The 121896-nt window shown below is 40.8% G+C and overlaps 1 protein-coding gene across 3 annotated transcripts; it reads left to right on the plus strand.

Moving 5' to 3' along the window:
- Positions 1-28526: 28526 nt before the first annotated feature.
- TNPO1 (transportin 1) lies at positions 28527-121693 on the plus strand. 3 transcript variants are annotated; one of them, XM_062212230.1, is made up of 25 exons: positions 28527-28635; positions 64259-64372; positions 66694-66769; positions 70430-70579; positions 78774-78880; positions 81671-81804; positions 88283-88364; positions 91130-91252; positions 93145-93263; positions 96276-96336; positions 97175-97343; positions 98558-98710; positions 99467-99692; positions 101776-101947; positions 103278-103364; positions 103823-103930; positions 104056-104214; positions 104302-104389; positions 106426-106524; positions 106710-106805; positions 109574-109649; positions 110486-110585; positions 111898-111972; positions 112761-112903; positions 116008-121693. In XM_062212230.1, the coding sequence occupies exons 1-24, from the start codon at positions 28621-28623 to the stop codon at positions 112866-112868; spliced, it is 2697 nt and encodes an 898-aa protein (XP_062068214.1). In that variant the 5' UTR covers positions 28527-28620; the 3' UTR covers positions 112869-112903; positions 116008-121693. The 3 variants fall into 3 exon arrangements, with proteins under 3 accessions (XP_062068214.1, XP_062068215.1, XP_062068216.1); XM_062212231.1 differs by lacking the exon at positions 28527-28635 and adding an exon at positions 64020-64126; XM_062212232.1 differs by lacking the exon at positions 28527-28635 and adding an exon at positions 64030-64122.
- The last annotated feature ends 203 nt before the right edge of the window (positions 121694-121896 follow it).

Below are 121896 nucleotides of genomic sequence, written 5' to 3' on the forward strand. Positions count from 1 at the left end.
CTTAGCTGGGTGGTTCTGGGTCAGTGTGTGTCTTGAAGTAGCAGCCAAAGTGTCAACTAAGGCTGCAGTTCTCTGAAGACTTACAAAGGACTGTAGGATCCACTTCCAAGAAGCCTCACTTACTGGCTGTTGCCTGGAGGTCAAGGAGAGGAAGTTTTCTCTCCTTACCACACAGGACCCTCCATAGGGCTTCTCACAACATGGCAGCTAAATTCCCCTCGAGTGAATGGCATGACAGAGATCAAGGCAGAAAATGCAATTTCTTTTATAACCTGCCCTTGGACGTGACATGCCATCATGATTGTCACATGACTGCCATCATGATTGCCACAGTGTCTATCACACAGATAGACACTGGCCCGATGCAGGAAGGGTACAATGGACAAGGGCACGATTACCAAGAGCAGTGTCCACCTCAGAGACTGACTCTCACAAATCATACCCTAGAGATGATCTATTAACACATCTAGGGAACCTGTTTTTCTTCTGCCAAGGGACATTTGGGTATTTATTACATCATTAGCTGGCCATACAAAATTATCAACTTAGCTTGCTAGAAACTGATTGAATTTTGAGTCCCTGCAGTTGCCTTGGCAGGACCAGACCAGATGATTTTGCATTCTTACATGACTCACATGTCATGTGTTCCTCATGCCCTAACTAACAGTCCAACAGGACAATTAACCTTGATCTTCCATTGGCTTTGAAGAAATCTGCTTTTTTTTTTATATAGGAAAAAGGGTAAAAAACTGTACAATAGACAATTCAACTTTGGTGGAACTACAGATATTCTTATATTGTCTCAATATTGTGACAAACAGTCATTGTTTGCATTCTGTAATTGCCCTAGTGCAAAGAAATTTTGCTTCATTTATGCATTGTATGCACAGAATATCATTATTGGTAAAGTTAGAGCAACATTCTGCTAACATCATTTATTAAAATGGCTGAAATAAAAATAGCTTTAAAAAGATGAATTATAGAGTTATGATGATCAGTTTCTAGACCAGGGGTCAGCTAACATTCTCTGTAAAAAGCTAGGCATTCAATATTTTTGGCTTTCTGGGCCCATACATTCTTTGTGAGTACTGAACTATACTATTGCAGCATTAAAGCAGTTGTAAACCATATGTGTTTTTAAAAATGGATGTAGTAGTGTGTTGTTTTTGTTTTGTTTTGTTTTTGCTTTTTTTCCTCTCCTTTTTTTTTCTCATATTTGTTCTGTTTTTTTTTTTTTTTTTTTTTTTTTTAAGAGGAAAGGTTTATTGTAGGATGGGAGAAACCCGATGGGCTGTGTGGAGAGGGCAAGAGGGTAAGAGAGAGGAGGAGAGCATAAGAGAGAGGGGAAATCAAGAGAGAGACACGTGTTCAGGGACAGGTGTGGTAGTGTTCTAGGACTTTATTTACAAAAACAGATGGCAGAACAGATTTATTCTGCAAGTTGTAGTTTGCCAGTTCTTGGTCTTCATTTAGGCAAGTCACTGTTACAAGAGAAAGGAAGAAGATAGACCAAGTCATAAGTGAAATGCCTTCAAGCAACAAAGAATGAAGAAGATAATACATAAGAATAAAATAAAGAAGGTAATACATAAGAATAAGCGACAGAACTCCAGAAGAGCTAGAAAAAATAATTTTGACTGTGCTCAACACAAGGACATGATAAATATTTGAGTGGATAAGCTTACCTGATTTGAACACTACATTATGTGTAGGTGTATTGGCACATCATATGGCATCCAGTAAATCTGTGCAATTACTATGTGTCAATAAAAATGCATTTTTAAAAACAAAACAAAAAGAACATGCAATAGAGAGTATGATAGAATAATTTTCTTCTGATGGTCTTGGGTCCAAACTGTTTGCTCCATGTAGTCAACCTATTCTGAAGCTCTCAGGTTAGCAATCAGCTCCTGGAAACACTTGCCTCAGGAGCACCTCAATTTAAGACACCCAATGGATGTGACTTTTAAGTTGGGCTAAGGGCCTTCCATTTTTTCAGAGTGGGAAGGACAATGTAACTTCCAAATTACATGGTTCTTAAGCCTTCTAGGTAAATGTGTCTGCACACCATTGCATAAATAATTGGAATTTTCTTATACTGAATTTTAAGTAAGTAACATAAAATCTAATTGTGCTTTGGTTTTATGTTTTTGTTTTTACCACTGTCAGGGCTGTGATTTTGATTGGGAAACACCTTAAACCAGCCAGAAAATAAATGCACTATTATGAGTACACATGATAAGCTAGCAAGGGACATGAGAACCACCTAGGGCATAGTTCTAGTCCATGTCCAACACTGACAGTGTTCTCAGCTTAATGTAGTTAGAGATAAGACAGGAACTGGCCATGTCCTCTGCTATCCCAGAGACATTTTCCAGTCACTGCTTAATATTATAACAAATTAGTGCCTACTGTGACAGGCTGTTTCATGGAAAATTTTGGCAAGTGTCAATTTAAGGTTTCATCTGATGGTCCAGCACTCTGATGTTGCCAGGCCTTATCCTTACGGAGCTCATAACCATCTAGCACAATCAGTCATGTTTACTTCAAGATAAAAATTTTCTCTTCTTTTTTATTGAAAGTCGGCTGTTTTTCAGATAACCTGAATATGTTACTGTGTGGAACCTGATGTTCTACAGTAAAGAGATTAATGGTAGATATGGCTGCTGCCATAGCAACAAGGAAGCTGTGTTGGTCCCTTTGGGAGTTTAGAGGTACAAAAGGGAAGTGGTAGGGGCAAATGTCTCCCTCATGGCAGCAGCAGTGGAAAAATTTTGGATAACTGTTCTGTTTCTTAGCCTGTCTGGGACATTGGGTCTACCACATTTGTACCTGCAACATTTACATGTGTCCTATCTGTAGCTCCCAATTTTTAGAGAATAGAGAATGTTTTGGTTGTGGGTTTTTTTTTTTTTTCCTTTTTTTCCTTTTCTTTCTTTTTTTTACTTAGAAACTCAAACATTGTACTTAATTTGACCTTATTTATGTTCTGAGGCTCTGGGAATATCTTGACACTTACTGGATTTTTTTTTTTCTTCTTTATAACGCTAAGTGCAAATGATCCCATACAGCAGCTGGTTTAGCCTAACTATTTCTTTTTTGGAAAGGCAGAAATACAGAGAGAAGGAGAGAGAGAAAGAGAGAGATCTTCCATCCACTAGTTTACTCCCCAAATGGCCATAATGACCAGGGCTAAGCCAGTGCAAAGCCAGGAGCCAGGAGCTTCTTCCAGTTCTCCCTTGTGGGTGCAGGGTCCCAAGTACTTGTGCTATCCTTCATTGCTTTCCCAGGAGCATTAGCAGGGAGCTGGATTGTAAGTGGAGCAGCCAGGACTCGAACTGGCACCAGTATGAGATGCACGTGCTGCAGGCGGATACTTAACCTTCTATGCCACAGCGCTGGCCCTGGATAGTTTCTAAATTGGCAATTTTATATTTGATTTAATTTTTTATTATTTAATTCCCTTTTTCAGGATTGATCCTATTTATAAGAGAAGCTAAGGGCCAGCATTGAGGCACAGCAGATTAAGCCTATCACTTGCAACACAGACATCCCATATCAGAGTGCTGATTCAAGTCCTGGCTGCATTTCCAACCCAGCTCCCTGCTAATCACCTGGAAAAGCAGTGGATGATGGTTCAAGTGCTTGGGCCCCTGCCACCCACATGGGAGACCTGGATGGAGTTCCTGGCTTCTAGCTTCAGGCTGGCCCTGACTGTTGTAACCATTTGGGGAATGAACAAAATGGAAAATCTCTCCTCTCTCTGTCTCTCCTTCTTCCTTTGTCACTTTGTTTTTCAAACAACTAAATCTTTTTTAAAAAGAAGATACGGCTCCCTGCATTAGTGAGGGGTTTACAGTAACTTCTTGAATATTTCCAGAAGTCTATTTTTCATCTTTGTTTTGTTTTTGTAATTTGATCCTTTTAAAATTTACCCCTTCCGGCACTGTAGCACAGTGGGTTAACGCCCTGGCCTGAAGTGCTGGCATCCAATCCAGCTCCACTTCCAATCCAGCTCTCTGCTATGGCCTGGGAAAGCAGTAGAAGATGGCCCAAATCCTTGGGCCCCTGCACCCACGTGGGAGACCTGGAAGAAGCTCTTGACTCCTGGCTTCAGATCCACGCAGCTCAGGCCGTTGCAGCCAATTGGGGAATGAACCTCTCTCTCTCTCTCTCTCTCTCTCTCTCTCTCTCTGCTTCTCCTCTCTCTATGTAATTCTGACTTTCAAATAAATAAATAAATAAATCTTTAAAAAAAATTTACCCCTTGAAACAATGCTTTCCTAAATTGCCTTATTGTAGTGTGTTTCTGAATTGTTATTGCTGTTTAAGTTTTTTCTTATAACATGACATAGATTTCAAATGGATAAAAAGTAGCATCTCTTACAGTATCCTAAGCCTTTGAATGGCAGCTTCCTTTCTAGTGCTGTGAAGTCTCTAAGACAAATCTAGAAAACGTACTACGGTGGGAGATGGAGACTGTCAATCAAATGGGGGGAGGGGCGTGGTGGCAGCTGTTCTTTCTGGGTGACCTTTGGAACCCTGTCTTTCGGGTGGCCAAGGAGTCAGTGCTCCTGCAGACAGGCTTGGCACGGCAAGACTTCTGCTGCCTCCAGCACCGGCACAGCCATAGGGGCCTCCATCCCACTAGAACTCCCAACTCCAATCATGTCAACTTTTACTACAAATCAAAAAAGCCAGGTGCTTCTGGGTATTCAGGTTTGCATTCTACTTCAAGGTTATTTTCGTAGATGGCCCAAGCTCATGGTAGTTGCCATATATGAAGGTGTCACCCACTGCATCTGTCTTCACCCCCTATTTGTCCTCTGGCACTTATCTAAGATAACTTTTTAAAGTTTTATATAACTGGGTGATTTAAAGATCAAGTATGTTCCCCGTCTGAGAGGCTAACAGTTGGCCTGGTTGCTAAGGGCTGTAGTAAAGGGAATCATGTGTGCAACAAAATACTTAGATCCTAACAATCTTCCCCTATGCTCTGAAAGTCCAGAGATCTCCAATTATGGCCCTTACCTTGGCTCTAGACCAGGACTTTTACAGTTTTTATTTATTTTATTTATTCGAAAGGCAAAGAGAGACAGAGATCTCCAATCCACTGGTTCACTCCCCTAATGGTAGCAACAGCTAAGGCTGGGCCAGGCTGAAGCTGGGATCTGAGAACTCAATCCCAGTCACCCATGGGGGATCCACTATGTTGGTCATCATTTGCCACCTCCCAGGGTGTATATTAGTGGGAAATTGCATTGGGAAGTGGAGATGAGGGGGCCGGACCTTGTAGCCTAGGGGGTAAAGCCTCCGCCTGCAATGCCAGCATCCCATATAGGTGCCAGTTCATGCCCTGGCTGCTCCACTTCTGATCCAGCTTCCTGCTAATGCACCTGGGAAAGCAGCAGAAGATGGCCCAAAAGTTGGGCCCCTGCACCCACGTTGCAGACACAGATGAAGCTCCTGGCTCCTGGCTTTAGACTGGTCCAACCATAGCTGTTGCAGCCATCCGGGGACCAGCAGATATAAGATATCTCTGTGAGTATGTGTGTATCTCTCCCTCTTTCTCTGTAACTCTGCAATCAAATAAATAAACAAATATTTAAAAAAGAAAAGGAAAGTGGAGATGAGCCTGAATCCAAACACATCAATATAGGATGTAGGCATCCCAGGTGATGTCTTAACCTCTGTGCCAAGCACCTGCCCCAGACCAGAATTTTTAAACCAGAATTCATCCTATGATAAAAATTTTACTGTATACTTATTCTTTCTTCTCTACCTGAAAAAAAATCACATTTACAATATCAGGAAAAGCTGAGTAGAAAAAGAGACAAATGCAAAAACATATGTTTCAAATAGTTACAAAGTTTTTGAGAGACTTTCTTGGAATTAGATTTTTTTTAAGGATTTATTTTTTATTTGAAGGCAGAGTTACAGAGAGAGAGGGAGAGACAGAAAGGGAGATAGATCTTCCATCTGCTGCTTCACTCCCCAAATACTCACAACAGCCAGACCTAGACCACGATGCAGCCAGGAGCCAGAAACTCTATCTAGGTTTGCCACATGGGTGGCAGGGACCCAAGTACTTGGGTCATCATCCACTGCCTCCCAGGGCATTAGCAGAGAGCTAAATTGGAAGCACAGAGCAGCCAGGCCTCTGATAAAACATACACCCTTTAGAATCATTTTCTGAATCTTTAGCATATCAATTAAAGTCACTGCTTGCAATGCCAGCATCCCATTAGGGCACTGGTTCACCTTGGACTTGCGCCATTTGGAGAGTGAACCAGTAAATGGGGGATCTCTCTCTCTATATCTCTCTTTGCCTCTCTCTCCCCCCTCTTCCTCTCTCCCTCTGTAATGCTGCCTTTCTTCTTTCTTTTCTAAAACGATTTATTTATTTATTTATTTATTTATTTATTTATTTATTTGAAACTCAGAGTTCTATAGAGAGAGAGACCTTCCAGTCACTGGGTCACTCCTCAGATAGCCACAGAGCCAGGTCTGAGCCCAGATCAAAGCAAGGGGCCAGGAGCTTCTTCCAGGTCTTCCACATGTGTGCAGGGGCCAAAGCACTTGGGTCATCTTCCACTGCTTTTCCCAGGCCATCAGCAAGGAGCTGGATCAGAAATGGAGCAGTCAGGACTCAAACCAGCATCCATATGGGATGTTGGTGTAGTAAGCAGTGGCTTTCCTGCTACACAACACTGGCTCCATATTTCTCCTTTTCAAATAAATAAATAGGAAGTGAGGGTGATCTGACCATGACATCCTACTGATTTGGCTGATCCGGCTGGCCAGGCCAGGGTCCCCTTCCTCCTACACTGTTCCACATGCATCCCTCTGGAAGCTGCAAGCTCTGTGAAAGATGATGCGAGCACCTGCACTCCCTGGCCATGACCTCCAAACAAGCTCTCAGATAAATAAATAAATCTTCAAAAAAAAAAAAAAAAACAAATAAAAGAAGAATGTTATTGGCCATCTGGCAGTTTGTCTACTCATTTTTTAGTTCCATTTGAAGATGTTAATTTAAAGATTGGACATGTCTATCAAGAAAAGTGAAAAGATAGAATTATAGTACTCTGTAAAGGAAATGGGAGTTCTTCCAGGAGGATGAGTTGTTGGCATGGACAAATGATTAACAGACAAGAAAGGAGGCCACCGTGGCCCACCTACAGCATGAGGTTTTAAAAGGTGTTTGGGCTCCCATCCAAGCCAGGGGGGCCGCACAGTCAAAGTTCTGACAATCTTTGCCTCCTGAGTATGGCCAAAACAAAGTGAACTGCTTTCACAAATTAACAGGAAAGAGGATGCCCTCCATGAAGCTTTATAGAAGGCCCCAAAGTTTGACCGAACCTTTTTTTTTTTTTCACTAATTGACTGTTGGTCTAACAGATCTCCAACCACCAGCCTTCAAAGCTGAATACATTTGGCTTAGAAACTCATCAGACTTGTTTCCATGCGGTTCTAGTGGAACACTCCCTTATATACTTAGTAGAAACAAACAATCCAGAGCAAGACAGAAATACACATAGACAAACAGCAGCAAAAGAAAGCAGGAGAACAAACAAGTTAATGGAAAACAAATGTATCAGATGGCATACTTCAAAACAAAAGGTCTAGTTATCTTGCACAAAGTCCTAGGTCTAGTTATTTACTGTATAGTGCACCTTTAAACCGAAAGGTCCGATTGCTTTTTTCAAACATCTAGACCTAAACAGATTATTGTTGAGACCACCTCACTAGGCAGCCTGTCTGAAGGGTAGGTAAAATTCTGGCACAAGGTGCCCAGAGGGTGCACCTGTTGGCTGAGTGTTTCCCTGGACTTCAAAACCATCTCTGTGAAACTTCCATATGGTCAAAAGACAAAGAGACCATCACTCAATATCTAAAATAAAAAGGCAAAGGTAAGTAATGCATGTTACAGAAAGAGATGTGGGTCAAGGCTGGGCTTTTAGAGCACAACAAATGGCTGATCTCGTATGGCAGAAGCATGGAGTTCAGAAATTGGTGGATCTCGGACACACAATTGGTTGACATCATCTGTAGAAACTTGGTTACTCAGGTGAGGCTACTGCTGATTGGGTACCACTCCTAGACATGCAGATTGGAGCGAGTTTGTCCCTGATTGGCTATTATAAGTGAGAAATTGGGGCTGATGTTGTGGCCCCTGGAAAGGAAGCAGAAGATGGCCCAAATACTTGGGCCCCTGCCACCCACACAGAGACCAGCCTGGCCCAGTCCCCTGCCGTTGCAGCCATTTGGGAAGTGAACCAATGGATGGAAGACATATTCTCTCTTCTCTCTCTCTCTCTCTCTCTCTTTCCGTGTGTGTGTGTGTGTGTGCCTCCCACACTCTGTCACTCTGCTGTTCAAATAAAAATAAATAAATCCTTTAAAAAATAGTTACAGTAGCTATTTGCTACAATCACTTCTGAATAATCGGGATTTTCCTGTGTTTGGAAGAACATTTTTTATTCTCAAGTTCAAGAATAAGATAAAGGTTAAGAAAACTTTTAAGAGAAAGATTTGAAGCTATGTATGGGAACATGGTAGATCTCAGTCAAAAATGATACAACTTCTCTGGAACAGGTGTGGGCATTTGAGTTTGCTGACAAAATTTTTGGTATGAGTGAGATTCTGTAAGCTGTACTTTGTATTATAGAACCAGGAGAAGAAGGGAACAGAGATTCTTCTGGAAGAGTTGCTCTTGGAATCAGTGCTTATTTAGGTAATTTCAAAATTCATTCCTATTGGCATGAACACATTGTACACAATCTTTCCTTTTATTTATTTTTTTTAAATATTTATTTATTTGAAAGGCAGAGTGACAGAGAAGGAGAGACCCAAGAGGAAAGATCCTCCATCTGCTGGTTCTCTCTCCAAATGTCCACAATGGCCTGGAGGCAGGAGCCAGGAACTTTATCCTGATCTCCCACATGGGTGACAGGGGCCCAGCACTTAGACCATCTTCCACTGCCTTCCCAGGTGCGATAGCAGGGAGCTGGATTTGCATGAAGCAGTTAGGATTCGAACCAGCACTCTGATATGGGATGCCAGCATTGCAAGCAGCAGCTTAACCTGTTGCACCACAATGCCAGCCTCACAATACTTATTTTTAGAAAATGCATTTGTAGCCGGCGCCGTGGCTTAACAGGCTAATCCTCCGCCTTGCGGCGCCGGCACACCAGGTTCTAGTCCCGGTTGGGGCACCGGATTCTATCCCGGTTGCCCCTCTTCCAGGCTAGCTCTCTGCTATGGCCCGGGAAGGCAGTGGAGGATGGCCCAAGTGTTTGGGCCCTGCACCGCAAGGGACCAGGAGAAGCACCTGGCTCCTGGCTTCGGATCAGCATGATGCGCTGGCCGCAGCGGCCATTGGAGTGTGAACCAACGGCAAAAAGGAAGACCTTTCTCTCTGTCTCTCTCTCACACTATCTACTCTGCCTGTCAAAAAAAAAAAAATAAAATGTATTTGTAGGGGCCGGCACTGTGGCACAGCTGGCTAACATCCCTGGCCTGAAATGCTGGCATCCTATATGGGCACTGGTTGGAGACCCAGCTGCTCCACTTTCTATCCAGTTCTCTGCTATGGCCTGGGATAGCAGTAGAAGATGGCCCAAGTCCTTGGGCCCCTGCACCTGTGTGGGAGACCCGGAAGAAGCTCCTGGCTCCTGGCTTAGGATCTGCACAGCTCCGGCTGTTGCAGCCAATTGGGGAGTAAACCATCAGATGGAAGACTCTCTCTCTCTCTGCCTCTCCTCTTTCTGTGTAACTCTGACTTTCAAATAATAAATAAAAATAAAATAAATCTTTAAAAAATGTATTTGTAAAACATATATGTAAATGTGTCAAACTGGTGTTATGTGTTTGGTTTTTACATTCCTTTCTTTGTTTTCTTCTTCTTTATCTGATAATTATTGCAGGGTTCTCGTCAAAGGACCTTATATTTAATATTCTAAACCCTGTCTAGTTTTAATTTATAATATATTCTTCATTTACAAGGCAATTGGTTATAATGTTATTGGTAACCAAGGAGTTGGAACTTCATCACAGTGCTCAACAATAGAGTAAGTAACTCTAAATTCACTTTTGGAAAAGAAGAGGAAGGAAAAAACAGCATCAGTATAATTTCTGGATTCAGACAGCTTCGGGTTGTAGTCCTGGCTCCGCCACTTACAAACTGTGACCTACACAAGTTACTCAACTTCTCCAAGTGTCTGTGTGCTCCTCTGTAAAAAGGTGGTAATAAATCATACCTACTTTGTGTGTCTATCAGAAGAATTAAGAGCAATAAATATATAGATTATGGTATATGATAGACACCTAATAAATGGTATATTTCATTTTTGTAATTTATATAGAAAAAGTATGAAGACACTTTATGCTAAAAATAATTTATTTTTTCTCACATTTCTATTTCATTTCTGCATCAAAAGTTACTTTTAATGTTTTGAAACTCTCTAATACAAAAATCTACTTAGATTCCCGTGACTCTTCAAGATTAAAAAAAAGTTTTTAACTATTTATAATATGCATATAGTAAGAAACAGCTTTACTTTGGAAAGGTAGCAGGATGGAAGTCTGAGGTCAAAGAAAGGAATGAGTTCATTAAATGTGACTAACGTCCCAGGGAAGACAGGTACTCCTGGAGAACCTTCACGCAGAGAACTCAGTCCGCTTAGTGACATCACAGATGGAGCCCCAGCGTTTCTGCAGCAGGAAGTGGTGAAGTCTCCCTTAGGGACAGGGCCTACTGATCCTTAGAAGTGGCTCAGGGATACAGAGACATAGAGAGGACCAGAAAGGACAAGGAATCCTTCTGTGATGTCGGTGGCCTGCACCTCTGCACCTTGGGAAAACAAAAGTTTCCTGAACAATTCAGGTGGAATTTTCTGTATTAGTCTGCTTTTTGGTTACTTTAATGAAAACACCTGAGAAGAGCTTCTTGGGAAGGAAAAGGGTTCTTTCAGTTACAGTTTGGAGCTTATAAGCTCAGGACCAGGCTGCCTGACAGCTCGGTGTCTGGTGGAAGCTGCCCATGGCAGGTGTAGAGAGAAAAACCACAAGGTGAGTCAGGAAGCAGAGAGAATGGTGAGGCTGAACACGAGCTCAAATAATCAACCCTCTTGTGAGAACCACCCTCTGAAGGCACAACCCTGCACGCTCTCACCACACCTCCCTCCCAGATACCATCATTAGACCAAGCCTCGTTCTTCCTCCATCAACCATTAACACTAAAGCATCACAGTTTAAACATCTGCGTGAGATTTGGGGACAGAAATCCCACTCACCCCATAACAAACACCTGTTAGATGGATACACCATAATACATCTATCTAATCATTCTCCTATTTGTCAATCAAATATGTAGTTTCTCCTCATTTTTTTCCCATTATGAATGATGATGCCACAAGCATCTTCGTACACAGAGCATTTCTGTAGACAGCAGCAGCACAATGCAGTGACAATGAGTCCAGACCCCAGTGTCACACCATCTCAGCTCTGCCATCAGCGAACTATGGGATCCTAAGCAGTGTGTTTATTCTTTGTGTCCCTCAGTTTCCTGATGTGTAAGATGGGGGTGTTCAAAATCCCTACTTCTACGGCTGCTGTGAAGATAAAATCGGTTAATACATGAAAAGAACTTAGAAAAATGGCTGGCATGAATGAAGGATTTTAGGTAGTAACTTATTAATAATAAAATTTTGACTTAAGATAAATCTTCAATCACAAAGGGCATTTACTTCTTGTGTTTTAATATTTAGTTGCAAGTCACCTTTAAAAATTACTGTACTGCAACAGTAGCAACAGATGGGTGCTTGTCTTTCTATAGCTCTTTTATAGTTTTATTATTTTTCTTATACTTTTAAGTATATTAATTACAAGATATGACCTTAATATTGGTTTCAATTTATGAATTTATTTAATTGCTACTGAACTTTACTTTTCAAGTTCATTGATGATTTTCTTTGAATGCTATCAGTATCTTTTTGTTCTTTTTTTTTAAGAAATTTTATCTTATTTATTTGACAGTCAGAGTCACAGAGACAATTCCCATTTGCTGGTTCACTCCTCAAATGCCCACAAAGGCCAGGGCTAGGCTGAGGCTGAAGCTGGGAGGCAGGAGACTAATGCAGGTCTCCCGCAGGGGTGGCAGGGACCCAGCTACTTGAGCCATGACTGTTGCCTCCCAGGGTCAGCATTGGCAGGAAGCTGGAGTCAGGAGCAGGGGATGGGAAATGAACCCACACACTCCAAGCTTAACACCAGCTCCACCCTTTTGTCCTTTCGAGGTTTGGTGGATTCAAAATTTCATTATTTCACCTGTCATATTTCCTACAAGTAATCCCCTCAGTCTCTTGTTCCCTTCTTTAGCTTCCTTTATTATTCTTCACATTGTAGATATTTCAAATATTCATATAATCATGTGTACCCATCTTCTATTTTTTCCTTTGGTTGTTCTTCTTTCTCTTTTTTTTTACAATGTTATTTGTTAATATTTAACTTCCTGTAGTTTTTTCTGTTAGTCATCATATATATGCCTAGCCCAGTCTCATGTAATGAATGACAAATAAATATTTATGGAATGAATAAATAGGTCAACTGACCCCAGAGGTCCACAGATTATACAAACCTGAGATTACAAAAAGGTCATGTTTTCTTTATTAGCCAAATTATGAAACTATGAACCTCAATTCCAGAGACAAATAGTAACCCATTCAGGGTTGCTTCCCATGGACCTGCTACATGTTCCACCAAATCAGTCCTCAGGATCCTGTACCACCACCGTTAGAGGCCACAGATCACTCCCGCCTGCTGATAACCAGCTTCCCCACTCCGCCCTAGCAGTCTCTCTCCAAGCATGGACTCTGGGCCCTCTCTTAATTCTCCAAAGCACAGCTAGACAAGAAAAAAACACTTAACGAAAGTTTACTGCAGGGGCCAGCACTGCGGCATAGTAGGCTAAGCCTCCACCTGTGGCGCCGGCACCCCATATGGCGCCGGTTCTAATCCCAGCTGCTCCTCTTCCGATCCAGCTCTCTGCTATGGCCTGGGAAAGCAGTGGGAGAGGGTTCAAGAGTTTGGGCTCCTGCACCCACGTGGGAGACCCAGAAGAAGTTCTTGGCTCCTGGATTCGGATCAGTTCAGCTCCTCCCGTTGAGCGCATTTGGGGAGGGAAGGATGGAAGACCTTTCTCTCTGTGTCTCCCTCTCTCTGTCTGTAACTCTCTCTCTCAAATAAATAAAATTTTTTAAAAAAAGAAATTATAAAACAAATTGGCCACAGGTTTGGATATGAAACAAGTATAATACAGTGTATATCCAAACAATTATAGAAGGAATTATTTTTGGAGCAGTGTAACTCTACCAGCAGGAAATCTCCAAGCATCTCCATGCACTGAAGCACTGACCCAGGAGCGCCTGTTGTGGGGTGGAACTGTGTGTGTGTGCACGTGTGTGTACAGAGAAGAGAAAGAGAAACAGACTCAGACACTCAGAGACAGATCCGCCTCTCCTCACCCACGCCCTGCCTCATTTGACTGCTGAGAAGAAGTTAAACGACTGAGGGTGGGAACACCTCCCAGTGCAGGGGGTAGTCTGGCTCCCACTGCTCAGACAAGGCAGAGATGAAGGTCAGCAGTGCATCTCCCAGGTCTGAGCTCCTCTGTCTTAAAGAACACCATGTGAAATGCACCAATGGTCCAACCTAAGCAGTGTTGTACCAAGCCCCATCCTATTGATTCCCTTCCACACTTTTCATCTCCAGTATAAAGAGCTCAGATCTACACAATTCCAGGCATGATCCTGTGACTTCATCTCTATAAAAAGAAAACAGCAGGGCTGAGGCTGCAGCATAATAGGTTAATCCTCCGCCTGCAGCGCCAGCATCCCATATGGGCACCAGTTTGAGTCCCGAATGCTCCTCTTCTGATCTGCCCTGGCCTGGGAAAGCAGTGGAAGATGGCCCAAGTCATTAGGCCCCCGGAAGAAGCTTCTGGCCCCTGGCTTCGAATCAGCACAGTTCGAGCCATTGTGGCCATCTGGAGAGTAAACCAGTGGATGGAAGACTTCTCTCTCTCTCTGCCCCTCCCTCCCTGTAACCTTGCCTTTCAAATAAATAGATAAATCTTTTTTTTTAAATTTCACTTGGGACTTTCATTGCTGTGATTACACAGTTTTAAGACTGGAGTCATCCATGTGTGACTTCATTTTCACAGTTCCTCTTTCATTGACTCATTCATTGATTCAGAGAGAAAGTCTCAGGTTGTCCAGTTCTGAGTCGGCTCCCTGTGCTCTTTACCATGCCCCACACTATGTTCTCAGTGGCAGCTCTCGTGGCTATCTGGAATTAACGTGTTTACATGTTTGCCATGTCTTCCACACAAGGGTGCTTAACTGACATTGTGTGCTTTGGAGTTTCTATTGGTTAGATGCTCACTGCAGTGTTAGACTGGAATCTTCCCTGGTCTCGGGTCACAGTGCTATCCCAGAGCTCACGGACCCCAAAGCTGCTTCCTCAATCCTTTTCTGTGCTGCAATCCTCTCTGGGTGGAAGCGGCCTTTCACTCAGGAAAGAGCCCACAGTGAAAATGACATTCTTCAATGCCTGAACTAAACTTATTTTTTTGAAAGCCAGAGTTACAGAGAGAGATCTTGCACCCTCTGGTTCACTCCCCAAATGGCCACAATGGCCAGAGCTGGGCCAGTCGGAAACCAGGAGCCAGGAGCTTCCTCCAGGTCTCCCATGTGGGTACACGTGCCCAAGCACTTGAGCCATCTTCCACTGCTTCCCCAGGCCATCAGCAGGGAGATGGATCATAAGTGGAGCAGCCAGAACTCAAAATGGTGCCCGTTTGGGATGTGAGTGCTGCAGACAGTGGCTTAACCCACTGTGCCACAGCACCTGTCCCAAAGTTCTGACCTGCTCTTGGACACCATGAGACCTGAGATTTATGTACACTTTGAATCAAAGACTGTACACATAAAAATGTATTAGCCTTAATTTTTCAGCAAAAGATGAAGTATTTCGGGGCCGGCGCTGTGGCGTAGCAGGTAAAGCCACTGCCTGCAGTGCTGGCATCCCATATGGGCACTGGTTTGAGTCTCAGCTGCTCCACTTCCAATCCAGCTCTCTGCTATGGCCTGGGAAAGCAGCAGAAGATGGCCCAAGTCCTTGGGCCCCTGCACCCGTGTAGGAGACCCGGAAGAAGCTCCTGGCTCCTGGCTTCAGATTGGCGCAGCTCCTGCTGTTGTGGCCAATTGGGGGAGTGAACCAGTGGATAGAAGACCTCTCTCTCTCTCTCTCTGCATCTCCTTCTCTATATGTAAATATGAATTTCAAATAAATAAATTTAAAAAAAGATGAAGTATTTCTAAACAAATGGTAAGATAGAAGCAGTAGATAAGAAAAAACAGTTGGGTTTGAACCCTGTTTTTTTCCACCATTTGCCATGTGACCTCGGTCAGGTTCTCCCCTGTAAAATGAGGGATCATTAGATTTGTTGATGTTAGATTTGTTGACGCCTTCCAGCTGCGAAGGCTGGTATGAATAACTTATGAGAGATATTTAAAACATTAATTTTGATAAATTACTCTTATATCTAAATTGTTCAAATAATCCTTAGTAAATCTTCAGGTACTCCCAGCTCACCAAAATATGATGGCTATAGTAGGAATTTTGTGCCCAAACATCAAATCATCTCTTACAATGAAATTGCATGAATCAAATGAATTGGAGAAGTACATCTACGATGGAAGGTTCTAGAGCAGTCTCTGTAACTCCTCTGCTTATTCTAGGAATTGTTCCTCTCTCCTCCTCCTCCTCCTGCCCCTCCCACTCTAAAGCAGCTGTAGTGTGACAGACCCTTCCTTCCAGTCAAAGCTGATCATGTAGTCCACGTGTAGGCACCGCAGCCCACCAGAGCCGGTGAGTCCCATCTCCGATATTTGGGTATTAGGAAGAAAGATAGAAAGCAAATTGGTCCCTAAGGTTTGAAGCCATAAAATGTGAACCTCAGATGTAAAAAAGAATATGCATTTCCACAAACTTGTATGTTTCACTCATGCTAGGCAAGTGTTCCCCAGGGAGGGAGGGTCTGCAGAAAAAGGCAGAAAATGCAAGGGCTGCCAGTGCTGGTCCCTAGCTGTGTCCCCGATGCTCTAGTAGAATGCCCAATCTGACCTTTCCAAGTGCCCCAGTGTGCTTTCCTTAAGTTCTTCTGGCCTTTGCAGCTCAGGATTTGGTTTTGTTGCCTTCTCGCCTTCTTCTCCCGGCTGCTCCAAAAGTCTAAATCTCTAAGACTTCTGCAGGGATAAAATGAAACCTCTCATCTTTGGACTTGCAAGTCCTTCCCCTTTAGAGTCTGTTGCACAAAGTACTACAGTTTTCATCGGAGAAAATTCACACAGAGCATTGAACTATGTGTAGATTTCTTTGGACCTGCAAGATGGGCCTTAATTCATCTACTCAGATCTTGAAGTGAGATGGAAAAGATGAATGATAGTTTGTCAGAAATAAGCTTTTGAACTAAAACACCTAAGATATACTAGAATCATTAATAAACTCTCAAGATAGCAATGGGATGGCAATTCTGCTTCCTCAGCAGCCCACATTCCAGGATTATATCCCCTTGTAACAATGCAATTACACACTCTGTGACTTAACACACTTAAAAGGAAAAAACCCAAATGACTTGAGTGAAAATGAGTATGAACAGGACTAACCAGCATGGAGAAAAGGGTTAACGAAGAAACGAAGAAGGTGTTAGGAGACATAGACATAAATTACCCACCACTAGCACTGAAGTTTTTGTTTGGATATTTTTAGATGTCTATGTTCTATGTTTAGATGTCTAGTGTCTATGTTCACATAATAAAATTCCTTAATGGCTCTTCTTTCTAATTTATAGGACTCTATATACATGCCCTTGGAAAACAATCCCAAGATGAGAAAGCCTCCCTCTGTCTACACCTAAGGGAACATGAGCTATGTTCTCCCACAGGCAACGCGAGCCCTGCAACAGCCTCCCTGCCTTCCGTTTCTCCAGCTGTGCAATCATTCCTGGTGCAGCAAATTCCAATCACCAGGCCAACTAGAGAGGGACTGTCCTCATTTAAGAATTCTTTAATTCTTCCCTAAGCGACTGCTAGGAAAAGCAAAAGGCTCGAAATCACAAATTGGCCTTTTGACAAACTGCCAATCTATTGACTTCAAAAAGAACAGCTGTGGATTCCAAAGACAAAACAAAAGTAATAGCTAGAAATGCAGTTGCAAATTGAACTAAAAACGCAAAGGAAGAAAAGACAAACGGGAGCCAGTCCAGCGTACATGTAACTTCAGAGCCCCAAGGGAAAGCCTCCTAAGGAAACCTTTCGTGGTTTTAGAAGTTCCGAATGCATATCTTCATAGCAGAAAGGCCCCATGGTTTGGTGGAATGCGTGATATGCTTGAATATTATGACACCAGAATTTCTGGCACAGAAATTAAAAATTATAAACAGATTTTCCTATTGCTTTTGTTTGGGATGATTTATTTAAAAATATGTATATATGCATCTTGACTTTCTAATCTGTAAGTTCTGCTATAATAACATGTTTAAAAATATAAACCTTTCTGGATAGAATATCTCTGTTTTATGAAAGCTACCGAGTTTCATTTATAGCTTGTACAGAATTTTTACAGCATATGAAACTTGAAAATTATATACTAGTTTATTTGGATCAATTTCAAGTAATTTCACAGGCATTATAATAAAAATCATAATACTGATTCCTAAATTATTAATAGAATTAAATCTAAATTTAATTTTTAAATATTTAATTCCAGCTGTTAACCTAAGTCAAAATTACATACATTGAAATACTTATTTTGCTTTCTCAAAATTAAAAGTGAAATCATGTCCAGAGAATCGTTTAACAACTTTAAAAAGCAGTGTTGAATATTCTGGCTCAGGGAGTGAAGACACCAATTAAGATGCCCATATTCCGTACTGGTGTGGCTCCTGATTCCAGCTTTTCACTAAACCGTGGAGTGGGAGGCGGTGGAAAGTCTCATTCGTTGGAGTCTTGTTACGTGGGAGACCTGGTTGAGTTCCCAGCTCCTGGCTTTAGCTTCAGTATAGCTCTGGCCATTGGAGGAACTGTGCATGTGTGTGTGCATGTGTGTTTGTGAGTGAGGGGATGTGTGGGTGTGATGGTATAACAAGGTGTGTGTGGTGTGTGTACAAGCATGTGTGTGTGCGAAGGTGTTGTGAAGGTGTATGTATAAGGGTGTGCATGTATCTATATGTGTGTCCCTCCCCCTCTCAAATAAATAAGAAAATTCTTGTTTAATCTGTCTGACACATCTTTCTCTTTTCTCTCCTGAAATTACTTGAAAATGATTGTAAAGGAAACTTAAAATTTGTTTATTAATTTATTTGAGAGGCAGAGAGAAAGAGACAAACAGATAGAAAGAGAGATCTCTCATTCACTGGTTCACTCCTGAGATGTCCTCAACTGCTGGGAAGCCAAAGCCAGGAGCCAGAACTTCAATTCAGGATGGCAGGAACCCTATTACCTAAGCCATCACGGCTGCTTCCCAGGGTCTGCATCAGCAGGAAGCCGGAGTCAGGAGCTGCAGCTGGGAGTCAGATCCTGGTACTTCTATGTAGGATGCAGGCATCTTTAACTGCTAGCTTAACGCCTGACCCTAGAAGTTATAAATCTAGAAGCACAGAGAACTGGAAAAAGACTACAGCAGACAGAGTGTTGAATCTGTGAGGATGGAAAGCAGATGGAGAAGTGGGAACTGGTTTAGAAGAGCAGAGAAACCTGAAGTCAAAATGTCTAACATCAAACCGAAGTCAGCTGATTCTCTCCATAGAACTAGGGAAGGGCACAGGAACTGGAGATGCTGACAAAGGCAGATGAAGAGTGGAACCAAGAAAGGCAGACATGGTGAAAAGCCTTTGGTGCCCTATACTTGGAGGTCAGCTCACTATTCTTGTCTCACCTTTAAGGGGAAAGGATGCTTATTCTCTATGGTAATCGGAACCAGAGAGGTCCCAGATTTGAAGCTTCCAAGTCCACAAAGGGTAGGGATGAGGCACCAGCCTGGAAATCAGGGGCTAATGGGGCTGGGTGGAAGGAACCCCCAACTGCCAGCCCTATAACCCTTTCAAGTTCCCAGAACACCAGGAGTCACACATTTTCCTCCAAATCAAGACATCAAAGGTACTGTCCTTGGAGACCCAGAGGAGTCCTCAGCACAAAAACTTAGTGTCCCATTGCCTGTGGAGATGTGTACTTGTCCAGAAATTTCTCCATCACAACAGACTTCCAATAAGCTTTTCAATGCCTTACTCTTAAACTGTCTTTTCTGAATGGCTTATTGAATTATTTAAATAGGAAGGAAATTATAAAAGAAGGAATACAGGAACTGAGAACCAAGAAAAAACATACTAGGCAAAAATACCGGCAAATCCAGTGGGCTTCCCTTCCCCCCTGGGTTTTTCTAGATTATGTCTGATGGTGTAATAAAAAATAACATTAACAGATGTGATTCTAAATGGATTTAGAGGAAATATTGAAGCCAATTATATAAAAAAGGTAAAGAGATATAAGGATGTTATATAAAAAAAGTCCTAAAGTATTGATTTGAGACTTTTCATCATTTCTAATGTTTCCACTTAAATTTAATCTAATGTATACTATACATTTCCTTCTTGGGACTGCTTTAGCTGTTTCATACAATTTCATATATAGTATTTTCATTTTGATTCAGTTTTTTTTAAATTGACTTTGAGACTTATTTGACCCACAGATTATTTAAAAGTTTGGTGTTTAGTTTACAAATGTAAACTAAATTTTCCTCTTATTGTTCTTTTACTGATCATTTGTTTGATTCCATTATAGCAGGAGAACACAATCAATATGATTTCAAGTCTTTCAAATTTGTTGAGGTTTGTTTCATGATCCAGATATGGTTTTTCTTTATATATGTCATGTAAAAATAACATTCATTCTGCTGTTGTTATGTGTAGTGTTTTATAAATATTGATTAGATAATTTTGGTTGGTGGTAAATTTTTTAAAAGATTTATTTATTTGAAAACCACAGCAAGAGAGAAAGAGAGAGAGAGAGAGAGAGAGAGAGAGAGAGAGAGAGAGAAAGATCTTCCTTCCATTGGTTCACATCCCAAATGGACACAAAGCCCAGGTCTGGGCCAGGCCAAAGCCAGGAGCCAGGAACTCCATTCAGGTCTCCCATGTGGGTGGCAGGAGCCCAAGTGTTTCGACTGTTTTCCACTGCCTTCCAAGTCACATCAGCAAAAAAGCTGAGTAGAGAGGCAGGCATTGTGATGTGGCTTCAGAGCTACTGCTTGTGACGCTGGCAAGTCATATGGGTGCTGGGTTCATGTCCTGGCTTCTCCACGTCCAACCCAGCTCCCTGCTAATGAATGGTCTGGAAAAAGCATCAGAAGATGGCCCAAGTGTTTGGGCCCCTGCCACCTACATGGGAAACCTGGATGAAATTCCTAGTTCCTGCTTCAGCCTGCTCCAGCCCTGGCCATTGCAGCCATCTGGAAGTGAACCAGCAAGTGGAAGATCTCGCTCACTCGCTCGCTCACTCTCTGTAACTCTGGCTATCAAATAAGTAAATAAATCTAAAAAAAAAAATAAGCTATGTTGGAAGTGGAGCAGGCAGGACTTGAACTGACACTCTGATATGGAATGCCAACATCACAAGTGGTGGCTTCACCCGCTGTGCCACACTGCCTCTGATGGTATTGCTGAGTTCCTCAATATCATTGCTGATTTTCTGTCTACTTGTTTTATTAAGTTGTTGAAAAAGAGATGTTGCGATCCTTAATTGTGAATTTGCCAATTTCACTTTTCAGTACTATCAATTTTTACTTCACACACTTTGTACCTCTGTTGTTTGGTATATACATATTTATGATTGCTATTTCACCTTGGTGATTTCACACTAAGTTATGTAAAATTGCTCCTTTTTTTCTTCTTGCTCCTGATTTAAAAATTTTTTTTTTGCTTTTATTGCTCCTACCATGCTTTAAGTTAATATTTCTGTGATAAATTTCTTTTTCTTAACTTAATTGTAGCTTAGACAGCACCTTTCTTAGCTCCTCTAATAATGACTCTGTCCTTTGTTCTAGGCCCTGTCTAGTGCACTTGGGCCTCATTCCTTTGTAATCATAACCTCTACTCTACCACCAATGGCTCTACTCCCAACCTGTGTGTACTGATGGTCCTCTTCCCCACTTAATGCTGTATAATTGTTCAAACCTGGTAAATGCCACTCTTAGGATCATTGGTTACTATCCTCACTCTGTCTTTTATGACCTTGTCTAAATATGATCAGAGTCGGTAAACTTGGAAGGCTTCCATAGCCTTGGCAACTCATGACGACAGCCTAGAATGGTTACTGGCGCCATAAACTAGAGTGTCAATTTGTTGGGTCAACAACAGGAGCCACTGTGCAGTTGCTCCTCATGCGGGATCTCTGTCCTTAATGTGCTGTACATTGTGATTTAATGCTATAACTAGTACTCAAACAGTATGTTTCACTTTGTGTTTCTATGTGGGTGCAAACTGTTGAAATCTTTATACTAAATTGATCTTCTGTATATAAAGAGAATTGAAAATGAATCTTGATGCAAATGGAAGGGGAGAGGGAGCGGGAGAGGGGAGGGTTGCGGGTGGGAGGGAAGTTATGGGAGGGGGAAGCCATTGTAATCCATAAGCTGTACACTGGAAATTTATATTCATTAAATAAAAGTTAAAAAAAAAAAGAAAAAGAAAAAAAAATTTCTTTTTCTTTATTTTCTTTTTCATTCTTTTTCTATCATCCTACCTATATCATTATATTTGAAGTGTGTTTCTTGCAGACAGCATATACTTAGGATATGTTTTCTAATTACTGCAAATCAAGATACAATGCTATATTTAGGCCATTTATATTTAGTGTAATTATGGCTACATTAAGGCTTAAGTCTATCATTTTATTTTCTGTTTGCTGTCTTCTCTATTTTTCATTTCTATGTTTTCTTTTTTCTACCTTCCTGTGGGATTATTTCCATATATTTTAGAATTCCATGTTGATTTATCTACATTTTTAGTGTATCTTTTTATACAGCTTTTTATTAGTTTTCCTATGTGTGATACATATTTTAATAACTTTTAGTTTATATTATATATATATATATATATATCTCCAGTAGATTTAATGTGTCTCCTCCAAATGGCACTGCCAATAGGACGATATTAAGAGGTAAGTACTGGGGCCAGTGTTGTGGCATAGTGACTTACGCCACTGCCTGCAGCACTGGCATTCCATATGGGTGCCAGTTCAAGTCCCAGCTGCTCCACTTCTGATCCAGCTCCTTACTAGTGTGTCTGGGAAAACAAAGGAGGACAGAAGTGCTTAGGTCCTTGCCCTTGCACATACATGGAGACCTGGAAGAAGCTCCTGGCTCCTGGCTTCAGCTTGGCCCAGCCCCAGCTGAGGAGTGAACCAGTGGATGGAAAATCGCTCTCTCTCTCTCTGTCTCTCCTTTTCTCTCTGTAACTCTACTATTCAATTAAATAAAATAAATTTTTAAAAAGGGGTGGGGACTTTAAGGGGTGCATAGGCCTTGAGGCTCTTCTCTAATTTATGGGATTAGGGCCTTTTTCATTGAGGCTTCATCCAGCAAGAAGATCCTCACCAAGTATCAGATGCCAGTGCCTTGATCTTAGATTTTCCAGCCCCCAGAATTGTGAGAAAATACACTTCTGTTCAGTATAAATCAGGCAGTCTCTGGTATTCTATCAGCACAAACAAGCTAAGACAATATGTATCTATAACCTATTCTAGTGTCTGATGTCATTTTACCTGCCTTTCTATCTCCTCCTTTCCCCTTAGTTATCTTAAGTATTTCCTCTAAATACACTTAGAAGCCTAGCAGATAACATTATAATTTTTACTTAAGCCATCAAATACGGTTTAGAAAGCTTAAGAAAAGGAAAGCCTATTGAATTTGTCCATATTTTCCCTTGATATGTTTTTCCTTGGCTCCAATATCTTATATTCCTTCTTTCACAATTTCTTTTCTGTTTAAAGAACTTCCACTATCCATTCTTTCAGAAAAAGTCTGCTAACGACAAAATCTCTTAGTTTCTCTACATTTGAGAATGTTATTTCCTCTTTACTCCTAAAGCATATTTCAGCTGGATATGTCAGTCCTTTCCACTCAGCATTAGAAAAATACTGTGTCACTTCCCTCTGGTACTAATGGTTTCTGATGTAAAATCTATTATTCAAATTACTTTTCTCTTATAGGTAAAGTATCATTTCTTGCTCTCTGCTTTCAAAGGTTTTTTTTTTTTTTTCTTTTTTGACAGGCAGAGTGGACAGTGAGAGATAGAGAGACAGAGAGAAAGGTCTTCCTTTTCTGTTGGTTCACTCCCCAAATGGTCGCTACAGCCGGCATGCTGTGCTGATTTGAAGCCAGGAGCCAGGTGCTTCTCCTGGTCTCCCATGCCAGTGCAGGGCCCAAGGACTTGGGCCATCCTCCACTGCACTCCCGGGCCACTGCAGAGAGCTGGACTGAAAGAGGAGCAACTAGGATAGAATCCGGCTCCCCAACTGGGACTAGAACCTTGTGTGCCGGCGTCGCAGGCGGAGGATTAGCCAAGTGAGCTGCGGTGTCGGCCAGAAGTCTTTTCCTAACAACATCACAAAGATTTTCTTCCAGGGACTGGCACTGTGGCACAGGAGGTTAAGCTGCCAATTGAGATGTTGGCATTTCATATGAGTGCTGGTTCAAGGCCCAGCTGCTCCACTTCTGATCCAGCTCCCTATTAATGTGCCTGGGATGACCTGAATGAAGTTCCTGACTCCTGGCTTAGGCCTGGCCTAGATTTTGCTGTCGCAGCCATTTGAAGAGTGAACCAGCTGATAGGAGGCCGATCCCTCCCTCTCTGCAATTCTGCCTCTCAAATAAATACAATTAATCTTAGAAAAATTACTGCCATATTTTCTCCTAAGAATTTTAAAGTTTTAGCTCTTATATTTAGTTATATGATTCACTGTGAGTGACTTATGTATATGGTGTTAGGCAGGGATCCAACTTCATTCCTGTACATGTAGATACCAAGTCATCACAGCACTACTTGTTGAAAAGAGTATCTTTTTCTCATTTGAAATCTCTGTTGAAAAGTCAGTCTCTTGAATCTGTAGGTTATATCTCTTGCCAAATTTCAGAAGTTTTCAGTTATTATTTCTCTGAGTATTTTTTAGCCCTAACCTTTTTCTTTTCTCCAAGACTCCAATGATTTGAATGTTAAGAACTTTCAGTATAATTACCCAGTTCTGTGAGACCCTGTTCATTTTGCTTCTATTACTTTTTGTTAGATTGGGTGATTTCTATTGTTCTACTGTCAAGTTCCCTGATTCTCTCCTCTGCCCCCTCCATTCTGTTATTAAAAACCCATCTGTTGCATTTTTATTTAGATTACTATATTTTTCAGTCCTAACATTTCCACTCGTTTTTTCTTTATACATCTATTTCTTTGGGAAGACTTTCTATTTTCTCATTTGTTTCAAGTGTTTCTGTAATGCCCACTGATGCATTTTTATGATATCTGCTTTAAAATGTTTGTCAGGTAATTCTAATATCTCTGGATTTGCAGTTTTGTCATCTATTAGTGTGGTTTTTTTTTTCATGCAGTTATGAGATCTTTCTGGTTCTTGTTGAGTGAGTGATTTTTCAATTGAAATCTGGACTACACTGGGCTACTATGCTATGAGATTTGATATCTTACTTAAGCCCTCTCTAGTGGCTGGTTTTCCGACACGGTGCTGGCATGGGAAATAGGGATGGGAGTGGGGAGTGGGCACCACCTCATGAGTTCCAGGCCTTCACTGCACCTGGGAGAGGAGGCCTGACTGTGATGAAAGTCCTGGCTGCCAACTTGATGCTCTCCAACAGCACTCTGAGAAGCAGAGGCTGGGGAACGTTGTTACACAGCTGGCACAGGTGGAATCTAGCCTCTCCACTAGGCCTTTGCTGCTGTGAGTGGAGTGAGATCACTTTTCTCTCCTGTGGTTTTTGGCTAGTGTCAGCGATTACTGTCTAAAAGTTTTCTGTCTCCCACATTGGCCCCATCCTACTCCTTCAGCCAGACAGACTAGTGTTGTGGCGGAGCCTTGTTTGGTCTGTGTGCTGCATATTCCCAGGTTGCTTACTTCTTCCATTGTAGTTAACCATGATATTTCTCCTTGGGTCCCCAGGTGTGTAGCTGGACAGTTTTCCCTGCACCTTTTGGAGTCTCCTTACGGTTGTCTTATATGTAATGCTCAGGACTTTTTGTTGCATTTAGTGTGAAGAAAGGGGAAGATACGTCTACTCCATCTTCTCAGAAGTAGACATCTAAGCAGACCCTTTCATAAATAGAATCAAATTTTAATCAGTATCTCTAGTGAGGGTATTAATAGTTACAGGAACTTTGGAAGTTAATCCTTTCCCGTCAATAATAACTCCTTAATTTTTTAATAACTCAAACTGTATATACTGGTTTCTTTAAATGATAAATTTCCACATATTAGTTCCACATTTCTGAATATTTACTATAATTGTTCTCTGTCGACATTTGAATTAAATTCTATTTTTCAAAAAGCTTTATTTATTTTTATTTATTTGAAAGGGAGAGTGACAGAAAGAGATCTTCTACCTACTGGTTCACTATCCAAATTGCAGTAACAGATGGAGTTGGCCTAGGCTGAAATCAGGAGTCAGAAACTCATTTTGGGTCTCCCTATGAGTGTCAGGGCCCCAAGGACTAATCCATGACATTCTACCTCCCAGGGTGCACATCAGCAGGAAGCTGGAATCAGAAGTGGAGCTGGGACTCAAACAGAGGCCCCCTGATCCCTGATACAGGATGCAGGGATTCTAAGCAGGGTTTTAAAGCTGCACGAAAATTCTACCCCTGATGTTAATTCTTATAAATGAGTTCTTAAATTTTTTTTTTCTTTAACGTCAATCTGAATATATTCCTTAAATAACAGAATGAGAATTTACGTGCCTTTACAGAAGTGTAAATGGAAACAGTATTTCTCAGAAGTATTCTATTTTGGAAATCTGCTTCTGTTTTAAAAATCACTTCACTTGTCTTAATGAGAGTATGTTACCAATCACTGCCAATTAAAGACTCTTATTTAACAATTTTTGCACTTTCATGCCCATTTTTAAAATAACCATTCCTCCTTCTCAAACATGTTGTTTTATCCATATAAATGTCTAGCAATTCTTTCGTTTATTGCCCTTTAACTATCCGCCCAGCACTCTGCTAATGAGCTCTTTAAGTACTCCACTTCCTCTACTCCTGATTAAGAAGAAGAAAGTGATGCTCAGAAAGACTGAACCAAAAGTATCCTTAAGTGGTAAAGCCAGCATCTGCACCCAGGCTTCTGCCCTGAGTTTCACATTTGTCTAGACAAGGCTACATTTGCAAAAGTGTGCATTTTCTCTCTCCTAGCTGAAGGCTTATAGGTACGGTTTCTTTTGTAATTTCTAACAGTCTTTGACTTTGGTCTTGGTCTTTTTTTTTCCTTAGTATATTTAAAGATATACCAAGAAAGTATATACTAAGAAAAAACAGAAATTTATAATATATCTATAAAAGTTTAAAAACAAAATGTATTATTTTTAATTTCAGTATATGTCATTTTAAAGTACCAACAGTTTTCTAACCACATGAGCATTGCTGTATTGGATATAGAAATAAAATGAAAATAGAACTGGATAGCTGCTCATATAGACACACACTGTGCAAAGATAAAACAAATAATGGAAAGAAAAATAACAGAAGCATGTGAATAAATCTTTGATGATAAGATTTACTGTTGAAAGCATAGACTTTTAATTTAAACTATAAGACAAAAGGCTACATGTGTAAGCATCTCTACTTAACACAGAACTAATATTTTCATTCTAATTTTATAAAAGAATAGTCAATTGGCCTGATTTCAATTTTACAACATCTAGTAATCAAGATTTTTTTTTTTAAAGATTTTGGCTAATGATAATTTAGGCTAATAAATCCTCTTACAAACACTAAGTAGCACTGTACTTTTTTTTCAGTTCATTTCAATTATTTCCAAGCTATTAATTGGATGAATTTCTCATTAATTGTTTAGTCACTGGTTTACATCTGTTATTGCGTGTCATTTGCTAATCCTTTAGATTTTTAAAAAATATTCCTTCTTTCTTTAGCAAAGTAAAAGGCAGATAACATACATCCTTGATTCATACAGATTCATATCCCTCTTAAGTGCAGAAATTTCCTGGTTCTTATTTGGGCAAATACACTTGTTCGGAGTAAATTTTCTTGTAGATAGGCTAACCACTTAGGAAGGCTTATCTTCAATTATTTTTTTTAAATAACTTGTTCCTATTTGGGGGCCTCTGCAGTAGCCAATTGCAATCAAATGAACATTAGACAACACTGAAATTATAGGAGTATTTTAGTTATTTAAAATATTCCCTCCATGTTCAATTCCAAATGATAAAATGGTCCTTTTAGACTCAAAATTCAAGTTAAACTAGTTATTCCTGTAAAAGGATATTGTTACAAAGCAATATTCTTCACAGGTTTACAAACAAATATGCTGTCTTAGCAAAAATTTAAAAAACCTTTTCCAGTGTTAGGTCCTGTAATTTCGTCCAGAACATGTCTGGAAGGCAAACAATGCGACGTATTTTTGAAACACGTACAGAACTTTCCAGAAGAGCCGAAACCGCTGGCAGTTTTACACACACTGATCATACGAGGACTGTTCTCACTGGCATCACCGTCTTAGGCAATAAGGATCCCCTAGCCGTGCACATCTGAAAATATTCCCATACAGTCAGTTTATGTATGAGGATAATGGGGGGGCTGGTATCACGCGTTCCTTACCAGGATGAGAACCGGGCATGAAAATGTCTGCCTCTCCCATTTTGAATTGTTTTCTGCTCAGAAAATAGAGGACATTTTAACAGCTCCTAGTGGCTGGTGAAGGGCAGAAGACGGGCTTGGCATTCCTAGCAGCAGCCCCCACCGTTCCGTGTCACACACACAGGAGACGCTCCGCTGCCTTCGCTAAGGCACATCTCATTTCGAGCCGACAGCGCGGGGCCGCCGAACCTCCGAGGCCCAGCTCGCACGAAGCAGGCAGCCGTCCGCCCTCGTCTCCCTCGCCGAGCCACGTCTGCGTCCACCGGGGCCCCCGGCCCCTCAGCGCGCCGCGGACGGCTCGGCACGGCCTCGAGGCCGCCACACGGGCCGGCCATTGGCGCTCGCCGCCCCACCGCACCCTCGGGCAGCGGCTGCGCCCGCGAGCCGCCGGCGGCCGAGCCCGCTCCGAAGGCCCAGGCCCCGCGGGCCCCGCCGGCCCCGGCCGCGGGCTTCCCAGCCCCGCCGCCGTTGCCAAGGCGACCGCCGCCGAACGTTCCCGCGGCGGGCCCCGCCCCCCGGCCAATCGGACCGGCGCTCGCCCGAGCCCAGATTCTCTTTGTTCCGCAGCCATTTCAGGCCCCGGACGGGAGGCAGCGCCGCTTCGGCAGAAGGCCCGAGCGCCGGAGGCCTCTGGGATGGTGTGGGACCGGGTAGGTGGCGTTAAGGATTCGCGGCCCGAGGCGAGAGGGGCGGGAGCCCAGGCAGGGAGTTCCGAAGCCGCCCGCCGCGGCGTGAAGAGGGGCGCCGGGCTCCCCCGTCCTCCCGGTGCCCGCCCGGCGGTTTGGAGCCCGGCGGCGGCGCGGTTCTGAGCCCAACAGCTGCCCGCCCAGGCGTCCTGCGGGGCCCGGAGTAGCGGCCAGGCGGCTCGCTGGGGCGTCCGAGGTCGCGGCCTGGAGCCCGTCGGGGGCGGCGGGAAGGGAAGGGGGCGTTTGCCCCTGCCTGCGGAGCCGCGGCGTCGGAGGGCTCGCGGGTGCGGCCCCCAGAAAGGCCGCTTCCCGCCGGTTCTCGGCGCAGCCGGGCGCTGGCGGGCGTGGGCCGGCCTTTGTCCCGCCGCGGCGCCCCTGCGCGGCGTCCCGGGGCTGCGGCTCCTTTCCGGGGCGCCCCCGGGGGCCTCCCGACTTGTTGACGTCGTGTCTGTCCCCGATCGGGGTTTGCGCCTTTTGCACTTGTGCGTCCCAGCCGTCCACGCAGCTGGGGACAGCTGCCGGGGAGGCGCCAGCCGCCGCCATCAAACTTTTGCGGACGGCTTCCTTCCTTTAAATGAACTGGATTGTGCAAAAATTGCTTACGGCTTCAGTCCCTTATCCTAATCACTAACCAGTTTGGTCCATAAGCAGATAGAAATGTCGGAGTTTGAAGTTGGAAACTATCCACAAATTGATTTTGACAGTTGTATTAAGAAGCTTAGTAAGAGCCCTGCTTGGACACAGTGGTGACTCCACGATGAGTGCATCAGTGGTTCTTAATTTTTATTTTTATTTTAATCCTAAAGAAAAGATACATTTTAAGCGCGAGACGTATGTTGTGGTGGGTATTTGGAAGTGTAAGGTTGTAAAATGGCTGTGCTGACTGCCCAGAGTTCCAGCTGGATTTTAGATTTCCCTATTGTATCAAAGCTTTCAAATCAGAGTGGTGAAGAGCTTATATTTAGTGTGAAACGGGGGAGGATCCGATTTGCGGGAAAGGCTTCTGTCTTGCACTTTGACCTTACCCTGCACCCTAGTCATTCCTAAAGAATGGCTGCTCCAAGTTGAAAACTTGGGATTGCAGAAACAAAGTAAGTATTGGTTTGAAGGTGCCGAATTCTTTTTACTCCCTGGCATACACAAAGCATAAAGGCATAGTGGTTTGGCTGTATGGTCTTTTCACTTCGTGTCATGTAATGGGGACCCAGTGAAGTGCCCATTTTCTTTTTCCTAAAAGTTCCGGCATTGGCCTTGGTGTGGTTACATCTTCATCCTACTCAGGAGCTGTTAAGTTCCTCCCTGTGAGATATCTGGGAAAACCTTTTCTTGTGTGTTTCCACCTGTACTCCCCAATCGTTTATATTACTAGTATGTACCTTGAATAAGATTTTTGTAAAAGTGTGAGGATTCTGGTTGTAAATTTTCTCAGTACCAGCACTTGTTACTGCATTTGTTATTTTTGTGACTGTGGTTTTTCACTTATGTAACATTAAGACCATCACAGGAACTGGTTTTCTAAGTGCTGAAAATGAACCGCATTGAAATGCAAATGTCCTATGTTTAGAAGGATTTCTTGCATTTTCATCTTGTTGGATTCCTCACACACTTTAAGAAATCTGGTTCTAAAGGAAGCTAAAGCAAGTAACATGTGTAATGAAATAAATTTAGCAAAAATAAATCTCAGAGGAGAGCACAGCAATAAGTGGATGTTATTTTTGTTTGCCAGCGCATAAATTATGAATATTTCTTCCTGCGATTGATATTTGAGTACATGTTAGTGCCAAAAAAGATCTGGTTCCTCCAAAAACAGTTTGGTTTACCAGCAAAAGGGTGAGAAAGCTGAATCCGAGTGATTGAGGTTTTCAAAAACAGTGGGGAACAGTGTCATCTTCAAACAAGAAGGATCAAAACCAGTGACATTTCCCTGGAGCTTGACAATCTGAGGTGGTCCTGTTCTGCTGCTGAGTGTTGGCAGGTGAGGGGATTGTCTGTGTTGTGGAAGGGCTGAACTTCACATGGTAACTGATGGGTCTTCTGGTGGGTTTAGTGCAGGAGAAGTTGCTCCAAGACCCCCGTCTAGGTAGGATTCTTTGCAGTACTGGTGGTTGGTACAGTGTCAGACTGTTAAGAGTTCCAGAATCACAATGGCAAAATGAGATACTGAAAGAGGAAATGGGAATGCAGGTTTGTCTTGGAATTTTCTGGAATAGATAGAACCCATACAAGAATGGTAGCTATATTTTTTTTCCAAAAAGGCACTCACTCAATGGCAGAGCAAATATTTGAATACTGAAAGAAGAAACTAGTATAAAGATTGCAAGATTTGGATTATTATTTGCATTTTTAATGGTTAAGTTTTTGTAACTAAGCAAAATGTTTCAGTGTAGTGTGGAGGTTAGGAACAGGGGCTCTGAAACCAGACTGCTTGGGTTCAAGGTTAGACACTTTGAGTAATTGTCTGTGTGACCCTGGGCAAGTCATTTAATCTCACTGTGCCTCAATTTAAAAATTAAATAAAAATAAAAAGAGGGGGCCGACGTGTGGCACAGTGAGGTCAGCCGCTGCTTGCAACACCAGCACCCCATACGGGTGTGTCACTTGCGTCCCAGCCGTTCTGCATCCAGTGCAGCTCCCTGCTAACGGGCTTGGAAAACAGCGGAACATGGCCCAGGTGCTTGGGCCTCTGCTCCCTTGTGGGAGACCAGATGGAGTTCCCAACTTCTGCCTGGTCCAGCCCCAGATGTTGCAGCCATTTGGGGAGTGAATCAGTGGATGGAAGATCTCTCATCCTCTTTCTCTGTCTCTCCCCCTCTCTCTGGTGCTCTGCTTTTCAAATACATCTTTAATTTTTTTTTTTTTTTTTAATTTGAGAGACAGAGACAGACACAGATCTTCCAATGCTGTTCCCCTCCCCCCCCCCCCGCCCCACCCCAATATGTCTACGGTGGCTGAGGCTAGGCCCGGCCCAAACCAGAAGCTGGGATCGCAGTTTGCGTCTCCCATATGGATGGCAGGGACCCAACTACTTGAACCATCACCGACTGCCTCTCAGTGTATGCACTAGAAGGAAGCCGAGACCAGCACCCTGTCACTCTGATATGAGATGCAGGCATCCTAAGCAGCACCTTAACTGCAGCACCAAGCATCCACCCCCGTAAAATAATAAAAATCATCAAGAGCAAGACTGTGTAGTAGCTACTATTATCTCTTTGGTGTGTTTCCTTCCAGTATTTTTTCAGTTTATTGCAGTTGAAACTTTACTATGTGAATAAATTTGTATTTTTCATCTAGGACCTAAGCATTTTTTAATGCTATTAAATTACTGGTATTTTTAAACAACTGTATGCTATTCATATGAATATCTCAAATTAAACAAATGTTTTGTGCAGTTGTAAGACACACTGTAGTGAACTTTTTTTTTTTTTTAAAGATTTATTTGTTTATTTGAAAGATAGAGTTACGTGGTGGTGGGAAGGGCAGAGGTCTTCCATCCCAAATCACCCCAACACCCAGAGCTGGGACAGGCTACCGCCAAGAGCTTCATCTGGGTCTCCCACATGGGTGCAGGAGCCCAGGCACTTGGGCCATCTTCTGCTTTCCCAGGTGCATTAGCAGGGAGCTGGATTGGAACTAGAGTGCCAGGACTTGAATCGCTGCACATTTGGGATTCAGTGTTGCAGGTAGCAGCTTAACCCACTGTGCCACCATGTGGTCCCCTTTAGTGAACTTATTTATGCATGAAACAGTGATACTGATTTAGATTATTTCCATAAAATAGTGTCCCCAAAGTGAAAATATGTGAACATCCAAAGCTCATGTTCCAATATTGCCAAATTGCTTTTACTTAAGGAAATGTAATGATAATCTTAACATTAATTGAGACCACCCGTATTTATTGCCCCTATTGCTTGAGATAGGAGGGAAGAGAGAGTGAATTAACATGTTTTCCTTGTAATGAGCCTAGGTGTATTTGGAGGCATTTAGCATACATTGTTATTTTTAGTTATAGTATTCTCATTTGTTATCTTAGCCCTGTGTTATACATGGAAGTTATTTCCTTGTTACTGATAGGAGAAGGAAATGTAGATAAGTACTTTGCCCAAGGGCTCCGTGTTTAAGCTTGAATCTAAATCAAGATCTGCTTGATTACAAAGCTCATGCTCTTTTTTTTTTTTTTTTTAAGATTGATTTATTTGAAAGGCAGTGTGAGAGAAGGAGAGACAGAGATCTTCCACCTGCTGGTTCCACAACAGTCAGGGCTGCCCGAGGCCAAAGTCAGGAGCTAGGAACTCCATGCAGGTCTTCCGTATGGGTGCAACTACTTGGGCCATCTTCTTCCGCTGCGATTCCTGGCACATTGATATGAGATGATGGCCTCACAAACAGCAACTTAACCCACTGTGCCACAGTGCTGGCCCCTTGTGTTTTTTTTATTTGTACACTTTTGAGTAATATATATATTCAGATTGTTAACTGTTAGTAATTAACTATGGATCATAGATCACATTATTAAGATAATTAAACTAAGTTGGAAATAATGAATGTATAAGTTGTAAAGTTAAATCAGATGAGGCTTAACTTTCCACATATATTTTAGAAAAGGAAAAAAATGCTTACCTTCGTAATATGTAATTTGTAATATATAAACTAAGTTCTAAATGAATGCAGCAAATGTTTGTGGTACAACATTCTTTGTAACAATCTCAACAAATGGGGGAAGAAAATCAAAGCAATCCATCAAATTTGATAAATATGGAGGCTAAGAGATGTAAAAATGCCCATTAAATAATTGTGTTAAAAAATACACATAGTAAACCCCTGATAAAGTAAGCAGAAGTCCTAATGGGGACATGAGCAAAAAAGAAAAAAAAAAAAAAAAAAGATGTTCCAGATAAAATAAAATTACCCACAAGGTGTAGAAGGATAATTTTTATACTGAAAATTAAAGCAAAAAAATACATTTGAGTTGCATTTTGCAATTGACTCATGCACTAGTGAAATAGTTACCAGTGGAGTCCCTTTGTCCTTGGCATAAATTCCTACCGTAGATTATAAGGTTGATTCCAGAAAGGACAAGATTTATTGTTTTTGTCTTTACTAAGGAAGGGTTCAGGGAAGAAAAGTGTTTTAGCAAATCATGGATGTACTAAATAAATGGTTAGGAATAGGTGTTATCCCCCCAGATTTTAAAGAAATGAACATAAAATTGTAGGACCATTGATTAATTATGTTGCCATTAAACATTATGTTTATGGGCCTGGTGTTGTGGTGCAGTGGGTAAAGCTGCCACCTGGGACACCAGCATCCCACACAGGCACCGGTTCAAGTCCCGGCTGCTCTACTTCTGATCCAGCTGCCTGCTAATGACTTGGGAAAGGCAGTGGAAGGTGGCCTGGTGCTTGGGTCCCTGCACACACATGGGAGACCTGGAAGAAGCTCCTGACTCCTAGCTTTGGGCTAGCCACTCCAGTGCAGCCATTGTGAACCAGTAGAAGGAAGATATTTCTCTCTCTCTGTGTCTCTGTCTCTTCCTTGCTCTGTGTAACTCTGCCTTTCAAATAAAATAAATCCTTTTTTAAATTTATTATATTTAATTAAATAGAATGTTAGTAGTTTACTTTGTGTGGAGAATAGGGAACAATTTGAAAACCATAAGGAAGATGGCAAGGGGCTGGTGTTTGGCACCACTTGGAACATCCGTGTCCCGTCTTGGAAAGCTTAGATTTGAGTCCCACTTAGCTTCTGATCCCACCTCCTGCTAATGCATCCTCGGAGGCATCAGCTGATGGCTCAAGTACTTGAGTCCCTGCCCCCCAACATGGGAGACCTGGATTGAGTTCCTGGCTTCTGGTTTTGGCCTGGTCCAGCCCCAGCTGGGATTCCAGGTGTTTGAGGAGTGAACCAACAAATGGAAGATCTCTGTCTCTCTCTTTCCTTCCATTTAAAAAAAAAAAAGAAAGTAAATAAATAAATAGTTTTTAAATTCTTTTTCTTTTTTAAAAAAATTTATTTATTTATTTGAAAATCACAGTTACAGAGAGAAGGAGGGAGACAGAATGATCTTCCATTTTCTGTTTCACTCCCCAAATGGCTACAATGGCCAGGGCTGGGCCAGGCCAAAACCAGGAGTCTGGAGCTTTTTCCAGGTCTCCCACATGGGTGGCAGGGGCCCAAGTGATTGGACCATTTTTCATGCTTTTCCCAGGCCATTAGCAGGGAGCTGGATCAGCGTGACGCCTGCGCCATAAGGGATGCCAGCACTGCAAGCAGCATCTTTACCCGTTTCACCACAGCTGGCCCTGGGTTTTTGTTATTTTGTTTGTTTTTAATGGCAAGTCATAAAGGACTCTGCCATTTATTGTGCTGTATTATCCCTTGTCCTTTACAAACTGGGGAGGGGGGGAGTGAGTGGGTGGGTGGTAAACAAGTGAATACAATAAATGTGGTCAACAGCATTTGTGAGATTAAATCATTGCAGGCACCAGGAGGATTGGTACGAGATTCCTTGAAGAGAACGGGAACAGCCAGGGCATTTTGGGCAGTGGGGACCGCATTCCCGTGAGAGTGCCAACCAAGATAAAGACCCACAGTGTTCTTGGAACTCTTAAGTAGTTCAAGGATCCCAGGGGAGAATAGGGATCCACAAAACTTTTCTGTAAAGGGCCATATAATAAATATTTTCCTGCTTTGTAGACCAAACCAAGCCTATCATGTGGTGCAAAAGCAGACCGACAGTCAGGAAGCTAAGCGTGTGGCCAGATTGGACCTGGGGCCTGAGTTAGACAGCCTCTTACATGGAGTAAGGAAGAGGTAACCTGAGCCATTTGTGGCTGGAGCTTGCATCATTGAAAGATTTGAAACAAGGAGTTTACAACATTGATTTGTATGAATTAAGAGCAGAATGAAAAAGATTTTAACTACTGTAAATCAATAAGAACAGGGAAGATTTCCTTTTTAAAATGGGCACATTCACAGAAGAGGAAATGTTGCTAGCCAGTAAACATAAAAAATGCTCTACCTCACCAGTAGAAAATGCGAAGTGAAGCAGAGGATTTTTTTTAAACCTGTCACACTGGCAGGAGTGAAAAGGGTTTGCCAGTATGTATTGACAGGGTTGTAGGGAAACTCATACATTGACTCAGTGAGTACACGCATTCCAGTTTTAAGGTCAAACCACTTTGACCCAGCTGTTTCTGTTTGTTGGAGAAGCACATGGGGTACCCAAAGAGGCTCCAGTTGCCCAGGTCACCTTTTATCTCTTGCACTCCATTCATAAAAGAGTCTGCTCACTCTCACTCACTCTCTGTTTTGCTTAACTGTCCCCAACTCTTCATATCCTCCTACTGTGCCCTCTGGAATTTACTGTCCATCTTTCACAAAATCCAATCTGAACCTGTTTTAAACATTCCCTTTTCCTTTCTTGCTCTAATGGAAACCTGACTGTACAGTTGTGCGTGCTTTGTTTTGATTTTTTTGTTTGTTTGTTTATTTTCTCATTGCTCTCCTTGCTAGTGTTTATTGAGGTGGGAAAAGGGTGTGCCATTAGTCTCTTTTGTGCTTTCAGATTATTATTTTTTATTTTTGCTAAAAATCCTCAGTTTGGGGTTCTGTCATAAAGGCTCACATACCTATCTCCCATACCACCTTGCTTTGTATTGAAATTGACAAGAATGAAAATGACTGAGCTTCCAGTCCCTTGATCTCTCATTTCCTAGACCCCTCTTCCCCTCTACCCTCCCTCAGCCACCCCTCCCATTCCCCGTGCTTACTCTGTGACCCCTGCTTCCAGTTTTTGCCGTTCACTCCTGGTGACTCAACCCCAGCCGTCTTCTGACCCCAGTGGAATTTCTAATCCATTCATCAGTTACTGTTCCCCTGCCACTTACTCCCTTGATGTTTTCACTGCCTTTCACTCTGCTTAAATTCTATGGTTAATCATTTTGACCACTTCTGTGGATCTTCTTCCTTGCTTTTGCTTGTTTGGCAGAGCCTGAGTCCTGATTAAACCAACTCTGCTTTTTTCGCACTTTTCCTGTATATAAGCGAATGTAGCCAGAAAAAAGCACACAACTACATATGACCATGAGCCTCAAGTGGAGCTTTAATGCTGCCTGGTGGTTACATTGTATTTTCCTAGTCTGCTCATTCTCCTGCTCTTATAAATGATTATTTCTTACCTTCTTTTCCTCAAACCACCCATATCCATTTTCCCATCTTCACTTTCAATTCATAGCTTTGCCAAGAAAATTGAAGCTCCCACTGGCCCATGTACCTACCAGCATCTGTGTCAGTACGTGCTGTCTCCTGCTGCTTATCTTAGATTAATTAGTCATGTTCTATGTGCTTTTCTGTTATATCACATCTCTCATCTACTCTAGGAGATTGCTTCTACTTCTGTCTCTCCAATTCTCCATGGTCTCACCTTTCATTGCCCTCTTAATGTGACAGCCCTGGTCCAGCCTTTTTTAGTTGTTTTCTATTTACACTCTATAATCTCATTCAATCTTAGGGCTTTAAGTACCCTCTGAAGCCAGCAATGCCCAAATTTAGATCTTTAGCTTCTTTCTCTAATGCCAATCACATACTCTAAATCATTAATGTGAAATAATAGACATCAAGCTCAACATGTCCAGAACTAAACTCCCAAATTTCTTCCTCAGTGGCTCCCTACCCATAGACGTCCCCACTTCTGTTATTGACAGCTCCATCCTTCTGTGGCTCAGGCCAAAATCCTGGAGTTATTCTTGATTAGACTTCTTTTACTCTTCAAATCTGTTCTTTCAGGACAGTGTATTTTCTGTATCATCTGAATACAGCCCAAATCCTGTCATAGCTCCCACTCACTACCACCACCCTGTTGTAAGCCACTATCATCATATTCTGTTGAGTTACTGAAATAGGTTATCACTGTCTTCCTCCTCTGCCGTAACCTCTCCCAACTGTATTTTCTTAATATGGTAGACAGAGTAAGCCTTTTACAAATGATGACTGTTCTTGTCACTTCTCCATGCAAAGTCATGCAATGGCTCCTGGTGTGGTCTGAATGTATGTTTTCTCCCAGAGCTCATATGTATGATTAATTGCAGGTTTAATGAGATTTTTGCTACCTTGTCTGAGAATAGGAGCAAAAGAAGAGACAGGGAAATCTATGTTCTTGAGGAGAAGCCATGTTCTTGAGGAGCATCGTATCTGAACAAGGGAAGGGAGTGCAGGGGGAGAGGGGTCGGAGACAGATTATATTTTGAGGGTATTTTGACATCACTGACTGATGACTTGGATGTGGGATATGAGAGAAGTCAAGGTGACCTCTTAGTATTTTGGCCTGAACAACTGGGGGTGGGGGATGCTATTGGAGCATATCTGAATGGCATAGAGAAGGGAATCAAGACTTTGGTTTTAGCCAGCAAAGTGTGAGATGCTTGTTGAGCGAAGGGGTGGATGTACCTGTAAGAAGTTGGAGTCTCGAGTCTGGCATTTAGTGGATAAAGAAAAGAAGGAGGCTTCTGGTACTTAGGGGTAGGGGAGCCAGCAAAGGAGCTTGACAACGAGCAGCCAGTGAGATAAAAGGAAAACCAGGGAGAGGTGGTGCCACGACCAAGAGGTGAACGAAGGGTCACCTGTGTTGAGCTCTGTGAAAAGGTTAAGATGAGGCCAAGTGGCCTGGCTGCATTGGCAACAAGGATGGCTGCCTCAACAAAGTGGACGCAGTGACTGTGGGCAACTTTAAAGATGTTTCTGTGAATGCAGAGGAGTGGAGAAGGTGAGTAGCAATGAACAGAACAAACACTAGTGTGTTAAGATGACATTTAAAATTATTTTTAAGCTTATGGACAAATTACGAGAATAGTTCAGGGAACTCACATATACACTTTACCTGTCTTCACCATTTTTCACATTTGCTGTAATTGTTACTTCCCCCACTCCTCTGTTTTTTGGTTTGGATCATTTCAAAGTAGGCTGCAGAAATCTTTGCCCTTAACCCTTAACATTTTAATGTGTATACTGTAAGAGCCAGGATATCCTCTTGGGAAACCACATACAGTTAGTAAATTCAGGAAATTTAGTCTCTTACAGCCCATATTTATTTATTTATTTTGACAGGCAGAGTGGACAGTAAGAGAGAGAGACAGAGAGAAAGGTCTTCGTTTGCCATTGGTTCACCCTCCAATGGCCACCACGGCCGGCGCACTGTGCTGATCCGAAGGCAGGAGCCAGGTGCTTATCCTGGTCTCCCATGGGGTGCAGGGCCCAAGAACTTGGGCCATCCTCCACTGCACTCCTGGGCCACAGCAGAGAGCTGGCCTGGAAGAGGGGCAACCGGGACAGAATCCGGCGCCCCAACCGGGACTAGAACCTGGTGTGCCGGCGCCGCAGGCAGAGGATTAGCCTGTTGAGCCGCGGCGCCGGCCACAGCCCATATTATAATTTGTCTGGTGTCTCAGTATCATCGTTTATAGTATTTTTTTCCCCACCAGTACAAGATTCAGTCAAGGGTTTTATTTTACATTTAGTTGTCCTTTTTAAATAGAGGAGTATGTTTGTGTGTGTGAAGATAAGACTTTGTAATTTTATCCTCAAACAACCTCTTTAATAATATATACTGTTAATTGTCTCATCTTATAGACCATAGTTAATTATTTTTTCCATGACTAATAAGTGGCGGAGCCAGAGGAACTACAGGTTGAGCATTCTTAAATGCTGTCTGATTATAGTATCTCCAGGTAATGCATGGAAAAATCTAAAAGTCCATATTTCAAGCGAACAGATGAGTCACATACATAGAGTAGAGGCGATTCTCATATCAAAAGAAAATATTTAAATTTGTAGTCCTGTAGTAAAGCTATCTTCATAATGGTAGGTAAGTTTCACAGGTTTCCCTGGTAAGCATTAGGGACAGAAAGAAGAAAAGTGAAGATATTTAAACTTTATACGTAAAAGTTACTAGACTACCTAAATGATATGTTTTCATAGTTATTGGTACTGATTGTCTAGGAAGATAGAATAAATGACTTAGATTAATTCTTTTGTGGCAGGATTGAGTTGTCAGTATATGGACATGGTCTAAAGAGTTACGATCTGTGTTTCAAAACGTTGTTCCAGCTCATAAAATGCCACTTGTCAAACCTTTATTAGAAAATGTTGAGAGACTTGATTTAGGAAAAGAGCATTAAAGACTGAACCATTGAAAGCATAGGTGTTCCAGAACGGGAATTGGGTTGCTCCATTGGATTTTGGGTTCATAATGGTTTTTGGTCACACTGTGTTGAGGGGTAATGAGTAAAGATAGAAAACCAAGGTCTGGTGAAAACCTGTCTGTAACATTTTCAACCTAAAGTTGTTCTTAGTACTGAATGGGACTTCTGTGATAAGTGATTAAAGCTGACACTATTGTGCCCTTTAACTGGAGGCCAAGTTTTTGCCAAAGGAATCAAGTAACATGTAGCTGTCACTCAGGTAACTCAGTAGTCCCTGAACTGCCTTGAACAATGAATGGAGTTGAATGCAAGTTTCCCTGGAGGCTAGGAGGAGCTTAAAGAAGTTGAACAGCAGGTATAAAGAAAGAAGACTGGGTTGGTTTGTGCAGTGTAATTGGTTATTTATAGTCAACTGTTTCATGTCTAGAAGCTGAAGGAAACCTGGGCTCTAACTGCTTTATAGGTGAGGAAATACAGGAATATTAGTGATTTGTACAAGATTGTCCAGTTAGCTCTGCTTAAGTGCAGCGAACTGAGACTAGGGTGCTAGATCCTTGATGTCCCGCCCTTTTTTCTGTTACTTGACTCTTCTGGCACAGATGATTTAAGATCCCTTAGGTGGGAGGCAGTTTGTCTTCAGCCCCATGAAGCTACACTGGGCTTGTTATCTCCAGACAGGCTGTGGTTTGAGTCCCAGCATCACTGTCATATCCCCCAGCACCATCCTTTCCTTGGCCTGACATCCCTACCTGCATAAGTGAAGGTTCAAACAGTAGGAGGACTGAAAGGTGGGAGATGACTCAGAGTCCTGTTTTAGTGTGGACGGCAAGCCCGGAATCAAGAGTGGAGTGGGACTTCAGATTTAATGTAGGAATTTGGTGGAGAGACTTGTGCCAGTAAAGAAATAAAAGGATGAGACATAAAAAACAAAAGGGCTCTGTTCAGAGCTCTGGTTTTATTTTAACCTTACTTTCTAGGGCTACAGGCATGTGTTTTAGTGTTGATACTTGCTGTTCAAATACACAACAGGCAATTTTTATTTGTAAAACAGAATATACACATTCCCCTCCAGTGTGATTCTAGTGGGGTTTAAGTTGCTCAGCAGCCAGAGGAAGATTATAATTTCAGATAAAATTATCATTTTCCAAATCTGGCAAATACAAACATCTCAAATGATTTTGAGTCAAGTTCATTCAGTGCCTAGCCACATATTGAACTATTGAATTTAATAATTTAAATTAATTTCATAACTTAAGAAATCTCAGGAATGTTCTAGTTCATCCTTATTTCAGACCTTCCTGTTATTGGATTTGTTACCTTCAGCTGTATAATCCTAACATATAAATGTTTGTATATTGGTTTAATATGTGAAGTTCCTTTCTTCCAAAATATGCCCGGTACTCTTTTTTTTTTTTCAGTTATTTGTAGGATTTGATACTCTATTTACTTATTTATTTATTTTTAAACATTTATTTTATTTATTTAAAAGACAGAGTTACAGAGAGAGGTAGAGACAGAGAGAGGTCTTCCATCTGCTGGTTCACTCCCCAGTTGCCCGCAGTGGCCAAAGCTGTGCCCATCCGGAGCCAGGAGCTTCTTCCTGGTCTCCCACGTGGGTGCAGGGGCCCAAGCACTTGGGCCATCTTCCATTGTTTTCCCAGGCCATAGCAGAGAGCTGGATCAGAAGAGGAGCAGCTGGGACTAGAACCGGTGCCCATATGGAATGTTGGCACTTCAGGCCAGGGCATTAACCTGCTGTGCTGCAGCGCTGGCCCTATACTCTATATTTTAAAAGATTTATTTACTTGAAAGGCAGAGCCACAGAGAGGCACAGGGGAGGGGGTTCTCCATCCACTGGTTCACTCCCCAAATGGCCACAACAGCCATAGCTGTGCCGATCCGAAGCCAAGAGCCAGGAGCTTCCTCTGGGTCTCGCAGGTGCAGGGGCCCAAGGACTTGAGCCATCTTCTACTGCTTTCCCAGGCCATAGCAGAGAGCTGATGGGAAGAAAAGCAGCTGGGACTAGAACTGGCACCCATATAGGATGCCAGCACTGCAGGTGGCAGCTCTACCCGCTACGCCACAGCACCAGCCCGATGCTCAGTACTCTTATAAGGATCTACAGGGGCACATCCGAAAGTTTCACCAGGTTCTAGTCCCGGTTGGGGCGCCGGATTCTGTCCCGGTTTCCCCTCTTCCAGGCCAGCTCTCTGCTGTGGCCCGGGAGTGCAGTGGAGGATGGCCCAAGTGCTTGGGCCCTGCACTCCATGGGAGACCAGGATAAGCACCTGGCTCCTGCCTTCGGATCAGCGTGGTGCGCCGGCCGCAGTGGCCATTGGAGGGTAAACCAACAGCAAAAGGAAGACCTTTCTCTGTCTCTCTCACTGTCCACTCTGCCTGTCAAAAAAAAAAAAAAGTTTATTTTATGGCCGGCACCATGGCTCGCTTGGCTAATCCTCCGCCTGCGACGCTGGCACCCCGGGTTCTAGTCCCAGTTGGGGCACCAGATTCTGTCCTGGTTGCTCCTCTTCTAGTCTAGCTCTATGCTGTGGCCGGGGAAGGCAGTGGAGGACGGCCCAAGTGCTTGGCACCTGGCTCCTGGCTTCAGATCGGCGCAGTGTACCAGCCGTAGCAGCCATTTGGGGGGTGAACCAATGGAAAAAGAAGACCTTTCTCTGTCTCTCTCTAACTCTGCCTGTCAAAAAAAAAAAATGTTTATTTTTGTGCCAAAAAAATTTTTTTTTAAGATTTTATTTATTTTTATTTGAGAGAGTTACAGACAGTGAGAGGGAGAGACAGAGAGAAAGGTCTTCCTTCCACTGGTTTACTCCCCAAATGGCTGCAACGGCCGGAGCTGTACCCATCCGAAGCTAGGAGCCAGGAGCTTCCTCCCGGTCTCCATGTGGGTGCAGTGGCCCAAGAACTTGGGCCATCTCCTACCACCCTCCCAGGCCATAGCAGAGAGCTGAACTGGAAGTAGAGCAGCTGGGACTAGAACCGGCGCCCATATGGGATGCCGGCACTGCAGACGGAGGATTAACCTACTGCACCACGGCACCACCCGTGCCAAAACTTTTGGAATCTATACATACACAATAATCAAGAGTCGACTAAAGAGTATGTATTTTAGGGGCCGATGCTGTGATATAGTGGGTAAAGCCTCCGCCTGCAGTGCTGGCATCCCATATGGATGCCAGTTCGAGTCCCGACTGCTCCACTTCCGATCCAGCTCTCTGCTATGGCCTGGGAAAGCAGAAGATGGCCCACTTCCTTGAGCCCCTGCACCCATGGAGGAGACCTGGAAGAAACTCCTGGCTCCTGGCTTGGGCCTGGCCCAGCCCTGGCCATTGCAGCTGTTTGGGGAAATCAGCCAGTAGATAGAAGATTCTCTCTCTCTCTCTCTCTCTCTCTCTCTCTCTCTCTCTCTGTGTTTGTGTAACTCTGACTTTCAAATAAATAAATAAATCTTTAAAAAAAAAGAGAGTATGTGTTTTATTAATATATATAATTATATAAAGTAGATTAGTTGCTACTGGAAATTATTGTTTTCAAGTATTTATTTATTTGAAAGAGTTTGAGAGAGAGAGAGAGAGATCTTTCCATCTGCTGGCTCACTCCACAAACAGCTGCAATGGCCAGGGCTGGGCCAGGCCAAAGCCAGGAGCCAGGAGCCAGGAGCTTTCTCCAGGTCCCCTTTGTGAGTAGCAGGATTCCAAGCACTTGAGCCACCTCTGGCTGCTTTTCCCAGGCCATGCCACAATGCCAGCCTCTAGAAATTATTTTTAATTTTTATTAATTTATTAATAATTTTATTTTTAATGGAAGTATCATTTCATATGACAACATAAAGATTTGTCTTATATGTCTCCTCCCCTATTCCAGGAAGATCATTTAGGAAAAGGTTATAGAAATGAATTTATGTTTTTAAGAGTTCAGTTTAGTATAATAGAAATAGTGTATGCTTTTGAGACGTTTCATTAGACTCCCTGTGTCTACCATTTATAAGTGTATATATGTATTAAATGGGATCGACCTAAATACTAAATAGGGACACAGAATTGTACCATTAGTTTTGTCTTTTTTTTTTTTAAGATTTATTTATTTTACTTGAAAGTCGGAGTTACACAGAGAGAGGAGAGGCAGAGAGAGAGAGGTCTTCCATCCTATGGTTCACTCCCCAATTAGCCGCAACAGCCGGGACTGCACCGATCTGAAGCCAGGAGCCAGGAGCTTCCTCCAGGTTTCCCACGTGGGTGCTGGGGCCCAAGGATGTGGGCCATCCTCCACTGCCTTCCCAGGCCACAGCAGAGAGCCTGATAGGAAGTGGAGCAGCCGGGTCTCGAACTGGCACCCATATGGGATGCCAGCACTGCAGGCGGAGGCTTTACCCACTATATCACAGCATCAGGCCAGGGCATTAACTCACTGCACCACAGCATTGGCCCCAGTTTTGTCCTTTTTAAAAAATTTTTTAGTTTAGGGAACAAACCTCATGTATTTCATATATACAGTTTTAAGAACATAATGATATTTCTTATCCTACCCTCCCTCATTATTTTGTTTTTTAAGATTTATTTATTTGAAAGGGAGAGACAGAGAAAGAGGAGATCTTGCATCTTCGGGTTCACTCACCAGAAGCCTGCTGCTGTTAGGGCCGGACTAGGCTGAAGCCAGGAGCTAGGAACTCCATCCAGGTCTCCTACTTAGGCGGCAGGGACCCACGTACTTGGATCATCTTCCACTGCTTTCCCAGGCACATTAGCACAAAGCTTGCTAGGAAGTGGAACAGCCAGGACTTGAACCATGCCTGTATGGGATGTATGTGTCTCAGGCAGCAACCTAATCTGCTGCAACAATACTGACCCCAGTACTATTGCTTTTAAGTGAAGATCATTTGTAACTTCCCATGCTTTCTTTCATATTATTACATTAGCTTCCTCAGGCAGAAAAATATATTAAGAATAATCTATGAGTCTTTTTAATTTAATTTTTAAGTATTAAACACTTTATTGTTTTCTGAAGCTTTTATTTTTTCTTAAATGTCTTTTTTTTTTAATTTACTTATTTTCAACTAATTGGAAGATGAGAGCGATAGACGGGGAGAGAGACAGATCTTCCATTTGCTGGTTAATTCCCCAAATGCCCACAACAGCTAGGGCTGGGCCAGGCCAAAGCAAAGAGACTGGAATTCCATCCAGGTCTCCCACATGGATGACAGGGACCAAGCACTTGAACCATCATCTGCTACCTCCCAAGATGCATTATCAGGGAAGCTGGATTGGAAGCGGAGATGCTGTCACTCAAATCAGCACTCCAGTGTGGGATTCATGCATCCCAGGCAGGTACTTAATCCGCTGTGCCACAATGCCTATCTCCTTAATTTTAAATTATTGAAATGATTTATGAATTATATTTTAAAAATAGGTTTAAACTAGTATATGGCACATGGTTAACTAGCAAGGTTAAAAGTACTGGAATGCTAACCTTTTCAGCTCAGTGTATGCTAAATGACAAGATTTAAATTATTTTGAAGGGCAGGTGTTTGCAGCAGCAGTTGGGATGCCTGCATCCCGTATTGGAGTGCCTCAGTTTGATTTCCAGCTCTGCTTCTGATTCCAGCTTCTTCTTAGTGCACGTCCTGAGATGGAGAGGTGATGGCGCATGTAGTTGACTCCCTGCCTAGGATTGAATTCCCTGCTCCTGACTTGGGCCTAGCCCAGCTCAGGGATTGAACCAGCAGATGGAAGATCTCTGTGTCTGTCTATCTCTATTTCTTTCTCTGTCTCTCTGCCTTTAAAATACATAAAAATAAATTTTAAAATGTTATGTTAGATATATTGTAGTTTTAAGAAATTAAAAGAAAAAAATAAAAATTTATGAATGTGCCCATTTATTTAACTTAGAATTTATTTCTCCAGTAGAATTTTTCTTAGAATGCATTACTATATCTTTTTGCTTAAAATATATAGTTATGATTTTTGAGAATATCTGTGGAACTTAATTCTACAGAGATTTCAAGAACCACTGTGGAAGAATTACAGGCTCATTTCTAAACTAACATCCATTTTCATTTGCTTTTGGCTTTCACATGTTTGGGGTTTTTCCCATTAATTCTTCAAGTCCAACATAGTATTTGAGTTATTTACTAATTGTTTTTTTGTACATGATTTTTCTAGAATTATGTGTTTGTCTTTTGGAAAATAAGGAATTTGCTTAAAGATGCTTGCAATGTTCTTTCTTTTGATATTCAATAAAATTTTGGAATTTCTTCTTGTTTTAGGTTTTGTAGTAGTATTACTGTTTCTATATAGCTTTATTTAATGTGTCACGGCATTTAAATGTCTTAACATTAATTTTTTATTATAACATTAAAATTATTGCCATATACATAAGGTATTAGAACAGTAATTACAAGGATAGAATCTAATAATCCTATTATCTAAGTAAAAATAAAACTTCTAGTCTCTAATATTCAGGATGGCCTTTCTCTGAGACTAAGCCTCCTGAATTATAAGACAATATTTCTGGTATAATTTTTGCACTTTGCAAAAGCTGAATCAGTTTTTTTCATCACTAAAAAGATTTTCAGTCATTGTATCTAGTCATTTCAATGGCATAATGTGGCAAAATGTTTCTCCAAGTATATAAATTTTCCAGATAACTAAAAGTTGATCCCTTTAAGTTTAAAAAAAAAAAAAAAACTTTATCGGCTGTATTTCCCACCTTCCTTCCCTCTTCAGGTTTTTTTTAAAGGTGTGATTTGAGGCCCTTGCTGGCTCAGTTACCAGCTTCAATAACAGGTATCCTACCATGAAATGATGACGTCCTTGGGGCTCTTTTGCCCCACTTCTATGTAGGACTTCAAACAGCTATAATGTTGGGAGGTTTTGCTATTTGCTTTATTACAAAGATTACATAGTCACAATAGAGAAAACATTGTTTTAAGATTTATTTCATTTATTTGAAAGGGAGAGTTGCAGAGAGAGAGAGGGAGAGACAGAAAGAAAGAGATCCTCCATCCACTTGTTTACTCCTCAGATGGCTGCAACAGTCGGGACTGGGCCAGGCCTAAGCCTGGGGTCAGAACTCAATTTGAGTTTCCCAGGTTGGTGGCAGGGGCCCAACCTGCACTATAACATCGTTCCTAATACTGAAAAAATTTTAAACAGAAGAGAAAAAAGGACCTATAATGCTAGCACCATAGTATACTGCTAGCTTGTCACATTTCTTTCCAGTCTTTACTTACTTGTCATTGTAGTGTATATACAATAACTTTAGACCTTGTTTCCACTTTTTTATAAATTATAAGAATTATCCATCTTTTTTTTTGGTGGTTGGGTAGTAGCCCATCAGTTGAATGTTGTGTTAGTTACCATTTATTTATTGTTGATATTAGAAATAATCCTGGGATGAAATCTGGCACAGCAGGTAAAGTCGCTGCCTGCAACACCAGCGTCCCATATGGGTACTGGGTCATGTCCCAGCTACTCCACTTGTGATCTGGCTCCCTGCAGCGGATGATGGCCGAAGTGTTTGTGCCCCTGACACCCATGTGGGAGACCCTGAAGAAGCTCCTGGACCCTCCTGGCTTTGTCTGGCCTGGTCCAGTGCTGCCTGTTGTGGCCACTTGAGGAGTGAACCAGTAGATGGAGCATCTCTCTGTCTCTCTCTCTCCTCTCTCTCCAACTCTTTCAAAATAAATAAATAAATGTTCTTTTTAAAAACAAACTTATAATTATTAAGGAAAAGGTTATAAAAATGTGTGGCTTTTCATTTAAATTGTTGAGTTGATTTCCAACAGATTGTTTCCAGTTTACTGTACCAACTGCAGCTTGTTAAAGTTGATTCACCATATCTTCAACAGCACAGGACATTATCATAAAATTATCTTTTGCTAATTAGACTCAAAGCATTACTTCATTATTAAATGTATTGTTTACTAGTAAGGTTTCTCTGTTTTCCAGTTTATTAATGTTGGGTTTCCTCATGTGAATTTTCTTTCATGTGCTATTGGTTCTACATTAGTTTTCCAGAGAAGTAGAGTTATTACTGTCTTGTTGGAACATCCAACTTTGCATTGCTGTAGTGCACTAGGAGCTCCCTCTTATACTTGTTCAAATAAAGCCATGTCCACCGTATTTGTAAACAGTGGTACCTCCTATAAATGCGTAAGAGATGTTGTCTGTCCTTTGCGATATGGAGTGTGTGTCTTGAGAAGCAAGTATCACCTGAAAGCTGGCATCATATTCAGTGTAGATTGCCACTGTCCTAACTGTTCCACTGACGTGAAGGTGTTAATGAAGTGAGTGTTGCGAGGCATTTTCCCCTTGGCGGCAGCAGTGGTCATGACTGCCATTGCTCAGAACCAGAACCGTGCACTTGGAAAGCCCGGGGAAGGGGGGGTGGGAGGTACAGAAAGCGCCTGGGGAGGAGTTCTGTGGTCAGCAAAGAAGGTGCCCACTTGGGTTGAAGCTGACTGTATTCTTGGTTTTCTCTATCTGCCCCTCATTTTACTCTCTCCACCCATTCGTTGTACTTCACAGACTTCCGTGTCAGCTCTCAGATTGACACTGGTGTGCAGTCTTAGTAACGTAATTTCCATGGTGGTCGTCAGCCTTCGCTGTTCCTAGAGAACTCCCTAAAAAGTTCAGTCCCTTCCATTGAAAGCAAAAATATTTTGGAAATGGTTGGTGAGAATATGTAATGTTGTGGTATGTATTTGAATTGTTGTTTAATCTTTCTGTTCTGATTAAGCTCTTTTGTTTCCAAGAAGGAGAAATTCCTTCAGATTGTTTTAAGAGAAGAAGGATGTTTAAGTTGTTCATAGGTCTGAAATGGGAAAGCCATTGGGAAGCAAAGCGGAGTTCCCAGGAGCAATTCCCATTTCTCTGGTGGACCATCTGCACGCACTCAGCACGCTCTGCTATCCTTTCTCCTCTCTGCTTGCTTGGAGTTTCTGCCTTTGCATATTTTTATCTTGCACATGAAATCTAGTAGTGAATACCTACCTACAACATGACCTTGTACCTTTTGCTTTCAGAACTGATAAATGATCGATTATCTTGCTTGTATTTCAAGAAAGGAAATTTTATTGATTTAGTTCATCTTTCTGTGCTAGGATTCATGTGGAGGGTCAGCTGCCCAATCCTTGTTAAATCAATTGTGTTTAGAAAATGTGTCACCAAATATACAATTTGCCATTGGGCTATAAGCTGCCCAATTACCTGTGGAAAAGAACCTTGCGTTAGATATCTACCAGAAAATCAGTGTACTGTGCAAAACTGAAGAGTAAAAACCTTATAATATAAAATGGGATCTTCTACATGTGTTTTTAAAAACAAATTAAATTATTCCCCTTAATTAATATGTTATATTGGTTTCTGTGTCTTGATTTCCCCATTTTTTTAAAAAAAAGATTTATGTATTTATTCATTTGAAAGAGTTGCAGAGAGAGATCTTTCATCCCTTGGTTCACTCCCCAGGTGCTACAAAGGCTGGGGTTGGGCCAGACCAAAGTCAGGAACCAGGAGCTTCTTCCAGATCTCCCACGTGGATGATAGGGGCCCAAGCACTTGGGCCATCTTCTGCCGCTTTCCCAGGCCATCAGCAGGGAGTGGGATCAGAAGTGGAGCAGCCAGGACTCAAACTGGCACCCATATGGGATGCCAGCATTATAGGTGGTAGCTTTACCCGCTGGGCCACAATGCTGGTCCTTTCCTCATTTTTTTTAAAATAAGAGAGTTGAATAAATGTTGTCTGGTGCTTTTTCTATTCTTTTTTTTTTTTTTTTTTTCTAAAAAAATAATATTTCATTTGTTTGAAAGGCAGAGTGAACGAGCTAGCTCCTATCTACTGGTTCACTCCCCAGATGCTGGCAACTGCTTGGACTAGGGAAGGCCAAAGCAAGGAGCCAAGAGCTCAATCCAGATGTCCCTTGTGGGTAGAACATCTACCTGAGCAGTCGCCTGCTGTCACCCAGGCTGCACATTAGCTAGAAGCTGGAATTGGAATCAGAGCCAGCACTCAAACCCAAGCTCTCTGATGGGGATATAGGCATCCCAAGTGGTGTCTTAACTGCTGCTGCAAGTACTCACTCCTCACTCTGATGATTTAGGTGCTGTGATTGCCTTCCTCTAATTACAGTTAAAAGTTACATTGATAAATTCTAATTTCATAGGATGAGGGGGATGAATGGTGGTAAGGATGTGACATTCAGTCGGCTGAAACTTCATATCTCTATTTTGCAAGACTATAGTAAGTTGTTTAACTCAAAATTCCACTTTAAAAATATATGCTTATGGGTCCAGGGCCATGGCGCAGTAGGTTAATCCTCCACCTGCGGCGCTGCATCCCATATGGGCGCCAGTTCTATTCCCGGCTGCTCCTCTTCCAATCCAGCTCTCTGCTGTGGCCTGGGAAAGCAGTAGAAGATGGCCCAAGTCCTTGAGTCCCTGCACCTGCATGGGAGACCCAGAAGAAGCACCTGGCTCCTGGCTTCGAATCGGCGCAGCACGCCCCCCAAATGAACCAACAGAAGGAAGACCTTTCTCTCTGTCTCTGTCTCTCTCTCTCACTGTCTAACTCTGCCTGTCCAAAAAAAAAAAAAAATGCTTATAATCCGAACACTTTCTTAGTGTGCATAGTAAATATGCTAGCACTTTTTTTGGGTCCAATATAATCTCAGTTTTCCTTATCTCACGTTTCAGTTTGGTTTTTATATTCATTAATTTATATCTCATCAATCTTGATTTTTTTTTCCCTTTGGTCACAGTAATAGCAGCACAAACACTCAGAACATATATGCTATTGTAAAAACCATTGTCAGGGGCAGCAGTCGAATCCTAGCTGCTCCACTTCCTATCCAGCTCTCTGCTATGGCCTGGGAAAGCAGCAGAGGATGACCCAAGTGCTTGAGCCCCTGCACCTGTGTGGGAGACCCAGAAGCAGTTCCTGGCTTCTACCTGGCCCAACCCCAGCTGTTGCAGCCGTTTATGGGGGTGAACTAGTGGACAGAAGATTTCTCTCTTTCCTTCTCTCTCTCTGCCTTTCAAATAAATAAATAAATCTTTAAAAAAAGGTAAAAAAAAAATCTCAGGTACTTCATTTTGCCTTTTTATAATTTTTGTATACATTAAAATCATAACATTCACCACCTAATTTCCATTTATTTTTTGTTCCTCTTATTATTCCAATTTTAACAAAAGATTTTTTGTTTGTTTGAAAGGCAGAACAACAGAGAAAGAGAGAGACTGAGAGAGAGAATGAGAGATCTTCGTTCACGGCTTTACTCCCCAAATGGCCACAACTGCCAGGGCTGGGCCAGGTTGGAGCCAGGAGCCAGGAGTTCCATTCTGGTCTCCCAACTACATGGATGGCTGAGACCTGAAGTACTTGACCTTCCTGTGCTGCCTTCTGTACATTGGCAGGGAGCTGGATCAGAAGCAGAGCAGCGAGTCCTGGCACTCTGATATGGGATGTCAGTGTTGCAAGCTGTGGCTAAACCCACTGCACCACAACATTTCTCTTCTGATTTTTCTGTTTTTTAAAATAGTCTTACCTGCCTTTAGTCTGCTCTTGTTACTATGACATAATACCTTAGCCTGAGTAATTTGTAAATAATAGAGATCTGTTTCTCACAGTTCTGAAGGCTGGGAGACCCAGTACCAGGGAGCCAGTGGATTATGTGTCTGGTGCAGGCTCACTCTCTGTTTTCCTAAGTGGTGTGCTCTGGCTGTATCCTCACATGGAGGAAGGGATGAACTGTTTTCTTCACATGGCAGAAGGAGAGCACAAGGGCCAGACAGGCTTCCGCAAACCCTTTTATAAGGGTTCCAGTCCCACTTCCAAGGTCAAAGCCCTCATGGCTTGATCACCTTCCAAAGCCCCTGTCAATATTATTGCACTGAGGATTGAGTTTCAACATGAATTTGAGAGTGATGGAGACATGCAAACCATAGCATCTCATTTAAATGACAAGTAAAACAGCCCATTTTGTTGCATATTCTTTGATAATATAAAAATAATCCAAGTAATCATTCTCTTCTTATCTGATGGTACACACTGCCATCAATAAGCTGGAGTTTTAATAGCAGTTTTCATAGGGTGTTTAGTCTGAAGGAACGAACATTAAGTACCTCTTGTTGAGGTACTTTATGTTCTCATGAAGTCCTCTCTTCAGCCTTGTTTCACAGGTGGTGAAGCTACTGCACAAGTAGTTAACAATTTTGCTAAAATGGACAGTCACTAATTGAGAGAACTGAGGTTGGAACCCATGCTTCCCATACTCAACTAGTGTAGAACCAGTATTCAGCTCTGCAAGTAAAATGATAAAAGTTGACTTCATTTCAGGAGTTTTTTCTGCTGTGTCTGTCTGCCCTTAACTGAATTTAGACTGATATGTGCCCATGTTACATGTTAGCAAGATTTCAGTGAACAAATGAAAGGTTAGATAAATGCTGATGCTGACCAGCCACTAACCACTTACCTTTTTTTTAACCTTTCTGGTATTGTTTTTTAAAGATGTATGTGTGTGTGTATGTATGTATGTATGTATAAGGCAGAACAACAGAGAGTCTGGGGGAGAGAGGTCGTCCGTCTGCTGATTCACTCCCTAAATGGCTGCAACAACCAAGCCTGGGCCAGGCTGAGGCCAAGAACCAGGAATTCCATCTGGGTCTCCCACATGGCTAGCTAGGACTTAAGCACTTGGGCCATCTTCTGCTGCTTTCCCAGGCACATTAGCAGGGAGCTGGATTGCAAGTACAGCAGCCAAGACTCTAACTGCTGCTCTGATATGGGATGCATGGGGTACAGGTATTGATTGCAAGCAGAGGCTTAACCTGCTGCGCCACAACACCTGTCCCTTAACCTTTCTATTTTACTGTCTAGACTGCTTTGACTTTTTCCTAAGCCAGGCCTTGCCGGTAAACATAGTGCTTTGTTTCTTTTCTATTTGCACTTGAAAATATAAAATGTTGAATCAACACATTGTACTTAATGAAGGATAGTTTTAGGTATGAATGAGATATTCTTAGGGCCCTCTAACTTGGAACTTTAGGAACACCCTAACTGCACTGAAACAGTGGACTTGGAGTTAACAAATGACTTGTAGTGGCTACCCCATACACTATCTAATTTTTAAAAAAATTATCAACTTGGCTTCCTATCAATTGAATAGGTATGTCTTACTTTGTAAATACATACAGTGGATTCTAAATATTGAATCTGACCTTTTATTGATTTATAATGTCAGATGTATTTCACAGGAAAATACTTGGCAATTTGCATCATAGTGCTTTTACCAGCTCCTCAGAGTCAGTAAATGAAGCTATAACCAGTTGCTTGCCTGATACTGATATATTTTTAATCATGTAGTGCCAATATTTTGCTGAGAACATTATAGTCTTGTAGGAGTACTACAGATTTGTCTCCATGTTTTATGCATGCAGTATATAAACCAGCAAGTAAATAAGCAATGTAGAGCAATGTTACTTTAAAGTAAGCTACTCACTTAATTGATTATCCTTACATATTTAATGAACTATGAATTAAAGAGTCAGTTTGGAGTAGTAGAAACATTGGACTAGAAGTAGGAAGACATTCATTCCAACCTAATTCTTAACACTAACTGGATGACTTTTGACAAGTTAGTTAACATCACTGAGATTGTTTCCTCAATCTCACAGCATGGTTTTGAAAATTAGATGAGATACAATGTGAAAGTACTTTGAAAATTATTAAGTACTGATTCACTTGAAACCTCTTGGAGCTTTTTGTCTCAAATCTGTGTCACAGAAGGGAAAACTATTGGGGTAGGGTTGATATAGGCATTGGCAATAGTTCATTGAATTATTTAAATAAATAACTCTTCAGCTGAGTGGCAAGATTCCTAGATAAAGCTCATTAATGAATACTATAATGCTGAAAGAATCAGGGACCTAACTTACTTACTTTATATATTATTTAAAAGGTTTACTTTTAATTTTCTGAATGACATAATATTGCTATTTTTTTTTTAAAGATTTATTTATTTGAAAGAGTTACAGAGGGTGAGCAAGAGAGAGATCTTCCATCCGCTGATTCACTCCCCAAGTGGCCACAACAGCCAGAGCTGGGCTGCTCCGAAGCCAGGAGCCAGGAGGTTCTTCCAGATTTCCTTGGGTACAGGGGCCCAAGTCCTTGGGCCATCCTCCACTGTTTTCCCAGGCACATTAGCAGAGAGCTGGATGGGAAGTGGAGCAGCTAAGACTCAAACCGGCACCCATATGGGATCACAGCACTGCAGGTGTGGCTTCCTACTGTCCCACAATCCCGGCACCATGATATTGCTATTTGAAGGAAGATGTGATGGTCATTCACAAGAAAGTTGATTTAATCTACAAATTTAAATCATACTTTGCCAATCGATAATTTTCTGGTTTATTTTACTTACAGTTTGCTAGAGATAAACACTTAGGTTCTTCTATCAAAACTTGAAACTTCTTAACTTGCCATTTCTGTTGTATAACTTAAGTGCAACTCTCACCCACTCTGTCACTGTTAGGTCACAAAGTAAGTGTACACTATGCTGTCTGGCTTCTGACGTATCCAGTCTTTCCTTACTAAGTAGTACAAATTGTTATGTGACTTTAAACAATATGGTCTTACCTTTTAGCGTTCATTAAAGGCTTTTTTTAGCAATTGGTAATGTATATTAATCAGTGCAGTCTTCATTTTGCTCTTTTTTCTCCTATTTTCTTGCATTTCTAGTACAGTCAGACATTGTTGCTTATTAGAGTGAGAAATAGTGAAAATAGCCAGATACAGATTTAGCGAGTTAATACAGTTCTCAGCTGCTTGTAAGTTTCCAGTCATTACAGACTGCAGTCCAATTGAGAAGCAGTGGTTTAAATTGCTTAAACTTTGTGGAGAGGGAGACCAACTGTGAAGCTTAAATCTGTTGTAAGACTCAACAGAAAGTTGATATTTTGAGGGTGGCAATGATGTGTCCAAAAGTTAAATCTATGGGAGGCCTTACTCCCATCTATCCTTTGTTTACATTCAAAATGAGAAGTTTGTGAGAAGCAAGGTATAGTTATCACACCTGAAGTGACTGAATTGAAGAGCGTAGGAACCGGTCAAGAGAGCTGTTGAATTATTGGTGATGCATGGAACAGGAAGGGAAAGAGCAGTGTATGGAAGAGCGTTCATACTCCACGCACTGTTCAGTTCTGATAAGGGCTGGTCACATGTTCAGGAGTTGGCATAATGAGAATAATATGGCAGAGTGACTCAGTGCACAGGCTCTGGAGTCCTATGTACCTGTGCTTGAGTCCTGGCTTTGTTCATTACTGCCTGTGTGACCTTGGACACCTTACTTAAGTTCTCCTAAGCCTGTTCCTCTTCTGTAAAATACAGATAATAATAGTACATACTCAGAATTAAATGAGATTATGCATTTAACGAACTTAGCATAATGACTGGCACATAGAACTGCTTCATTAGTGAAAATGGGTTGCTGTGATTTGTAGGCACAATCCAGACTTTGGAATCCCACAGATTTTTTTTTTTTAAGATTTATATATTTTATTTGAAAGAGTTACAGAGAGGCAGAGAGAGAGAGACAGGTCTTCCATACGCTGCTTCACTCCCCAGGTGGCTGCTGTGCTGCTCCTAAGCCAAGAGCTTCTTTCGAATCTCCCATGTGGCTTCAGGGGTCCGAGGATTTAGGTCATCTTCTACTGTTTCCCAGGCCACAGCAGAGAGCTGGATTGGAAGTGGAGCAGGTGGGACTTGAACTGGCACCCATATGGGATGCTAGCACTGCAGGCAGCAGCCTTGCCTGCTGCACCACAGCACCAGCCCCACAGATTTACTTTGGAATGGTCACTGTGCCACCTACAAGCTGAACCTCAGTTAAATAAAATGGAGTTAATATCTACTTCATAGCATTGTTGTGAATATTAAATAATCTGAGGTAGGGTAAGTGCATGGTTATAGATTGGGTTGAATTTTGAGATCAAGTGTTCCCTTTTTAAATTTATTTTGAAGGTGTTATAAAGAGAGAGGTTTTCATTTGCTTGCTTGTTTGCTTTTAAGATTTATTTACTTGAAAGGCAGAGTTACAGAAAGAGGGAGAGACACAGAGCGAGAGAATCTTCCATCCGCCAGTTCACTCCCCAAATGGCTACAACGGCTGGAACTGGACCGGGCAGGAGCCAGAATCCAGGAGCTTCTTCCTGGTCTCCCACATGGGTGCAGGGGCCCGAGGACTTGGGCCATCTTCCGCTGCTTTCCCAGGCACATTAGCTGGAACTGGTGCCCATATGGGATGCTGGCACTGCAGGCAGGCAACAGCAGCAACAGCTGTGCCACACTTACAGAGAGAGAAGTTTTATTAAATAGTTATTTTTCTTAAAAAGCATGCTCTTTTTAGATCTTTGGTTATCTCTGATATTTTTCTTCCTTAGCATAACATCTTTTTCTTTTGTGAAAAATCATTATTGTAGACATTTACCATGGAAATCTACATAAATGATTCACATTTAGCAAATGGTTCAGCAAATTTTAGACTGTATTTTGATTTATCTGTTTGTCAAAAGAAAATAAAACTTCCAGGGTAAACATTTGGCCTAGTTAAGATATTCACCTCCTAGATCAGAGTGCTTGGGTTCTGTTCCCGCCTCTGCCTCCTAACTCCAGCTTCATGCCAGTACTCTGCCTCCTGGGAGGCAGTGCTGATAGGCTAATGGTTGGGTTGTTACCGCCCACCTGGGAAACCTGGGCCTGCTGCAGCCATTGCAGGCACTTGGTGAGTGAACCAATGGAGCTGTCTTTGTCTGTCTGTCTGTCTCTCTCTCTCTCTCTCTCTCTCTGCCTTTCAAAATGAATCAATGAATCAGCAAATAAAAATTCTTAAAAGGAAAGGAAAGAAAATAATACTATCTACTTAGAACAAAGGGATGTTGTAAGGATTAGACTTGGAATGTAGTTAAGTCTTTTTTATTCAATGCTGTTGAAATAGCTCATTTTCATTATATTTTCAGACTGGACATGCTTTTTTTATTTTTTAGAACTATTGTAATTTTAATGATAGTGAAGAATAATTTTTACTTTTCTCTTGTATCTTACCATGAAGGTATCAAATATATGTTCTTTCTTTACTATGGGAATGGTTTTATTTATGATTAGTGTTCCCATTTACAGAAATTGTTGTTGCTGTTGAAGGATGGTGTACCAGGGGCTTAGACACAGACGGATTGGGTTGGAACTGTGTCATCACTTAAGTGGCTTAACTGTTCTGTGCCTCAATTTACTTGTCTGTAAAATGTGCTTAATATTAATACATTATAGAGCTGTGAGGATTAACTTAGTTAACATATGTGAGTGTTTAGAGCACTCCCTGGTTCTCAAAAAATACTGGCTGTCACTGTTATTGACAAAATAATAGATGTGTTTGTCTTTAAGTACCACACTTCCTGGTATTTTCTTGGATCTCTATGAAATGCCCTTCCCCTAACAACCTGGAATTTTTAAAAATGTTTAATTATTTTCTTTTTTCTTTTTTTTGACAGGCAGAGTGGATAGTGAGAGAGAGAGAGAGAGAAAGGTCTTCCTTTTTGCCGTTGGTTCACCCTCCAATGGCTGCTGTGGCCGGCTCATCGCGCTGATCTGAAGCCAGGAGCCAGGTGCTTCTCCTGGTCTCCCATGCAGGTGCAGGGCCCAAGGACTTGGGCCATCCTCCACTGCCTTCCCGGGCCATAGCAGAGAGCTGGCCTGGAAGAGGGGCAACCGGGATAGAATCCGGCACCCCGACCAGGACTAGAACCTGGTGTGCCTGCGCCACAAGGCGGAGGATTAGCCTGTTAAGCCACGGCGCCGGCCTTAATTATTTTCATCTACTAGAAAGGCAGAGAGATGGAGAGATGGAGAGAGAGATCGATCCCATCTGTTAGTTCACTCCCCAAATGTCTGCAATAGCCAGAACTGGGCCAGGCTGAAGCCAGGAGCCTGGTACTCCAGCCTAGTCTCTCGTGGTTGGCAGGGACCTGTGTACTTACCATCATCTGATGTGTCCCACAATGTATTAGCAGTAATCTGGATTGGAAGTGGAGCTCCCTAGTAGCATTTGAACCTGCTGAGCCACAACACGTGCCCCTGGAATTTCACTTTATGTGACGATTGAACAGTTACGTCTTCCATACCATCTGTCCTCCTTAAAGCTCGTTGGAGTTTAAAAATCATTTTGATTATAAAAAGTGACACTGGATATAAAAATAAACATACTAGTGAAGTTACAGAGCAGACAGTGAACCTCTGTCCTGTTTCTATTCCAGGAGGATGAGTCCTCTTCCAGTTATTTTTTCAACCATGTCTCTCAATTTACACCCACCTGCCCAAGCTTTCTCGCAACCTTAGGATCTTTGGGGAGTGAACCAGCAGAGGAAAGATCTTCCTTTTTTTCTCCCCCTCTCTGTGGAACTCTGCCTTCCAAGAAAATCTTTTTAAAAAATGAAAATTATATATATGTGGTATTTTCAAACAGTTAATGGAAATACATTTTGTGGAAAAGAATTACTCATAGATTTCAGAACTTTTGTACCAAAATAAGCTTATTTTTTAATTGCATTATTTTTTGTGATTATTTTTGAGATACCCTCATACGTCTGAACTGTTTTACAGAGTTTTAATGCATGTTGAATTGTCCAGGAATAAAAACTACCAAGTTATTGAAGGAGGATTATGGTGTTTGTATGGAACTCCACCAAGAACTCTTTACCATTTGGGGAAATCATGTCACTTATGGCTACATTTATCATATTCCTAGTGATTCAGCATGTCGGTGGAAACACTTGACTGCTTGCTAAATATTTGTTTGGATTTAATTGAAATTACAAGAAAACAATGCTCTGAACCAGAGGAGGGTGGGAAGCATTTCCCTTCTTCCCAGCAGAAGATATTTACTTTTCTCTCGTGTCGTATTGTACTTCATCGCACACTTCGTTCATAGACCACACGCCTCTCTTGGTCACTGAATAAGAACTTAACGAGGACAAGAACCTTTGAATCACTAATGCTCACCAAAGCCGTGGTAGTTGCTCAATCTAATATCAGTTGAGTTAATAGTAACAACAGTAGTATTTATGCAACAACTATTTTATCTTGGTAAAATTAGTTTTTAGTAGTTAAACTACTGCTTTGAAAGTTAGTTGTTGGGGGCTTGCACTGTGGTGCAGCAGCAAGTTAAAGCCCTGGCCTGAAGCACTGGCATCTCGTATGGGTGCCGGTTCTAGTCACGGCTGCTCCTCTTCTGATGCAGCTCTCTGCTATGGCCTGGGAAAGCAGTAGAAGATGGCCCTAGTCCTTGGGCCCTTGCACCCACGTGGGAGACCAGGAAGAAGCTCCTGGCTCCTGGCTTCGGATCAGCACAGCTCCGGCTGTGTTGCAGCATCTGGGTAATGAACCAGCAGATGGAAGACCTCCTTCTCTGTCTCTACCTCTCTCTGTCACTCTTTCAAATAAATAAAATAAATCTTAAAAAAAAGAAAGAAAGTTGTAGGAGTTAAACCAATGGTTTACCATTTCTTTTCTTTTTTTTTTTTTAAGATTTATTTTATTTATTTGAAAGAGTGACAGAGAGAGGTTGAGACAGAGAGAGGTCTTCCATTGGTTGGATCACTCCCCAGCTGGAGCTGCACTGATCTGAAGCCAGTAGCCAGGAGCTTCCTCCGGGTCTCCCATGTGGGTGCAGGGGCCCAAGGACTTGGGCCATCTTCCACTGCTTTCCCAGGCCACGGCAGAGAGCTGGATCGGAAGAGGAGCTGCCATGACTAGAACCGGCGCCCATATGAGATGCCAGCGCTTCAGGCCAGGGCTTTAGCCTGCTGTGGCCACAGCGCCGGCCCCCGGTTTACCATTTCACATCTCATTCTGTGCCAGGTACCTATAATCCCTAATACAGAGTTGGTATCTTCTCATACTATAGTTGGGAAGCAGAGTCTAGGAGAGACTAATTGACTCGCCCAAATTTTCACAGCTGCTAAGTCAAAGAACTAGGATTCCAACTTAGGTCAGTACTCCCAAGTACTCTTTAAACTAGATTTTACAGCCCCTCCATCAGTGAAGAAGCTGTGTTTTTTTACTTTTTCCAGATAGTCTGCCTTCTTCACATGATTCTCAACTGTAGCACACTCAAAATGTTGATCTAAGTTTTAAAAGTTAAGAGACTCATCAATACAATTTGGTCTTTTGAAAGTCCAAAATGGCACCATAGTAACTTACTTCATATTCTGGTACCATCTTCTCTCTAAACAGTTTTCAAATAACTGTCTCTTGGCTTAATGAAATACCTTTTTTTTTTTTTTTTTGGCTCATCACTGAATGTCATGGGCCAATCAGGTGTAATTGTTATAAATCTGAAGGAAAACATTTTGAAGAGACATTTAGATCTTAGTCTTCGACATGCAAAAATAATACCCCAAGTAGTAGTAATTTAAGTTTGATAAGAAAAACCAAAATTAATTTTGATAGTCTACTAATACAGCTAACTATTTGACTAATGAATTCTACTTCATATAGAATAATGCTTGTATGCTAGGCTGGCTTGAAGTACTTTAGGTGTTATATAATTAACCCTGCAGTGTCTTTGGCTACCCTGGGGTAAGAGTCTTCCTAATTCCAATGGCTACTAAAATGTGGTAAGTTCTGGAGATGAGTGGTGGTGATGATGCACTTAATGCTACCAGACTGTACAGCTACCATGGTCAATTTCACATATGTGTATTTCACAATTTTAAAACAGATGTGGTACTGAAGTTGACAGTGGCCTGAGATCTCTTACCCAGCAATCATCAGGCAGATATTTTTCTTTTCTCTTCTTTTTTTTTTTTTTTTTTTCTTTTTGACAGGCAGAGTTAGAGAGAAAGCTCTTCCTTCCATTGGTTCACCCCCCACAAATGGCCAGGAGCCAGGTGCTTCCTCCTGGTCTCCCATGCGGGTGCAGGGCCCAAGCAATTGGGCCATCCTCCACTGCACTCCCGGGCCACAGCAGAGAGCTGGACTGGAAGAGGAGCAACCGGGAGAGAATCCAGAGCCCCAACTGGGACTAGGACCCAGTGTGCTGGCGCTGCAGGCGGAGGATTAGCCTAGTGAGCCACGGCACCGGCCCAGGCAGATATTTTTGAGAGCTTTTTGTTTCAGGAAGCTTGAATAAGATGTGACCGCGTAGGCTGATCAATTTAAACATTCTGTGTACCAAGAGAATCCTGTTGCTTGAGCGCAGGGCTAGAGGAGGAAGCATGGCGATGAGCGAGTCTTGTGCGCAGCCATTATCAGGATGGATGGGATGCTGAAGATGCTCTTCACACTGAATGCTCTTGATGTCTTACTCTGAAGGACAGCCAAGGAGTTAAGTGGTCAAGCTTTTGGTTGCCCCAACTCTACCAGTGTCAGGGGAAATTAAATTGTCACCCATTAGCCTCACAAAAAGCAAAACATGCTGGTGGGAGTATAGGAAATATGCACAATATTTATGAGTGTGAATTGTGGTATTTTTTGGAAAGTTAACCTAGTAATAACTATTAGTCATTTATTTTAAAAGCTTACTTATTTGGGGTCAGCGCCGTGGCGTAATAAGTTGAGCCTCTATCTGCAGTGCCAGCATCCCATATGGTACCAGTTCTTGTCTCAGCTTCCCCTCTAACCATCCAGCTCTCTGCTATGGCCTGGGAAAGCAGTGGAAGAAGGCCCAAGTGGTTGGGCCCCTGCACCCACATGGGAGACCCAGAAGAAGCTCTTGGTTCCTGGCTTTGGATCGGCCATTTGGGGAGTGAACCAGTGGATAGAAGATTCTCTCTCTTCTCTCTCTCGCCCTCCTTCCCTCCCTCCCTTTTCTGTTGTTCTGCCTCTCAAATAAATAAATCTTTTAAAAATGTATTTATTTATTTATCATCTGAAAGGCAGGCAGAATTATAGAGATAAAGTGAGAGACAGAGATCTTACATCTGCTGTTCACTCTCGAAAAGGCTACAAGGCCAGGGCTGGGCCAGACCAAAGCCAGGGACCTGGAACACTATCCCTGTCTTCCTCGTGGGTGCAGGCACCCAGTCACTTGGGTCATCTTCCACTGCTTTCTCAGGTGCATTTCCCAGGCTCAGAAGTGGAGCAGCTGGGACTGGAACTGGCACTCCTACAGGATGCAGATGGCCTGTTAACCTGCTGCATCACAATGCTGGCCCCACTGTTAAGTCATTTTTAAATAGATATACTGGATTTGACACTATTGTATAGGGACATTCATACAAGAATTTTTTTTTTCCTGTGTTGTTCATAGTGACAAAAAAGTGGAAGCATTCTCGAAGCCAGTCAGGAAATGGTTGAATAAATTATGCTCTATGCATCCAAAGAACAAGGTGCAGCTATTGAAAGATGAGCTAAATCTCTATATATTAGCCTGAAATGAATGTTGTGCCATATTATGCATTTAAAAAGTCTAATATAGAGTGTAGTCTATAACAGAAAAACTATATTCTGTATATGTTTGAGATTAGAGAAAAAGTGTCAAAGGATTCATATCAAACTATTAAAACTGATTCAGGGAGGTAAGCTTGGAGTATGATTGAATTAACTTTCCTTGTACAACCATGTTGTTCAGTTTCTTACTATAATGTAGTTTTTGTGATTGCCTAAGTTTTTGAAGTTGAAAGAGGGAAGGGGAGAAATCTACAGTGATGGTTGTACCAGAGATACTTTGGGGAGAGTTAGTGACCAGGAGTGGGCACCGCAGAGACCTCTTGAGCTGGGTGTTGATGACACAATTGTGTTCACTTTGTAAAAGTCCATGTCATTATATGCTTATAATTTGTACAATTTTGTGTCTATATAATACAAATTAAGAGTTTATAGATACAATGAAATACTGTTTTCTTAAAATATTTTCAGTAGCTATGCAATGACCTATAAAGTCAGGCAAGAATGAGAACAAGCCTGTTATTATAAAATACATGTACATATAAACACACAGGATGAAGGCTGGAATAAAAACACTACAATGCAATAAATATTTTGTCCAGATTATGGTTGTTTTTGTTTATGAGGTTTTTATTTGTTTTAAGTTAGAACAGTTTATTGAGTTGGGTCATTTAGGAAGTCAGTGGAAGGTGGTGACAGTCAGATCAGGATATAAGCAGAAAATAAAGGTGAAGAAGGGGAGAGGAAAAGCCATTAAAAAATAAAAAGCTAATTAGAGTTAGGGTAATGTTTTTTCTTTCTGCTAGGAGGGTGCTTTTACCAACTTCAGCTCTCAAACTATCATGTAATCCTGGCTGTAGTAAAAATCATCTTGATCAAAGTCAGTGTGGCCTATAAAAATAACTCTCGTTTGATACTTAAATTGTGTTAAGCATTTCCTTTTAATGAAAGTGTCGTTGATATAACGTTTCAGTTGACCTTGACAGATGTGCCTCGTAGTAGCTTGGGAAACCCACATTCTCCTCCCAGCCTTCACGGTTAACTGTGGTACTTTTGCTCAGACTCCTCCCTCCATAGTTCCCACATGGGGCCGGAAATTCACTGGATTGTGGACTGTAGTGACAATCAAGTGAGAAAAATGTATGTGATGATGCTTTAATACAAACACTACCCCATTGTAGATCCACGTTACTTTTTTGTTTTTCCCTGAACCTAAAGTCTTTATTTCACAGTGAAATTTATTTCACTTAATCAGTTATAAAGTTTGTTTATGGAGGAGTGCAGTTTTTTTTTTCAGCCAAGTTCTGTTGATGTTTTTCGAGGTGCGAGTTGTGATTGCAATATATCTTTAGTACTGTAGACTACATATGAGTATTTATTAATATATCAAATTGAAACGTAAACATTTCCATTGCTTCTCTCTAATTACGGTCGCGCCTTCGGGAATCATCAGGCTTTCCCTACATTTCAGTCATTCTTCGGCTTTCCACCACTTTTATTTAAATGAATCATCCCAATCAGATCTCGTCAGGTGTTTTGCAGGGGTTTTGGTAACGACTCGACTTCTGAGTAGCCCTGAAAGCAGTAGTCCTCCGACGATTGGAGTTGGGCTGCAGAAGCAGCGTGGCGCTAGGACCCAGGGGGCTCCCGAGAGCGGATCTTGGGGCCAGATTGCAAATTCGCGGTGACTCAGTCTGGTCGGCTCCTTGCGCTCGGCGGCCGCGGCGGCGGCGGCAGACGTTGGCGGCCAAGCTGCTGCGAGCAGTTCCGCCGGCCTTCTGCGTCCGAGACTTCCTGCGGGGCACCCGAGGCAGGTCCGCGGCGCGTGGGGAGCGCCGGGGCCGCCGCGGCGGGCGGCAGGGGCGGCCGGGCGCGGGCCGCCGTGGGGCCTGTGCACGGGCACTAACATTTGCGCCGTCTCTTCCTGTGTCTGGCTTTATTTGCAGCAAACCAAGATGGAGTATGAGTGGAAACCCGACGAGCAAGGGCTCCAGCAGATCCTGCAGCTGCTGAAGGAGTCCCAGTCGCCCGACACCACCATCCAGAGGACCGTGCAACAAGTATCCTTCCGAGGCCTGGCCGCCGCCCGCGCCCGCGCCCCGCGCCCGCGCCGGGCCGGCTCCCCGCGGCCGGGGGCGCCGCGCCCCTCCCCCGCCCGCCCGCGCCGCCCGCGCCGCCGCCCCTGCCCGGGCCTCGGCACGCGGCCCTCTCCCCGGGCGCGGGCGCCGCCGCGTGGGGCTCCCGCCGCGGGGCCGCCGGCTTCCGGGCCGCCGCCCGAGACCGCGACATGTGCGCGGGCCCGGCCGCCACGTCCCCGCCCGCCGCCGGCTCGGTGGGGTGGGGAGCGGCCCGGGCCCACACAATGCGCCCCGCGGGTGGGGGCGGCGCGGGCGGCGGCCGGCCGGCTCCTGCTGGGTGGAGCTGGCGCGGGGTTTGAACTGCCGCGGGGTCGGGCTCGGGGGCTTTCTCCAGGCCCTCGTCCTGGGAGGGCTGGAGCCCCTCCGGTGGGAAGTGGGGTCCCTGTCCGGGCCTCGGCCTGGGCCTGCTGGCGTGAACACCTGTTGCGAGTTCCCTGGCACTCGGGTGAGGTTTTCTTTTTAAAGCTCTGGCCCAAGGCGGACTACCGAGGCATCTGCGCCTGTACCGAGCGAGGGTGCTGGGGCAGTGGTCCCGCGGCCGCGGCTTGCGTCGAGGAGGTGGGACCTCCGCGGTGCGGGCTTGCGGAGGGCGCAGGCCCCCTCAGCCCGTCGGCAGCCGGCGCTCGCCACTGCTGCGCGCTTGGAGCTTGCTGAAATCCAGAAGGCCCTGAAGACGAAGTTATTAGCCAGAGTGTTAGAGGCACTGCTGCATTGCCGTAACCTACAGCCCTCAAAAGATGACTAATAAGTACCTAGCCTCTTGGTTAATAGAACACTGCCCGAGTAGATGCAGAGGATAGTGATTTAGATCTGCTGGGATTGTTTTTTTAAAGCCGTTTTGTTTGAATCCTGCTTATAACAAGGAAAGAACTGGAGTTGGAGATGTGTTGGAGTTTGTGTCTGCAGCCCTGCTGTGTCTTGGTCTTCATTGGTGTTGTAGCTCTAGGAATAATAGAAGTTGACAGTTGTAGGTATTATGTGACACAATTATCAGTTCTTAAATTAGCCAGGCCCAAGAACTTCATTGTGGATTTTTTCTGTTGTACTAGTATAATATCATTTCTTGTTTTAGTACATGTTTATTAAATTCTTTTTATATATCCACTGCTGTTTTGGGGGCCAGTAGTCCACTAACAGTTTGTGTGCCTGGAGTGTATTGTGTCCTCTGAGCAGGAACAGATTGCTGTTAACTGAGGCAGGAAAACAGTGTTTTAACTAAAAATAATACACTGCTTTATACTTTGAGAGTGCTAGGGGTTGCCCTTGTTCTTTTTGTGGCTTCTAAGAAAATAATATATTTATTTTTCGTGTTGTATAGGCTTGAGCACTTTTTGAAAGAGGGCTAGAATAATAGCTATAGACTGAGTTGTAAGAAAGTAAACTGAATCACAAAATACTTATGAAAAATTTATTGGCAAGTCCCAAAGCTGCTACTCCTGGCTCATCTTCAGTAAAGCAAGAAATTGTTGTGGGGATATTTTGTAGTTACATCTTGGAGTTTTACTAGAGAATATTTTGCTAATTTACATTATGATACTGAAGTTTGGGGATATTCAAGCATGTAATAAATAGCTGATACAGTGTGCCTAAAGTTTGTATCACGGATTTAATCAGAAATTTGGGTTTGTTGAATAAAAACATGGTAATCATTGTGTGTAGTAAAACACAGAAAGCACATTAGTCAGATCTTGAGGAAAGAAAGGTAAACTAGAGCATCATGTCTGTTGCCTGCCAGCAGCTGTGAAATACCTGCACATTTGTTCTCACTGGCGATGTTAGATGAGGGAGAGTCAGTTGTAAAACTTACAGTACAGTAATCTTATGATGCTGACTTTAGTAAGGTATGATGGACTTTTGCATAAAAGGTGTTTTAACTTAATTCTAAAGGACAAACGAGTATAAAGAGTATCTCTTGTTGTTCTAAAACTTTTATAAAATTAATTTCCCTTCATGATCTTTAACTAAAAAATTTATTTTGGAATACTTTTCATTATCACCGTTTTATACTTAAGTTAAAGTTAAGTTTTGGTTAGGATGTTTTAAAGTTGTCAAGTATAAGAATTCTTGAAAAATTTTTTGCTATATTAAACGTGAGGCTGGAACTTCGGTATTCATTGAATATCGTTGCAATAAATAGATTTCATAAATTAACCACCTTAGTAAAAAATGCAAGGCAAAAATATCACAAAGATTTTTTTTCTTAGGTTACACAGAGAAGTTTCCTTAACTACTATTTGTTCTAGAAACTGGAACAACTCAATCAATATCCAGATTTTAACAACTACCTGATTTTTGTTCTGACAAAATTAAAATCTGAAGGTAAGTAGGGTTTGTGTTGATAGCTATTTAAAAATCTTTTTAAGACTATTTAAATGTTGCCCATTGAAAGGATTTTGTTTTGTGATAACTGCATGCTTTGCAGAAGTGGGATGGAGAGGCCGAGTTACTACCACTGTGAGCAATTAGATGTTTAATAAGCATTCAGTTCCCTTTCTTCACAAGTGGGAAATGTGTTGTTAAGTCTACGTTGGTGTTTCACTTCAGTGCTTGTATATGAGTTGAATGGATGAAAACTGATTTCCTTTAATGTATAGTTTGAATGCAGGGTTTAATAATTGCCTAAGTATATGTGCATTCATTGCAGAAAAATTTGAAAGGTCATAGAACCCAGGTGAAAAATACCCTATCATCTAGGGATAATTTCTGTTGACCTCTTGAATCTTGTTTTCACACTTTTTCATATAGCGATGTACTACTTTAAAACTGACCTCAAAAAAGGGACCATTTTATTCATAAACTCTAGTAACATTTATAAAGCTTACACTAGTATACAGGAAACTTTTATTAGCTATTCTAAGCAATTTAAAATTTAAGTTGCCTCTGACAATTTAAAGCATGAAGAGTCTGATTTTTAAACGACATGGTCATTGGCTTATTTGTGATCACATAATGTGTCCCACTAGACTCCATTTCACAAATACTTATTGAGCCCCACCTCTTTGCCAGGCGATTTACAGGCTAATAGGAGTACGATGCTTGTGAACAAAAACAAAAATCTCTGTCCTCAAGGAGCTTACATTGTAGTGAGAAGTGTTCTTCATAGCATTATGTGAATATTGCCCAACACATAGAAAACACTCAGAATATTTATTGACAATTAACTGGCTCCTAAAGGAAAGTGACGTATTCTATTAAATGATTAGTGTTTTAGAGGCTGTCTCAGGATTACTAAAAACTACTGCACTTGGAGTTGAGAAATTCGTGTTAGACTCTTAAGTCATTTAACCTCTGTTGCTTTTTTCAGCTATAAAATGCCTTGTACTTTAGACAGCCAGACCACCCACCAGCGTTCGGCTCCAAACGCAAGCAGGTTAAATGTGTAGTGGAAACTCACTAATCTTGTGTTCAGATTTTGATAATTCATACACAATATGGTGATTCCATTTATGTTGTTTTCAGATGATTTTCTGGTTAATATTTGTGGGTTTTAATTTATGATTGGGGACATAATAGAAAATTTAAAGCTCTAAGTTTAGTTTCTAAGAATTAGTAATTTCAGTATATCTTTAAATACAGCAGCATTCTAGTATGATAAATATATCTATGATACATGATTTCTTAATACAGAAATTTTTCTCGCAGTAGTTTATAATCAATAATCAGTGCTATTTAGTTTTTGAATATTCAGTAAGTGGACTTTCCTAATATAAAATTATCTTGGAAATTTAAAATTCTGATAAGCTGCCTATTCTGTCATGTTTTCACCCTAGATACCAAATACTTCTTTAAAAAGATATATTTATTTATTTAGAAGTCAGAGTTACACAGAGAGAAGGAGAGGCAAAGAGAGAGAGAGAGAGATCTTCCATCTGCTGGTTCATTCCCCAGTTGGTCGCAACGGCTGGTTTCACAATCTAAAACCAGGAGCCAGGAGCTTCTTCCAGGTCTCCCACGCGGGTGTAGGGACCCAAGGACTTGGGCCATCTTCTGCTTTCCCAGGCCATAGAGAAAGCTGTATTAGAAGTGAAGCAGCCGGGACTCGAACTGGCACCCATATGGATGCCAGCACTGTAGGCAGCGGCTTCACCTGCTATGCCATGACGCTGGCCCCAGCCAAATACTTTTAAAATATATCATTTATTAAAACTTTCTTGGGATATAAAGGTACCTCAGAAGTACTTTTTAAAAAGTTATGCCTCGTTTCTCAAAGCATACTGAGGTTTTACAAGTATGTGATGCTTGATGTTTCTTTTTGTGTTGATTTTTTTTCCCCCAGGAAGATTGGGACACAAGTTTGCCATAGCTAGTTTTTCCATTAAAAAATTAATCATTGTGGCTGTTTGTTTTAGAGAAGGAACTGTGGCTGTTTGTTTTAGAGAAGGAACACAGATAGCACCTTTAAATGATGTATTTTGGGCAGAGAGTATATATTTTTAATTTTAATTGTCCTACCTCTTATTATGGTTTATTAAATCTCCCTACCACTCACACCCTCCCTTTTCCCTCTTTTCTTCTTCCTCTGCCTCTCAAATAAATAAATCATTTTAAACTATTTTGTAGTATTTATTGTAAAAATACACTGTATTTGTGAACAAATATGTGTGCCATTTTAATAATTACATGACTAAATTATATGTAGTAAGACAAGATTATTGCTTGAGAAAGTTAAACATCTGATTATTCATTTCCTTGGTGGCAGTTTTAATCTTTTAAGAGAATTTGAAAGTTAAGTTACTCCTGGAATGGGTCGTAGTTGAAAATGGGAGGAAATCTTTAGATGCTGCTGGATGCTGCTCGCGCTCGTGGGTTTCGTTGCTGTGATGACCTGAATGGGGTTTATGTGCAGAGAAACTTTGCTCTTTTTGCCTCTACATGTGCTTCACCCTTGAAGATTTCAGTGCCATTCAGACTTTGGAAGCATTAATACTAACTAGAGAAAGTTCGGGTTATTTTATTTGTTAATGAGGTAGGTAAAACAGTAGCAGTAGCATGTTGTGTTCAGCACACCAGCCTTCATTTTTTGCAGCCCTTGGAGAAGAGAGGCCGAGGATAGTGTAACGTCATTCTGAGTGTACGCTCTGGAGCCAGACTCCCACAGTTGATAATTTGGTGTCCCACCTAGGGGCTTTTTGTGCCTCTGGCAAGGCCTCCGTTTCATCATTTGTGCAGAGGGCTTTGTCGTTTCTGTCTCACAAGCTTGTGAAGTACAGTAATAACTGGCAAGCACTTGGAGTGTTTACATATGTAACAAGCATTTACAGGATGTTAGCTATTGCAGATATTGGTGGTGGTGGTGCCAGTTGGTAAAGCATTGCTTCTAGTTTTCTATTAAATTGATTTAAAATTTGGTAATAGCATTTGTAGACCAAACTCGAAGCCATATTTTTAAATGTTATTGGAGATTTGGTGGGATTTTTAAGCTCAGAGGCAGGTGAAAAACATGATATAACCTGACAGATTTGTATATGAAGTTGATCCCATATATTCTTTGTACACTCACTGTTTTCAGTGAGATGCTTTTAATGACTAATACTTTCAGATCTATAATGATTATGTCAAAAAGCAATAAAGCTGGAATATAGTAGCTACATATAAGCCATATTAACTCAGACTAAATCAGTGGGTTCAGCAAGGAGCAGATTTACCCCAAGGTGACATTTGTTATTACCTGCAAACATTTTGGTCATTGCAGCTTGGAGGGCTGTTACTGGCATCTTATGACCAGTGATACTAAGAAACATACTGTGCAGGGCAGTCCCCCACAACAAGAAATTGTCCTCAGAATAGCAGTGTCAAGGCAAAGAAGCACTGAATGGTAAATTATGGTAAATTGTTTATGATTGATTTTTTTTTCTTGATTATTGCAAAAATAAATTATACTGTCACAATTAACTTTACAAATATTTCGATGTGACATTTGTTGGCACAATTTGAAATGTCGATCACTTTGAAACTCAGAACTGTGTTACTTTATTGCAGATGAACCCACAAGATCATTGAGTGGTCTCATCTTAAAGAATAATGTGAAAGCACATTTTCAGAACTTCCCAAATGGTGTAACAGACTTTATTAAAAGTGAATGTTTAAATAATATTGGTGACTCCTCCCCTCTGATTAGAGCCACTGTAGGTAAGTTATATGGCAATAATCTTACTCACCAGTGTTTGCAAGTGGATGCTTTTTTAGACACAACAGACCGTTTACATAGCACTTTTTATCATGTATTTACTGTAAAATTGTGATGGGGAAAATTTTCATTGCTGTTTCAATGTTTCTGAAATAATGTTAACTACTGTCAGAGCTCTGATCCAATGAGACCAAGGTCACTGGTAGTTGCTGAATCAAAGTTGATTGTTAGATTAAAATATTTAACCCATTATAGCTCATCATTCTATATATAGGGCATCTATCAAAACTTACATTGAGCAATAAATACACCACATAAGGATAACTTTTTTAAAAGAAAGATTTTATTTATTTGAGAAGTAGAGTTACAGACAGAGACTTCTAGAAAGATCTTCCATTCACTGGTTCACTCCCCCAGTGACTGCAACCACCAGAACTGCACTGATCTGAAGCCAGGAGCTTCTTCCAGGTCTCCCATGCTGGTGCAGGGTCCTAAGCACCTGGCCATCTTCTTTTGCTTTCCCAGGCCATAGCAGAGAGCTGAATTGGCAGTGGAACAGCTGGGACTAGAACTGGCACCCATACGGGATGCTGGAGCTGCAGGTGGAGGATTAACCTACTGCACCACAGCACCAGCCCAAGGATAACTTTTTTTTCTGTCTCTTTCCTTGAAGTATTTGCAGAATTGAAAACTTGGGACTAAAGGGGCTAATTATGACAACTGGTGTAAGCTGCTCTATGAACACACACACTGGCTGTTGGTAAGCACACGTTATCAGCCAGGGAAGACAGAAATAGGCAGGTGTGCTCTCTGCTTCTAAAGGGCAGCATTCAGTATGCCATGACTTAAGCGGCTGAATTTTCCAAGGACCACCTGGAAAGATTCTAGTTCTCTAGCTGGTTGGTTAAATGGACAGTTTTAAATGAGTCAAAGTCTTAAAATGAGAGTTCCTTAGTTTTTGTTGTGGGTTTGGAAAGTACTAAGTACTAAGTACCCAGTTGTACTTCTTGCCAGGCATTCTCATATTAAACAGTGCCATTATTCATACTGATTTTTAGAATTTGATGGGCAAAGGGCGTTTGTAGTTGGGGAAAAAAGAGACCCCTGGGTCTTTCTGAAGTGCCCTCTTTTGACACTGATTAAAAATGAGTCAGTGTAGGCCAACATTTTCTGCTTAAAATCAAGGAGAGAAAACTCCATGTAAGTGGTGGAATAGAAAGGAATAGGTGTCCTGAGAGGAGGCAACTCAGGTAAGGGAAAGGGGCAGGACAAGGTGCAGAGATTGTAAATGTGAGATTGTGTTCTCTCTAGCTTGTATTTCACTGTTTAAGTGCTATTTGGTCTGAATTACGGTACATGGTGTCTTAAGTTTAAAAGGTTAGAAGTCATAGTATTAGAGAAGAATTGGTGTTACCTTCCAGTGAGTTCTGATTTCTTTTACCTTCCTTAAAAATTTGTGAACATGTTTGGGAGCCAGGTTTATCTTGGGAATTATTTGAACACTTGAAAGTATCTTTTGATTATTTTAAAACAGGTAGATGAAATTGATATTCATAGGTCTTGGTATTTTTTTTTTTTTAAGATTTATTTATTTTTTTGAAAGGCAGAATTAGAGAGAGGCAGAGGCAGGCAGAGAGAGAGAGGTATTCGATCTGCTGGTTTACTCTCCAGATGGCCACAACAGCCAGAGCTGGGCCAACCTGAAGCCAATCAACTGGTTTTATTTATTTATTATACACTGCTTCACATAAAATGAATTTTCAAACTTCAAATATAACTGCAATATATTTCCAAACAACATGATGTCAGAATTGTGAAGGTAGACATGGCTACATGACAAGAATAACTATGTATTAATGCCTATTGTTGAAGCTAGGGAATGGCTACACTTAGCCCATTATATTTTTCTACTTACTCATGTAAGTGGAGTATCCTCTGCTCAAAGTGCTTGGAACCAGAAGTGTTTTGAGCTTTTTGGGTTTTGGAATATTTGCTTAAACTTTATCTGTTGAGTGTTCCTAATCCACATATCAGTATCTGGATTCTTTTTTTTTTTTTTTTTTGACAGGCAGAGTGGACAGTGAGAGAAAAAGACAGAGAAAGAGAGAGAAAGGTCTTCCTTTGCCATTGGTTCACCCTTCGATGGCCGCCGTGGCCAGCGCTCTGCGGCCGGCGCATTGTGCTGATCCAAAGCCAGGAGCCAGGTGCTTCTCCTGGTCTCCCATGGGGTATAGAGCCCAAGCACCTGGGCCATCCTCCACTGCCTTCCTGGGCCACAGCAGAGAGCTGGCCTAGAAGAGGGGCAACCAGGACAGAATCCTGTGCCCCGACCGAGACTAGAACCCCATGTGCCAGCGCCACAGGCGGAGGATTAGCCTATTGAGCCACGGCGCTGGCCGGTATCTGGGTTCTTTTGAGGTGCTGAGTACTCACAGTTTCCAGGGGCGGGTGTAGTTCCTCAGTAGTTAAGGTTAGTCGCAGCTTAGAATACCCACCTCCCACCAGTTGAGTTCTAGCTACTGTGCTTCCAGTCCAGCTTCCTGCTAGTGCAACATGGGAGGCAGCAAATCATGTTTCAAGTGCCGGGCTGCCTACCACCCATCTGGGAAGCCCAGATGGAGTTTCAGGCTCCTGGCTATTGCAGGTGTTTGGCAAGTGAACCAGCAGATGAAAAATATCTCTTTCCTCTCCCTCTCAAGCAGATGAAAACAACAAACATTTTTTAAAAATATTTTGGACTTTGGAGGTTTTTTTGTTGTTTGTTTTTAATTTAGGTTTGTTTATTTGAAAGAATTACACAGAGAGAGGAGAGGGAGAGAGGTTTTCCACCCACTGGTTCACTTCCCAATTGGCTGCAACGGCCGGAGCTGCGCCAATCCAAAGCCAGGAATCAGGAGCTGCTTCTGGGTCTCCCACGTGGGTGCAGGGGCCCAAGGACTTGGGTCATTTTCCACTGTTTTCCCAGGCCACAGCAGAGAGCTGGGTCAGAAGTGGAGCGCCCGGGTCTTGAACCAGCACCTATTTGGGATGCTGGTGCTGCAGGCCAGGGCGTTAACCCGCTGTGCCACAGCACTGGCCCCATACTTTGGGTTTTTAGATTAGATATATACTGAATCTTTTAATCTGAAATTTTCAGTGAAAAAGTCCATAGGTACTGGCATTTGGCCTAGTACCTAAGCTGCTGGTTGGAATGCCCACATCCCATATTTGAGTGCTTGGGTTTTAGTCCTGGCTCTATACCAGATTGTTTCCTATTAATGCTCACCCTAGGAGACAGCAGGTGATGGCCTCCCCTGCAACCCCTGTGGGATAGCTGGATTGAGTTCCTGGCTCTTGACTTTGGCCTGTCCCACCCAGCTATTGTAAGCATTTGGAAAGTGAACCAGTGGATAGGAAAACTATTTTTTCCTTCTTGTACAACTTAAAAACAAAACACATTACAAAAGTATAATATTAACTACCGATAACAATTACCTTGGCCAGTTACTTGCTTTATGTTAATTTAAAAAAGTTTACATTTGTCCTTTTTCTCTCTCAACCTCCTTTTAATGCAGGTTAGTGAAAGTGGTAGAAGATCAAGATTTACTTACAAAAGTGACTCCCAAGGAGGGGAAAAATTGGGGGGGGGGACAGTTAAGATTCTGAAGTATTTGAGCATAAACATATACTTTGTGTGTGTGTGTGAGAGAGAGAGAGATCTGAAACGTAACGCTTCAGAATCGGGATCCTTCTGGTAAACATAAATTATCTTTTTAATGTGAGAAGTAGTGGTACAGCAGAGTGAGCACACATTCTTACCCACTGGTTCACTCCCCAGATGCCCTCAATGGCTGGGGCTGGGCTGGGAGCAGAGCCAGGAATAGTTGACGTCTCTCATGAGGATGGCAGGGGCCCAGTTAACTCAGCTTGTCTCTGCTGCCTCCCAGGGTCCACATTAGCAGGAAGGTTGAGTCTGGGGTCCAGAATGAAACCCAGGGACCCTGATGTGGGAAGTGGGCATCTTAACCACTGAGCTTGGATAAATTTTTTTTTCTTTGCAGAAAATTGATTAGTTTAAAGCATTGGTGCTTTTTTTGGTTTTTTTTTTTTAACTTCTTTTTTTTTTTTTTTTTTGACAGGCAGAGTGGACAGTGAGAGACAGAGAGAAAGGTCTTCCTTTGCTGTTGGTTCACCCTCCAATGGCCGCCGTGGCTGGTGCGCTGCAGCCAACGCACCGCGCTGATCCGATGGCAGGAGCCAGGTGCTTCTCCTGGTCTCCCATGGGGTGCAGGGCCCAAGCACTTGGGCCATCCTCCACTGCACTCCCTGGCCATAGCAGAGAGTTGGCCTGGAAGAGGGGCAACCGGGACAGAATCCAGCGCCCCGACCGGGACTAGAACCCGGTGTGCCTGCGCCACAAGGCAGAGGATTAGCCTATTGAGCCACGGCGCCGGCCTTAACTTCTTAAATCAGTTAAATTTTTTGCATAAGAAAATTTAAAATTTTCAGGAACACATGTAAAATATGCATGATTATTGTAGGCTTCTGAAAGGCATGTCTAAAAATTCAGAACCAGCTCTTATTACTCATGAACCAGGACAGAAAACTTACTAATATGTATAGTTGTATAAGTATACTACATTATATGGGTAAGGAGGATTTTGTTCATCTAGATAGGGTTTATACAACCATAGCACTTGGGATTTTATACCAGATAGTTCTTTGTTGTGCTTTTAAAGATTTATTTATTTATTTATTTGAAAGAGTTAGAGAAGGAGAGACAGAGAAAGTCTTCCGTCCACTGGTTCACTCCCCAAATGACTACAATGGCCGGAGCTGGGCTAATCCGAAGCCAGGAGCTAGGAGCTTCTTCCAGGCCTCCCACATGGGTGTAGGGGCCCAAGTGCTTGGTCCATCTTCTGCCGCTTTCCCAGGCCATAGCAGAGAGCTGGATTGGAAGTAGAGCAGCCGAGACTCAAACCAGTACCCATATGCGATGCCAGCACTGGAGGTGGCAGCTTTAACAGCTATGCCATAGCGCCAGTCCCATGCCAATCAATGTTAATCAGCCCCTGAGACTCTTCCCACTGGATACCAGTAACAGCCAATAATGTCTCCAGATAGCTACTTAAGGGAGTCTGCTGCTTATTTTTATGGATCAATAATTTTTACGATATTAACTATGTAGTAAATACTTTAATTAAAAGATGTCTGATTATAAAAATAAACTTGTAATTTTGGCTTTTAAAAAAATTTTTAGAAGAATTGTTTATTTGAAACACAAGAGTTAGAGAGAGAAACACGCACACAGAGATCTTCCATTTGGTGGTTCACTTCTCAAATGGCTGCAATAGCCAGTCCTGGGCAAGGCTGAAGCCACGAGTCAGGAGCTTCTTAGAGGTCTCCCACATGGGTGCAAGGGCCCAAAGAGTTGGGCCATCAGGATCCAAAGTATAACAACCAGGACTCAAAGCGGAGCCTTTATAGGATGTTGGCATTGCACATGGCAGCTTAACCCACTATACTACAATGCAGACCCTCTGAAACCTTTTAACCTTGTACACATAGAAAATCTTGTTGAGAAAGTATATTTGTAAGGCACTACATTTTTGACTAAGGTAATCCATTTGGATGAATAGAAAGTTGTTTCCCTTGTTAAAGAATAAATGATTTCCTTGGAATTTTGCTGTTTCAATGAATATTTTATGTTTACACATGGGGAATCTTCTGTAGAATTTATAGAAGTGGCATTATTAGATCAAAGTATTTTGTCAAATACACTGAGTTTCATTCCCTTATTTGTCGTAAACATTGAGAATTATAGGCCAGCGCCGTGGCTTAACAGGCTAATCCTCCGCCTTGTGGTGCCGGCACACCAGGTTCTAGTCCCGGTCGGGGCGCCAGATTCTATCCCGGTTGCCCCTTTTCCAGGCCAGCTCTCTGCTATGGCCTGGGAAGGCAGTGGAGGATGGCCCAAGTCCTTGGGCCCTGCACCCGCATGGGAGACCAGGAGAAGCACCTGGCTCCTGGCTTCAGATCAGTGAGATGCGCCGGCCGCAGCGGCCATTGGAGGGTGAACCAACGGCAAAAGGAAGACCTTTCTCTCTGTCTCTCTCTCTCACTGTCCACTCTGCCTGTTTAAAAAAAAATATATATATATATGTATATATATATATATATATATATATACACACAACTTTTTACATTTATGCTAGTATTCAGTTTTTCTAGAGTAGATGAGATGATGAGGCCAGATAAGTTTGGAATTTATTAACACCTTGTGATGCTCTATTAGAAGAAGTAATGAATATCAGCAGTCTGGTTGTACCAAGTTGTAGCTTTTGTTAAATTTTTGTGAATTACTATGTGTGGTTTTATTTAAGACACACTTGATTTCTTTTAGACAGATCCAGATCTTACTGTTCTCGATTATTTTATATTTTAACTTTAGGAAAGGAAAATTGGCAAGAAGGATCAGATCTTGTGGGTTTATATAAGACTTATTTGAAAGGTAGGGTGACAGAAAGAGATCTTGCACCTTACTCCCCAAATGGTCACACAACTCAAGCCAGGAGCCTAGAACCCCATCTGGGACTCCTGGGTAGGTGGCAGGGGCTCAAGTACTTGGACTATCCCTTTGCTGCTTTCCCAGGTGCATTAGCAGGGATCTGGATCAGAAGTGGAACAGCCAGGACTCAAACCTGTGCTCATGGGATGCTGGCTTCGCAGGTGGCGGCTTAACCCACTGCACCAAAATGCCAGCCCCCAGGTCTTGCTTTTTAGTCTGAAGGCTGTTATGAGAGTTGGATTTTGAACATACTTTCAGTAAGGCCAGCGCCGCGGCTCAATAGGCTAATCCTCCACCTTGCGGCGCCGGCACACCGGGTTCTAGTCCTGGTCGGGGCACCGATCCTGTCCCGGTTGCCCCTCTTCCAGGCCAACTCTCTGCTGTGGCCAGGGAGTGCAGTGGAGGATGGCCCAAGTGCTTGGGCCCTGCACCCCATGGGAGACCAGGAGAAGCACCTAGCTCCTGCCATTGGATCAGCGCGGTGCGCCGGCCGCGGCGCACCTACTGCGGCGGCCATTGGAGGGTGAACCAATGGCAAAAGGAAGACCTTTCTCTCTGTCTCTCTCTCTCTGTCCACTCTGCCTGTCAAAAAAAAGAGAAAATACTTTCAGTAAGTTGACCCTCATTGTGTTTACATGGGGAGTGCTTTGTGCTTTATATTTCTTTCATTTCAGTTCTGTACCATTAAAGCAGCCTTCTCAAAACTAGAGGTAGAAAAACTAGAAGCTGTTAAGAATATTTTGCTATTAGTAATAGTTATTGTAGCTATCGGGCATTTTATGTATATCTCACTGGATTTTCATGGCAGCCCTATGGAAAGAGTACTTTGTCTTGTTTCATTTTTACGGATTGGTATTTTACAGTTTAGCCTATCTTCAGTTGACATTCTTAGACACTAAAGGATCCATGGGTGCCAAGCACTTTTATGTTGTTACTGTGTTGGTATTAACACAGAACTGCATTTCATGGTACATTTTTGTGAATTACACAACCACTGGTTGTCACAAATCTGCTGCCCACCATAGTCAAAATAATCCAGTCAGAAGGACATGATCACTCGGTGTGTGCCAGCCAACCTCCAGGGTCCAAGATCACCTTTCTGGTCATTTGTCCTTGATCAAGGAAGTCAGATTTGTTGGAGAGGTGAATGGCCTGTCCAGAGGAAGGTCAGCATTGCAAACTGCATGTGAACCATTGTTCTGGTACTTTATTTTCCCCACCATGGTCCTTGGCTTACTCCAGATTAAATCAGGGAGCTATTCTTAGTTTCTTAAGGTATCTTTTATTTGAACCTAAGAGTCTTACAACTTCATCACATCCATAATACTGCACTGATACTTTGGAGCTACCCATGGCCTTATTGGAGAAAAGCAAGCTGCACCGTTTTGTACACCCACCTGGTTTAAGTGGGGGGGAGGAAGCTGACAAAAACTTAGGGGTGATGTGTTGGGAGACTAGAATTAGATCTGCTTTATGTTGTGGCTTTCTCATAGATATGCTGTGATAGTATGGGTGTGGTTATTATTTATAGATTTGGAAATCTTAGGCTGACTTGAGACTTTGAAAAATGTGGATATTTACACACAGCTGCTCAAATGGTAGTATATAACAATGCAGTCAAGTGTCCTAAAAATATGTTTTCTTTCAAGGTATTCTGATTACAACCATAGCATCCAAGGGAGAATTACAGAATTGGCCTGATCTGTTACCAAAACTCTGTAGCCTCTTGGATTCTGAAGATTATAACACCTGTGAGGTAAGGATATGTGCTTCATATATAATTTCTTCTATTGTCATGTTGTGTATTAGGAACCCCTAAGGAAAACTTAGAAACCTTGGAGCTCAGCAGCCGGTTAAGCTGCTGCTTGCAATGCTAGCATCCCATAACGAGACCCAGCTGCTCTGCTTCCAATCCAGCTTCCTGCTCATCTGCCTGGGAAGACAGTGATGATTGCCCAAATACTTGGGTCCCTAGTGCTGACATGGGATTCCAGGGTGGAGTTTCTGGCTTCTGGTTTTGGACTGGCCTAGACTCATTGTTGGGGTCATTTGGGAAATGGAATAGTGGATGGGAGGGTGTGAGATCTCTCTCTCTCTCTTCTCTCTGTTGCTCTGCATTTCAAATAAAAATAAATCTTTAGAAAAAAAATTTAGAACCTTAAAGTCACCTTTGTTTTACATTTGTGATAATTTATATTAGCTTTTCTATAATGATTATGTTATAAAACTTCTTTACTATTTATATACCATCTATTCTGAAATTGCTCTTGAATGTGTACATATATAATAAATAGCTGTTGCCAAAATCAGTTGATGTGATGTTTTTTAAAGATGTCTGAGATTTACCAAATCCCAGACCATGAGCACTCTTTTAGTTTCTCGATAGTTTTAGGTTTTTTGCTTCTTATTAAATGACATAGCTTAGGTATATCTTAACTTGTCATGCTGTAGTCAGGCATTAACTGATTTCTTGATTTTGACCATGGACCATTCATGAAGGTAAGAGGACGTGTGTATAGCTTTCTTATATACTTTCTCACTGTCAGTAAGGGCTTAAGTTCCTCTTTCATTTGCAGCATTCAGTTTGGGCAGAAGCTATTGAAATGGAAACCATTTTAGGTGTTTTGACTTTCCAAAACAATGATTCCGTTCTGTTTGAAAACAGAGTGGGGCTAGGAGGCAGAGAGGCACAGGAATAACCGTACAGAATGAAATCAGGTTGCCTTATGACTGTGTAGTCTATTGCCTGGTGTGTCTTGGGGAAGGAAAAGGAAAGAGGGAGAGTCAGCAAAATACTGTTTATAAAGTGGCTTTCTGTCTCCCTAAAAGGAAAAAAAGGTATCCTTCATACTCACAAACACAAAATAATGCCTTGAATTTACAAGGTTACAGAAAGACTGACTTAGAAGAATTAGTCATCATGTAGCAGTTTACATACAAACAGTGCTTTGGTATCATGGTAAACATAAAAGACCAAAACAATTTTTTATAAGATTTATTTTATTTATTTGAAAAGTAGAGTTACAGAGAAGGGGGAGAGACAGGTCTCCCATCCGCTGATTTACTCCCCAAATGGCCAGAGCTGGGCCGATCAGGAGCCAGTTGCTTTTTCTGGGTCTTCCACTTGGGCGCAGGGGCTCAAACACTTGGGCTGTCTTCCACTGCTTTCCCAGGCAGTAGCAGAGAGCTGGATCAGAAGTGGAGCAGCCAGGAATCAAACCAGCACTCAATGGGATGCTGGCACTGCGAGCAGAGACTTAACCTGCTATGCCACAGCACCAGCCCAAAAACATCAAAATTTTAAACAAGCACTTTCCAAAATAAACTTAAACTGCAATAATTGTAAAATTGTGGAGCCACTACTACTACATAAAGTTGTGCTTTTAATAAGCAGTAGCCCATGTGTCTGAACTAAAGATGTGGGTTTTCCAGCTTTTGTTATGAGGTGATTGCTAAGTCTTTGTTCTCAGTTGAAATATTTATTGTGGTTTTTTGTTTTGTCATAGGGGATAAGTTGACATTTAATTTGAGTATAATAGGCTTTCAGAACTGAAACTTTTTTTCCCCAAAAAACCATAATACTCACTGGTAGCCATTTTAAACTTAATACACAAATTAAGTTATTATAAACTCTAAAAGGAACTTCGAGTGTCCTTAAGAGACTTTACCTTCTTTTGGCCACTTTTTAAGTGAACTATACCAGCAAGAATAAGCACCAAGTCGCTGCTGCTGAAACCATAAGCTGGAAGATAAACAGTTGAGGTAACTGGTGGTTTATATTTTATGTCCAAGGGCTTTGGATTGTCCCCTTTGATATAAAAATGGTTAGAATGAAATAGTTGGCAGCTGTTTTAACTGCCTGCCCTTTCAACAGATTTTTTTTCTAGTTACCCAATTAGTGCTTTGTTTGTTTGTTTGTTTTGCCTTTTTATTATTATTATCATTTGAAAGAGTTACACAGAGAGAAGGGAAGGCAGAGAGAGAGAGAGAGGTCTTCCATCCACTGGTTTACTCCCCAGTGGGCTGCAGTGGCCAGAGCTGTGTTGATCTGAAGCCAGAAGCCAGAAGCTTCCTCTGGGTCTCCCACACTGGTGCAGGGGCCCAAGGACTTGGGCCATCTTCTTCTACTGCTTTCCTAGGCCGTAGCAGAGAGCTGGATCAGAGTGGAGCAGCCAGGACTTGAACCAGCACCCATATGGGATTCCGGCACTGCAGGTGGTGACTTTAGCCACTACTCCACAGTGCCAGCCCCAATGAGTGGTTTATATAAGTAATTTTTAAATGGTATTAACTTACTGTATGCTTCCCCAAGAAAGTGTTGTAATGGCTAAATACACTGTATCAGTGTGGTTTTACATTCAGTTTTAACAAACTGGTATTTAGTAAGAGACGTTTGTGTTATCTTAAAATTGACAAGACTTTTAGGAGAGTGAGGTTTTGGGGTTAGATTTAATAATCTCAAAAATTTTTCTTACAAATTAGTATTTTGCTTTTAAATGCCTTCATTTTTAATGAAGTCTAATAATTTAGCTATTGTCTTTTACAGGGAGCATTTGGTGCCCTTCAGAAGATATGTGAAGATTCCGCTGAGATTTTAGATAGCGATGTTTTAGATCGTCCTCTCAACATCATGATTCCCAAATTTTTGCAGTTCTTCAAGCATAGTAGCCCCAAAATAAGGTAAAATCAGCATTAATTTATAAACTATATATAAACCTAACTGCTGCCTTATTTTATATTACTTTACCTAATGTTTTTGTGATTAGCAAAAGATTGGCTGTTTCACAAAGGCGAACTTAGATAATGAAACATACTGCTTTAATAATGAAACCCTTGAAATGTTGCCATTTAATGTATGATATAATTCTCTACCCTCTCTGTGGTTCATTGTGTTTGTGATACTTAAAGATCATGTTTAAGTCCTTTTGTTTAAGGCCAAGATTATTGTTTGTCTGTTATCTTAAGTTACCAGTCTTGCCAAGCTCAGACACCTTCATTTTTGTGTCTTTGTAATAATTCCTCCAGTAAAACAGATGGGTATACTTATCTGTTGGAGTTGGACAAGATTATCAAATGTAATACTGTGAGTTCTTTGCACTTTTAAGCATTCAAAGGTACTTTAAGAAGTTTGTGGAGGGGCCAGTGTTGTGATGCAGAGGGTTAAGCCACTGCTTGGAATGCCGGTATCCCGTGTCGGAGCATTGGTTGGAGCTGCAGCGGATGATGCCTCAAAGTCCTGGGGCTCCTGGCCATCCACTTGGGAGACCTGGATGGAGTTCCTGGCTCCTGGAGTCTGCACAGTTCTAGGCCTGCCTCCTCCACTTCTGATCCAGCTCCCTGCTAATGCGCCTGGGAAAGCAGCAGAAGATGGGCCAAGTACTTAGGCCCCTGTACCTACATGGGAGACTCGTATGAAGCTCCTGGTTGTGGCCATTGTGAATCAGTGGATGAAAGATCTCTATCTCCCTCTCCCTGTCACTCTACCTTTCAGATAAATTAACAGATCTTTCTTGTTTGTCAAAAAATGGAAATAAAAGATACATTTATCTTGATGCAAAAAAAATTTTGAAATCGGTGCAGTTTTTCTCATGTATTTTCCATGAAATCTTTGAAAACTCTTTGTAGGAGCTTTGAAATTTTTTACAACAAAACAAAGTTAATTTTAATTCCATTTTTCAGGAACTTTTTGAAGTATACACTATCTAATATCCTCTTAGTGATGTGCCCTCATTTTTAGGCCAGTGCAGGCCTGTTTTCTGTTTTCTCCATCCTGTGATTAATAGACTGAATTTAAATGAGAATATGTTCTCATTTGAATCAAGTACTTTTAATTGAAGAGTTTCATATCTTAGAGTTTCACATCTAATTATGAGAAGAATCTTTTGGTGTGAAGGTGGCAGAGCTTCTGCACATCCCTAAAATCACATAGTAGGCCTAGCTGACTAATCCTGAAATGAACCTAGTTTGCTTTGTTCATTTCTGTATCTTGGTTGTATCCCTGTTGTATAATGGCTGAAATATTTAGAATATTAGCTTTTGAGTTACTGTCATAAGCTATCCTATCAAACTATAGTTTTAATATCTTCATTGACTCTACCAAGGGCTTATTTCTGTGGATGTCGTTGCTCCATCTACTGATGGAGCATTTTGTTGCTTCCAGTTGTCAGTGCTGCATGGTTTTATACAGAATAAGAAAACATCATATACTATCTAAAGTAGAGCTGATGCAGTGTCTGCCGGTGATCGGTCAGGAGTCCTAGTGTGGGAATTTAGTGTGTAGGCCGACATTATTAGTTCAAGTGGCCATTGGAGCTTGTAGTAGTCTAAGCTGCACTACGTGGAATTATGGCTTTGGCAATGTGACCAGAGATTACTTGTGTATGTAGGTCTATTTAGGGGCCTGCTATTTCCCGTTAGTAGGATGAACATAGCTCTCAGTTGAGTTCTGATATACTTAAGTGCAAATATTTGAGCTATTGAGGCTTTTATCAAATCGCAGCAAAGCTTCTAACAGATATTAGAATGAATTACTACCCAGGAAGGAAATAGTTTTAAAAATTAACTGATTAGAGCTCAAACATTGAGAATAGATTTTTTATTTTTTAAATTGTACTCTGGAATGTCAGCTTGGAAGAAATTTTTCATACTGTTGCTACTTATAAGAAGGAAACTTTATATTTTTTCTCTGAGTGGAATGAAAATAAGGACTAGAGTTTTACAACATGTAAATTTGGCAGATCTTTTGAAAGAATCTTTTGAAATCTTGTATTTCAGGAGTTCGTCTTACAAGAATATGTGAAGACTCAAAAACAGTAGTTGGCCTAAAGTACACAGACAAAAGGGGGTGTTTTAAGATGGTCAAGTCCCAGAACAGAATTCCTGAGTTCAGTTCCTGGCTCCCTGTCCTGATTCCAGCTTCCTGCCATTGTAGACCCTGGGAGGCAGCTGTGATAATTCTAGTAATCGGGTTCCTGCCACCACAGTGGATTGCATTGACAGCTCCTAGCCATGGGTCATCCAGAGCAGTTGTGAGCATTTGGGAAGTGAACTAGCAGATGGGAGTTTGCTCACTCACTCTGATCTGTATGTATTTGTCAAATTTTAAAAATATTTTTAATTTAAAAAATGCACTAACAGTCCAGGATGAAAAATTAGAATTAAGACTGTCTTCTGGGAACATTTTGCCTGGCAGTGAAGACTTGGATTGTGTTCCCATCTCCTACTCTAGCTCAGCCCCGCTCATTCCCAGCAATCATAAGGCATTTGGGGAGTGAACCAATCCATGGGAGCTGGCTCTGTCTCTCAGTCTCCCAAATTAAAAATAGGGAGAAAGGGGCTATCTCCAGTTTAGTGGAATTTACTCTGAGCTTACTAAATGTCTCAGAGGGTCTAAAGAAAAGAGTTTTTTAATTTAAAAAGCTGTAGAGAAGAAACCATGTTGCAAAAATATTCAGAAAAAATACCACTTACGTGTCTGGACAAATCTAATTAAGAAATAGACTAAAGTATATGGATATGTACCAAGAATAAATTTTCTTCCTTTGTTACTGCTCAGGTAATATAAAGAAGTGTTTTGATAGACATAGGATTCTAGGTTTATCATTTACATTTCTGTCCTATGTCTGATTCCTTTTTGGGGGGGGAATTAGTATTTAGAGCTTACAACAGTAGGAAGAATTATTTATTGATTTGAGAGGCAGAGTGACAGATCTTCCATCTGCTGGTTCACTGCCCAGATGGCCACAGTGAACAGGGCTGGGCCAGGAGGAAGCCAGAAGCCTGAAACTCATCTAGATCTCTTATGAGTGGCAGAGGCCCTACCACTTTGAGTTGTCTTCGTGGCTTTCCCAGGCACATTAGCAGGGAACTGAATCAGAAGAGAAGCAGCCAGAATGCAAAGCCAGCACCCATATATGGGATGCTGGCATTGTAGGCAGTAGCTAACCTGCTGTACCACAAAGCCGACCCTTAGCATTTTTGTTTTATGAAAAGCTTTGTTGTAATTTACACTAGAATTATGTTTGAATCAGTAGGTCTCAATTTGTACTGTAGAGGTCTTGAACATTTTATTGAATGTATTTCTGGACATTATTTGGTACTATTGTAAATGGTAAATTTTCTAGTTGTTTGACAATGCTTAGGAAAATTAACATACAGAAGTATGTTTAATAAGCTTTTTACAAAAAAGACATGAGGTACAAGGGACTTCTCATGTAAAAATGTAAACAGTACCCAATTTCAGGTTTCTAAAATTATTTGGGAAATGCTAGTGGCTTATGCCTGTGGAGGATGAAGTAGGTGAAACTTCTACCTTTTAAATTTTGCCCCACATGCACATGAAGAAATACAAGTTAAAAGATTTTTGTTCTTGATTTAAAAGCCTTTTTAAAAGTCATATTCTTTTATTTTCTGTCCCATTTTTCTGCTGTGCCAAAATGTAACATAGTAGCTCATTTAGTTGAATCCTCACAACAAATAGGTGAGTTGTAGTGTTCTTACTTTGTAGATGAGAAAAGCAGACTATAACGTTTACTTTGTGTTACACATTTAAGTGGTTGAGCTCCCTTGTGTGTGTATTAGTATCACTATTATAGGTATTAGATCTTCCATCAAATAAATATTTATATGTGAATTTGCCTTAACTGCTGAACCAAAAACAGCTGTTTTGGCACAGTGGTCACAACGTATCAAAGTTCTCATGTGGCTCGTATTTCAGAAGAGGCAGCAGATAGGACAGACAATAAAGTAATTTCAGTTTGTGACAAATACAATGGAAAAATAAGACTAGGGCCTAGACAGTGGTTCAAGGAGGTATTTTATATAGGAGTTTCTCTGCAATGGTTAAGTATTTTATTTTTTTTAAGATTTTATTTATTTGAGAGGTAGAGTTACAGACAGTGAGAGGGAGAGACAGAGAGAAAGGTCTTCCTTCTGTTGGTTCACTCCCCAGGTGGCCGCAATGGCCGGAGCTGCATGGATCCAAAGCCAGGAGCCAGGTCCTTCCTCCTGGTCTCCCACATGGGTACAGGGGCCCAAGTACTTCTTGGGCCATCTTCTACTGCTTTCCCAGAGAGCTGGATTGGAAGAGAGACAGCTGGAACTAGAACCAGCACCCATGTGGGATGCCCGTGCCGCAGGTGGATCAACCTACTGCGCCATGGCGCCAGCCCCAATGGTTAAGTCATTAAAAATCACAGTGAAGAACAGCAAGTGAAGAGGCCCTGGAATTAGGGGCTAAAGCAGAAGCTCCATCATAAAGCAGTGCCTAGGCTAATGGTCAGCAAACTGACCCGTGGAGCCAGAGTTGGCCTATGGCTTGTAGCTAAGTTGTTGTTGTTTTTAATTTATTTGAAAGGCAGAGTTATAGAGAGGAGGGGAGGAGAGACAGATCTTCGATTTGTTGGTTCACTCTCCAAATGGCCACAACAGGTGGAGCTGGGCCAATCAGGAGCCAGGAGCTTCTTCTGGGTCTCCATGGAGGTGCAGGGGCCCAAATACTTGGGCCATCTTCTGCTGCTTTCTCAGGCAGCTGGATTGAGAGTAGAGCAACTGAAACTCATACCGGCTCTGTACGTGGTGGCTTTAACCTGCTAAGCTACACTGCTGGCCCTAGAGAGGGGTCTTCCTTCCTCTGGTTTGCTCCCCAAGTGGCCCCAATGGCGAGACATGGGCCAGAACAAAGCCATGAGCTTCATCTGGGTCTCCCACATGGGTGCAGGGGCCCAATTACTTGGGTCATCTTCCTCTGCTTTCCCAGGTGCATTAGCAGGGAGCTGGAGCAGCCGGGATTCAAACCAACACCTATATGTTTTGCCAGCATCAAAGGCCACAGTGCCAGTCCTATAGGAATGATTTTTATATTTTTAAAGGTTGTATCTAAATAAAGTTGTAACAGAGGTCTTATATAGCCTTTGAAGATTGAAATATTTACCATTTGGCCTTTTGCAGGAAAAGTAGATGAGTTTTTACTGGAACAAGAGTATAGATAGGTCTTTTTATTCATGTGTGTCAGATAGGTTGTAATAGGGGTTGACACAGTGGAAATCAGGAAACCAATTAGATCCTATTGCAGTAACTCTGGTAAGAGATCATGGTTTGGGGGCTGGTACTGTGGTTGTAGCAGTTAAGGCTGCCGCCGCCTACAATACCAACATATGAGCTCCAGTTCAGGTCCTGGCTGCTCCACTTCCAATCTAGCTCTCTGTTATGACTTGAGAAAGCAGTGGAAGATGGCCCAAGTTCACATGCCCCTGCACCCGCGTGGGAGACTTGAAAGAAGCTCCTGACTCTGGACTTGGGATCGGCACAGCTTTAGCTGTTGTGGCCATCTGGGAAGTGAGCCATCGGTTGGGAGACCTCTCTCTGCCTCTGCCTGTCTATAATTCAGCCTTTCAAATAAATAAATACAGTTTTTAAAAGATCATGTTTGAATTAGGGGAAAAGTCATGGCAGTGGGAAGTAAATGTGGCCCAGAAAAGTTGAACTGAGAATGTACCAGAACACTAGGCATATATAACAAAGTGTGTCCCTCTCCCAAGCACCTACTCTTTACAGAGGAATCTGCCTTTAAAAATTTGCACATTCCCTTTTAGCCATTGTTCACCTACTTAGACTAAGGTATAGTGTTAATCTGCAACTTAACATCTTTCACTTTATCATTCACATACTTTTTTTATTTAAAGATTTAGTTATTTATTTGAAGCTCAGAGTTACACAGAGAAGGAGAGGCAGAGAGAGGTCTTTCATCTGCTGATGCACTCCCCAATTAGCTGCAACGGCTAGAGCTGCGCTGATTCAGAGCCAGGAGCCTCCCCTGGGTCTCCCACACAGGTGCAGGGGCCTAAGTGCTTGGGCCATCTTTCTGGCTTCCCAGGCCACAGCAGAGAGCTGAATCTGAAGTGGAGCAGCTGGGACTCGAACCAGTGCCCTATGCTATGCCAGTACTGGAGGTGGTGGCTTTACTTGCTGTGCAGCGCCGGCCCCTCACATACTTTTTTGATACACAGAGATTCGATTCATTTTTTTAGATGTATGTGTGTACATATGGATCTATGTATTCCGTGATACTTTTATGAGTGAATATTTATGTTTTTACCAGTCTTTTGTAGTCAGAAAAGTTACCGTGAACATATGTTAACATTTTATACTTTGTCCCTAGGTCTCATGCTGTTGCATGTGTCAATCAGTTTATCATCAGTAGGACTCAGGCTCTGATGTTGCACATTGATTCTTTTATTGAGGTAAGATTTGCTCTCCCCACTTTGTTTTTGGAAATATTAAATACTGTTAGTATTATTTCTGATAGCATTAAAATTGAATACAGTATAGATTCTTTTTGTAGCTGAAAATAAAAACTTATTTTTTTCTACTGGTATCATGATACAAACATCGATTTTGGTGCTTTGTATTATCTGATTACTATTTAAATATCTATCAGTATACTGTTCAAGTTTCACGTGAAAATTAAATCACTCAGCTTGCATATAGTATTTGAAACATGGAGAAATGGTGAGGTTGGGTAAGTTACTCAGTAAGGAATTGGAAGTTACAGACTAAAGAGACAGTGCAGTCATGTACCACATAATTATGTTTTGATCAAGAGCAAACTTTTATAACAGTGGCCCCCCCGTATAGCCTTGGTATATAGTAGGCTGTGCCATTTAATTTAGGTTTGTGTGCGTATATCCTGTTCACACCCTGACAAAATCCCCCTAATGGTGGATGTCTCAGAACACATCTAAGCAATGCATGACTGTATTTCTGTTTCTTTGGGTTTCTATTATAAAATTAGAGGTTTCAGGGGAAAATTTAACTTAATCTCAGTGTACAAGCAGAAAGACATGAAGAGCAGCAAGTTCTGGCCATAAACCATACATAAGCAGTACAATTCCTTTTCAAACACAGCAGTAGAAAGGACTGATTATTATAGCTTGTTAATAACTTCCACTTTTTTATTGATCAGGTGAAAATTAGTTCATTGCTTTTCAACTGATAACTGCAGTCAGGAAATTGTAAGAATAGATTGGGGAAGGGTACCATGTTATTTTTGTTAGCACTTAGAAATTAACCAACCCCAATCTGAGCATCTAAGAAGGATCCTGCAGACACAAGTTCAAATGAGTTGTTTTACTGAGTCCCTACTATGAATCGGACTGTGTGCTTGATGCTAGGGATATGTAAATTTTATGCCCTACAAGATGTTTTCAGTCTTGTTGGGATTTAAGGTGGTAGTGTGTAGTGTCTGCTAGTAGAGGTCTGGGGTAAGACTGCCTGGGCTCAAATGCCACATCTCAGCTTAGTGGCTGTGTAACTGTGGGCACTTAACTGATGCTTTCTGTTTTGTCATTTGTAAATGAGCTAATAACTGGCCTACCCTGTTGGATTATAAAGCTAGTAGCTATAAATAAATTGGAAAATGGCCTGTCATGGAATAAACACTTTATGTTGGTTGTTTTAGAAGTAATAGTAGTCTCTGTTGTACTATTACACCAGGATATTTGGTTGGTATTCTTTCACAGCTCAATAAAGAGAATGATAGACACACCAGCATCTTACAAGGAAATGAAATTCAGAAATTCTCAAAATAAGAATTCCACAAGACTATACTCACCAAGTAACATTTTTTTACTGTTTATTATTTCTATAAAATTGAGCCAGCTGTCCATCCCACAAGGCAGTAAACCTCTGGAAGAAATGTCTGACACATACTAGGTCTTCAGTGATAATTTATTGGATGAATAAGTGGATTAATTATTCAATTACCAGTGATCCTCTGTGACTTAGGTCTGCTAAGTCTGACAGAACACTGTTGAAAAGTATATTGGTTATTAATGCATGTCTGTCACACATTAGTGTCCATTCAAATTACAGTAGTAACAGTGAAAAGTACAGGGTGATGGCACTGGACACTCCTCCAAACCAGTTGCTGTTCTCTACAGTAAATTAGTGAAATCTTTGAATAGAATATAATGTAAGATGCATATCTAATGTATCAGTAGTACTTGCTGTGGAAAGTTTTATTTTTTGCCACATGAAATACCTGGTTACCTACAGAGTTTTGAGATTGATGTAGAAACAAGACTTGGGGAAACCAAAGTTTCTTTAATGCTACAACAGTAGCTTCATAGGCTATTACATTTAATCATTGAACCTCTCCTTTGTCTTTCTTGTAATAAAGTTTCAGGTTCCATTTTAGAGACATTTCTGTGGTTTCCTGAAAAAAGGCAATGGGACACATTGGATTTAACTTAATTTTTTTAAATGACCTTTTTACTGCTTTTAAATGCACATATGCATGTGTGTTTGTCTAAGTAAAGTAAAACTTCATGAGTGAGGTAAGGAAGGCTTTGTTTTTTGTTTTTTCTTCTCTCAACCTTGCTTGTAACCTCTACAAGAGCCTGCTTGTTTTTGTAGTGAAAGCTTTTTGGTAGACTGCAGTGAGTGTAGACTTGAAAGCCAAATTCAGATCCCTCACTGGCTAGGGGTTAACCTAACTTCTACTAACTTTGATGTCAGTACCTGACTGAAAATTCTTTTTTCAATAGTTGACTTGGTGAGCAGCAGCAATTTGGGGTTAGTTTGTGAAAATGGTCAGTGTTAATTTCCCAATTGTGGGTGCTTTTACAGAACTTGAACCTGCCATCACCACATTCAGAATAGTGAGAGGTAGATCAAATTGTGTTGTGATGAATATCTCTGCTTCCAGGTGAGCTGGATAAATGCCTCCTGTGTCCAGATGACATGGTTTCATTTTTAAAAACTAAAATTGCCTTAAAACACAACTAATATTCTGTCAGAAAGAGTGGCTTTTCATAATCTTTGGCAGTTACTCCATATTTCTGTTGTTTTATTTATAATCAAATACTGTAGGCCAATTAATTCAGTCATTTTTGTATCTTAGAGTTTCTTTCAATGTTACCAGGTTACAGATTGCACATTATTGTGTATACATGTTTCTAATATTGGAATTTTAAAACTAGAAAGCAATGTGTTTCTTGTACAATAGAATCTCTTTGCATTGGCTGGTGATGAAGAACCGGAGGTACGGAAAAATGTGTGCCGGGCACTTGTGATGTTGCTGGAAGTTCGAATGGATCGCCTGCTTCCTCACATGCATAATATAGTTGAGGTAAAACAAGAAATTAAAAGCTCTTTTTCATTCCTAAAGTTGTACTTACGAAATTTGTATTCCTTAAACAATAAATTTGTAAAAAATTTTTTAAAAAATTAACAAAGAAAAAAGTTCTTTTCCCATATTTTCCCTGAGAAAAATTTGGACACAAAATGTGTAGTGTGAAATCACTGATTTCTAGTTTATGTAACGTATTACTGTGAGGAAGGGATTGTATAAATGATTACGATTTCTTAAAATGAGAAATTGTCTTTAGTGGTGATTTTTCTCTCATGACATTTAAGATACTATGGAAAGTTATTTAAAAGAGGAGGAAGCTTTTGATCTGAATTACTAGGAAATGTGTAGATCATTTATGTTTACTTCAATATATTTGTATTTACTTAAATATATTTAAGGTTAGAGTAAACGGTTAATAAAACTTCAGGAGTTTACAGTGGCAGGTTACTATGTTATTGGAATCTAGATTTAAAGTTTTATTTCTATCCTTTACTGGTAAAATTCATCTAATCTAATCAATTGGGGTGATGGTCATGTTGGGCTGAGTAGGAAAGATAGAACCTTAAGAACTAGTTCATGTAAATCATTTAAACAGCCTCTCTTTCAGTCCCTGTGAACTTTAATTATACTAGGGAATTTCTATGTACATTTATCACAGTTTAGACATATTTAAAAGAAGGCTGTGTATAACAAGACACAATTATTAGAACAAAATTATTATCTAGGCAACTTTCAGTCCCTTAATGGATGGAGGTCTGAGATCTACTAGAAGGTGTCTGGGATCTATGGTGCATAGTAACTCCTGTTCTTTTTTTTTTTTTTTTTTTTTTTTTTTTGACAGGCAGAGTGGATAGAGAGACAGAGAAAGGTCTTCCTTTTTGCCGTTGGTTCACCCTCCAATGGCCACTGCGGCCAGCGCATCTCGCTGATCTGAAGCCAGGAGCCAGGTGCTTCTCCTGGTCTCCCGTGCGGGTGCAGGGCCCAGGCACTTGGGCCATCCTCCACTGCCTTCCCGGGCCATAGTAGAGAGCTGGCCTGGAAGAGGGGCAACCGGGATAGAATCCGGCGCCCCAACCGGGACTAGAACCCCGTGTGCCGGCGCCGCAAGGCGGAGGATTAGCCTAGTGAGCCGCAGCGCCGGCCAGTAACTCCTATTCTAAAGCATTAGGAAAGGTAGTTGTGGGGAAGAGTATGTATTAGCCCAAGATAGAGATAAGTGATATTTTTGCTGATGAGCCTTTTCTCTCAAAAGAGACAGGAAGGATTGGTTGAAAGGTTGTTGAGAGAGTTTGCAGTTAACCAGAAAGTTAAATTCTATCAGTTGCCAGGGCAGACCTAGAGAGCCTAATTTACAGTGCCACAGTTCTTTTTCAGAGGTACTCCAGTAGCATAGGGCTAAGACCTAACATGGTACGTGATGAGGGCTGGCCTGTGACATCTGTTGTGTTGCTGTATTTTGTCACATGAGACATGCCAATCTAGAAGAGGTTATAGATAAGGGAATTCATCAGTTTCCCAAATTTCAGCCTGATGTACATTGGGAAATCAGAATGATTGTAGCTTGATATATTCAGAAGACATGGTAAACCTGTTTTGTTGAAAGGTTATTAATACATTTCAAAAACCTCAGTGGTTTCTTAAAGTACAACTACTCAGAAACATCAATAATACATGTGCTGAACACTTTTAATTGGGCAGCATTCTAGAGCAATAGTTCTTAAATTTAGCTACATTTTAGATTCAGCTTGGATTTTTTTTTTTTTTAACAGAAGTGTAAGTTGAAAACTACAATAAAGTGGGAGACAATAACAAAGGCCTGATACAGGGTTGACATTACGGTAATTGTATGATTTTTAAACTGCTTAACATTAAGGACTCTTTGTTCACAGTACATGCTGCAGAGGACCCAAGATCAAGATGAAAACGTGGCTTTAGAAGCCTGTGAATTTTGGCTTACTTTGGCTGAGCAGCCAATTTGCAAAGATGTGCTTGTGAGGCATCTCCCAAAGTAAGTGTTCCGTCTTGTAAATGCTGCCTTCTTCTTAATTTCTTAACAGTGAATCCTTATTTTTATATTTTCAAAAAATTAATTCTTCTGGCATCAGGGAGTTAAGTTCTAAATAAGCCAGACTTAATTTTTTTTTTTTTTTTTTAGTTTTTGACAGGCAGAGTGGACAGTGAGAGAGAGAGAGAGAGAGAAAGGTCTTACTCTTTGCCGTTGGTTCACCCTCCAATGGCCGCCGTGGCTGGCGCGCTGCAGCCGGCGCACTGCGCGTATCCGATGGCAGGAGCCAGGTGCTTCTCCTGGTCTCCCATGGGGTGCAGGGCCCAAGGACCTGGGCCATCCTGCACTGCACTCCCGGGCCACAGCAGAGAGCTGGCCTGGAAGAGGGGCAACCGGGACAGGATCGGTGCCCCGACCGGGACTAGAACCCTGTATGCCGGCGCCGCTAGGCGGAGGATTAGCCTATTGAGCCACAGCGCCGGCCCAGACTTAATCTTACTATTGGTATAAGAAAAGGAATTTTTAAAGAAACAATTATCACCTTTTATATTATATGAGGGTAGTTTTTTCTAAATAATAATTTTGGATTTAACAATGAACTCTAGTGGTTTTTTTGACAATATAAAAATTTTAGTTAGGTGTGAAGTTACTTGTTAATGCTCATTTTTGGAAAAAAATTTCCTCATGGGGAAAATTAATTGCAGAAATTTTTTTAATCACTTAAATTGTCACCACTCTGGTAATCACTGCTAGTATTTTTGTAGTGTTAACTTTGTTTTTCCTGTATAAGTACTATATTTCACATATGCACCATGTATTCAGGGCATGTGGGGAAAAAATTGATTTCATAACCTAGAGCTATCGTGTGGATTATCCATTTAAGGCAACCCAGTGCCTACTGCATATTTAAGTATTCAGTAAAATTCATTGTTAATACTTTAAATGTTGCATGAAACCATGAAGCTTCAGGAGAAAGCTTCATAACAGAAATAATGACTTGCTTTGCATGATTCGACTTGGTCAGTCATACCTGACTGCTCCATGGTCCCAGTTAACTCCCATGACTAACTTTGCAGTCTCATGTTCTTACTTGCTGAATTTTACCAGGCCTTTATTCTGGCAAACCTTAGAACCCATAGGCCAAGGCCCTTGACCCCTTTGTGTTCTCCTAATCTCAGATTTTTCCTTTTATTCTTTCTCTCACAAATGTGATGACCACAGATAAACCGTACTGACCAACTACCCTGGGTCTGTCTCCCCTGCTCAGGATTAATTGAACTATTTTCCTTCTTTTCTTCTTTAACCAGGCTGTTGAATATTATTGGGGAAAGTTACACTGCCGGGCCATTGCTGGTTGTAGAAATCTGTGGTCTTCCCTGACAGGTGGACCCTTCACTCTATCTGCCAGTCTTTGTTCCAGCTTAACTCTCTTCTTCTGGTTACCTTTTTCGGTCCTCTGAAGTTCTCGTTCACTTTTAGCTCTTCTGCCATATAGAGAAAGCAGATGACGCTTCATCTTGCCCCAAAACTTAGATGTATTTTCATATGCATTGTATTCTTCCTAACTAGTCTTTGTACTTAGGGTCTGGATAGCATAATTTTTTTTCTTATCCCTAGAGACTTAGTTGTATGTTCTCTATCTGAGCTTTTCTTGTGGCCTTTCTTTCCCTAACTTTTTAATTCAGTTTCTTCTGTCTTAAAATTCAAAAAGGAGATGAGGCCCACTGTCTTCATAAATTTTAAATCAGTTCTTGTTAAATCTGTAGTATCTTACTAAAATTGTTGACAAAGATCTTCAGTGATTTAACTATTAGGAGTCCAGAGAGATGTGGTTCTATATACTGTAAGTTTTACCTTGTTGGGGTCGGTGCTGTTGCGTAATAGGCTAAGCCTCTGCTGCAGTGCCGGCATCCCATATAGGTGCCAGCTTTAGTCCTGGATGCTCCTCTTCTGACCCAACTCTGCTATGGCCTGGGAAAAAGCAAAAGGTGGCCTAAGAGCTTGGGCCCCTGTATTCACATGAGAGACCCAGAAGAAGCTCCTGGCTCCACTCTGACCCAGCCCTAGCCATTGCAGCCGTTTGGAGAGTAAACCAGCAGATGCAAGACTCCTCTCTCTCTCTAATCCACCTTTCAAATAAGTAAATAAATCTTTTAAAAATAAAAAATTTTTTAAAAATCTTACCTTGTTTGTGTTATAAAGGCACTTGAAAAAAGTTCATGGAAAATGGAATTAAAAGTTGAATTTTGGGACAGGCATTACGGCACAGTGGGTTAAAACACCATTTGAGATCCTCACATCCCATATCAGAGTACCTGATTCAATTCTCAACTACTATGCTTCCGATCCAGCTCCCTACAAAAACATTCTGGGAGGCAGCAGATGGTGGCTTAAGTGCTTGGCCTTTGCCACTTGCATGGAAGCCCCAGATTGAGTTCTAGGCCAAGCCCCCAAATTTGGCCTGATCAGCCCTAGCTGTTGTGGGCGTCTGGGGAGTGAACCAGCAGATGGAACAGCTCTGTCTGTCACTCTACCTTTCAAGTAGATGAAAGGTAGTAAACTGTTTAAAAACAGTTTGGTGCAAAAAATGTTGAACTCCCTGCATATTAGGGGTTTTCACAATATTAATGTTAAAATGCATAGTATGAAACAGTGCATGGCTTTCAAAACTTCATTGCACCAAAGAAAACTTTCAGTTACATTTTCCCACAAATTTTAATTCTCTAAGTACAGTGCTTACTTACTGTTACTCTTGCATTTGGATTTTAGAAGGACTTAGAGCATGAATGACCCACATTTCTTAAACCTAACTAGGGGATTTGAAATCCCATTGCTTCCTTTTGTCTGTTAGAATTCTTTCAGCTAGTGAGGGAAGATATATATCACTGAGTATGCCCAAAAAAACTGTGTTGCCAGCGGTTGTCTCATTGGTTTTATTAGCATGCATAAGGTTGGGACGACTTTAATTTGGTTGAGAAGCATAGATCTTTATCTCATGAATTGATTTCTTTATAGGTTGATACCTGTGTTAGTGAATGGCATGAAGTACTCAGATATAGATATTATCCTTCTTAAGGTAAGGAAATTTTCCTGACCAAAAGGGAAAGTGATTTTCATATTAATAAGTCCTTGAAAGGCCGACAACATTTAGAAAAGGCTTTATCTAGGGACAGGTGTTTGGCATAGTGTTTAAGATGCCATCATCCCATATCAAGAGTACCTGGGTTCAAGTCCCATTTGCATCCCCAGTGCCAGCTTCCTGATAATCTGTACGCTGGGAGGCAGCAGATGATGGGTCAGATAAAAAGTTGGTCCCTGCCACTTACATAGGAGATACAAATTGAGTTCTTGATTCGTGGCTCCTGGCTTTGACCCGGCCCTCCCGACCCAGCCCAGCCCAGGCCTTTGTAGATCTCTGGGGATTGAGCCATTGAATGTGAAATATTCTCTTTCTTCTCTGCCTCTCAAGCAAATTATTATAGTCTTTTTATAAGTAGGCTTCCTATTATATATACTAGACTACGGAGGTTCAAACATGGAAGCAAACATAATGAATTTGGGTGGTAATAGGTTCTAGCTTAATTGGAACTAGATGATGACATTAGTAGATTTATCATTTATTTCCCTTTAATTTCAGCTAAAGTACTGCATCTTAAATATGCTGATCTGAATTTGATTTTATATACCCTTAGATTGCATGAGCCAGTGTGGGGCATTGTGGGGTAGCTGCTCCTTATGACCTAACAGGTGTTACTTGTTTCTTCCCTCTGTGAGAACTGTTCTCTGCAGAGGGGCTGATTCTTAGTCAGGAAATATACTTGAGAATCTAGTACCCAACTCTGCCTTGATATTCTGGTTCTTGGACTCCTTTAAATATTATTAGCTAATAAAAATTTCTCTTTAAAAATACACAGGGTGATGTTGAAGAAGATGAAACAATTCCTGATAGTGAACAGGATATAAGGCCACGTTTTCATCGATCCAGGACAGTGGCTCAGCAGCATGATGAAGATGGGATTGAAGAGGAAGATGATGATGATGATGAAATTGATGATGATGATACCATTTCTGACTGGAATCTAAGTAAGTCAAGAGAGGAAAAGTACTGTTGGCTATTTTGGTAACAACTTTATACATATTGTGTAGTTCAGTGGGATATAATGTGTTCCTAGAGCTGTCCAGCCATCACTACAGTAAATACTTTTTTTTTTTTAAGATTTATTAGTTTCTTTGAAAGAGTTCAAAAGGGAAAGACAGATAAACCTTCTGTGAGTTGGTCCACTCCCCCTGATGGCTGCAATGGCCAGTGCTGGGCCAGGTGGAAGCCAGGAGTCAGGAGCTTCTTGGAGGTCTCCCACTTGGATAGCAGGGCCCCAAGGACTTGGACCATCATATGGTGCTTTCCCCAGGCCATTTGCAGGGATCTGGATTGGAAGTGGAACAGCCAGGACATGAACTGGTGCCCATGTGGGATGTCAGCATTGCAGGCAGTGGCTTATCCGCCATGCCACAGTGCCAGCCCCAGCTTCTAGACTTTTGGTAGAAGTGAAACCATAAAATATGTAATCATTTGTGACTGGTTGCTTTCATGTAGCATATCGTTTGCAAGGTTCATCCATGTTGTAGTATGTATCCATATGTATATTTCATTCCTTTTTGTTATGAAATAATAGTGCATTGCATTAGCATACCATATACTATTTATAAATATACTCATTCATCAGTTGATGGACATTGGTGGTGTTTCTTCTTTTGGCCATTATGAGTAATGATGCTGTGAACATTCATGTACAAGTTTTAGTGTGGCCATCTAGTTTTGTTTTTGTTTTGTTTTCTTAAGATTTATTTATCTATTTGAAAGAGTTACAAAGATCGATCTTCCATCCGTTGGTTCACTCCCCAAATGGCCGGAACGGCCAGAGCTGGGTTAGTCCAAAGCCAGGAGCTTCCTCGAAGTCTCCCATGCAGGTACAGGGCTCCAAGGACTTTTAACACTGGAAGTAGTGAGCTGAGTGAAACAGTATTTGTCTTAATTTTTCATAAAGACAGTGTCTAGTATGGTAGTCATGTGCAAAACAGAATTGTCTTCATAATTAATCTGCTAAGTCTTTATCCTAAGAAAATAGATTTAATAAAATTTTTCAAGTGGTAAGACTGTCTCCTATTTAAATGAATTCTTTGAAAGTCTAAAAAGGTGTGAATAAAGTATTATATATACAAAGTACATCTCATTTAAAAATATATGTAATGAAATTATAGAAGTTGATGGTGTGTTTTTTAATTAAATATTTCCTTAGGAAAATGTTCTGCTGCTGCCTTGGATGTTCTTGCAAATGTGTATCGCGATGAGCTACTGCCACATATTTTGCCCCTTTTGAAAGAATTACTTTTTCATCATGAATGGGTTGTTAAAGAATCGGGCATCTTGGTTTTAGGAGCAATTGCTGAAGGTAATTTACGTCCAGGTTGTTTTGTGCTAATAAGATGAGGCTTCTTTAGGGAGTTGCTGTTACCTTATAAGCAAAGACTGTTGGCTCTGAAACTCATATACAACTGTACTGTCTAGTTGTGCTAGTGTTAGGTAGACGAGTCCCTGATCTTCACGTACCTTAAAGGGGGATGATGAATCCCAAAGCCATCAGGATAAATTTCTACTTTGAACCAGTTAACTGTAACTAACTGTTACAGTTAGTTAACTGTACTAAATAGTCGTAGGCTTACTTCTAACCCAGGTGGATACTTTGCATATGTTTTCGTTAAAACAAAGGAACAGAATAAGAGGGTTCTGATGTCTGAAATGTCTCCATTGCTGGAAAAATAGCTTTGTTTTCTCAGTAAGTACAAGAAACACGAGTAAGGAAAGAGTTGTCATCCTTTGTGAAGGTTATGATTGATTCTGTCCTGGCTATAAACGTCTATCAACAAGAAGTTGAGACATGTTACAGGCATTTCTGAAAGCTGTGATTTGTGTAATGGAGGTGAAATGATGTCCTACTCCTGCTGTAAGACCCCTAGGAGTACTTAAGCTCTAATTTCAGTCGTTTTATAATTTTGGTACACATTATTATAGTATATTTATAGTAGTGGGAATATATGGAAATTTTTCATGGATACATGCATTACTTTTAGGATTCAACTGCAGTAATTTTGTTTGAACCAAATTTTAGCACTTTTTGAGATATTTCTGTTAATTTTGTTTTCTCCAGGCTGTATGCAAGGCATGATTCCATACCTTCCTGAGCTCATTCCTCACCTTATTCAGTGCCTCTCTGATAAAAAGGCTCTTGTGCGTTCTATAACGTGCTGGACTCTTAGCCGCTATGCACACTGGGTAGTCAGCCAGCCACCAGACACGTACCTGAAGCCATTAATGACAGAATTGCTAAAGCGTATTCTGGATAGCAACAAGAGAGTACAAGAAGCTGCCTGCAGGTGGGACAGTCCATAAAATAAGATTCATTGTGATGTGATTAATTCAGTGAGAGAGCAATTTTGAACCCTGTAGAATGCTGTTGTTAAACCATGAATGGAATATTTAATGATTAAATACTTTCTGACTGTGTAACAAAATTTAGTTTTCCTTGCTTTTTCTTCTTGGTGAAAAAAAGTAGGATTGTCAGAAATGTTTTTGTTGTTGTTTTGTTTTAGGGGTAGTGGTTTTGAGAGACAAAGACTTACCATCTACCAGCTCACTCCCCAAATGTTCTCAATGGATGGGTCTCAACACAGTCTAAGTTGGGAGCCCGAGACCCATTCCAGGTCTCCCGCATAAGTGACAGGAGCCCAGCCACTTGAGCCATCGCTGCTGCCTCACAGGGTCTACTTCATCAGGAAGGTGGATTCAGGGGCCAGAGTTGGTAGGATGTAGGCGTCTTAGCTGCCCCAGTTTTGTAAATCTAAATGAGACTCTAACTAGACATCAGTCTCTGCATTTCTTTCCCAGCTCAGTGAGTATAACTATAGCATTATCTTTTACTTTAATTCCATCAGAGGTCTGAAATGGTGATCACAAGGCTCCTACTCTTGAAGGAATAATAAAGTTTGAGCAGATTCATATCCATCAATATATTTAAGCATCTGTTCCAGAACCTATTCTCTTTAATGCTGTTTTGTTAGGCTTCCCTTACTATGGATATTCTAGTTTTCTTGGAACAAACATTTAAGATTCACAAAGTCTCTCCGTGCATATTTACGTTGGAGGATACAGACTATTTGGGTTCCTGTGATTTATTCATCCATACACCTCTTTAGCTGTTAATTGTTAAATGTATAAATAAATGCCTGGCTTACAGTCCCAGCAGTCTTGAAACTTACATGCTAGTTATGTGGTTATAACTAACTCATGGCAAGTTCTAAGAAGAAAATGGGTAAACTGTTCACAGTGCTAATGAATAGGATTTTCATTAGCAAATGCCTTAAACCTATCATTTTAGGAAATTTCTAGAGTAGGAAAAACACGAAAGATTTTAACAACTAGATGTGTCTTGTGGGCAAGAAAAATTGGGGTCTCTAATTTAAGTACTTAGACTGAGACTGAACTTTTTTCCTTTCTTACATATTTGTCCTCATAGTTGAAATGGCACGTTTCGTAATGTTTGCACTGCTAAACATCAGTGCACTATATGGATCTTAGACTTGACAAGCTGCAGTACTGCTGTGTTCTTCCACATTTTAAACACTGAGCATTAGAATGATTGTCATTTTGTTACCCTTGGTATGCACCTGAAGGGTAAAGTATAGAGCTTAATTTATTTATTTTTTATTTTTATTTTTATTTTCTTTTTTTGGACAGGCAGAGTGGACAGTGAGAGAGACAGAGAGAGAAAGGTCTTCCTTTACCGTTGGTTCACCCTCCAATGGCCGCTGTGGCCAGTGCACCACACTGATCCGAAGCCAGGAGCCAGGTGCTCTTCCTGGTCTCCCATTCGGGTGCAGAACCCAAAGACTTGGGCCATCCTCCACTGCCTTCCCGGGCCATAGTAGAGAGCTGGTCTGGAAGAGGGGCAACCGGGACAGAATCCGGCGTCCCGACCGGGACTAGAACCCGGTGTGCCAGCGCCGCAGGCGGAAGATTAGCCTGTTGAGCCACGGCGCTGGCCAGAGCTTAAATTTTAATCTAGACTTTGTTCATCTAGAACAGTTGCCAGAATGTAATCTTCCTGAAAATGAGGATATTGTTTTGTTCATTTTGTCCTAGCACTCAGTGACTAAACATCAGATACACTTGTTGAATAAGGATTAACAACATTTATAGTTCTAGAATTTACCATTGTAGCTATGCAGATGCCAGTGGGTGATAACCTCTTAGAAAGGAAGAAGTGATAAGAAATGAGAAAAAAATAATAAAAATCAGCATTTGTGTGATAAGGCAAGGATACAGGTGTGTAAAGTTTCAATGGATATTCTGTAAACAAGAGACTTAATTTCCTGTTGTGAACCACTATTGCTTTTATATAACATGTTTATTAATCATCTTTTTTTTTTCCTTTTTTCTTTTTTTTTTTTTAAATTACAGTGCCTTTGCTACCCTGGAAGAGGAGGCTTGTACTGAACTTGTTCCTTACCTTGCTTACATACTTGATACTCTGGTCTTCGCATTTAGTAAATACCAGCATAAGAACCTGCTCATTCTTTATGATGCCATAGGAACTTTAGCAGATTCGGTAGGACATCATTTAAACAAACCAGTAAGTATCAGTTGATCATTTATCATGGAAAAGCAATGGAGTATAGTTATAATCAATGTTAAGAAATAAGCATCTTTGGAGATATGACAGGCAACAAGTATATCCCCCTCTCAAGTAGGATTTCAAATATAACTATATACTTTGTGAAAATTACAGCAACATCTCACATGAATGCACCAGTTCTTATTCCTCTCTGTCCTTTTTGATTTTTTTGGTTTGGTTTGGTTTTTTGTTGTTGTTGGTTTGTTTGGGAGATAGAACGCAAAGCCAGGACCTGGGAACTTGATTCAGATGACAGATACCGAATTCCCAGAGTGTTCATTAGCAGGAAGTTGGAATAGAAAGTGGAGCTGGAACTCAGTCACAGGAACTTCAGTATAGGATGTGGGCCTCTCAATCTGCATCTTCACCAGGCCAGATATCTGCCCTGCGCCAGTACTTTATAAAAGAAAAAGGATAGTAATGCTTTTAGATGATGGATTTTCAACTTTTAAATTTAAAGGGTTTTGGGTCTCCCACTTCATAAACCTTGTAGCTTTAGAGTACCACATCTAAACATTTTTTTTCTTCAGGCCATACAGGTATGGGGAGCACACTATTTAAAGGAATTAGAAAATGGAGTAATAGGTTAAAACTGTTGAATAGTGGTCAGAGGCACCTTGTCTCTAGGAATGTATATAGATCTCAATTCTCTGCTGAAGAATAGATTTAATATGTGATTGCATTTGATTTTCGGTTACACCAAAAATTTGGGATGACACAGTTGCTGTATTGGTTTCTTTAGTGTTTGTAGTTTTGGTTGGTCTTTGGGGGGTGGGTTTTGTTTTCTGAATATCTTTAGATATTCCCTTTGTTTACATGATTTTTGTGCTTATTTGGTTCTGTGAGTTGTTCTTCAGTTTAAATAAAGACACTTAAATGATTGTGAATCTTTTTCTACATAAGACTCTAAGTTTTCCTGATAATTTATAATACACTGTAATAGCAACAGCCAAATTACAATTTACCTTAGGACTAAGATTTTGTCACTGGAGAGTAAAATGTATATGGTTCTTCTTTGTCATTTAACAAGTAATACATTTTGATGTGACAGTGTACTTACATATGTTTTGTTTCAAAAAGGGTATTACTTAAAAATAGAACAATGTTTTGTAGTTAAAGGTAGGCAAAAGAAAGAACTTTAAAAAGGACTATGTAAAGCAAAGGATGAACCTTAGAATCCCTTCTGTAATTTTACAGGGTTGCTCTAAGTGGATTTTAATTTTCATAGACTCAAAGTAGACATGTTTATGATACTGAAGCTTTATATGTTTTTTATTTTTGTAAATAGGAATACATTCAGATGTTAATGCCTCCTCTGATCCAGAAATGGAACATGTTAAAGGATGAAGATAAAGATCTCTTCCCTTTACTTGAGGTATGCTGGGCTGGTAATATTTAAGTTAATCTAACACTGTAGTTCCTCAAAAATCGATACTATAATTCAGGATAGGTGTATACTCTAATAGGTAATATGACTACATTGACATTCAAACCCATTTCTTTTGAAATGCTGAATAAGTATGTAACATTGTTACTTTGCTATCTATACTAAGAAAAACTTAGATAAGAAAAGCAAATGGACATATGCTTTTAATTCAGTTTTTCCACAAACTTTTTGAAGTTCCCTTTGTAACATGGTGTATTATTTGCATGAACTGCTTTACATTTTCTTCTGAGTAAGCCTCTCCTGGTTGGCTGATGGGCGAACAGTGAGTCCCAGCCAAAGGAGAAGTCTCAAAAGTTAAAATTGTTGGTGTAAGTTAAGTACAGTTCCACACATTTGTGTTCATCCTTAGTGTACCCAGAACACTGAGCTTGTGTTATTCTTCCTAGTGTCTGTCTTCGGTTGCCACAGCCCTGCAGTCTGGCTTCCTCCCATACTGTGAACCGGTCTATCAGCGTTGTGTAAACCTAGTGCAGAAGACACTCGCACAAGCCATGGTATTTTGTTTAATGTCTTTTCCTTCTTGACATAAACGTTTTTCTAAAGACAGATATAGATGTGTACAAGCTTCTTTGGTAATTGATTAGAAACAAACTTTCAAAACCATCATGTGTAATTTCAGCTGAACAATGCTCAGCCAGATCAGTACGAGGCTCCAGATAAAGACTTTATGATAGTGGCTCTTGATTTGCTCAGTGGCCTGGCTGAGGGACTTGGAGGCAACATTGAACAGCTGGTAGCACGAAGTAACATCCTGACACTGATGTATCAGTGCATGCAGGTGAGACATCTAAGGTGGAAGTGAGTGCTGTGTCGTTTGAACGCTTCTCTGTGCCATATGGGGATTCATTTCTTTTTCTTGTTGTAGGATAAAATGCCAGAAGTTCGACAGAGTTCCTTTGCCCTGTTGGGTGACTTGACAAAAGCCTGCTTTCAGCATGTTAAGCCTTGTATAGGTATGAATATTTTCTACTGCTTCAGATGTGATTTTGTTTTATGTAAGTGTACATTTTCCTGGTTAAGGTTGCTTTGATTGAAACAGACAGGATATGAGAGACCCTTCCACCTCTTTCACTATCATTCCCACAGCTCTTGCAGCATGCCTGTGACTGTGGGCAGTTTTGAGTAGTACAGCTGTGGAGTCAAGAACATCGCCACCGGTGAAGCTTGGGTGTTTTTTTTTTAAAAAAAAAAAAGATTTATTGTTTTATTTGAAAGGCAGAGTTACAGAGAGTCAGAGAGAGAGAGAGAGATTTTCCATCCACTGGTTCACTCCCCAGATGGCCGCAACGGCTGGAGCTGTGTCGATCCAAAGCCAGGAACCAGGAGTTTCTTCCGGGTCTCCTATGTGGGTGCAGGGGCCCAAGGACTTGGGCCATCTTCCACTGCCTTCCCAGGCCACAGCAAAGAGCTGGATTGAAAATGGAGCAGCGGGGACTCAAACCAGCACTCATCTGGGATGCCAGCACTTCAGGCAGCAGCTTTACCTGCTATGCCACAGCGCTGCCCTATGAATTCTTACATTATGGGAAACTCACCATACAAATATTTATCACTTAATTTCATTTTTGAGCTTAAACTATGTGAAAGGATGTCATGATGTCATTTTTTTCTTTTTTGTTTCTTACTATAAAGAATTTTTTTAAAGATTTATTTATTTATTTGAAAGTCAGAGTTACACAGAGGAGAGGCAGAGAGAGAGAGAGGCCTTCCATCCGCTGGTTCACTCCCCAGATGGCCATAACAGCTGGAGCTGTGCCGATCTGAAGCCAGGAGCTTCTTCTGGGTCTCTCACATGGTTACAGGGGCCAAGCACTTGGGCCATCTTCTGCTTTCTCTGGCCATAGCAGAGAGCAGGATCGGAAGTGGAGCAGCTGGGACTTGAACCAGTGCCCATCTGGGATGCCGGCACTGCAGGCAGCGGCTTTGCCTCCTACACCACAACGCTGGCCCCTATAAAGAATTTCTTAAAGTATACAAAAGTAGAAAAAGGTATAATGGGCCTTCTAGTACCTAACTCTATCTGTCAGTTATGTTTCCTGTATACAACTATTCATCATCAGACACAAAGACCCCAAGATACCCTGAAGCATGCTCAGACACATCATTTGAACTCTTTAATATTTCAGTATATGTCTCCATATCTCTTTCATTCAGACAGTGTTTCTTCTTCCTTTCTAAAGTTTCATTCTAAAAGTTTCTCCCTTTCTAAATTTTACTGGTTTCATCATCTAGAGACTAAGGTTTAGTGAGATTGTTGTTGGGGCAGGGGTTTGGGGTTTTGGGGTTTTGTTGTTAAGACTATGGATGGTGGTATGTACTGTCTTAAGCAGTTATGTAACATTAAGTTGTCACTTAATGTTATCATCTGTGATAATTACTGTCTAGGATTGTGGTTCTCACTAAGGGGAGTTTTGCCCTTCAAGGAACAAATATTTACCAGTGGCTCGAGACATTTTGTTTAACACTAAGGAATGCTAATGACAAAAACTGTGTCAAATATTTAAAACTGTATGAGACAGTCCTTCCTTTCTGTGTTACAATGATCTGGCCCAAACTGTTGATTAGTGTTAAGACTGGGGAAAGCTTTGATTTAGACCCATGTCTTAGTTCATTTTCTGCTGCGTAGAAGGCTAAGCCCCCGCCTGCAGTACTGGCATCCCATGTGGGTGTCAGTTTGAGTCCTGGCTGCCCCTCTTCTGACTCAGCTCCCTGCTCTGGGAAAGCAGTGGAGGATGGCCCAATGCTTGGGCCCCTGCACCCACACGCATGTTTCTACTTCTGATTTGATTTTCCTAGTCTGATAAGAGATTATTCTTGTCAAGTCATTATACCTTTTTTATAATTGATGTGTTTGTTCAGTGCTGAAACTTGGGGTTTCTTGCCTAGATTTCAGCTTCAACCTAAAAAATTCCCTTTAATATACAATGGATATACTACTATTAAAATATTATTGTTTGTGTGTGTGTGTGTATGTGTGTATGTTTTGTAGCTGATTTCATGCCAATACTGGGAACCAACCTAAATCCAGAGTTCATTTCAGTTTGCAACAATGCCACATGGGCTATTGGAGAAATCTCCATTCAAATGGGTAAGTTTTTTTTTTCCCCCTTGAAAAGCAGAACTATTTACGTGACTTGATCATTTCTGTAATTTTTTTAATTTAAATTATTTTAATTTCTGTATATTTATGGCTTAATAAAGGTAGCAAAATATTTTATGTTGCTATTTAACATTAAATTTTTCCTTTTTTTCTCTTCCTGTGGGATGATCTAGGTATAGAGATGCAGCCTTACATTCCTATGGTGTTGCGCCAGCTTGTAGAAATCATTAACAGACCCAACACACCAAAGACGTTGTTAGAGAATACAGGTACCATTCGACTGAACTGTTACGGTGAAGAGAAAATTAGTTGCCTTGTAATTTTAAGATGCCTGGAGAAACCAAACCAAAGTTAGCTTTTAAAAATAGCTATTTTAGATTCTTAGTAATGAAATGCACTGTTTTAGCTACATTCTATAACTGGTTTACAGAAACTTCCAAAATTACTGTTCTCCCCTATTTCAGTGTTTTAATACTTCCTAAAATGGATCCCAGCTAACTATTGAATCATATGAATTTTGTTTGAAATTAATTCAACAAAGTAACTGGAGATGGGCAATAATGATTTTCTTTAATCTATAAAAATGTGGCCAAAAATAGATTGCAGTTCAGTGGCTAATTGGTTAACAGTGGCATTTGTGTTTTGTATTTCATTATAAAATTTCTTCAAATTGGGAAATTAAGCAGTTCTTTATAGGGTTTTTATTTTGCAGGCTTGTTTCTCTTTTGCATTTATGGGGAGCATGTTGATGTTAAAGAGTACCTTCCATACTATAGAACACATATTGGGGTGACGGGGTCCTTTCCTTTCTACCCTCCCTGATTGTTGCTAATGATCAGTGATTTAAATTTTATTTTCATTCAGGTCCATTTCTTTTTTACGTACTAAAATAATGCTCAGTGGTTTATTCGTTGTGATTGAAAATATTACCAAAATACTGGACAAATATTAAGGTTTTTCCTTAAAAGAAAATTCATTTTCAAAGGCATTTTAAATTGGTATTTCAAACTATAGAAAATATATTTAAAATCCTAATATTACTAAAATTGATCATGTTTATTGGTATGGAAGGAAATCTTTTAATAATAAAATGATTATATGACTGGCTGTATGGGTACTGTATATTTCACAAAGTGAATTAGATTTTCTTGCTGAAGAGCAAAAAAAAATGTATAGGATGGTTGTGGAATCTTGTCAGGTTTTTCTTCAGAATGCAGTACCTATACATGGCATTCAGATTTGAAACACTCGCCATTATAAAGTTATTGTTGAACCTAAAGAAACTTTGTATTTATTTTTAAATGTGAATGCATAACTGCAAATAAATGTTGAGTGTAATGTATATTGAAGTTTCTTGTGGGATATCAAGTGCTGAATGTGTTATAGTTCCTCTTAACAAATTGGCTTTTTTATAAGATTGTGTTCCATGTGTGATTATAATCTAAATAAGGTGGTTGATAATGCCCCACAAGTTGATGGGTTGAAAATTAAGAAACACACATGGAATTCAAGAGTGGCTGCATAAAATAGTGCTTATTCCTTATCCAAAAGAATGCATTTTTAAATTATTGAAATAAAATCATTGCCAATGGCTAATGTCTTATCAATTTTAGCAACTTAATTAGCATTATCTCAGAATTTCATAAAGCCAATTCCTCAATATGTCACTACTTCCCCTTTTTTTCCAATTGGTATATCCTACACTGAACTTTTTCAATGGACCATCATCTGCTTTATCGCATGTTTCATTGGATTGTTCATACTTGCCTGTTTAATGAGAATGTTGCATAGTTTGTGTCTTTTGAACATAGGTTTTCTTTCTCTTGCTTCATATAAATCTGCTGGATTTTAGTATTATCTGTGTAGTTTGCTTCAAGTAATCCTTAAACATTTTTCTTTACCCTGACCCCACCCTTTTTTTATGAAAGGTTAACCTGTAAGTTTTTGAGAGAACACCATTAAAGTACCTCATGGTTTGTTTTCTGTTTGTATTTATCCCCGTTGTGTATAAGTGTATTTATTTGTGTGTACCTTTGAATTGCAGAATGCAGTTCTGAGTTGCACTTGTTTGAGCTCTTTGTAAGTTTAAGACTTCCTGAATTTTGATATAGAATATGTTTGCCCACTTCAAAATTCTTAAAAATCAGATATTAGGGTATAGCCATAATGTGTCATCATCTATTCGATGCTACTCTTTTTCAGCAAAAGCAGTATTTTTTTCCCCAATGGTCCACATGTCTTGTCATCACAGTGGACTGTGTGGATTTCCTTTATTAGAATTTTAAATAAAGAAGAAAATAACCTAAAAAAAAAAAAAGAAATTGGTAGATTATTATCATCAGGGAATTGTCAGAATGCCATCTGGCAGTTGAATCTGTTCAGTTCAGTGGCTACCATAACACTTGATTTTGGTATCAGGCAACAAATAGAAAAATGTTCACTGGTTTGGGAGCTATTAACCCCAGCCTACATCCCAGAACTATCAAAATTTGGATTAAATTCCCTAGATAAGTTTCAAAGAGTGGACACTACTTAAAAACAAAGATGAAAGGAAGTGAGAAATATGTTTCAGCTCTTCTAGCTACAGAAAAGTGTGTCTGAGGAGACAAATCAGAAACATAATCACATTCGCTAATGCTTCCTGGAGGGAAAAACAGATTTTGTTATTAAGAATCTCTATATCCATGCATTTTTAATCACTCACTTTTTATTATTAACAATGATATTTGAAATTTGGCTGAGTGAAAAAAAAAAAGCAGTTGATCATGGTTTTTGGTGTTCTCTCAATCTTTAGAGTTTTTTTAATTCCTTTCGTTTTTATTTTCCAAAAGTATGCCATATATGTTGCTGCCCCTTATTTTAGGGGGTGGTAATAAACAGCACTGGTGAAATCTTATGTTTATTATCATACACAAATTCTGTTGGTTTCTGTTTCTGAGTTATTTGTTGTTTTTTCTTTATTTTTTCTCCTTCCCCCTCATTTGCTCATGTCTTGGTTGGCGTTTGGTGGTGTATAACCGTGATTGCGTTACCTTAGCAATAACAATTGGTCGTCTTGGTTACGTTTGTCCTCAAGAGGTGGCCCCCATGCTACAGCAGTTTATAAGACCCTGGTGTGTATTATTCAATCTTTTTTTTTTAATTCATTTTTCTTCACTCTTTCTTTCTCTATCACTTTTAGATATATTTTCAGTTGGTTACAAAATCACAATCCTTAATCATTGCCAACCATGTGACTAATCTTGTCCTATCAGGTTTGTGAGGTTCTTCAGTAGCATTGTGATGTATATTTATTTTATGTTGTGGCTAACGACTAATTGATGCATGGGATAAGATTGTCACATGCTTGCTGTGTTAAAAGCTTGATTATACATAAAAAGCATTTAAATATCCACCAGAAAAATAAAGATGCATGCAAATTCTGTAAATTTAGGTTTTTGCATTACATTTATTTTTAGAATTAATTTGAAAACTTGGATTGCATTAAGAAATACATGTTTAAATTTGTTATGTATAAAAATCTTTGCTTGTTAATATAAACGTACACATCTACACCATAAGTTGTATAGTAATAGTTATATTGTGGCAGTGTATCCTATGTTCTGCTTCTTTCGATTGATAATCTTTCAATTCAAATCATTTTTAGTCGTGTTTAATGGAATACAAGTCATAATAATAATTGTTAAAATTTACTACTCTTGGTTCAAGTAAATCAGTAGTCCATTTTACAGATGCACTCTATTATTAAGAAAATATGAATTTCACTCTATAATGAGATTAAATGTATCCAACATACAGGAAGTGTAAGAAGATGAAACTTAAGTGTTCTGAAAGCTCTTAATATAATCATTATCTATCTGTGGTGCTTATTCCATTAAATACCGTCCATTAGTATTGTGATTGAATCTGCATTTTTCCTAAATGCTAAACTCGGTCTATAATTCAATAGGTGCACCTCTCTGAGAAACATAAGAGACAATGAGGAAAAGGATTCAGCATTCCGTGGGATTTGTACCATGATCAGTGTGAATCCCAGTGGCGTAATCCAAGTAAGACAGTTAAAGGATTTGTTTTTAATTTGTAATCTTTTGAATGGTAACATTTTAAGGGAAGAAGACTTTAATTACAGAAATATTAAAAGTTTTTTCAAAGGCATTAAAACAAATTGTACATTTAAAATGCCTGTATTTCTTAATGATTTGAAGTTATAGTGCCAGCTCCTACTTCCTAAATCTTTTTTTTGGTCATAAAGTAGTGTTAGCAGATTGAGAGTGGTATTATTATATCTTGTTTCAGATTGGGCCAGTCCTTCTCTCATCTGCGTTCAGTCCTCATTTACTTTGTACATGTCTCCCGTTCAGTTTGCTGAGTTTGAGGATACTGTCTTTATGTTACTTAGAATTGAACTTAGAAATAGTGAATAAAATCAAATGCTGAATCAGCCATTGAAATTGCCTCAATTGGGCAACCTTCTTGGGGCTCCTCCTGGCTGCTGGGAGCTTTATCTTTCACTTAATAAATATTCAAGGAAGAAGGAAAGGAAACAAAAAAGAAATTGCCTTCATTATGATACATTTCAATTATTTGTCAGCAGTGTTGATCATGAGTCTAGTTGAAACCTCTGGACCCGCCTGTCAGTTTGCATTGATACAGGCAATAGACATTGAAAACATACAAATTAGTACTGAAGAAAATTTTTTTACTTCACATTCATAGTGCATTAATAATTCAATTAGAACAAGCCAGTATACCTTGAGAGAAAACTTCTACTCACAAAATAACCTTCTAGCATTGTCTTTTTTTTCTGATGCCTAAGAACTTTGCTTGTCTCAGATGTGTTTTAGAGATATCTGATACTGTATTTTCTTTTTTAAAGATTTATTTATTTAAAAGAGTTATAGAGAGGAGAGACAGAGATGTCTTCCATCTGCTGGTTCACACCCCAAATGGCCACAATGGCCGGAACTGGGCCAATCCAAAGCCAGGAGCCAGGAGCTTCCTCCAGGTCTCCCATGCAGGTGCAGGGGCCCAAGGACTTGGGCCATCTTCTACTGCTTTCCCAGGCCAAAGCAGAGAGCTGGATCAGAAGTGGAGCAGCCAGAATTCAAACCGGTGCTCATATGGGATGCTGGCGCTTCAGGCGGATGCTTAACCTACTACACCATAGCGCTAGCCCCTAAGTAAATGGCGTTTTTATCCAGTATATGAAGGAGTATATTGACGTTGATGTGGTGCTTTTAATCCATTTTTGATGCTATAAACATTTATAGGTAGGACAGGTTTGCTTTCATTTTGTGATAAAATATGATGTGATATAAAATATGGTGTGATATAAAATATGTCTTTCTTGTTTGTTCACAGGATTTTATATTTTTTTGTGATGCTGTTGCATCATGGATTAACCCAAAAGATGACCTCAGAGACATGTTCTGTAAGGTAACTAATATGTCTGTGGTGTCTCATCTTGGGACTGTTAAAATCCTAGTTGAAAGCTTAAATTATTTCTATATTCCGTATGAAACTTAGGCTCTCCAAGTCGGAAGTGATAATCTGGGTAACCTTTATCCTTGGTATAATACTTGTTTGGTCTTTTTAAAGTTAAGTCAGTGATCAGTAGAGCTAAGCAGTACAACGAATTTATGTAGTCCCAATATTTCACTTAGGGGAAATAGCATGTTTTCACAGATAGATGACTCCAATTTGAGGATAGTCTGAAACTGGAACAGAGTAAGTCTACGTGGTCTTCTCAGGGATGAGACTAGATTGTTCTTTGCTTTGTTAAATGCCCTCTCTTGATTCACTCTTGTCAGCACTCAGCTATAATAGATTTAGAGGTGAAATACAATTACACATTTGAATTCCCTAATGTCAGCATTAGTAAACCAAATTTCACAATGAACCTAAAGCTTGTGTATTTTCAGTTTGAAAAACTCAACATAAAAAGTTTTATTTTGGTGAATTCTACACTTTTTTTTTTTGCTGGTTTTTCATTAATGTAAGGTCGAAGGCTGCTGAGTTTGTCAAAGCAGAGTTTAAGCATGGACTGTGAAGAGCCTTAGGAATGTCTTGGAATCATGTAGAATCTGGCAAAATTTGAGAATTACAACTTCAAAACAATAAAACTTTGAAGCAATAAGATCTGTAGTGGTTTATTTCATAAGTTATGCAGATGTGAGCTTTTCCCTTTTATTATTGATAAATTAATAGTTTTTTACTCTTTGTAGATCCTTCATGGATTTAAAAATCAAGTTGGGGATGAAAATTGGAGGCGTTTCTCTGACCAGTTTCCTCTTCCCTTAAAAGAGCGTCTTGCAGCTTTTTATGGTGTTTAATTGAATACACTTAAGCTGCAGTCCCAAAATTAGGGGTAAGTTGAAACAAGTTTAAAATTTTCAAATGAAGAAAAATTATAGCCTAGAAATGCTGAATATGATTAAAAGCCTTTGTGTTCTGTGGGTGTTTGAATAATATGTAGTCTCAGATCATGCTGTGTTGAGTTTTTTAATTACTTACTTGAAGACTCAATTTTTTTTTAAGAATTGCTTTATATTTATTTGAAAGGCAGTTTCAAAGAGAGATCCTCAACCCACTGGTTCACTCCCCAAATGGCCCCAATGGCCATAGCAGGGAGCTGGATTGGAAGTGGAGCGGCCAAGTCTTGAATCGGCACCCATGTGGGATGCCGGCATCACAGGCAGAGGCTTAACCTACCACACCATAACACTGGTCCCTTGAATTCTTTTGAAGAGCTAGCAAACAAGGTAAAAATGAAAAAATGAGTGACTTCTTTCAGTCCTAGATAGAAAGAAATCCAGGTTGGATTTCTTGACGCTGCTTCAACTACTTTATTAATTTATTTTAAGGAATTTTGGGTAGACACCAGCACTGTGGTGTAGCAGGTAAAGCTACCACGTTTAGCCACAGCATCCCATATGAGCACTGGTTCTTATCCCTGCTGGTCTACTACTTTTTTTTTTACTTTTTTTTCCCCAGCTGCTCTGCTTTTTAACCAACTCTCTGCTAATGTACCTTGGAAAGCAACAGAGAATGGCCCAACTTTCTTGGGCCCCTGCACACACGTTGGACTGGCCCAACTCCATCCGTTGTGGCCATTTGGGGAGTGAACCAGAGAATGGAAGCTCTCTCTTTCTGTCTTTCCTTCTCTTTGTAACTCTGTCTTCCAATAAATCTTAAATAAAATCTTAAGAAAATTGAAGGGGTAGCCGGCGCCGCGGCTCACTAGGCTAATCCTCCGCCTTACGGCGCCGGCACACCGGGTTCTAGTCCCGGTCGGGGCACCGGATTCTGTCCCGGTTGCCCCTCTTCCAGGCCAGCTCTCTGCTGTGGCCAGGGAGTGCAGTGGAGGATGGTCCAAGTGCTTGGGCCCTGCACCCCATGGGAGATCAGGATAAGCACCTGGCTCCTGCCATCGGATCAGCGCGGTGCGCCGGCCGCAGCGCACCTACCGCGGCGGCCATTGGAGGGTGAACCAACGGCAAAAGGAAGACCTTTCTCTCTGTCTCTCTCTCTCTGACTGTCCACTCTGCCTGTCAAAAATAAAAAAAAAAAATTTAAAAAATTTAAAAAAAAAAGAAAATTGAAGGGGTAAAAAATATTTGAGTTTTGAAGGAATTTAGTTTTCTGATACGGCAAATACTTTCTGTATTACTATATTTAGGGAAAGTCCAAGTAGAGTTAGAACTTGGGTTTTGGCTCACTGAGTGATATATTTGTTCCCTATTTTATTTGAAAGACAGAAAGACAAAGATGTTCCATTCACTAGTTTATATTCCCCAAGTGCCTGCAAAAGCCACAGCTAAACCAGTCAATCTGAAGAAATGAGCCTGGAACTTAATCCAGGTCTCTGTTATGGTGACAGGAACCCAAGTATTTGAGCTATAACTACTGCTTTCCCAGTTGTTTTCGCAAGAATACAACTTGGAAAGGAAGTAGCCAGAACTTGAACCAGAAACCCCAGTATGGGATGCTGGCGTCCCAAGTGGCTACTGAACTGCTGCACCAAACACCTGCCCCAGTACGGTTTAGTTTTGGGAGTTTTGTTTGTTTGTTTGTTTTAATATTTGCATAGTTAGCTAACTAGTTGTTTGTTTATTTGAAGAACAGAGTTACGGGAGCGGGGCAGAGACAGGGAGACAGAATTAGTTCTTCAGTCTGCTAGTTCACTCCCCAGATAGCCACACCAGCCAGGCTGAAGCCAGAATCCAGGAACTCCATCCACATCTCCTATGTGGGTGGCAGGGGCCCAAGCAGTTGTGCCATATTTTGCTGCCTTCCCAGGCAAATCAGCAGGGAGCTGGATCAGAAGTGGAGCAGCTGGGACCTAAACTGGTGCCCATATGGGGTGCCAGCGCTGCAGGCGACAGTCTAGCCAGCCCCTCAGTAAATGATGTTTAACACATTCCTTATATATATTTTATTGTAACATGTGTCATGTGCCCAGCATTGTTTTAAAATAATTACTAGAAGATTCAGTTTGATTTGGATGGGTGATAGAAGACAAAACCACTTGGACTCTTTGATCTTTGGGTTTTTCTATACTTGAACGGGGCTAATCATTCTGATCTCTTTGCTTCAGTTCCCTTATTGGTTAAGTTCTGTACTGTGTGTGATTCCAGAACCTGGTACATTAGCTAGCACAGTAAATTGGCTCAGTAAGGGTTAGGAAAATACAGTGAGCTGGGATTATCACACGCTTCTTTAAGGCTTTGATGTGAGTGGAGACATACTTGACTGGAAGCCAGACTATATATTATACTTTACGTTGGAATTCTTGTTTGCTCATTTACCACAGTCTGGGAAGATTTCAGCACCCACATTTCTAACCTGGCAGCAGTAACAGTGAACTTGTAGGCTCCGGATAGCATCACACAGGGCACATTTCCTCTCTGCAAAGGGCTGCATGCCTCTCCATTGCCACGGCTCGGCCTGTTTTCGTATCTGATGCAGTGACATTCAGAGCCCGTAGAAGAAGGCAGCAGCATGGTGATAATGAACGAGGCTGTAGACACTTTGCTCGATGTCTTGTTTTCTTTTTAAGTAACAGTGCTCTTTGATTAAATTTGTGTTGTGCTGGCATTGAGGGAGCTGTTGAAGATAAAATTGAGGGGCCGGTGTTGTGGTGTGACAGGTTAAAGCCACCACCTGCGATGCCACCGGTTTGAGTCCCAGCTGCTCCACTTCTGATTCAGCTCCCTGCTAATGTGCTGGGAAAGCAGCAGAAGATGGCCCAAGTCCCTAGGCCCCTGCACCCATGTGGGAGACCCAGATGAAGCTCTTGGCTCCTGGATTCGGACTTGCTCAGCTCTGGCCATTGCAGGCATTTTGGGAGTGAACCAGCGGGTGGAAAATCTCTTGTCTCTCCCTCTCTGTTTAGCTCTGCCTTTCAAATAAAATTAATTAATCTTTAAAGAAAGGAGAAGGATAAAATTGATGTTGTTCTTTTTCTTACAGGTCCTTCGGTCTTGGAGACTCTGAGGGAGCCTCTGCACCCAGGGAAAATGTTACCCTTTACAGGGGGGAAGGGTAACCCAGTAGGGAATGCAGTACAATCCCTACCCTACTGGGAGGGGCGGGAGGGAGGTGTTGCCGTCACTGTATTAAGTCGATGTTGGGAAACGTTTTAACATCTGGAGCCTTTGTGGGTGGAAATCTGTCTCCAATTACAACTCTGCACTGGATGTGAAGAAGCAAAAAAATCTATTCAGTCTACTCACAAAACAGTACATTCTGGAATATTATGGGGAATTGTACCAAAACAAGAACCATATAAATGATGCATTAGGGATAAGAAAGAGGAAAAATCCTATAGCGCACAATAAAGGAAACCTAAGAATGGGGGTTACAAACAGTAAAGAAGCTCTTTTTTTTTTTTTTAATTTAAAGATTTTTATATTAAATTTTCCCACTTGGTGGGGTCTGGTTTTGCATGCTGATAAAGAACTACACAGACAAAGCTAATAGAGTTAGAATCAGCTTGCCGTCCCATGGGAGACGCAGGTTCTTGGAAGTTACAGTTTAAGGTACCCCAGAAAAAAGGTGGAAATAAAACAAATTTAAGAAATGAGGCACCCTATGAAATGCCAAATGAGTCACTCCTTTTACTTTCGTGGGGTGGGCAGGGAGAGAGGGGAGTAGGTGGGGCTGGGCATATCAAACTAAAGAGGACATGTTAATTTTGCATTAAAACATTAATGTAGTGGATATAATTTGATGGTTGTACTTCATTAGATTTAATTTCTAGGCCACAACTTTAAAGTGCAGTTTAAGGTTCAGGCATGCATTCTGGCTCATAGTGATTGAAAGTGACTTAAATTAGTGGGGAAGTAGCATGCTTGCATCACATAGAGTGACACTGGTATTCATTTTACCTATGTTGCGCCAGTTTGTGTTGCAGTTTACCAATTCAAGTTAGCCCTGCATTTAAAATTCCTTTTTAAGATTTGTGGATTTTATTTTTATTAAGAATATAGATATATAAAGTCCTGTAGTTTACAGCTAGGCCTTGAGATACCTTTCTTAGGATCTGTTAGGAATAAGATTGATATTGTATTGTGTGTAACCTGCACAATGTGGAAAGCTGATATCCTGTGCAAAATCTTTGCCTCTGTGCTGTCAGTGTGATGTGCTTTCTGCATGGTTATATACTACTAGTGATTTTATCAAAAATTCTAAAATTTAAAATACATGGTAAAAGATCTGTAAAAGGCTGCATAAATGTTAGTTGGCACATAAAGACAATTGTAGAAGTTGAAAAATGATTGCTATATTTCAATGTTTATTCCCACTCAACATATTGCCTTCTAAGCTTTCTTTTTTTCTTTTTTCTTTTTTTTTTCTTTTGTTCAAAGCATGATCTTGAAGATATGTTTAAGTTAATGGATGTAATGCAGGGTTCCTACACTGTATTGGCGCATGTTGGTGGCCCTCTGTGCCCTAAATATATGCACACAGGGTGCAAGTTAAAAGCTACAGAGTGAAAGTTGGTTTGGATCCTCTTCATTTCATTTGTTTAGCTTTTCTGTTATTTTCTCTACTTACATGTATTCCTGTGAATAAATCCTTGTTAAGTTAACCCTTTACTTTTCCTTCCATGTGTATTTTCTTATATACTGTGAATGTGAAAACCTAACTGGTACACTTGATCTTGTGTCCATATGAAAGTGCAAATCTTTATTAATTTGGATTGCCTGAACAGTGTATCCCATGATGATGAAGGAAAAATGGAGAGAATTTTCTTTTTAACTCTGCTGGTCAGAGACAAAGCCACACCTTTCCATTTTTCAATGCTGCATATTTAATCTGCAACAAAAAAATGTTAAGCCATAACAGCCTTTTTATATTTTAGTTTGTCACCTTTGCATTGCAGAATAAATCCTGAGTAACCATTTTTATAAGCAGTTGCTCCTCTTTGCATGGTTCTGTTCTCTAAAAGTTTTGAATGATACAGCCATTGCACTGAAGTTTGAGCTATGTGTGTGTGAATTTATAAATACTGTTTGAAAAATTTTCAAGTGCATGGTAGCATGCAGAAAGGTTGTTCTTGTATGTGTGTGTTTGTTTTTTTTAACATGTTCTTTCACCTTCTTTCTTCTACTTTGGCTTTGCAAATTTCAGTCTGTAGAGCCTGAAATTAAATCATTTTATAACAGCCAATTTTTTTAAAAAGTTGTGAATTGGATTCAGAGGGGATGTAGCATTTTACTTTCTAGCTCGGTTGCATCACTGGGAGCTCAAAGTTAATCTTTAATACCTTAGTAGGGTAACTGTTTTAGCCTTAAATTAGTGATACTGTGTAGTGCTTCAGAAATTTTTTAGAATTTAGTATTAGACATGAATATTGGAATAGGTAGTAACTATTTTAAATGGAAATAGCCAAATTCCTCTCTGATGATGATCACAGTAGAACAAATATATATCAAAACAACTAAGTTTATCTGGACCTGTGATTGACAATTCTGTATTGACTAAAATCAATATTGTCACCTGTCTGAAAAATTAAATTTCTAGATAGGCAGATATGTAACATAAGAATGTGCCCAGTTTTCTAGTCACTTGATCGTTTTTACATTTCAAGGAAATTTAATTTTAAAATAGAAAATAAAAGTAAGTAAACACAACTGGCAACCTGAGATTGAGCTGGCTTTTTTTTGTGTGTATTTTCCCCCTTGAGGTTATTGTTTTCTTCCTGATTTATATTTCAGATAACATAGTATAGCACAGGAATTTGCAGAAGCCATTTAAGTTATCTTTTGAGGTAAGCTCTGATTCAGCATTTACTGTTCTGATAAAACCTAATACATCATGGGATATATATAAAGCAACTTAATTCTTGTGGTGTAGTCTTAATAGTTTTGAATGTTGACTGAATGTCTATGAAATCGTGAGTTTGTCTTTGTTACATTCCAGTGTTTCTGCCTGTTGGCATGCTTAAGGCACGGCTTACTTCATCTGCTCCTTACACACTAAAATGCTGTTAGTGTGCTCAACTACAAAAATAGCCGCTGCTATGTGATGTAGATTTTCTACTTGAATATTTTTATGTTGTAGGAACCTCAGGAGGTCAGTGTTTACTGTTTTATATATGCCTTCTTTTTCCTGTTTGAGCTTCTCTCTTTGAAGGATTCTAACAGAACAAAAGCTGCTGATCAACCTAAGTTGGAAACAGAAAGTGTATTTTTAATATAATTTAAGTGCACGTTTGGCAGTTCCATGTTACAGCCCTTAGCAAGTGAACTTAGTGCCATAGATATTCATTTATTCAAGAAAGCATTTTGCTTTTTGTATTGTCTAATCTCTTCAGTGACTTCATACTGTGTAAAAAGTAGTCAGTTTTATATTTTTTGGTTGGTTGGTTGTTTCCCAAATAACGTGTAAATAGTCTTCAAGAGCCAGTTCTGATGCTTTACATAATTGCTACTTGATTTTGTTAATAAGCAAGTTAGATTTCAGAAGAATAGGTTTTAAAACACTTAACCAAGCCATTACATACTAAAAACAAAACAAGTAGCATACATTTTGTAAGTAACATATTGATATAAACACTGTGATTTTTTTGGTTAAGACTTTTTCATTGATCTGAATTGCTTAAATTGCATATATTGTAAAATAGAATCAGATGTATATTTTAAAAATAATTTCAACTGACTTTCTTCTTGAAATGCTTTGTCTACTCAGTTATAAAATATTTCAGATACAAGTTTTATCTCAGGTGAATACTCTTGTATCAATTTTGCTTTGATGACATAGGCTTATAAAGGGTCATCATACTTACATTCTTTGTTTTTTAATGGCTTTCATTGAGAATCTTCCCGTTTTGTTTATTTTTTCTTTGTTTTTTCTTTTGTTTTTTTCCCCAATTACTTTAGCAGACCAGGGTGATATAAAATCCTTCTGACAAGCCTTTTGCATGCAGGTTTGTCTGAAAATGAATTAAATTTGGGCCTCCTTTCTTCCAAATCCTCAAAATAGCAGAATGGGAATTTGTCTCCCCTCTGTAAAGTTATTCTGTAGCTGAAACGCCAGAATACAACTGTGTCTTAAACCCTTCAGTCTAAATGTAAGTCCTTTGCCATGAGGAAAAAGTGGTTTTTTGCTTCATATAGTTAATCTATATTATTCATATTGAATGTATTAACAGATAACGGTGCAAAAACATTCTTCCCAGGAGAAGAATGTGTCATGCATAAGTGCAGTTTAAATCCTTCCTTTGGTAGTAGTTTAAAACACAGCTTTGCTTATTGAATTATTTTTGCAAATAATACAGGGAGAGGGTAGCACACACTAACTGTTGGTACTGTTACTATTAATGAAGTGCAGCATTGGAATCTCGAAGAAAACCCGTCCTCGGATGGTTAAGGGCCTGGGATAATCTAGATGAGAAAACAGATAGATAACAGGCTGTGTTAACAATATTATATAGTACTGATACCGTGCAGTAGCTTTGTATACCAACTTAGTGCATTTCACACTGTATTAAACATGGAGATACTTCTAATCTCTCTTCAGAATTTTTACATCCTTGTTAGTTCATTCACCTGTATACAGTCTTACATAGACCTTCCCCACATTGGCATTACTTATGTAGATAATCTTTATGTCTGATTGTTACATTAATTTCTAAAGTATACATTTAAATGACAGCAACTGTCTATTGTGGCTTGTATCCCAGACTGTTTTGTATGTGTATTTTTTTAAAGATGCATAATAACTAAATGTGTGCATGATTTTGAGGAAAGTTAAAGTAGTGATTTTTTTCCCCCACCTTTTTAAAACCAAGCCAGATCTGTAGATCTGTTTGCCAAGGTAGGCTGCCACTAATTAGAAAACCAGTAGTTTTCCTTTTATTATTACAATTTTTGTTTATTTACAATAGAATCCTGTTATGCTATGGCTTGGTGTTATGCAGAAATAACTGTCTTATACCTATCTAATTCTCTTTCTCTTAAAACCTGCTATAATAACTTGGTTAGCCTAAAAGGCAGTATTGGTCCCCTCCTGTTACCAGCCTCATAAAGGGGTTCTGCTGTACTTTCCTCATCACTTTGTTTTCCTTTGTGGATGTATAACCAAACTGAGCTTGAGTGATTTGTAAGGAGGTAATAATTAGACAATACTGTATAATTAATTTTGCTTAATAGATTATCATCTTGTGAGAAGAGATACTTAAACATGGTAAATGGCTTCACTTCATACTATAAAAGTTCTCCTATTCATGTTAACATTGGGTGCAATAATTTTAGTAGTGTTAGCTTTAGTTCTAAGTAACTGGATCTTTCTGCTGACAACTTAGGTTGTATGAGTTATGCTTCAAAGCTTTAAATCTGACGTTTCCTGTACCGCCACACTATGTTAGAATGTGTCCTTCAAACATATCCTCCTGCAACTTCTCCAAATGTACTCGATTGATATTCCTTCTAACTCTGTGCTAACAGATCTTCATTTTAAATAGAATACGGTTTTAATTTTTGATAAGCTGCTGACTTTTAAAGAGAGTTTTTTGGGGCCACCAAATATTTTGGATCATGCAGAGAATATATATTGTACTGTAGTAATTTTGTATTTACATTTGTATGATGTGACATAATAGATGTGAATGTTAATCACTGCTTGACTATGTTAATAAAGTTGTTTAACTATAGACGTTGCACTCTGATTTTTAATGAAAGGAAATGAGCTTGCCTTCTCCCCCTCCTCCGTTTTAGGTCCAGGTAGTAAGGATTTTTTTTTTTTCTTAGTTTACACACTGAGCCACTCTTACTATTTAGCATCTTTTATTTTTTAATTGAGCATTTTCTGATTTGTATAAGGTAGTAAAACCTGTATTTCCCCACATGTAACTTA

The sequence above is a fragment of the Lepus europaeus genome, chromosome 15 (assembly GCF_033115175.1).
Source record: "Lepus europaeus isolate LE1 chromosome 15, mLepTim1.pri, whole genome shotgun sequence".
NCBI lineage: Eukaryota > Metazoa > Chordata > Mammalia > Lagomorpha > Leporidae > Lepus > Lepus europaeus.

Excerpts from the sequence above, each read along its gene's own strand:
- TNPO1 (XM_062212230.1), top strand. Across the intron at positions 106,525-106,709 it reads AGAAATCTCCATTCAAATGG|GTATAGAGATGCAGCCTTAC; the intron begins GTAAGTTTTTTT and ends GGGATGATCTAG. Across the intron at positions 109,650-110,485 it reads CAGCAGTTTATAAGACCCTG|GTGCACCTCTCTGAGAAACA; the intron begins GTGTGTATTATT and ends ATAATTCAATAG.